The sequence below is a fragment of the Oncorhynchus mykiss genome, chromosome 13 (assembly GCF_057628025.1).
Source record: "Oncorhynchus mykiss isolate SJ-2025 chromosome 13, ASM5762802v1, whole genome shotgun sequence".
In the NCBI taxonomy this organism is placed as follows: domain Eukaryota; kingdom Metazoa; phylum Chordata; class Actinopteri; order Salmoniformes; family Salmonidae; genus Oncorhynchus; species Oncorhynchus mykiss.
Genome location: NC_143034.1, coordinates 52410149 through 52554327, shown reverse-complemented (window position 1 = coordinate 52554327; position 144179 = coordinate 52410149). Strand labels below are relative to the sequence as shown.

The 144179-nt window shown below is 42.3% G+C and overlaps 6 protein-coding genes and 1 non-coding gene across 58 annotated transcripts; 4 read left to right on the top strand and 3 right to left on the bottom strand.

Annotated features, from left to right (window-relative positions):
- Nucleotides 1-33938: 33938 nt before the first annotated feature.
- On the top strand, nt 33939-40716 carry LOC110487544 (retinal cone rhodopsin-sensitive cGMP 3',5'-cyclic phosphodiesterase subunit gamma-like). 2 transcript variants are annotated; one of them, XR_016485991.1, is made up of 5 exons: nt 33939-34270; nt 36313-36470; nt 38241-38281; nt 39378-39499; nt 39820-40716. XR_016485991.1 is itself a non-coding variant. In XM_021559457.3 (4 exons), exons 2-4 carry the CDS (start codon nt 36325-36327, stop codon nt 39894-39896), a joined length of 264 nt encoding a protein of 87 aa, XP_021415132.1. In that variant the 5' UTR covers nt 34096-34270; nt 36313-36324; the 3' UTR covers nt 39897-40716. The 2 variants fall into 2 exon arrangements, 1 of the variants encoding a protein (XP_021415132.1); XM_021559457.3 differs by lacking the exon at nt 39378-39499 and having other exon boundaries at nt 34096-34270.
- A 1768-nt stretch (nt 40717-42484) lies between these two features.
- LOC110486463 (G protein-coupled receptor family C group 5 member D) lies at nt 42485-48278 on the top strand. Its single transcript, XM_021558087.3, has 4 exons — nt 42485-43623; nt 45002-46290; nt 46577-46632; nt 47538-48278. Exons 2-4 carry the CDS (start codon nt 45072-45074, stop codon nt 47634-47636), a joined length of 1374 nt encoding a protein of 457 aa, XP_021413762.3. The 5' UTR covers nt 42485-43623; nt 45002-45071; the 3' UTR covers nt 47637-48278.
- Nucleotides 48279-49049: 771 nt separating this feature from the next.
- Nucleotides 49050-88654, bottom strand: LOC110486461 (RNA binding protein fox-1 homolog 2). 50 transcript variants are annotated; one of them, XR_016485980.1, is made up of 16 exons: nt 87701-88631; nt 82450-82500; nt 68910-69107; nt 68616-68786; nt 68140-68193; nt 67504-67596; nt 65344-65377; nt 62232-62279; nt 56068-56155; nt 55881-55937; nt 55602-55746; nt 54395-54440; nt 53965-54007; nt 52757-52851; nt 52325-52463; nt 51362-52201 (listed from the first exon to the last, which is right to left on the bottom strand). XR_016485980.1 is itself a non-coding variant. In XM_090196603.1 (13 exons), exons 1-13 carry the CDS (start codon nt 87944-87946, stop codon nt 52157-52159), a joined length of 1422 nt encoding a protein of 473 aa, XP_090052729.1. In that variant the 5' UTR covers nt 87947-88654; the 3' UTR covers nt 49050-52156. The 50 variants fall into 50 exon arrangements, 30 of the variants coding, with proteins under 30 accessions (XP_090052729.1, XP_090052728.1, XP_090052722.1 ...); XR_016485978.1 differs by lacking the exon at nt 53965-54007 and having other exon boundaries at nt 49050-52201; XR_016485983.1 differs by lacking the exon at nt 53965-54007 and having other exon boundaries at nt 49050-52201; nt 68616-68783; nt 87701-88583.
- A 10494-nt stretch (nt 88655-99148) lies between these two features.
- LOC110486460 (CD9 antigen) lies at nt 99149-111361 on the top strand. Its single transcript, XM_021558082.3, has 9 exons — nt 99149-99306; nt 100500-100619; nt 103019-103121; nt 103348-103445; nt 106156-106230; nt 106402-106503; nt 106689-106778; nt 108922-109005; nt 109223-111361. The coding sequence occupies exons 2-9, from the start codon at nt 100554-100556 to the stop codon at nt 109388-109390; spliced, it is 786 nt and encodes a 261-aa protein (XP_021413757.1). The 5' UTR covers nt 99149-99306; nt 100500-100553; the 3' UTR covers nt 109391-111361.
- Nucleotides 111362-119468: 8107 nt separating this feature from the next.
- Nucleotides 119469-119525, bottom strand: LOC118938568 (U7 small nuclear RNA). Its single transcript, XR_016486156.1, has one exon. It is a non-coding gene; the product is annotated as a U7 small nuclear RNA (small nuclear RNA).
- A 5745-nt stretch (nt 119526-125270) lies between these two features.
- Nucleotides 125271-131837, top strand: LOC110486458 (epithelial membrane protein 2). Of its 2 annotated transcripts, none has more exons than XM_036941144.2 (5): nt 125271-125483; nt 128398-128480; nt 129028-129130; nt 129941-130081; nt 130182-131837. In XM_036941144.2, exons 2-5 carry the CDS (start codon nt 128403-128405, stop codon nt 130343-130345), a joined length of 486 nt encoding a protein of 161 aa, XP_036797039.1. In that variant the 5' UTR covers nt 125271-125483; nt 128398-128402; the 3' UTR covers nt 130346-131837. The 2 variants fall into 2 exon arrangements, with proteins under 2 accessions (XP_036797039.1, XP_036797038.1); XM_036941143.2 differs by having other exon boundaries at nt 125281-125922.
- A 146-nt stretch (nt 131838-131983) lies between these two features.
- Nucleotides 131984-135227, bottom strand: LOC110485182 (germ cell-specific gene 1-like protein). Its single transcript, XM_090196595.1, has 5 exons — nt 134912-135227; nt 133707-133754; nt 133453-133614; nt 132969-133080; nt 131984-132625 (listed from the first exon to the last, which is right to left on the bottom strand). The coding sequence occupies exons 1-5, from the start codon at nt 135207-135209 to the stop codon at nt 132121-132123; spliced, it is 1125 nt and encodes a 374-aa protein (XP_090052721.1). The 5' UTR covers nt 135210-135227; the 3' UTR covers nt 131984-132120.
- Between the last annotated feature and the right edge of the window lie 8952 nt (nt 135228-144179).

Below are 144179 nucleotides of genomic sequence, written 5' to 3'. Positions count from 1 at the left end.
TTCATGTTTTTGACTGTAGTGCCAGTCCTTGTCCTTTCATGTTTTTGACTATAGTGCCAGTCCTTGTCCTTTCATGTTTTTGACTATAGTGCCAGTCCTTGTCCTTTCATGTTTTTGACTGTAGTGCCAGTCCTTGTCCTTTCATGTTTTTGACTATAGTGCCAGTCCTTGTCCTTTCATGTTTTTGACTGTAGTGCCAGTCCTTGTCCTTTCATGTTTTTGACTGTAGTGCCAGTCCTTGTCCTTTCATGTTTTTGACTATAGTGCCAGTCCTTGTTCTTTCATGTTTTTGACTATAGTGCCAGTCCTTGTCCTTTCATGTTTTTGACTATAGTGCCAGTCCTTGTCCTTTCATGTTTTTGACTATAGTGCCAGTCCTTGTCCTTTCATGTTTTTGACTATAGTGCCAGTCCTTGTCCTTTCATGTTTTTGACTATAGTGCCAGTCCTTGTCCTTTCATGTTTTTGACTATAGTGCCAGTCCTTGTCCTTTCATGTTTTTGACTATAGTGCCAGTCCTTGTCCTTTCATGTTTTTGACTGTAGTGCCAGTCCTTGTCCTTTCATGTTTTTGACTATAGTGCCTGTCCTTGTCCTTTCATGTTTTTGACTGTAGTGCCAGTCCTTGTCCTTTCATGTTTTTGACTATAGTGCCAGTCCTTGTCCTTTCATGTTTTTGACTGTAGTGCCAGTCCTTGTCCTTTCATGTTTTTGACTATAGTGCCAGTCCTTGTCCTTTCATGTTTTTGACTATAGTGCCAGTCCTTGTCCTTTCATGTTTTTGACTATAGTGCCAGTCCTTGTCCTTTCATGTTTTTGACTATAGTGCCAGTCCTTGTCCTTTCATGTTTTTGACTATAGTGCCAGTCCTTGTCCTTTCATGTTTTTGACTGTAGTGCCAGTCCTTGTCCTTTCATGTTTTTGACTGTAGTGCCATCCTTGTCCTTTCATGTTTTTGACTGTAGTGCCAGTCCTTGTCCTTTCATGTTTTTGACTATAGTGCCAGTCCTTGTCCTTTCATGTTTTTGACAATAGTGCCAGTCCTTGTCCTTTCATGTTTTTGACTATAGTGCCAGTCCTTGTCCTTTCATGTTTTTGACTGTAGTGCCAGTCCTTGTCCTTTCATGTTTTTGACTGTAGTGCCTTTCCTTGTCCTGTAATGTTTTTGACTGTAGTGCCAGTCCTTGTCCTTTCATGTTTTTGACTATAGTGCCAGTCCTTGTCCTTTCATGTTTTTGACTGTAGTGCCAGTCCTTGTCCTTTCATGTTTTTGACTATAGTGCCAGTCCTTGTCCTTTCATGTTTTTGACTATAGTGCCAGTCCTTGTCCTTTCATGTTTTTGACTATAGTGCCAGTCCTTGTCCTTTCATGTTTTTGACTATAGTGCCAGTCCTTGTCCTTTCATGTTTTTGACTATAGTGCCAGTCCTTGTCCTTTCATGTTTTTGACTATAGTGCCAGTCCTTGTCCTTTCATGTTTTTTACTATAGTGCCAGTCCTTGTCCTTTCATGTTTTTGACTATAGTGCCAGTCCTTGTCCTTTCATGTTTTTGACTATAGTGCCAGTCCTTGTCCTTTCATGTTTTTGATTGTAGTGCCAGTCCTTCTCCTTTCATGTTTTTGACTATAGTGCCAGTCCTTGTCCTTTCATGTTTTTGACTGTAGTGCCAGTCCTTGTCCTTTCATGTTTTTGACTGTAGTGCCAGTCCTTGTCCTTTCATGTTTTTGACTATAGTGCCAGTCCTTGTCCTTTCATGTTTTTGACTGTAGTGCCAGTCCTTGTCCTTTCATGTTTTTGACTGTAGTGCCAGTACTTGTCCTTTCATGTTTTTGACTGTAGTGCCAGTCCTTGTCCTTTCATGTTTTTGACTGTAGTGCCAGTCCTTGTCCTTTCATGTTTTTGACTGTAGTGCCAGTCCTTGTCCTTTCATGTTTTTGACTATAGTGCCAGTCCTTGTCCTTTCATGTTTTTGACTGTAGTGCCAGTCCTTGTCCTTTCATGTTTTTGACTGTAGTGCCAGTCCTTGTCCTTTCATGTTTTTGACTGTAGTGCCAGTCCTTGTCCTTTCATGTTTTTGACTGTAGTGCCAGTCCTTGTCCTTTCATGTTTTTGACTGTAGTCCCAGTCCTTGTCCTTTCATGTTTTTGACTGTAGTGCCAGTCCTTGTCCTTTCATGTTTTTGACTATAGTGCCAGTCCTTGTCCTTTCATGTTTTTGACTATAGTGCCAGTCCTTGTCCTTTCATGTTTTTGACTATAGTGCCAGTCCTTCTCCTTTCATGTTTTTGACTATAGTGCCAGTCCTTGTCCTTTCATGTTTTTGACTATAGTGCCAGTCCTTGTCCTTTCATGTTTTTGACTGTAGTGCCAGTCCTTGTCCTTTCATGTTTTTGACTATAGTGCCAGTCCTTGTCCTTTCATGTTTTTGACTGTAGTGCCAGTCCTTGTCCTTTCATGTTTTTGACTGTAGTGCCAGTCCTTGTCCTTTCATGTTTTTGACTGTAGTGCCAGTCCTTGTCCTTTCATGTTTTTGACTGTAGTGCCAGTCCTTGTCCTTTCATGTTTTTGACTATAGTGCCAGTCCTTGTCCTTTCATGTTTTTGACTGTAGTGCCAGTCCTAGTCCTTTCATGTTTTTGACTGTAGTGCCAGTCCTTGTCCTTTCATGTTTTTGACTGTAGTGCCAGTCCTTGTCCTTTCATGTTTTTGACTGTAGTGCCATTCCTTGTCCTTTCACGTTTTTGACTGTAGTGCCAGTCCTTGTCCTTTCATGTTTTTGACTGTAGTGCCAGTCCTTGTCCTTTCATGTTTTTGACTGTAGTGCCAGTCCTTGTCCTTTCATGTTTTTGACTGTAGTGCCAGTCCTTGTCCTTTCATGTTTTTGACTGTAGTGCCTGTCCTTGTCCTTTCATGCTTTTGACTGTAGTGCCAGTCCTTGTCCTTTCATGTTTTTGACTATAGTGCCAGTCCTTGTCCTTTCATGTTTTTGACTGTAGTGCCTGTCCTTGTCCTTTCATGCTTTTGACTGTAGTGCCAGTCCTTGTCCTTTCATGTTTTTGACTGTAGTGCCAGTCCTTGTCCTTTCATGTTTTTGACTGTAGTGCCAGTCCTTGTCCTTTCATGTTTTTGACTATAGTGCCAGTCCTTGTCCTTTCATGTTTTTGACTATAGTGCCAGTCCTTGTCCTTTCATGTTTTTGACTATAGTGCCAGTCCTTGTCCTTTCATGTTTTTGACTATAGTGCCAGTCCTTGTCCTTTCATGTTTTTGACTGTAGTGCCAGTCCTTGTCCTTTCATGTTTTTGACTGTAGTGCCAGTCCTTGTCCTTTCATGTTTTTGACTGTAGTGCCAGTCCTTGTCCTTTCATGTTTTTGACTATAGTGCCAGTCCTTGTCCTTTCATGTTTTTGACTGTAGTGCCAGTCCTTGTCCTTTCATGTTTTTGACTGTAGTGCCAGTCCTTGTCCTTTCATGTTTTTGACTGTAGTGCCAGTCCTTGTCCTTTCATGTTTTTGACTGTAGTGCCAGTCCTTGTCCTTTCATGTTTTTGACTACCAAAACAGTGTTCTTAACTGCATAGTGGGGTGATGCATTTATTATACTAATCATATCTAGGACTATTTGAGTATAGTTCTACAGTTGGTTGTATGTAATAACCTCTTTAGATTTCAGCTCAGATGAGAATATAAATCCCTTATGCAATCTCACTTATGTAACCTCACTTAAGTTGGAATGTTCTAGGAATAACTCAGTGAAACCAGACCTGCCCAAAGGGAAACAAACAGAAGGTGAAGAGCCAGACGGATACAGTGCCTTCAGAAAGTATTCACACCCCTTGACTTTTCCCACATGTGATTGTGTTACAGCCTGAATTTAAAATGTATCAAATGTAGATGTTTTGTCAGTGGCCTATACACCATACCCACAATGTCAAAGTGGATTTATGTTTTTGAAAATGTTTACAAATTAATAAAAAATGAAAAGCTGAAATGTCTTGAGTCAATAACTAAGACTAAATAAGTTCAGGAATAAAAATGTGCTTAACAAGTCATGTAATAAGTTGTAATGGACTCACTCTGTGTGCAATAATAGTGTTTAACATGATTTTTGAATGACTACCTCATCTCTTCATCTCACACATACAATTATCTGTAAGGTCCCTCAGTTGAGAGGTGAATTTCAAACAACGGTTCAACCACAATGACCAGGGATGTTTTTTCCAATGCCCCGCAAAGAAGGGCACACCTACCACATTGGTAGATTGGTGAATATCCCTTTGAGCATGGTGAAGTTATTAATTACACTTTGGATGGTGTACACCCAGTCACTACAAAGCTACGGGCATCCTTCCTAACTCAGTTGCCGGAGATGAAGGAAACCATTCAGGGATTTCACCATGAGGCCAATGGTAAAACAGTTGTGATAGGAGAAAACTGAGGATGGATCAACAACTTTGTAGTTACTCCACAATACTAATCTAATTGACAAAGTGAAAGAAGGAAGCCTGTACAGAACACAAATATTCCAAAACATGCATCCTGTTTGCAAGAAAACGTGGCATATTACTGAGTACAACTCTCCAAATGTTCAAGCATAGTGGTGGCTGCATCTGTCACGACTTCCGCCGAAGTTGGCTCCCCTGCCTGTTCTGGCGGTTCTCGGCGGTCGTCGTCACCGGCCTACTAGCCGCCACCGATCCCTTTTTTGTTGTCTGTTTGTTTTGTCTTATTAGTTGCACCTGTGTCTATTTGTGTGCTTGATGGGCTTCCTTATTTAAAGTAAGTTTACCCACCCTTGTTTCATGCCGGATTACTCATATGTTACGTGTGTATGTTTTTCGGTGTTCGTGCTCTGGACCTGGTACCCTGTGTGTTGGGTTGGTCCACATTTTCCTCGCCCTGTGTTGTTGGGCATTATTCTCAGTGCGATATTAAAAGTGCACGTCTTCCTGTGGAACTTTATGCTCTCTGCGCCTGATTCTTCCCTCACGCACCAAGTTACCCGTGACAGTATCATGTGTTGGGTATGCTTCTAATCGTTCAGGACTGGGGTGTTTTTCAGGATAAAAAATAAACAGAACGGAGCTAAGCACAGGCAAAATACAAGAAGAAAACGTGGTTCAGTCTGCTTTCCAACAATTCACCTTTCAGAAAGACAATAACCTAAAACAAGCCAAATCTACACTGGAGTTGCTTACCAAGAAGACAGTGAATGTTCCAGTTTTGACTTATATCTACTTGAAAATATATGGCAAGACCTGGAAATGGTTGTCTAGCAATGATGAACAACCAATTTGACAGTGCTCGATTTAAAAAAAATAATAATATTGGGCAAATGTTGCACAATCTAGGTGTGGAAATCTCTTATTATGGTTTTCACATATAGTCCTCTTTAAAATAACCTATATCAGTCCTCTTTAAAGTGAACTCGGGTAAAAAAAAAATGATGTTTAAAGAGCTAGATCTCAGTTCTCGTTGTATTCACACTGCCCTTGCCTTTGAATGAGGACTCAACTGCATGTTCACTGCCTGTTCACTCCGCTACCATCCAGAAGGCGAGGTCAGTACAGGTGCATCAAAGCTGGGACCGAGAGACTGAAAAACAACTTCTATCTCAAGGCCATCAGACTGCTAAACAGCAATCACTAACTCAGAGAGGCTGCTGCCTACATAGAGACTCACTAGTCCCTTTAAAACAATGCCACTTTAATAATGTTTACATATCTTACATTACTCATCTGATACGTATATACTGTATCTTAAACCATCTATTGCATCTTGCCTATGCCGCTCGGCCATCGCTCATCCATATATTTATATGTACATATTCTTATTTCATCCCTTTAGATTTGTGTGTATTAGGTAGTTGTTGGGGAATTGTTAGATTACTTGTTAGATATTACTGCACTGTCGGAACTAGAAGCACAAGCATTTCGCATTAACATCTGCTAACCATGTGTATGTGACCAATAAAGTTTGAATTGATTCGAACTATTTTTCCAGTTCACTTCACCTATTTTGTGGTCCAAATCCTCTTTGCATTCTCATTGCTATGTTTAGAAAGGAACCAAGATCTTTTTCCAACATTCCCTCAGTGCCCTGTGGGTTTTACAAACTGCAGGATAAGCCATTCCACATCAGAATGTGTTATTGCACAGCTAGATATACTCTACCATATACCTACTTACATTTTGGAAGCTAATAGATAGCATTTAGTTAAAAGGTGAGACATAATAAGTGTAATCAGAAGATACTATTAATATGCACATTTTATTGGTAACAGAATAAATAGCAGAATAATAAATGCAGATTAAATAATGCTATAATTGGAAAATGTACACCTAATGTAGGCTACTGCCCCTTTAAGAGCTAGAATAAATGTTAAACCTTATGTTGTGATTCTTACCAGGTATGGTTTTGTCTTCCTACACTATTCAAACCCCACAATCGATCAAACAGTTTGTGAAGCCCTCTTAGCCTACAGATTACATATTCAAAACAAATAATCTGAACTAAAAACTCCACATATATTTTGGAATGTCTGTGCATCCTTGACAGTCGCTAAGCAATTTCCAAAAACAGCATACGTATTTTCCGCGAACATGCCCAACATTATTTTCTTTCTTTTGTGGCAGCAATGTGAGTTGCTATGGCAGGGTAGGTTAGTGTGTGGTGCGGGATTAATTACAAGCGAACCTGTGGAGTTTTGTGTTCACATTGCCCTAAAAAGGGGAACCGGACCACGGAATTCAAGCGAACTGAACTCTCAGTTTCTCTTCGGTGCTTATTTGAGTGGTCTGAGTTCCTTTGGAGTGTTTTTACTGTACACAAAGTTAAGCAAACCGCACTAAATTCACTACAATTGACTGAAAGGGACCAAGGGTGAAACACCCTTAATAGAGACTTACCCAGAAAGACTCACAGCTATAATCACTGCCAAATGTGCTTGTACAAAGTATTGACTCAGGGGTGTGAATACTTATGTAAATTGATTATTTCTGTATTTTCATTTCAACAAATTTGAAATTCAAAACAAATTCTTAAAACATTTTCACTCTGTCATTGTGAGGTATTGTGTGTAGATCGGCGAGAGAGATAACATCTATTTAATCCATTTTGAATTCAGGCTGTAACACAACAAAATGTAGAATAAGTCAAGGGGTGTGAATACTTTCTGAAGGCACAGTCAAAATTTAAGGCAGGGGCGTAGGCACAGGTTGTCAAACAGACGTTTGGCGCTCTGGTTCATACAGGGTTAGTGATGTGGTCATATTAGGGTTACAACACTGGGCATGAGCGGTTGTGCTGAAGTTGAATATCTAATGGCAATATTAAAGATCCTATTTCCTTCTACAAACATCAACAGGAAGGAGAGAGGCTGAAAGAAAAGGGAGAGGGATCATAAGAGAGAGAGGAATGCAACCAGACAAACATGAGAGGGAGCATATGTGTGCATTGATGTTATTTTTGTCCTGCTTTCACTGGTATTTATATTGATTTAAGAGCTTTGGAACACGGCCCAATCATTACAATGCCAAGATAGTCTTGTTTGATTTAGATATTTTTTTCAAAACATCTAGGGGAGAGACAGAAAGACAGAGGCAGAAAGAGAGAGTAGGCGGGAAACAGAAAGAAATGGAGAGAGTGAGAGCATGGAAATATTGACAGCGGTGTCCATGCTTTTTCATCATCTCTCGCTCTTTTTTCCCTTTGTCTTTCTTTACTCTAAACTAGTGGTATATTTCCCCCTCTCTCTCTCTCCTCTTGTCTTTTCTCTGCTCTCTCTCCCTCTCTTACTCTCTCTTACACGCTCTTACTCTCTCTTACACGCTCTTACTCTCTCTTACTCTCTCTTACGCAATTGCTGTCCTGTTTTCACCTATCACCCTCTGTCTTTTTACAATTTAAATATTTACCTCAAGAGAAATGTTCTGGATGTCATTCCAAAAGAAAAGCCACAAAACAAACTGTGCCAGATGCACCCTGCACTGAAAACTACCCTATAAATGAAAAACAGGATGAGAGACAGTCATCCGAGCCGACGGGTCCAGTTGTGACTAACATAGTGCACCTGTGTGGACCAAGACCCAGTGACAGTCATAGTGAGAGGGAGAGAGAAATTGTTTTCTTGACAATGCCACACACTCAATGTGGAAGTTAGATTACCGTAACCCAACACATCAGGTCTCAAAACATTCACACTCAAGACAGTCTTCTCTCTATTTGAAGCTGTCTAACAGGTATAGGTCTACATTGGGGCTCTATCGGCTGGTTTTCTGGTCAGTGGGAGAACAGAACCCACAAAAACACTGGGCTAACATTCACTCCAAACCCAAACCCATAACCAAGCTTCTATAGTAAAGCCTATCTTGGCCAACACTTGTGTTTTTCCAGCTATTTTTCCAACATATTTTTGTAATAGTCGTCGCTATGATTCACTGTCTTAAGTTATTAGAAGACAGTAGACACATTTAGCTGCAGACACATTTAGAAAATGACTCAATGAAATGAGGAAATACAAACAGTAAACAACAGTGTGATATCATGCCGTAGCTCCACCAATACGTCGTCCAGTGTGGGATGTTACGAGACTGGACGTATGCAGACATTACTTAAGACCGTCTCCCTATGAGCCAACAATGGTCCCACTACTGTCCCAGTCCCTAGCTGGCCTGTGACAAGCCTGCGTGGGCCTTGTGCAGGGTGGAGTGAAAGTTTGCTAAGTTAACGCTTCAATTCATCAGAACTGTAAAGTATATGCTCTTCAGGTTTAACATTTCAGCTGGCTCTTGTAGAATATGCATTCATGACAGGTACTTGTTATGCCAGAGTTGTTATTTTGATGTTTGCTATTTCTCCTCTTGCTTGGCCAATAAAGTATGTTTATTCAGTCCCACATCTCAGCAACAAACACGTCTCCTCTAATTGTCAGTGGGAAGGAGGAACAGGCAGCTAGCTGAACATTGCCAAATCCAAACATCTCTCTCTCTCCACTGCTCAACAGGTTATTACTTAAACACCAATTATGCATTATTTCCTGAATTAATTCATTGTGTTTTGTCTGCCATTTCCTTTTAAATGAATTGCTCTCCATTCTCTTGTATACGCCCTTTGTGAATTATACAAAATCAAGGAGGAAAAACTATTTATTACAGCAATATCTCTGTGCAGCTTTGTCAACAGTTATGATAATACTTGTTTTCATAATACTTACCATAACACGGTGTTCCTGGATGTTTGGGCTCGCTAGACAACGGTTTGAATTTGTCAACGTGACAGCATGTCTGTGTATAGGATACATGTGCAAGCTGTTAAGGTTTATTCAAGGATGGGGTTAATTGTGTCAATAAGTGGGGTCAGTCAAGGAGAGAGGTGGACTTTGAAAAGTGTGTGTATGCATACAGTATGTGTGTGTGAGTATAGTTCTGTCTGCATTCCACAGTTTAATCTAATTCTATTCCTTGTCTGAGATCACTATCCAACTTTCTCTTTTTAAGTCATCTCAGTCTCTCTTGCCTCAGTTTCCCTACACTTCCTCAGTACCAATATCAACAAACTGTCCTGCACAATGCCAACACTCATTCTACCCTGTCAGCAGTTTGAGGTACGTACATACACACTCAGACATATCAAATACCTAAACAGACAGTACAGTCACAAGAATATTTAACCACATCCTGTACGTGGATTTAATCACACGTTTGGTACATTCACAAACACACACATTCACTGTAACAGAGATACACTGACACAAGACAGGATAACATATGGTGTCAAATGCGAACAGTACACACACAGAGACACATGCAGAGAAGTTTGGACACACCTACTCATTCAAGGATTTTTCTTTATTTGACTATTTTCTACATTGTAAAATAATAGTGAAGACATCAACACTTTGAAATAACACATATGGAATCATGTAGTAACCAAAAAGGTGTTAAACAAATCAAAATATATTTTAGATTAAGATTCTTCAAAGTAGCCACCCTTTGCCTTGATGGCAGCTTTGCACACTCTTGGCATTCTCTCAACCAGCCTCATGAGGTTGTCACCTGGAATGCATTTCAATTAACAGGTGTGTCTTGTTAAAAGATCATTTGTGAAATTTCTTTCCTTCTTATTGTGTTTGAGCCAATCAGTTGTGTTATGACAAGGTAGGGGTGGTATTCAGAAGGTAGCCCTATTTGGTAAAAGACCAAGTCCATATTATGGCAAGAACAGCTCAAATAAGCAAAGAGAAACAACAGTCCATCATTATTTAAGACATGAAAGTCAGTCAATCCGGAAAATGTCAAGAACTTTGAAAGTTTCTTCAAGTGCAGTCGCAAAAACCATCAAGCGCTATGATGAAACTGGCTCTCATGAGGACCGCCACAGGAAAGGAAGACCCAGAGTTACCTCTGCTGCAGAGGATAAATTCATTAGAGTTAACTGCACACCTCAGATTGCAGCCCAAATAAATGTTTTACAGAGTTCAAATAACAGACATACAGTATGTGAACATCAACTGTTCAGACGAGACTACATGAATCAGGCCTTCCTGGTAGAATTGCTGCAAAGGACACCAATAATAAGAAGAGACTTGCTTGGGCCAAGAAACACGAGCAATGGACATTAGACCGGTGTAAATCTGTCCTTTGGTCTGATGAGTCCAAATTTGAGACATTTGGTTCCAACCACTATGTCTTTGTGAGACGCAGAGTAGGTGAACGGATGATCTCTGCAAGTGTGTTTCCCACGTGAAGCATGGAGGAGGATGGTGTGGGTTGCTTTGCTGGTGACACTGTCTGTGATTTATTTAGAATTCAAGGCACACTTAACCAGCATGGCTACCACAGCATTCTGCAGCGATATGCCATCCCATCTGGTTTGCCCTTAAAACACACCTCCAGGCTGAGTAAGGGCTATTTGACCAAGAAGGAGAGTGATGGAGTGCTGCATCAGATGACCTGGCGTACACAATCACCCGACCTCAACCCAATTGAGATGGTTTGGGATGAGTTGGACAGCAGAGTGAAGGAAAAGCATCCAACAAGTACTCAGCATATGTGGGAACTCCTTCAAGACTGTTGGAAAAGCATTCCAGGTGAACTTGGTTGAGAGAATGCCAAAAGTGGGCAAAGCTGTCATCAAGGCAAAGGGTGGCTACTTTGAAGAATCTCAAATCTAAAATATATTTTGATTCGTTTGACACTTTTTTGGTTACTACATGATTCCATATGTGTTATTTCATAGTTTTGATGTCTTCACTATTATTCTACAATGGAAAAAAATTGTAAAAGCAAAGAAAAACCCTTGAATGAGTTGGCGTGTCCAAACCTTTGACTGGTATTGTATATCGTTAATCGCCCATAAGTTTGAAGTTTTTGAGTGTTTTTAAGCAATATTGCCCAGCCCTAATCTCACCACAAGCTAACATTTTAAAAGCAGTCACAGGTGTCTCTAACTCATCTGCTGACATAGGTCTAGTGTAGTCAACCAGTTTATACTCTTGATATCCATTATCCTATAAACCAATGTATTTGGCGCTAGTCAATTATAAGTCTGGAATCTTATGCCACTGTGCCTCTTTAGTGGAACCTTTAGTGGAATCTACTTTGAATAATCTTAAATATAAAATATATTTTAATTTGTTTAACACTCTTTTGGTTACTACATGATTCCTTCCATATGTGTTATCTCATAGTTTGGACGTTTTCACTATTATTCTACAATGTAGAAAATAATTTTAAAAAATAAAGAAAAACCCTTGAATGAGTAGGTGTGTCCAAACTTTTGACTGGTACTGTACATAAAATTGCACATTCACATAAAGAATCATGCCTTTCATAAAAGGGTGGTGAGTTCAATGACATGAAAGCAGTGGACAGGCAAACTCTGCCCTTTGCCATCTGTTTTAGAAGCATTTCCTCAAACCAAATCCCCATAGTGATTGTTATGCATAACCACAAAGACGTAAATGCAACAGTCCGCTCATCTATAAATAATTCTCAATCTTATTCACTCCCTCTCTCTTTCTTTCTCTTTTTTCATTCCTCAGCACAACAGTACTTTTCTCCTCTGTGGAGTTCCTTTCCTTTGGCTATAGGCTCCCCACTAATTATCCACAACCAACTCTGAGCTCAGTTTGTCTTCTCTTTTTTGGAATCTATACTTGAACTTTATAGCTGAATTTCTCTGTCTATGTAGGGCATAACATGTTTTATAATAATCCTAGTCCTGAACTTTATAGCTGAATTTCTCTGTCTATGTAGGGCATAACATGTTTTATAATAATCCTAGTCCTGAACTTTATAGCTGAATTTCTCTTATAATAATCCTAGTCCTGGTTCTACCCCTCATCAAGTCTGAGTTAAACACCTGTCCTTTTTACTGGGACACATTCACTCTTTCCTTTTCCTATGATTTCTTGCTTTTCATCTATATTTGATCAGTCACAGATTTAATTTAATTTCCCTCCCACCTTTGGTGCACTCTCTGCCCTCTGACACTCTCTCTCGCCCCCTTCCTCTCTCCCCCTCTCTGTCGCCTCTCCCTCTCCCCCCCCCTCTCTCTCTCTGACCCTCTCTCTCACCCCTTCTCTCTCTCCCCTCACTCCCTCTGTCTGTCTGTGGTTTGTTGAGGTCTGTGTAATAACATGTGTTGAGCCACAAACACAACACGCCAACACAGAATGTAACCAGCAAGTGACACACAGCCAGTCCACAGACAGACAGATACACAGAGCACAGAGTACAGCAGGGATGTACTCAACAAAACCCATCAACTCCCTCTCTTTAGCAGACTCTCTCTATAGTTTAGAGATGGTCATGACAATAACATTGTCCACACTCATGTTCATTTATAGACTAACACAGTCATTACTCAGTGTAGTGCTTCCGAGAACTGTTTAAGAATTATGAAATGTTGAATGTAAGGATTAACTATAAAAATATATCATGTTTTTTTAAGCATTTTACATGTAATCAGTTATTTAACCCATGGAGATTATTAACTATGTTCAGGCCACATTCACTTGTGAATTAGACAGCATAAACCTATGGGCTGCATGTGAATAATATAACACCGCAAAGCCCTGATCATCTTTTCCTAATCTCTCACTGTCAATGTACCAGTATAAAGCCGTTTACAGTCCCTGCTCAGTAGAGTTAGTCTGCCCTCTGCAGGTGGATAGTGAGAGGTGTCTGCATGTGGTCAGTGGAACCTTTTTGGCAGACAGTCCCCTGGCGTCCTTCTGTTGAGGTTTTGCTTTGAACAAGGATGCCACAGATGAGTAAAGTCGATGAAGGACATGAACATTTGGACATTGTATAGCAATGTTTAGAAAAATAGAATGACAGTAAAATTTGGGAGAAATATAAATGAGTTGTAAAATAAAACGTATTTAGATCAGAGACAGATCTCAGATTTTAGGCAGATACACACAGAACAGATTCGTACAGTATGCAGGCTATTTCAACACCATCCCTTTTGCTCTGAGCCTCTTTCATTTACGGTGGTTTTGGGGTGCTTGCCAATCCCATAATTCCTTGCTTGCGGCCTCATTTCCTGTCCGCATGCACCCTCCAGGCTCCAGCTCCAACTTCCCTACCCTCGCCAGGAAGATCACCAGCCAACAGGGCTTGGCACTTGGAGGCCCATGCCTACATAGCCCCATTGCCACGGCGACAGAAAGGTCCTGTGCCAAACATATGGTTACAGAGAGAGAAACAGAATAGAGATGAATGGTATAGCAACATAATAATGACAGCAACTAGGAATAATGGTCTGTATATCACTGTTCCACTATGAGTGTTTCCATACCAGTCTCTCTCTTCCACTATGAGTGTTTCCATACCAGTCTCTCTCTTTCACTATGAGTGTTTCCATACCAGTCTCTCTCTTTCACTATGAGTGTTTCCATACCAGTCTCTCTCTTTCACTATGAGTGTTTCCATACCAGTCTCTCTCTTTCACTATGAGTGTTTCCATACCAGTCTCTCTCTTCCACTATGAGTGTTTCCATACCAGTCTCTCTCTTTCACTATGAGTGTTTCCATACCAGTCTCTCTCTTTCACTGTGAGTGTTTCCATACCAGTCTCTCTCTTCCACTATGAGTGTTTCCATACCAGTCTCTCTCTTCCACTATGAGTGTTTCCATACCAGTCTCTCTCTTTCACTATGAGTGTTTCCATACCAGTCTCTCTCTTTCACTATGAGTGTTTCCATACCAGTCTCTCTCTTTCACTATGAGTGTTTCCATACCAGTCTCTCTCTTTCACTATGAGTGTTTCTATACCAGTCTCTCTCTTTCACTATGAGTGTTTCCATACCAGTCTCTCTCTTTCACTATGAGTGTTTCCATACCAGTCTCTCTCTTTCACTATGAGTGTTTCCATACCAGTCTCTCTCTTTCACTATGAGTGTTTCCATACCAGTCTCTCTCTTTCACTATGAGTGTTTCCATACCAGTCTCTCTCTTTCACTATGAGTGTTTCCATACCAGTCTCTCTCTTTCACTATGAGTGTTTCCATACCAGTCTCTCTCTTTCACTATGAGTGTTTCCATACCAGTCTCTCTCTTTCACTATGAGTGTTTCCATACCAGTCTCTCTCTTTCACTATGAGTGTTTCCATACCAGTCTCTCTCTTTCACTATGAGTGTTTCCATACCAGTCTCTCTCTTCCACTATGAGTGTTTCCATACCAGTCTCTCTCTTCCACTATGAGTGTTTCCATACCAGTCTCTCTCTTCCACTATGAGTGTTTCCATACCAGTCTCTCTCTTTCACTATGAGTGTTTCTATACCAGTCTCTCTCTTTCACTATGAGTGTTTCCATACCAGTCTCTCTCTTTCACTATTAGTGTTTCCATACCAGTCTCTCTCTTTCACTATGAGTGTTTCCATACCAGTCTCTCTCTTTCACTATGAGTGTTTCCATACCAGTCTCTCTCTTCCACATGAGTGTTTCCATACCAGTCTCTCTCTTTCACTATGAGTGTTTCCATACCAGTCTCTCTCTTTCACTATGAGTGTTTCCATACCAGTCTCTCTCTTTCACTATGAGTGTTTCCATACCAGTCTCTCTCTTTCACTATGAGTGTTTCCATACCAGTCTCTCTCTTTCACTATGAGTGTTTCCATACCAGTCTCTCTCTTCCACTATGAGTGTTTCCATACCAGTCTCTCTCTTTCACTATGAGTGTTTCCATACCAGTCTCTCTCTTCCACTATGAGTGTTTCCATACCAGTCTCTCTCTTTCACTATGAGTGTTTCCATACCAGTCTCTCTCTTCCACTATGAGTGTTCCCATACCAGTCTCTCTCTTCCACTATGAGTGTTTCCATACCAGTCTCTCTCTTTCACTATGAGTGTTTCCATACCAGTCTCTCTCTTTCACTGAGTGTTTCCATACCAGTCTCTCTCTTTCACTATGAGTGTTTCCATACCAGTCTCTCTCTTTCACTATGAGTGTTTCCATACCAGTCTCTCTCTTTCACTATGAGTGTTTCCATACCAGTCTCTCTCTTTCACTATGAGTGTTTCCATACCAGTCTCTCTCTTTCACTATGAGTGTTTCCATACCAGTCTCTCTCTTCCACTATGAGTGTTTCCATACCAGTCTCTCTCTTCCACTATGAGTGTTTCCATACCAGTCTCTCTCTTCCACTATGAGTGTTTCCATACCAGTCTCTCTCTTCCACTATGAGTGTTTCCATACCAGTCTCTCTCTTTCACTATGAGTGTTTCCATACCAGTCTCTCTCTTTCACTATGGGTGTTTCCATACCAGTCTCTCTCTTCCACTATGAGTGTTTCCATACCAGTCTCTCTCTTTCACTATGAGTGTTTCCATACCAGTCTCTCTCTTCCACTATGAGTGTTCCCATACCAGTCTCTCTCTTCCACTATGAGTGTTTCCATACCAGTCTCTCTCTTTCACTATGAGTGTTTCCATACCAGTCTCTCTCTTTCACTGTGAGTGTTTCCATACCAGTCTCTCTCTTTCACTATGAGTGTTTCCATACCAGTCTCTCTCTTTCACTATGAGTGTTTCCATACCAGTCTCTCTCTTTCACTATGAGTGTTTCCATACCAGTCTCTCTCTTTCACTATGAGTGTTTCCATACCAGTCTCTCTCTTTCACTATGAGTGTTTCCATACCAGTCTCTCTCTTTCACTATGAGTGTTTCCATACCAGTCTCTCTCTTCCACTATGAGTGTTTCCATACCAGTCTCTCTCTTTCACTATGAGTGTTTCCATACCAGTCTCTCTCTTTCACTATGAGTGTTTCCATACCAGTCTCTCTCTTTCACTATGAGTGTTCCCATACCAGTCTCTCTCTTCCACTATGAGTGTTTCCATACCAGTCTCTCTCTTTCACTATGAGTGTTTCCATACCAGTCTCTCTCTTTCACTATGAGTGTTTCCATACCAGTCTCTCTCTTTCACTATGAGTGTTTCCATACCAGTCTCTCTTTTTCACTATGAGTGTTTCCATACCAGTCTCTCTCTTCCACTATGAGTGTTTCCATGCCAGTCTCTCTCTTCCACTATGAGTGTTTCTCACTCTCCCTAATTGCCTATGTATCCTTTTCTCAGCTCTCAGTAAACAGCTGTAAGTGACAATCTGAGAGTGGCTTAAAGGTTATTCCCCGTTTTCCTTTCTTTTCACCATCTGATGCTTTGCCTCCCATCACTCCCTGTCACGTTTTAGTTTTTTTTTTCTGTCTCTATCCTCATTTCATCTCTCAGCAACATTTCTCTCTCTCTCTCTCTCTCTTTCTCTCTCACTCTCTCTCTCTCTCTCTCTCTCTCTTTCTCTCTCACTCTCTCTCTCTCTCTCTCTCTCTCTCTCTCTCTCTCTCTCTCTCTCTCTCTCTCTCTCTCTCTCTCTCACACACACACACACACACCCTCTATCTCGCTCCATCTATCTTTACATTTTCAACAGTGTGGGTGTGACACTGAGAGTGAGACTGAGACCACTGAACCACAAGGCTGGACTGAAGTGTGGGAGCAGGAGGAAATCTGGGGAAGTTCAATATAGACTCTACGCTCCATGAGCCAACAGTCTGAACATCCACTTAACCCGTGTTGGGGAAGTCCGTTACATGTAAGGGATTGCAAAACACGGTAACTGTAATCCGTAAAGTTACAAGCAAAAAAATTGTAATCGGATTACAGATACTTTTGAAAAACTAGATGATTACTTCAAGGATTACATTCAGGAAGGATGTTTACGACAAACAAATCTTTGACACTTCTCTGTTCTCTTAATGACATTCAAATCAGCATTGAAAAAAGTCTCAAATTTAAGTCTACTCACCAGGTAGACCCCCCTCTACCTGAGCGAGTCTGACCACAAGTCAAAAACCACTATGACGACACACCAAATGTGTTTGATGGCTCGTGAGAAAAGAGCAGGAATAGGCTTTTGTAGGCTACAGTCCAAGCTATGTCTTCCAATGGTGTGACTACTGTCGGCATCCAAAGATTATCCAACTTGAATAAACTCTTGGAGGTAAGGATGACAGCAGTGGTGTAGTCTACGGCGACACGGATATAATTTATTATTGATCAAAGCATGCCATTCCATGAGCACAGCATTCATTTTTCAACTCGAATCAATGAGCCCAATCAGTTCACCATGACAACAACATCATAAACAACAGAGTAGGGCTGGCTAATAAGTCCTTCATTTTGGTGCTCAGGTAAAACATTATGGCTAATCTATACTTCCATATTTCCAAGTTCTATTCTTGAAGATCAAGGGGTATAACATTTATTACAATAACTGGAATTCTGACAGACTTTGGTTTTTAATGTAAGGATATAATTTAATCGTATTATTATATCTAGTAGAAAGTGATGGGTTAGAAGAAGCCTACATAACCAACCCATAAAGTAAAATTGAACATCCATATATGGCCAGCTATGTAAACTTTACATTGATTTATCCTGCAATAGATGTCGATCAATTGGTAACATACATTTTTTGTCTTCTTCTGCCTCTTAAAGGGAAAGTAATTTTAAAAGTAACTGAATGTAATTCGATTACATTACTGAGTTTTGGGTAATCCAAAAGTTACAGATTACAATTTTGGACAGGTAACTAGTAACTGTAACAGATTACATTTAGAAAGTAACCTACCCAACCCTGCACTTAACACACAAATAGCATGAATGACAGGGGTATAAATATACCCAGTGTTGTCTGACATGCTTATAAAAAATGACATATGCAGTAAGTAAGTAGAATAGCATAATATTATCTGGATATATGATTAGTTCAGTGGTGTGTTCTATTCAGTAAGAGATACATGTGTAATAAGGGTATGCTAAGGGTATGCTTAGCTGTGACTGTGTCTATAATCTCTCGTGGGCAGACTTCGCAAACATTACGCAAGACTTACTGTGCCTACAAAGGTCTTTAGAAAACCTCTGCTGTAGGTTCGCGGAGTTTGTTTTCTCCTGATTTGTTTACTGTTGCACTAAAGGTATTGTCTGACACAGATTAAAAGTAAACATAGCGTTTTTTATTACATTGAAGCCTAAATGTGGGAAGTTGTTGGGTCGTTATAGCTTCTTTGTTTGGCTTGGAAAGAACCTGTGCTGTAGCAGACAACACTACCGGGAAAGAGTGAATGGCGAGCCAAGAAATACCCTGGATACAGGATTTCATAATGACACTTGACAAGTCCTGTCAACCATTTCCCCCTGTTTTTAAAGAGACAGACCCATCTAAAGGACTTTGAGCTGGAGAACGTAAGGTGTACTTTTGAGAAATATTTAGTTGGTGTACAGTATCAAGACATATGGCACATTGTTTGTGTAATTGTTTTGCAAAGAGTTGGGCTTGAATAGTCATCCAATGTGTGTGTCTGTGTTTGAGGGGGGAGCATGCATTAACGCTCTCACAATTCAACTGAACCCACTTGTGAAAGCTATTTTTTTCCTTGATCAAAATTAAATGACGTAATGATCTTTGGTACTGTAAAACTCCCACCAGGTAGACCCCCCTCTTCCAGTTTTCAGAATAAGTCATGTGGGCGTGGTTCCACAGGGAGACTGGCCCATGTTGACTCCAATGCTTTCCACAGTTGTGTCAAGTTGGCTGGATGTCCCTTGGGTGGTGGACCCTTCTTGATACACATGGGAAACTGTTGAGTGTGAAAAACTCAGCAGCGTTGCAGGTCTTGACACCAACCGGGGCGCTAAGGCACCTACTACTATACCCCATTCAAAGGCACTGACATTTTTTGTCTTGCCCATTCACCCTCTGAATGGCACACACAATCCATGTCTTAATTGCCTCAATGATTAAAAATCCCTCTTTAACCTGTCTCCTCCCTTTAATCTAAACTGATTGAAGTGTGTTTAACAAGTAACATCAATAAGGGATCCTAGTTTTCACTTGGTCAGTCTATGTCATTGAAAAATATGTTTTGTTTAGGCAGTGTTTATATTATATCGGGTTCAATTCAGTTCCAGTCATGATGTTTTGAACCCAACATCCGAGGATGTGTACAATGAAAATAACTCAATCTGTAACCAATTAGATTGAGTAGTAAAAGTCTACATATGGCAAGTATATACATTGACTATTTGCTGTAATGTTCAATGATCAGAAATGTTACCAAAATGAACTGTTATTTCTCATTAAAGTTATATTTTATTGGTGGGTTAGGTTGGTCTGTTGAAACTGAATGTGGCTCTGAAATCTCTCATTTCAATCCAAATGAATGCATTTTTGACCACATTTAAAGGATAGCCAAAGTCTTAGACGCCATGAGAAAACCTCGGCGATGTAAAAGCAGAATGTAAGGAGACGACGGGGAACCTCAAGTGTATAACATTAAATGAGACTGCAATGAGAACTCACATCAGATCAAATCAAAGGCATCATTTCCCCCTCAGTGTTCTGCTTCTTCATGTTGGGGTATGTTACTGTGAGCGCTGACTTTGAACTTTGGCCACACTGAATAACGTCTTTCATGATGTTTATTTTTCTGGTTCTCATCTCAAGTTACCCCCTTTTATACTTTCTCTCTCTCTCTCTCTCTGTCTCTCTCTGTCTCGCTCTCTCTCTCTCTCTCTGTTTCATTCTTTCTCTCTCTATTCTCTCTTTCTCCTCTCTCATAAATACCTACTATATGTGTTACAACCAATTAACCAATTTACAAGGCACATGCAGTGTTAGTGTTGTTCACCTTGAATGTTCTTTGCTCTGCAGAGAGCCATTAATTTAATTAACATGAATGCATACCTTCACCCATGCATGCACAAGTGAACACAGACAGACAGACAGACAGACAGACAGACAGACAGACAGACAGACAGACAGACAGACAGACAGACAGACAGACAGACAGACAGACAGACAGACAGACAGACAGACAGACAGACAGACAGACAGACAGACAGACAGACAGACAGACAGACAGACAGACAGAGACACCCTTTCCCTCATATCCTTCTCAAAGCTTGGATTCAGAGCCTATTTGTGTCTAGAAAGCATCATTAGCTCACCGTGTATACATGGCTCGGCTTAGCATCGTTGCCATACGGTGTGCATGCCATCCCTCTGTCACAGGTCCAGGCTCTCAGACATAGTGGTGTAGAGTACTTATGTAAAAATACTTCAATGTACTACTTAAGTTGTTTTGGGGGGTAACTGTACTTTACTTTATATTTTTGACAACTTTTACTTCACTACATTCCTAAAGAATTTTTTACTCCATACATTTTCCCTGACATGCAAAAGTTACTGTTAAATTGTTTAATGCTTAGCAGGACAGGACAATTGTCTAATTTATGCACTTAAAGAGAAAATCCCTGGTCATCCCTACTGCATCTGATCTGGTGGACTGACTAGACACAATTCCTTTGTTTGTAAATTATGTGTTGGAGTGTGCCCCTGGCTATCTGTAAATTAAAAACATATATAAGATAAAGAACTAATGTAAAGAATTTGAAATTATTTATACTTTTACTTTTGATACTTAAGTATATTTCAGACAAAATACTTTTAGACTTTTACTCAAGTAGTATTTTACCTGGTGACTCACTTTTACTTGAGTCATTTTCTATTAAGGTATCTTTACTTTTACTCAAGTATGACAATTGGGTACTTTTTCCACCACTGATCTGACGTCAGGGCCCTGATTTTGTCATATCCAATTAGTGTCTGCGCTGAGGGGAAACACTCAGTCCAATCTAATGAGTGTCCTGGCTTTAATACCCATAGAAAGCCTTAAAGCCCAGATTACAACTACTGCTCTCTATCTATTTGGCTCTCTATCTCATCTCTTCAACTTGACCTTTTTCAACTTCACCTGTCCATCACGCTTTCTCTTCAATTCTCTTCCTTTCTCTACCCTTCTCCATGTTTCTAGAATCGACGGCTTTCTGTGCTGCCTCATCCATGCACTGTGTGACTTCCCTTGAGATTAGGGTTGCACTGATTTCCTAAGTATTGTGCACCTCTTCAGTCATGGTTACCATGTTGATGCTAAGAAGTGGTTCTTGTTATTTTGGGAGTGTGGGAGATGGGTTGGGCGTTGAATGATAAGACAGTCCCCTTGTGAAGTGCCCTTTAAAACAAGCATGCTATCAGATCCCAAGCTGATCCAACCGGCATACTGCAGTGACTCACTCCTATCTATTTCTCATCTTCTCCCTCTGTATCTTTAATCTCCCGCTTCTTCCCTCTCTCATTTTTTAACAATTTGTGGTTGATTTCTAACTTCAAAGCCAAGGTCACGTTCAGGAAATCTCACAGTGTATGACATCCTGAATCTCAATGTAGATTTCCCTGTTTGTAATTCAAAATGTTGGTAGCAGCACAGCTATTTGCCAACCCTCACGTTGCTGCACACAAATGAACATGTCAAACACGTCCACTCTCACTGGAGAGTTAAAAACCCAACAGGATTCTGTGACTCCAAGTACCTAGTAGCTATAATTGGTCAGTGAAAAGTGGTATTTATACATCAAGTGAATCTCTTCTGCCAGGCCTTCAATGTGGTAAGAAGGAGAAAGTAGGATCTGAAGACAGCATGTGAATCACAATGGCAGCTGCAAGGCTATACAGTACCTTAAAATCACAGCCAGAAACCGTTTCCAATTTCAATCTAAATTGATGATATAAAAACATTGTATGTGAAACGATTCCTTTTTAAAGGTTGTGTTGAGGTATTTCTATTGTTTCAGGGTATCTTGTATCATTCACAGTAGGACTATTTATATTGTTCCAGTGTATCTTGTATCATTCACTGTAGGGCTATTTCTATTGTTCCAGGGTATCTTGTATCATTCACAGCAGGACTATTTATATTGTTCCAGTGTATCTTGTATCATTCACAGCAGGACTATTTCTATTGTTCCAGTGTATCTTGTATCATTCACAGTAGGGCTATTTCTATTGTTCCAGGGTATCTTGTATCATTCACAGTAGATCTATGTCTTTGTCATTCTGTAATTTGAGCAACAGGGGCTTTAGATCTAAACTGTCACATGCTCCCTGACAAATGAATGAATTCAATATTGCAGTTGTCATTCACACAGCCTAATATAGACATTAACACAACTGGCACCTAACAACTTAAGTGCAGAATTTTGTCAAATAAAGTTTTAGTCTTATTAAAATAATTTGAAGGACCATTCTGTAAATAATTTGTGACTATGTCATGAATGAATGAATTATTAATTATTGTGATTCTTCCATAGAGTCAACTTGTTACACTGGTGTCTGAACGGGTTCAATGACACAATTAAGAATTACATAACGACAAGACACATACATTTGGGAGGATTATTGACACTATAGTGATAACTTATATTGATACTACAGCTTCATAATCAACGTAAGCTAAATGATAACTCTAACATTGGCTTTCAAAGCTGCAATATGTCACTTTTTGGGCAACCGACCAAATTCACATAGAAATGTAAGTTATAGAGCTGTCATTCTCTTCGAAAGCAAGTCTAAGAAGCGGTAGATCTGTTCTATGTGCACTATTTCTTTGCTTCCCAGTCTTAAATTTTGTTTTCACTTCTTTTACTTTCGGGTTTGTACACCAGCTTCAAACAGCTGAAAAGACAATATTTTGGGTTATGGAAAATATATTTTATGGCGGTTTAGATGGTACAATGATTCTCTACACTATACTTGCTTGTTTTGTCACAAACTGAAATTAGGTGGGCTATTAGAACTTTAGCAACCAGGAAATGGCGGAGCGATTTCTGCAAAGTGCATCTTTAATCTTTCAATTATATGTCTTTTTTAAATACAGCCTAATGGGGTTAAAGCATTGGTGACTTGTATCTAGCATGTTTGTAGTGATTTTAAATTGGATACAATTATGTTGATTCGCCTACTACTGACAAAATATAGGCAACACAATATCTGATCCATGCCCACATACAAATCAGTCCAATATTGTGATAGGAATGAAAAAGATGTGAAGACGCTGTCTGCGCTACAAGTGATTATAAACAAAGTGTATAATTCTGGAGCTGTGGTGCACTGCAGTGCTTAAAATTCTAATGCAAACAAATTACAAATAATCCATGAGCCAGGGGGGTCGGTCAGGCTCCCTTGGGTCGACGATATCTCATTGTGATTTTCTTGAAATGTCCTTTGAGTTGGAAAATGTGTGATAGCAGTGCAGCAATGGAAGCTTTCTCTGTGTTATCACTCTTTCTTTCATCCCTCCACCCCATTCATTTCTCCCATAGGGATTTTAACCTATGACAATGTCAGTATACATATATATATATATATATATATTGCTCAGGTGTACCCTTTAATCATATATCATATATCATTGAGAAGTTTAGATCCACAGTTATCCATCAGACACCTTTTTTTGTGCCATTGACATTAGGATGTTGAAACCTTAGCTTAGATCTGCCTCACAAGATGGAATTATTTCAAATTACATATGATTTCAGGGTTTATGTGAGCAATAACTTGTTGTATACTGACATAGTTTGTCATAGGTTAAAATCCCTATTGGAAAAAATGTATGGGATGGAGGAATGAAAGAACGAGCTCTCATTGCTGCACATTTTCCAACTCTAGGGACATATACCTTCAAGGACTAAAACAGCAAATCCTGTTAATTTGGTTGTTGCCATGGTACCAAGAGATTTTGTCCAGAACTGGGGGTGAGGATTTTGGGATTCCACACTACAAAGCAAAAAGGAGCTTCATTCATTTAATAAAACATTTTAAAAATTGAGTTTTTGAATGACAAATTGCTAGTTATTTTCTTTTGTATATTTATTGGGATAAATGTACATGAAAATAGTCTAAAAGCTTCAAACATAAAGGGCCAGAAAGTATTCACACCCCTTTTCCCACATTTGTTGTGTTACAGCCTGAATTTTAAATGGATTAAATTGAGATGTTGTGTCACACACAATAACCCATAATTATGTTTTTGGAAATGTTTATAAATTAATACATAATAAAAAGCTGAAATGTTTTGAGTCAATAATTATTCAACTCCTTTGTTATGGCAAGCCTTAATAAGTTCAGGAGCACACATTTGCTTAACAAGTCACATAATACATTGCATGGACTCACACTATGTGTAATATGTGTTTAACATGATCTTTGATTGACAACCTCATCTCTGTTCCCCACACATACAATTATCTATAAGGTCCCTCAGTCGAGTAGTTTTCCAATGCCTCGCAAAGAAGGGCACCTATTGGGTGCGTAATGGACGGCAGAGAAGTCAGGCGCAGGAGAGCAGAACTTGGTAATAACCAGAGATTTATTAAGCAAAACCAACGGCATCCAGAACAACAAGAATAAATGGGCACAAAATAACCCGTTGTGCGCTCCCGGGGAACATGCACAAGCACTACAATAAACAATCCCACACAAAGACATGGGGGGAACAGAGGGTTAAATACACAACAAGTAAATGAGGGAATTGAAACCAGGTGTGAGGAAAAACAAGACAAAACCAATGGAAAATGAAAAGTGGATCGACGATTGCTAGAAGACCGGCGACGCTGACCGCCGAGCTCCGCCGAGCTCCACCGAACAAGGAGAGGACCCAACTTCGGCGGAAGTCGTGACAATTACACTTTGGATGGTGTATCAATACACCCAGTCACTACAAAGATACAGTTGTCGGTTCCTAACTCATTCACCGGAGAGGAAGTAAACCGCTCAGGGATTTCACAATGAGGCCAATGGTGACTTTAAAACAGTTACAGAGTTAGGGGAAAACTGAGGATGGATCAACAACATTGTAGTTACTCCACAATACTAAAATAATTGACAAAGTGAACAGAAGGAAGCCTGTACAAAATAGAAAATATCCCAAAACACGCATCCTGTTGGCAACAATGCACTTAAGCAATACTCCTAAAAATGTAGCAAAGCAATTCACTTTTTGTCCTGAATACAAAGTGTTATGTTTGTGAAAAATCAAATGCATCACATTACTGATTACCCCTCTCCATATTTTCATGAATTCCCCTTCCAGCAGGACAATAACCATAAACACAAGGCCAAATCTATATGGGGTTGCTTACTAAGAAGACAGGGAATGTCTGAGTTACAGTTTTGACTTAAATCTACTTAAAAATCTATGACAAGACCTGAAAATTGTGGTCTAACAATGATCAACAACCAATTTGAAAGAGCTTGAAGAATTTGAAAAGAATAATGGGCAAATGTTGCACAATCCAGGTGTGGAAAGCTCTTAGAGACTTACCCAGAAAGACTCACAGCTGTAATTGCATCCTAATTTGCTTCTACAATGTATTGACTCAGGGGTGTGAATACTTATGTAAATGATATATTTCTGTAATTCATTATTTGCTAACATTTCTAAAAACATGTTTTTTTACTTTGTCATTAGGTTGTGTAGATGGGTGAGAGAGAAAAAAATGATTGAATCCATTTTGAATTTAGGCTGTAGCATAACAAAATGTGGAATAAGTCAAGGTGTATGAATACTTTCTGAAGTATTCCCCCTTTTTTTATATGAGAAAAAATGTCAGAATTATTAAAGGCAATTCTCTCTTTCTCTCTCTAGGAAGTGTGCCAGTTAAGAAATGTGTCAATAAAGTGACAGGTCAGTGTTGGTATTCTATTTCAAGGTTGCTTGGCGATGGCGATTAAAGGGGGATACGAAGGATTATATGCAGTGTCACACATCTCACATGGTCTATCTGTCCAGACACCTTTAGTCTAGAACTGGGTGAGCTGAAACAAAGATCCTCCCTTCCAGACAGTCCCACATGTTGATATTGGTTGATACCTATTGAAAAGGATATACTGTATGATACAGGGTTTACTTAAAAGGCATAATCCATGAAGGTTCTCAGTCCCATTTGGCAATGTTATAAACTACACACATAATGAACCTGAGACTAAATAAAAACAAACCAGTGCCCCCAGTTCCTCTTCTTCATTTGTTTTGTGCAAAGAGGCACAGTGGCATAAGATTCCAGCCTTATAATTGACTAGTGCCATTTAAATTGGTGTATAGGATAATGGACATCAAGAGTATAAATTGGTTGACTACACTAGACCTATGTCAGCAGATGAGTTAGAGACACCTGTGACTGCTTTTAAATGTTAGCTTGTGGTGAGATTAGGGCTGGGCAATATCGCTTAAAAACTCATATTTTGTTTTTTTCAAACGAATGGGCGATTAACGATATACAATACTAGTCAAAGGTTTGGACACGCCAACTCATTCAAGGGTTTTTCTTTATTTTTACCATTTTCTACATTGTAGAATAATAGTGAAGATAACACATATGAAATCATGTAGTAACCAAAAAAGTGTCAAACAAATCAAAATATATTTCATATTAAGATTCTTCAAAGTAGCCACCCTTTGCCTTGATGACAGCTTTGCACACTCTTGGCATTCTCTCAACCAGATTCATGAGTTTGTCGCCTGTAATGCATTTCAGTTAACAGGTGTGACTTAAAAGTACATTTATGGAATTTCTTTCCTTCTTAATGTGTTTGAGTCAATCAGTTTTGTTATGACAAGGTAGGGGTGGTACAGAAGAAGATAGCCCTATTTAGTTAAAGACCAAGTCCATATTATGGCAAGAACAGCTCAAATAAGCAAAGTGAAACGACAGTCCATCATTACTTTAAGACATGAAGGTTAGTCAATCCAGAAAATGTCAAGAACTTTGAAAGTTTCTTCAAGTGCAGTCACAAAAACCATCAAGCGCTATGATGAAACTGGCTCTCATGAGGACCGCCACAGGAAAGGAAGACCCAGAGTTACCTCTGCTGCAGAGGATAAGTTCATTAGAGTTAACTGCACCTCAGATTGCAGACCAAAAAATGCTTCACAGAGTTCAAGTAACAGACATATTTCAACATTAACTGTTCAGATGAGACTGCGTGAATTAGGCCTTCATGGTCGAATTGCTGCAAAGAAACCACTACTAATGGACAGCAACAATAAGAAGAGACTGGCTTGGGCCAAGAAACACGAGCAATGGACATTAGACCGATGGAAATCTGTCCTTTAGTCTGATGAGTCCAAATTTGAGATATTTGGTTCCAACCGCTGTGTCTTTGTGAGAAACAGAGTAGGTGAATGGATAATCTCCGCATGTGTGGTTCCCACCGTGAAGCATGAAGGAGGAGGTGTGATGGTGCTTTGCTGGTGACACTGTCTGTGATTTATTTAGAATTCAAGGCACACTTAAACCAGCATGGCTACCACAATATTCTGCAGCGATACGCCATCCCATCTGGTTTGCGCTTAGTGGGGCTATCATTTGTTTTTTCGACAGGACAATGACCCAACACACCTCCAGGCTGTGTAAGGGCTATTTGATGAAGGAGGAGAGTGATGGAGTGCTGCATCAAATGACGTGGCCTCCACAATCACCCGACCTCAACCCAAATGAGATGGTTTGGGATTAGATGGACTGCAGAGTGAAGGAAAAGCAGGCAACAAGTGTTCACCATATGTGGAAACTCCTTCAAGACATTCCAGGTGAAGTTGGTTGAGAGAATGCCAAGAGGGTAGAAAATCTGTCATCAAGGCAAAGGGTGGCTACGTTAAAGAATCTAAAATATAAAACATATTTTGATTTGTTTAACACTTTTTTGGTTACTACATGATTCCATATGTGTTATTTCATAGTTTGAGGTCTTCACTATTATTCTAGAATGTAGAAAATAGTGAAAATAAAGAAAAGCCCAAGAATGAGAAGGTGTGTCCAAACGTTTGACTGGTACTGTATATCTACATTATAAAAAAGTGTTTTCTCTAATTAAGCTTTGTTGTACAATTAAAATGTAAAATACACTGCATTTAAAACAGTCAGCAATAAAGTTTAAATTCAGAGCTTGAGAAATTACACATAAGCTGAATATATGCCTTCCACAACCATAAGACCCACTAATAATTTAATCAAAATAGTTGTACCTGCTTTTTTGTGCAATAATCACTGATCTGGTTTTCAGGTCTGTCTATGAAAAGTGCCTTTTTGTTACAAATTTAACCAGAACCATGCATAATGCACATTCACTAATAATGCAGCAGGCATTATAGAAAATGTACACCGGTCTCATAAACAATCTCTCAAGCAAAAGCCCACACGCTAGTGTGTAGCCAGCTAATATTTTTATTTCAAGTTTAGCCAAATTGGATCTAGGTATAATCCCAAGCTTTGAATTCAGCTAACAAGGCAAAACAGTTTAATTGTTATGTATCTGTTATTTTACCAGGTAAATTGACTGAGAACACATTCTCATTTGCAGCAATGACCTGGGGAATAGTTACCGGGGAGAGGAGGGGGATTAATGAGCTAATTGTAAACTGAGAATTATTAGGTGACCATGATGGTTTGAGGGCCAGATTGGGAATTTAACCAGGACACCAGGGTTAACACCCCTATTCTTACTATAAGTGCCATGGGATCTTTAACGACCTCAGAGAGTCAAGACACCCGTTTAACATCCCATCCGAAAGACAGCACCCTACACAGGGCAGTGTCCCCAATCACTGCCCTGGGGCATTGGGATGTTTTGTTAGACCAGAGGAAAGAATGCCTCCTACTGGCCCTCCAACACCACTTCCAGCAGCATCTGGTCTCCCATCCAGGACCAACCCTGCTTAGCTTCAGAAGCAAGCCAGTAGTGGTATGCAGGGTGGTATGCTGCTGGCAATAAATTGTTAATTGTTATGAACACAACCTTCTGTCCGTCTCCAACTGTTTGAACAGCATGCTTACCTGTCCAGTTTATTCAGATGTTGAAATCAAGTGGCCTACCTTATTTCTCAGAATGGGAACGAGTTGCCAATTCCTAATAAAATTGTTTTATGATTATTGTAAATTTATAAAACACAGACTAGACAACTTGTATAACAATCTTTATTTGACTAAAATGCTGCTAGCGATACATGGTACCGTAATGCGCGCGCAACAAACTGAGTATTACTTTCCCAGAAAAAATGTCCACTGGTTACATCCGTGCTCTGCTCGAGATTTGAGGAGTTTAAACATAGTTAAACATATGGTTCGAAAGGTTAACTTCTCCTTTATTACAGTAAAATAATGTATCCATGTGTTTCAACCTCAAATGCAAATAGCGAGTTGAAACTATTTGTCAGAGATATATATATATTCACTTTATATATTATCTACCTCACTTTATTTGGCAATGTTAACACATGTTTCCCATGCCAATAAAGCCCTTGAATTGAATTGAATTGTAAGAAGTGATCTCTTATCTTCGTTGTTGTGAGTGAGAGAAAGAGGCGAAGCGATAGGTTTATATGCGCTCATTTTTAATTAACCGAGCTTGTCGCCTGCCTTCCCTCCTTTGGGACAATGACTCCCATTGTTAGGGTGGAGACATTAGCATCTCGTCATTATATACAGATCTCTGGTATAAATGGGAAGGTGCTCAACACAGAAGGAGCGAACGGGATGAGACCAAAAAGACAACACGAGAACAATCGGACACAAACGCTAATAAAAATATATCACCCAGCCGTAGGTCAGGTCCTCCCAGTCTGGACCATAAACAGGTTGGAAAATTCCAGAAAATTATGTCATGGCTTTAGAATCTTCTGATAGGCTAATAGACATAATTTGGGTCAATTGGAGGTGTACCTGTGGATGTATTTCAAGGCCTACCTTCAAACTCAGTGCCTCTTTGCTTGACATCATGGGAAAATCAAAAGAAATCAGCCAAGACATCAGAAAACAAATTGTAGACCTCCACAAGTCTGGTTCATCCTTGGTAGCAATTCCCAAACGCCTGAAGGTACCACGTTCATCTGTACAAACAATAGCACACAAGTATAAACACCATGGGACCACGCAGCCGTCATACCGCTCAGGAAGGAGACGCGTTCTGTCTCCTAGAGATGAATGCACTTCGGTGCGAAAAGTGCAAATCAATCCCAGAACAACAGCAAAGGACCTTGTGAAGATGCTGGAGGAAACAGGTACAAAAGTATCTATATCTACAGTAAAATGAGTCCTATATCGACATAACCTGAAAGGCCGCTCAGCAAGGAAGAAGCCACTGCTCTAAAACCGCCATAAATAAGACAGACTACGGTTTACAACTGCACATGGGGACAAATATTGTACTTTTTGGAGAAATGTCCTCTGGTCTGATGAAACAAAAATAGAACTGTTTGGCCATAATGACCATCATTATGTTTGGAGGAAAAAGGGGAGGCTTGCAAGCCGAATAACACCATCCCAACCGTGAAGCACGAGGGTGGCAGCGTCATGTTGTGGGGGTGCTTTGCTGCAGGAGGGACTGGTGCAGTTCACAAAATAGATGGAATCATGAGGCAGGAAAATTATGTGGATATATTGAAGCAACATCTCAAGACATCAGTCAGGAAGTTAAAGCTTGGTCGCAAATGGGTCTTCCAAATGGACAATGACCCCAAACATAATTCCAAAGTTGTGGCAAAATGGACAACAAAGTCAAGGTATTGGAGTGGCCATCGCAAAGCCCTGACCTCACTCCTATAGAAAATATGTGGGCAGAACTGAAAAAGCGGGTGTGAGCAAGGAGGCCTACAGACCTGACTCAGTTACACCAGCTCTGTCAGGAGGAATGGGCCAAAATTCACCCAACTTAATGTGGGAAGCTTGTGGAAGGCTATCTGAATCATTTGACCCAAGTTAAACAATTTAAAGGCAATGCTACCAAATACTAATTGAGTGTATGTAAACTTCTGACCCACTGGAAATGTGATGAAAGAAATAAAAGCTGAAATAAATCATTCTCTCTATTATTATTCTGACCTTTCACATTCTTAAAATAAAGTGGTGATCCTAACTGAACAAAGACAGGGAATTCTTACTAGGGTTAAATGTCAGGAATTGTGAAAAACTGAGTTTAAATGTATTTGACTGAGGTGTATGTACATTTCCGACTGTACACACCAAGACAGTTCATGTAGAATGCATGCTGTGTATTTGTCTGTCTATGTACTGCCTATAGTAAAGTCAAACCCCATCCAGGTAAATCAGTGCTAATTTCTTAACCCCTGTGTAATCCAATTATCCAAGTATTACTGTTAGCGCACATAAAGAAAAGGCTGGGCCTGTGGTCTTAAAAGATGTACATATTGACCTACTAATACTAACACCATGCTTTGACTTTCTGTTGCATTTAAAGTTAAATGTCAGTGTTGTTTATGGAAAAATGGTTGACAACAGTTAATTGTCTTTTAACTGTCTGTCAGACAGGTCATCACTAAGAGATCCCTAATCACATCAACTGTACTTAAATAACCTCTTGAACTATAGCTTCCTGACGTCTATTCTAGACGTTTCTTCAACAACAAAGTGAAAGACCAAGTGGCGTCTTCACAATGTATCAACAGAAAATGCAATATTCTGTTTATCCAAAGTTCTGTATGTAGTTACAGGATATTAGCTGTTTTTGTCACAGGTCAATAATTGAACATAGAATCCAGATCACTCTAAAGGGGTCAAGAAATGACCCAGTCCTAGCCTCATCAACCCAGGTACTGTCTGAGAGGCTGATCCATATCCATGCTTCTGAGTCTTTCAGATAAGGGTTTCTATAACTGGCCTGCCCTCAAAACCAGACCAGACCAGGGGTCTGGGTCAACATATCCAAGACTCAACTTGAGGAGCAATATGTATGGCTACCTGTTTCTCATTAAAATCATTCATATCAAAAAAAAGATTGAAATTATATGAAATATCTCTTATGAGACACAGGACCGCTAAGGGCAACTTTGCTAAGACCAAGCAGTGCAGACCTCCATTATCAGGCACGTGATGAAGTACTGTATATGAAATAACGTCAGCTTCCTTTAAAGGCCCTTGGTCTGCACTGCTTGGTCTGTCCTGTACCAAAGGGTCCTACATCTCTAATCCAGAATGTCCCCATTAACTCTAGGTCCATATTTGGCCACTTCACCATGCCCGACCTCAAGGTCAATGTCCTTGCACGTCAGAGCTCTGTGGTTAGACTGTTGCCTCCTGTGATGATGTGATTTTTGCTAGCACGGTTAATTTACATTGACATTTTTAGTCATTTAGCAGACGCTCTTATCCAGAGTGACTTACAGTTAGCACATTCATCTTAAGATAGCTAGTTGAGAAACACATATCACAGTCGTAGTAAGTACATTTCCCCATTAAATGGGCACCTTCCCATCTAATTATTCCCCATGGACATTTTTACCATATTCAACAAGGAAAAGTCAAATACAACACTACACCCTCCCCCCATACAGAGGTTTTGATTCATGCTGCACTTCATTACTAATACAAATAGCACTGAAGAAATTAATGGGGTAAAAAGAGTTTGATGTTGTGTAATGATCTTAAGTAACGCTACACTTAAACTGTACTGTCTAGAGTATAAACTATAGTGATTTGGGAATTATCTACTGTTACAGTTTGTTGTATTTGCTCTAAAACACATTTCAGAACTATGTGTTTACAGTTAGCTCTGAAACATTCATAAAAATCACTTATTGTTTGAATGTCCTTGATACAGTAAGATGCTGCGTGGTGATTGGATATATAGCTAAAAGTATTAGACTCACAGTATGTAGTCACATACTAGAAAAGGATGATCGTACGCAATGCAGATTCTCAGTACTTCCTCAATTGTCTGACGTATACCGAATACTGCAAGACGGACATGACGACTAACTTGGTTTTCAGTTAACTTGGAAAAAATTGTCTAGCCAATTATGAGTAATGGGATTGATCCATTATTAATTTTATCCACCAAAAAAATCCATTCTGAAAAATGTTGCTATTTTTTGCTATTGGCTTCAATGTTGGTTTAATCAGAAATGTTTTGATGTTATTTCTGATGGTAAAATACAGGTAGACCAGCTGTAACAGGACTGTTAAAGAATGCCACCTGCAAAAATACACTAAATACAGACACACTGATTATCACCAAGTAAAATAACTTTAGTAAATTGACCCCTAACCTACATGACAAGTCAGGAAATGTTCTTTATTTTTCAGGTGTGTTTGTGTGTGTGTCATTTTTTTATTTTACTAGAGCTATCGGTGTATCTTAGGTAAAATATCCCACTCAGGCAACAAAATAGTTGTGAGGAGAAGATAGTGGTCTAACCGTACCACCTGATCACAAGGATCAAGGAACATCATGAGTGACAACACAGTCTTTAAAGACCAATCACAGTGACAACGCAGTCTTTAAAGACCAATCACAGTGACAACACAGTCTTTAAAGACCAATCACAGTGACAACACAGTCTTTAAAGACCAATCACAGTGACAACACAGTCTTTAAAGACCAATCACAGTGACAACACAGTCTTTAAAGACCAATCACAGTGACAACACAGTCTTTAAAGACCAATCACAGTGACAACACAGTCTTTAAAGACCAATCACAGTGACAACCCAGACTCTTTAAAGACTCATCACATGGACCAGGAACGCAACCACATGCAGACACTGTCGACTCCTTTGACAAGCTTGACACAGGCGTGCCAAGGCTTAATGGGATAAGTTAGTTAAAAACGACCGTATTGACCTTCCTCACTGACGTCCCCACCTCCTCTGATGTCCAGGAATGAAGGTGGAGTGGGGTGCTGAAGGAGCTGGCTGACCTTTTTGGAGACCATGTGACTGGAAACCAGGAGACTCCACGATTAACAATCAGGGGTATTTAAACGAAGGCCGGTTCCTTGTGTTCACTTTGCTCTTGGACTGACATGCAGCAGTAGCTCTCATTTCGAGACAGAAGCTCCTTGGAACATTTGTGAAATTAGGTGAGGCAGAGACTTTTTATGTATTTATTTATTTAACCCTTATTTTCCAGGTAAGTTGACTGAGAACACATTCTCATTTACCACAATGACCTGGGGAATAGTTACGCGGGGGGGGGCGGGGCGGGGGGGGGCTCCTTATTGCTACTTTTCTTTATTATTCCTTAGAAATAATACATTATTACTACTTAATTACGTATCGCTAATATAGATGAATACATTAGTGCTACAGTATAAGTACACATAACTTGTAAAGGAAGTATAAAGGAGAAGTTCTAAGAGTATCAACTTCTAAGATTGTGATTGATTGACTCATGCAAATCTAACACCTGTAGCCATGATGCAGAATGTACATGCATTTGTAATTGCAGCTCAACTGCTCATTGAGAATTCTAGCGTGATAGCAATGAGTGTGCATTCAGATTGGGAAGTGAAACAATGGATTATGGACACAGTGCATGGAGGAATCCAGTATTCCATACTAGAATACCATTAAGAAGGCATGGCCAATGCATTGCTTCCCACTCAGTGGTATGCTAGTGTTGATATTGAAACAGTGAGATTTTATTTATAATAGCGCAGTGGGAACTAGGTGGGAAAACATTTGTGCCAATCAATTGATAAATGATGTGACTGTAGAAACAGTTGACCTGCAGAAACAGTTGAACTGTAGAAACAGACAGGTTAATTCTGCTCCTTAGAGGGCATTTTGAAAACGTCCAGTGGAAGGCAGATATCTGAGAGAGTACAGACACCACATTCCTAGAGAGAGAGAGGCTAGACTTACCTGTTAGAAGCAAAGACTGAAATCACAACAACAGATGCTTTTGCACAGCTTTACAGATCTCTATCCACTCTGGATGGGTATTAGGCAGCAGCATAGGGAGAGCCAGATCTGGGATCTCATGCAGGTGCAGCATCTGTTGAGTTACACACCGTGTCCTGGTAAAGTGAGCTCCATCCACGTCATTATGTTAACAGGATTAAGGAGCTCCCAGGTTCGGGGAAGGGGGTACTCAGGAGACAGATTAGGAGGATACTGCTTAAACGGATGAAGAAGAACAGGAACAGGGACAGAGTGTGGCCTCACCTGTTGTCCAGTATAGTGTCTTAGCCACTAAAGAGATTGGCAGGCCAGCCACTGCCGGTCTCAATACCATCATTAATTAACGTCCGTCCAAACTTCCTTACTAAGTCATAAGGATCAACCTTTTTTTCACTGACGACATCAAAGGCCAATGGGATCTAAAATCAGATGCACAGTAGTGAATATATCATTTACAATAGTGTTACACTGCTATATGCATGTATAAAAATTCAGCGGGGGCAAGTCAATTCAATATTTTAGTCAGGTCAAAATAATTGATCATATAAAATCAGGCATCCAAAAAGAAGAAGATGTCCATGCTAAGAAAGGAGAGTGGCCAGTGTCAAGACAATGTACCAACCCAAATGGGAAAGACGTTTTGAAAAATATATTATGGGGACTGAGAAATGAAGGAGGTGATTTTCCCCCTCCCTTCGTGTTCTAAGCAATTGCATGTGACACAGAGGACATTCCTGGGATTTAAGAAGGGCAATTCATCAAATTGGGTTTTATATGGAATCAGAGATAATCTGGCTGTTTAGCTAAATCCCCCCGATCTTTTCTGATTACCAGTAAAGTGGCTGGAGGGAGCCTGGCAGAGAGCAAGAGATTAGCAGAAAGACAGCAGTAGAGAAGAAGGGAGGGGGGCAGACCTGAAGTGAAGTAAAACTAGCTAAGATAGACGTAGAAAATGGGAGTGAGGATAATACAAGATAGAGGGAAACTATAGACTTTCTGGCCAACACTATAACAGCTCACCATTTCTCTTTCTAATGGGATTCATTGGCTTGGGAAACATGTTTACATTACCAAAGCAAGTGAAATAAACAAAAATTAAATAAACAATCAGAAATGAAGAGTAATCATTACACTCACAAAAATCTTAAAACAATACAGACATTTCAAATGTTATTTTATGTACAGTCTTGTAACAATCTCTTGTCTCTCTCTGTGTCAGACCTCAGCAGAAATGAACACAGCTCCCCCTGCAGGAAGTGCCCTGGCAACGCCCGCTGGGACAGCTGGCCCCACCACCCCCAAGAAGGGACCCCCCAAGTTCAAGCAGAGGCAAACCCGTACATTCAAGAGCAAGGCCCCCAAGCCTGGCCAGAAAGGGTGAGAATCTTTCTCTGTCATCACACATTCACACAGATACACACAAAAACCACACACAACCGTTCCACATACAGTGCCTTGCGAAAGTATTCGGCCCCCTTGAACTTTGCGACCTTTTGCCACATTTCAGGCTTCAAACATAAAGATATAAAACTGTATTTTTTTGTGAAGAATCAACAACAAGTGGGACACAATCATGAAGTGGAACGACATTTATTGGATATTTCAAACTTTTTTAACAAATCAAAAACTGAAAAATTGGGCGTGTAAAATTATTCAGCCCCCTTAAGTTAATACTTTGTAGCGCCACCTTTTGCTGCGATTACAGCTGTAAGTCGCTTGGGGTATGTCTCTATCAGTTTTGCACATCGAGAGACTGAAATAATTTTCCCATTCCTCGTTGCAAAACAGCTCGAGCTCAGTGAGGTTGGATGGAGAGCATTTGTGAACAGCAGTTTTCAGTTCTTTCCACAGATTCTTGATTGGATTCAGGTCTGGACTTTGACATGGCCATTCTAACACCTGGATATGTTTATTTTTGAACCATTCCATTGTAGATTTTGCTTTATGTTTTGGATCATTGTCTTGTTGGAAGACAAATCTCCGTCCCAGTCTCAGGTCTTTTGCAGACTCCATCAGGTTTTCTTCCAGAATGGTCCTGTATTTGGCTCCATCCATCTTCCCATCAATTTTAACCATCTTCCCTGTCCCTGCTGAAGAAAAGCAGGCCCAAACCATGATGCTGCCACCACCATGTTTGACAGTGGGGATGGTGTGTTCAGGGTGATGAGCTGTGTTGCTTTTACGCCAAACATAACGTTTTGCATTGTTGCCAAAAAGTTCAATTTTGGTTTCATCTGACCAGAGCACCTTCTTCCACATGTTTGGTGTGTCTCCCAGGTGGCTTGTGGCAAACTTTAAACGACACTTTTTATGGATATCTTTAAGAAATGGCTTTCTTCTTGCCACTCTTCCATAAAGGCCAGATTTGTGCAATATACGACTGATTGTTGTCCTATGGACAGAGTCTCCCACCTCAGCTGTAGATCTCTGCAGTTCATCCAGAGTGATCATGGGCCTCTTGGCTGCATCTCTGATCAGTCTTCTCCTTGTATGAGCTGAAAGTTTAGAGGGACGGCCAGGTCTTGGTAGATTTGCAGTGGTCTGATACTCCTTCCATTTCAATATTATCGCTTGCACAGTGCTCCTTGGGATGTTTAAAGCTTGGGAAATCTTTTTGTATCCAAATCCGGCTTTAAACTTCTTCACAACAGTATCTGGGACCTGCCTGGTGTGTTCCTTGTTCTTCATGATGCTCTCTGCGCTTTTAACGGACCTCTGAGACTATCACAGTGCAGGTGCATTTATACGGAGACTTGATTACACACAGGTGGATTGTATTTATCATCATTAGTCATTTAGGTCAACATTGGATCATTCAGAGATCCTCACTGAACTTCTGGAGAGAGTTTGCTGCACTGAAAGTAATTTTTCAGTTTTTGATTTGTTAAAAAAGTTTGAAATATCCAATAAATGTCGTTCCACTTCATGATTGTGTATTGCTGATTCTTCACAAAAAAATACAGTTTTATATCTTTATGTTTGAAGCCTGAAATGTGGCAAAGGGTCACAAAGTTCAAGGGGGCCGAATACTTTCGCAAGGCACTGTATTCACACTAACACTTAGTTTTCTCACATTCTCAAACATGTATACAGACAGACAAATTCTATCATCTGTAAGATACAAACATGTTTCCTTGTCAATTGCAGATTTGGTGATGACATCCCAGGCATGGAGGGTCTTGGCACAGGTAACTTTGATATTCCATCTGCAATCATCAGTAGTCATGTTTGTTCATCTATATATTTGTATTTCTACTTTCAGTATACAGCACCTTCAGAAAGTCTTCATACCCCTTGAATTATCCCACATTTAGTTGTTACAGCCTGAATTCAAAATGGATTAAATAAATAAAAATGATCACACATCTACACGCAATACCCCACAAACACAAAGACAAAACATATTTCGAGACATTTTTGCAAATGTAATGAAAAAAAGTATACGTACATAAGTTCACTCCCTTGAGTCAATACATGTTCAAATCACTTGGTAAGTCTCAGAGTTTTGCACAATATTTTCCCATTATTATTTAAACATTTTAGCTCTGCTCATTGCTAGACAACCATTTTCAAGCAGATTTAAGTCAAAACTATAACTCGGACACTTAAGAACATTCACTGTCTTCTTGGTAAGCAACTCCAGTGTAGATTTGGCCTTGTGTTTTAAGTTATTGTCCTGCTGAAATGTAAATTCATCTCCCAGTGTCTGGTGGAAGGTTTTCCTTTAGGATTTTTCCTGTGCTTAGCTCCATTACGTTTTCTTTTTACCCTGTAAACTCCCCAGTCCTTAAAGATTACAAGCATACCCATAACAGGATGCAGCCACCACTGTACTTGAAAATATGGAGAGTGGTACTCAGTAATGTGTTGTATTGGACATAACACTTTGTAATCAGGACAAAAAGTGAACAGCTTTGCCACATTTTTCGCAGTTTTACTTCAGTGCCTTGTTGCAGACGATGCATGTTTTGTAATATTTTTATTCTGTACAGAGGTCCTTCTTTTCACTCTGTGAATTAGGTTAGTATTGTGGAGTAACTACAATGTTGTTGATCCATCCTCAGTTTTTTACTATCACAGCCATTAAACTCTATAACCATTGTAAAGTCACAATTGGGCTCATGGTGAAATCCCTGAGCGGTTTCCTTCCTCTCCGGCAACTGAGTTAGGAAGGACGCCTGTATATTTGTAAAGACTGGGTGTATTGATACACCATCCAAAGTTAAATTAATAACTTCACCATGCTCAAAGGGATACTCAATGTCTGCTTTTATTATTTTATAGGTGCCCTTTGTGATGAGGAATCGGAAAACCTCCCTGGTCTTTGAAGTTGAATCTGAGTTTGAAATTCACTGTTCGACTGAGGGACCATACAGATAATTTTTTGTGTGGGGTACAGAAATGAGGTAGTCATTTAAAAATTATGTTAAACACTATTATTGCACACAGAGTGAGTCCATCCAAGAAAATGTGTTGACTCAAGACATTTCAGATTTGAAATTGTAATTAATTTGTAAAAAATGTGCAAAACATAATTCCACTTTGACATTATGGGGTATTGTGTGTTTTAATCCATGTTCAATTCAGGCTGTAACACAACAAAATGTGAAATTACTTCTGAAGGCACTGTATATCGACAACCAAGACAACCAACAAGTGTTTCTTTCCCTTTTTCATCAACTGGACAATCAATAGTAATTATTTCTCCCTCTCTCATTCTCTCTAGACATAGCAGTGGTCTGCCCATGGGAGGCTTACGGCGACATGGAGCTCAGTGATCTGGCCAAATATGGAATCATCTAAGACTACTGCCTCCTGCCTTCCCTTAACCTCTACGCTCTTGACCCTTTCCTTCTGTGTTAGTCTGGCGCGCCACCATAAGGCGACTGGCCATCCCCCTAAAGTCATCTCGTCACTCCTCGCTGTTCTTAAGTCTGTTGTGGTCAGGCGCTGCGGCCTGAAAGACCACATACGATAGGCAGACGGAACACTGAACTGTTTATTTTTATTATTATCATATAATAGTATTATACTGTATTTTATACAGGACATAAGAGATACTTGATGTGATAAGACAAGACCACCCCCACCCCTTTCGACATTAGCCGACCTCGGCTCCCCCTTCCCTCTATCCTTTTGTAACCACTCAGATCCCGTTAGTCCCCCAATTCCTCTGTGAACCATCAACCACAGAATTGGACGCAAGCAAAAGACTAGCTATGACTAGCTTGTACTTGCTTAAAGTCTACCACAGAACTGTAAATATGTCTCTGTTTCCAATGCAACCTCTATCTTCGTTACCCTCCCTTTTTTACCCCAATCTCTTTTTTGCATTGTGTTTTTTACTTGCTGTTGATAAGGCGTGCTACTGTGAACACACAGGAAACGAAAGGGATGAGACCAGGGAGGAGGGTGTGTGATGCTTTGTCATAGATCATTATGGTGAAGGCATTCCCTGTTATCCCTGTGGTGCTACCACACCGCCCCCTTCTTAGTGTACGGTATGCCACCAAACATAATATAAATATATTGATGTGTTACAAACACAAACACATTCATATGACGGAATGTGTATGTGTGATTGAATGTCCTGATAGATACATTAAAGTTTTTATTTTCAATACACAGGTTGTCCTTTGCTCTTCTGTCATCTCTGAGAAAATATGAGAAAATACAACCCCTTCCATGATGGGTATCTGAGTATGTTATACTTTTAATTAATAACTGACATTCTTTTAATGAACATTCATAAGCATATAATTCAACCATATTTTTTTCTACGTTGCTCCACCATAGCAGACTGTAGTTTGAAACTTTAACAAATGTAGAGTACCAATCAATTGTTTGGACACCGACTCGTTCAAGGGTTTTCCTTTATTTTTTACTATGTTTTACATTGTAGAAAAATAGTGAAGACATCAATACGATGAAATAACACATATGGAATCATGTAGTAACTACAAAAGTGTTAAACAAATCAAAATCTATTTTATATTTGAGATTCTCAAAGTAACCTCCCTTTGCCTTGATGACAGCTTTGCACACTCTTGGCATTCTCTCAACCAACTTCATGTTGTTGTCACCTGGAATGCATTTCAATTAACTGGTGTGCCTAATTTGTGGAATTGCTTTCCTTCTTAATGCGTTTGAGCCAATCAGTTGTGTTGTGACAAGGTAGGGGTGGTATACAGAAGATAGCCCTATTTGGTAAAAGACCAAGTCCATATTATGGCAAGAACAGCTCAAATAAGCAAAGAGAAACGACAGTCCATCATTACTTTAAGGCATGAAGGTCAGTCAATATGGAAAATGTCAAGAACTTTGAAAGTTTCTTCAAGTGCAGTTGCAAAAAACATCAAGCGCTATGATGAAACTGGCTCTCATGAGGACCGCCACAGGAAAGGAAGACCCAGAGTTTCCTCTGCTGCAGAGGATAAATTCAGTACAGTTAACTGCATCTCAGATTGCAGCCCAAATAAATGCTTCACAGAGTTCAAGTAACAGACACATCTCAACATCAACTGTTCAGAGGAGACTGCGTGAATCAGGCCTTCATGGTCAAATTGCTGCAAAGAAACCACTACTAAAGGACACCAATAAGAAGAAGAGACGTGCTTGGGCCAAGAAACACGAGTAATGGATATTAGACCGGTGGAAATCTGTCCTTTGGTCTGATGAGTCCAAATTTGAGATTTTTGGTTCTAACCGCCGTGTCTTTGTTTTGAGATGGCTTTGAGATGGCTTTGGATGAGTTGGACCACAGAGTGAAGGAAAAGCAGCCAACAAGTGCTCAGTATATGTGGGAACTCCTTCAAGACTGTTGGAAAAGCATTCCTCATGAAGCTGGTTAAGAGAATGCCAAGAGTGTGCAAAGCTGTCATCAAGGCAAAAAGTGGTTACTTTGAAGAATCTAAAATAGATTTGGATTTATTTAACACTTTTTTGTTACTACATGATTCCATGTGTTAGTTCATAGTTTTGATGTCTTCACTATTATTCTACAATGTAGAAAATAGTAAAAATAAAGAAAAACCCTTGAATGAGTAGGTGTGTCCAAACTTTGACTGGTACTGTATATATTTCTCACAAACGGTTACTAATTTCCATGACATACCAACCACAATTATTGAGTAAGAATACTACAGTATGCCACTCTTGGAATATCCCAGACAATGTCCTGGGTGTTACAATCCCTTAGCACACGAAAGGAGGGGGAAATCAACTCCTTTATTTCACAGTCCCCCAAATATCATTCTCAAAACGTCTTTCCCATTTGTGTTGCTACGTTGTATTGGTTGATGCCCTGTGTTCATAGGTCAGTCTGTGTCTGTGCTTTGATATGTATTTAGTAACTCTTGATAGTCTGCTGATACGGTATATTCTTCTCCTAGGTCCCTGAAGCTTATGGAAATCCTATACTGTGAACAGACAAACTATCCCGGCCTTTGTGTCTGTCTCTATGAAAGCTTCAGTGTTGATCCACTCTGCTCCATTTACACACACCTTACAGAACGTCCTTGCCTGTACAGACTTGATCCCAGGAGCTCAGCACGGGCTTGTTCATACAGAGACCCATTGGAAGGCATTCTCCCTCCCTGAGGGGTATCAGTGTTGTGGGGTTATGTCTAAGTGGTTACTGTTAGTCTCAGGGACAGTTAGATGAGTCAGTTGTGTTTTTCAGCCTCCTCCTTCCTCCTCCTCGGTTGTCACTAGTTACTACAGCCACAAAGTAATAAACCAAGTCCATTTCTACAAAAATGAGATTTTAAACCTAACCTTAATCCTAACCACACTTGTGTCTAAACCTAACCTTAAAATAAAACCAAAAAGCTCATTTTTGTTTGAATGAATAGCCCATTTTGAGTTTGTGGTTGTAGTAACTAGTGGAAACCCTCCCCCTCACCTGTAACCTCTCTCTTTTTAACATAGCAACCAGCAGTGTGATTATTTATGATGACATGGCATTCAGATCCTTGCCTATGCATATCATTTCCAATCATGTGGTCAACTCTCATAGATAGATGTTCAACCTTAGCATTTCTTTAATACTGTGTGTGTGTCTGTGCGTGCGTGCGTGCTTGCGTGCGTGTGTGTGTGTGTGTGTGTCAGTGCCTGTTCCATAGCCTCCAGGGATTCGAGCCCCACCTATACTTTGCTGTTTTGTGAGATAGACTAAGAAAAAGAGAGTGCGAGGAGGGGAAGTCAGGGGTGGGTCAGTCCAAACGTCTCTCCTATCGCTTCACCAGTAGATGTAAATGTGGGTGAGGTAAAAAAAAAAAACACCATCTTTCGTTTCCAAAATAATTTACTCCCTCTCTCATTCCTCTCTTCCTGCTTTCCCTCCCTCCCTCTTGCACTGCTTGTGAAAGATATGGGAACATCCTTGAGTTAGGAGGCACGTTCATACATAGATGACTGTCTACTGATGCATCAGCTGAGAGTTTATTGCAAATCTCAAGTGGAACTACAAGTAGGATCAGAAATAACCACCGACCACAGAGGTGGATGCACTGAAGCCTCAGGATAAAGGGTAAATAATTAATGTTACTATTCTCTGTTAGTTTGAAAGTTGTAGCTTGAAAGGAGGTATACCCTACCAATTTGTTTGCCACCTGTTTTGCCACAGGAAGAGTTTGTTGTTTTAAAGTAAAAATGTTGCTCACAAGATTAAAAGTAAGCAGTTGAGGCAGCGATGCCTTCATGTCTCCTGTTGTTGGATGACAATGAATCATTATTGTTTAGACTGTTGTTACTGTCAACCAATTCAACAACCCAATCAATGGAAAAACATTCAAAACAATTGTTTTATTCAATATTTGTTTATGTTAGGTAACAAATTACCAGCCACATAAACATGTTCCTTAAATAATCAGTAAAGATAGACTTGATAGAGATGTTTTAGTGACTTTTAGAGGTTTTATCTCCTGCCCTCTGTGCAAAACGGAGTTATCCTTAAGGGTTAAATAAAGTGGCCAGGGCCATATTTATCCAGCGATAAGCATATTAAATGTCATATTTGAATCTCTGACACTGAAACAAGGGCTCTGTTATGAACTAGAGGAAGTGACAATCAACTATCAGGAGGGTATATCTCTGGCTTCTTTCTCTCACTCCCTCTCACTTCAATCTCAGTGTGTCAACCTCCCTTGCATTTGTATTTCACTGTCACGCTCACTCCCTATTGCCGTCTTTCCGGGTTTCACACGACTTTATGAGTTAATGTAGTCTATATTTTTCCTCTGTGGGAGAGCAGGGATGGGCAACGGGACGTCACAATTTATTTATGATTTATTACGAATTCAGTTGGGGTTTCAACTTACTGCTGCGAGTTAAAATAGTGGAATATACAAGGTGCAATTTCGAAAGGTGGTTGTGCATCAGCAGTTATTCTCTTGTCATGTAAAGCACTGATAGTCTGTCAATTAGCCCATGTCAGCTAACATTTTTTAGATCCCTAAGTTAGTTTTGCGGCCAGCTATCTAAACATTTCTCTCCACCCTATGGCAAAATGTGTAGAATTGCAGGAAATTATCTGTAAAACAATGTGGGTACGCAGACCCGCGAGCAACTGCGACCCCTCATGATGAGTTCAGATTTTCTGTGGCCCCGACTCCCTCCAAGTTGTCCATCCCTGATGTAGAGTATCTAGAACCAGTTCCTAATTAAATCGCTCCTAATTCCTCTATTCTTACCTTGTACACAAAGTTATTTCCCTGTCCTGGCATGTCTGTGGTCTGGCTGCTCCCTTCCCTCTGGCTGCTCGCTCGCTCGCTCTCTCTCTCTCTCTCTCTCTGATCTTTATTCAAAAGCACCTTAATTGATTTGATTGTCCTAAATACCGCTATGCTCTATAAATAAAGATATTCAGAGTTAAAAATACATGCTCTCATGTCTGCTACTTTTTCCAGGTAGCAAGGGCCCATCTGAGCAGGGAGTATACCATCAAAACAGAAAACCAGAGAGGAAGGACACAACAACATGCAGACAAAACAAAACAAAAGGATGGTCTTTCCATTCCAGATACACAAATCTATTTTTCTCATCCTACTATTCAATGTCCCACTTCCCAGCACATGTCAGACCACACTGAATGCCAGCACCCTCAACCAAACCATCCATCCCAGTGCTGCCACTAGCTCTAATGCTATCCCCAATACCACCACTAACAATCCCACTGTAAAATCCACTATCAACCGAGGCACCACTTCCTTCCTCCAACGCAACTCTTCCTCAAACTCCACTTCCCAGGATGCAATCCTGGGGTGTGGGGCGGATCTGGACCCTGTGTACTCCTACCTGTGTGACCGTCAGGCGGCGTGGGGTATCGTAGTGGAGAGCCTGGCCTCACTGGGTTTTGTGGTCAGTTCAGGGCTGCTGGTGGGGCTGCTGTTCTGGACCCTGTGGATGTGTGTGTCGTCCCGCCAGCGCAGGGGCATCGGGGGGAGCGTAGCTTCCATGGCTCTGTTCCTGCTCAGCACGGCGGGGGTCTTCGCCCTGACCTTTGCCTTCGTCATCCGCCTCACCACCCAGACATGCCCCACACGCCTCTTCCTGTTCGGGGTGCTGTTCTCCCTGGCTTTCTCCTGCCTGCTGGCTCGCTGCCTGGCCCTGCTGGGCTTCTCTGTAGCCCGGGGCTGGGGGGAGGCTGGGGTGGCTCTGGCCCTCTCCACCCTCCAGGTGGTCATCGCTACAGAGTGGCTGATCATCGTGCTGCTGCGGGACGGCCAGCCCTGCCAGTACTCCCAGGGGGAGTTTGTCATGTTGCTCATCTACGTGCTGGTTCTGCTGGCCGCCGGCCTGGTCCTCTCCCTGTGCTGCCTCTGCCGCTCCTGTCTCACCTACAGCTATAGCGGGGGCAGCCACCGACAGAGCCAGGTCCAGGCCACGCTGCTCTGCCTCACCCTGCTGCTGTCTGCTGCTATCTGGGTGGTGTGGATCGCCCTGCTGACCCGGGGTAACATGGAGATGGGCCGGCGGCCGCAGTGGGATGACCCGGTGCTGAGTATAGCCCTGGTGGCCAACGGCTGGGTCCTGCTGCTGGGCCACGGACTAGCCCAAGTGGTTCTCCTCTGCAGGTGGGAGGCCAGCTCCAAGGAGGGCCCCCTAGACTTTGGTGGATGGACCAGTCCCAACGGCAACCTGCCAGGGCTGGGGAGCCCGAAAGAAGGGAGGGAGAACAGAAGCTTTGAGAACGACGGTGAGGAACGGAGAAGTGAGAAACAGTAGCACTGGAAAGGAGTAAAACAGGGAAATGTACTGTACTGCATGTCTACGTTTAGTTAATCAGCAACATAACATTAGAAACACAGAAAATGGACTGGTGGTACAGTACTAATAAGTTAGCATGGAAGCTACATCATATATGGGCTAGATCCAATGAATAAAATATTACATATGAGGTTAATTAAGCAATCTGTCACTTTAATACTCACTGTATGGAATCTGCAGATAATTGAGTCATTGTATTGTGTTCTCTTCCCCAGGCAGAAAACAAGACCCCGTTTTCCAATCACCATATGAGTCTGGATTCTCAATGACAGTGAGTAGGCGTCAAAATGGCTCTGGGCTTACTGGGTGATTATAGGAACGAGAATCAGCATGTTGTAACAAAGAATAACTAACAAAAACATATACTTAATCCAGTATAAGATAATGTATAGAATTGTATTTTACAAGAGACACAATTCACAAATTCTACAGCACACGTGTAGAGTCATGTTTTAAGTGTAAAACTAACAGACTCAATAATCCATGCCTTCTGGGAATGCTATTAAGTCCAGAAGTTGTGGGCGGAGCTAGAAAGTTGGCTGTCAGAAGTATTACAATGTAAATGTATTTCTGCATATTTCAAGACATGGCACATGGGGGTGTAGTGAGATACCCGGTGGTTTGGATGATTCTCTAACAAAAACTGAACATACGCACATCCAGGTACTGTACATGGATGCCTGATGAAAACTTACGGGTTGTAATGTTGTTATAAATAAATATCACCTGGGAGCGTGAGCAGCAGTGTGCGGCATTTCCTTTCTGTTTTCCATGGACAATTCTCTTCTCATCACTCATCTTGAAAAAACGTATACTAAAAATGTGGAAATCAATCAATTTGCCATCGTTAACACAATGGAAAAATCAAATGATTTATTATTTCAATATTGAAAGAGCGTGGGCTACGGAGAGAAACAAAATGTTGCAGTTTCAGGCCATGTGGAGGAAAGTAGTGGGGGTGTGTGCTAGTGGATCTGGGCAGGTGTGATGTGGTTGATGTTTGTATGATGTTGTCATTTGAATGTTTATGTCTTGTGTTGTTCATAAAAGATAAATAACATCTTACAAAAGAATATGACCCGTGCCATTACAAGCCATGTATATGTAATGCTGAACAACTAATTGACATTATTTACTTCACTAATGTTTTAAAGTTTCACTATGTTTGTGTTTCAGGAAATAGATCCTGACAAAGACTACTCCATCCCTCGTCCTCAGACCACCAACATCAGCGAGCCCTATGATGTATACTATGGACACAGCCTGTCTGATTAAGATCGCTTTGCTTTTCATGTACACACACCCACAGACAAAGACAACCTAACAGCTTAACATATATAAAAAAACGTTACAACCGCAATAGCATCTGCTATATATGTGTATGTGACTAATACAATTTCATTTATACATGCACTCTCACATGGCCCAGAAATGTTTTGGAAGTTCAGCTACAAATGTACATGTCTTGTATAGAACCTGCATTGCAACATGATTTCCATAATTACGTGACTAAGGCTCAATTGATTAATTACATGTTTCTTTACTCAGGCTGGATCCAGATAGAATGAGCTTACTGAATCTGAGCTGAATGTGACAAGTGTTTTTGCAACATGCTACTTGAAAACACCAGAGACAGTGTCTAATAGTCTCAGGCAGGAGGAGGCGTGAATCTGTCTGTATCAGGGTGCCAATCTGCAGGGATGGGCAGGGGCAGCGCCAGGCATGTGTGAAGGAGAGACAGGACCTGGCAGCGATAAAATAGACCCTTGTCATCATGTCTTAACATCTTACGTAAAGGTGCATGCCATTTTTTTATTTTTTACATCCCACTTTATAAACACGTTTATGCATATAAATACATGCTATGCATATTGTGCCGTTTGAAAAAGTGTTATTAAAATGGAATGTTAAAAGGTATTTTTGTTAGTCGTATCTAACAGCAGAGGGCTGATTCATTCCCACAAAAAGAAGCATAAGCTAGACTGAGTGGTACTACGGTTTTCACCACTAGGTGACACTGTACAAGATGTGAATTATTGTTGGTGGGATTCAATTTACCTCAATGTTCATACCATTATTGAGCCACCAAATGTAAACAAATGCATTCCATCATGTCATTTCCCCATGCAAATAGCAGTGTACTGATATTAATGATAGATCTGTAGCGCTCTAGGAATGACATGAGAGCAATATAACGTTCTACTCTGCCTGCCAATGGCCATCATGGTCATCTCATAATGGGCGAGTCAGTCGGGTTAATACCTCAATAATTCAGTGGATCCATGTGCTTTATTGTTTCACTGATCAAACAGCCCTCAATGTAATCCTTTCACTTAGTCCTACTTCAATCATCTGGAAGTGCATGTCATCAAATTGGCAATTAGCCTCTTGTGCATTAGAGCAATTAACAGGGATATGAGATTTCCTCCAAGCTCAACCCAGACATTCACATTCATTAACTTTAGACACAATGGTTAGTTAGACACAATGATTAGACACAATGATTGGTTAGGGAAAATTGGCTACTTTAGAGTTCAAGTTGGCATAGTTTCGTCCAGCTCTACTACTAGTGAACAATAGGTATGAACTGTGTGACAGAGCCATACCCTATGATTACATAAAAATAATCAATGGCAACTAAATCTAGTAAACATTTTACCCATATAAGGAGTTGAGAAAAGAAGAGTATAAAAACCAAACCGTTTATTATGTACATTCAATAACAATGACAGGAAATAGAAGGCAAACATGAAGATGGAAAAAAATGAAAAGAAATACACAAGTCACTTGAAGAAAATAAAAACAATATCACTTGGATCAATGAGCTTAGCAATGCACATGTGAAAACAAAAAAAGTCGCATGCAATTCCAACTCATATGAAATCCCGGTCCAACAACTCCCACTAGGTTGACTTCAGCACAGTGCAGGGGTAAGTCAGACACACAGTTGGGTCTAAGGTGATCGCCGTGAGAGGGCACGTGGGAGTCTCCACTGCTGGGTAACAAGTGGAAGGTTATGGAGGGATGGTCAGTTGCTGTGCCATAGAGCAGTCTTGTGCTACAATGCAAGGCATTGGAAACAACAGTTCAGTCTGTGCTGGACTGCTGTGTGCATGGTGGGACAACATCATTGGTTACTTAACATACTTCAAAGGAAAAACTGCAGGGGTTCAACATTCCAAATTAAAATTGAACTAAGGGATACTGGTAATTCAAATGATACCATGACCACAGAAGAACATAGATAAACCCAGGCATAAACTTAACAAAACAAGCAGTATTTTACATATCATTACCCCCCCCCCCAACTAGAAACAAACTCAAATGGACTATGTTGAAACCCCTCTCAATCCTGCCTTCATATTTCACATAACCTCCTTTCCATAGAAATTGTTTTGATTCATGCAACAAATGAAATGACTTTTGACCCTGTCCTTCTCACAAAAACATGCATACTGATACTTTTAATACTTTTTAAGAGAAGTTCAAAATTCTTATTCTCACGATATCATGGCATAAATACTCAACAGAATAACTAATGTGGCTGTATGCATCCCTCCAGGCCTGATAACACAGCTAGTAACATGGTAATCATCATGTCAAAAGGTGGTTTATGGCTCAGCTCTTTACCTGGGTCCTCCACCCTACAACTGTTCCTGAACTGCACACTCACTCCCAACTGGAAAAAGGAGGCATGTGGGGGCTCTTTAAAAGGGTGTGGAATAGAACACTTTGTTTCACCATCACACTCACTCTAGTCTGACATTTATTCTCTATCAAAATGCCAAATTCCCCTCTCAAGTCTACTGTGGACTCCTAAATGTTATATTTAACCCAACATTTTCCACTGATTTATCTGCCTGGGACCACTTCATCCAAACCCCCTTGGCACATTCAGCAGCCCCGTTTTAAAAGACCAACTGTGACAGTTCCCAAATGTATTTTGGGGGATTTTAAGTCTATTAATCTGTTGCTATAAAATTCTCTAAATAAATTCATGTTTGCCCCTATCTTCCCTCTCCACTTCTCAGATGACATTTCCCAGGACACGGTGCTTTTAAAACACCACCATCAGCAAACTGAAAGGGAGCACTTTGAACCCACCATAAAATAGAAAAAGAGCTAAAATAACAGCAAGAACAATCAGAAAAAGTATAATAAATGTGTACACTTGACCAACAAATGTGCTTTTAGAGAATCTTTGGAACCAAAAGAAACAATAGCAATAACATATTCAGAGTATATGGAGATACATAATAGGTCAAAGACTATTTATATATTTTTGTTGGTCACTTCCTGTACCTTAAAGTAGCATTGAGGCAGTGACTTTAATACATATTGGACTAGAACATTCCCAAAGACATAGGAGGGAGGAAGATTGCATTGGGTGAACATTACGTTGTTTCACTTCTCGCGTGTCTGTATTTGTGTCAACTTGACAAAAAAATATATATTAAAAATGGTGAAACCAAAAGTAACATCAACTTGCAGTGTTTGTAACTCTCATGTTTCCTACCATCTGGTTTGTTCTCTCAAACCCCTAAGAATTCCATTCTTATCTGTAAATAGCTGGGTCCAGCTTGCATGACTGGTTTCTACAGCATGTTAGCTATGCCCAGACACTTTCAATGTTTTTACCCCGTTCAGTCTCCATTCTGATGCTACACCTGGAATGTCATATAGTCTAGTAAGGAGAACATGTATACGGAGTTGTGTTGAGCAGGCATGAGTTGTACAATATTCTCAAAAGTAAAAAATGAAGACAATGTAGGTATATGATAGTAAGGATACATGATACAGATCAAAAGATGTGTCATTATAGTTTCAACTACAGTAAGAATCATAATCATAATACTTAGACCAGCAATAGCAGTATTAATCAACTGGAAAATGGGAAAAATGATGATGAGAGTGGATGTAATTTCATTGCATCCACATTATATAATAACTTTAAGCAATGCTTTTTCATAGATAATTATAGAAAAGAAAAACTGAGGTAATGCAGAACAAAAACAAGTCATTTTGTTTATTTTTCCTTGTCATTTTCACACCATTTATCGTTTTTTTGTCCTTTACAGTTGGGTTGGTGGTGTAATGTAATGTAATGTAATGGTAGACTGTTTGGATTTCTCTAATCATTTCCCGAGCAACAGCTGTTACCTAGATTTAACTGCGTCGTCGCTCAGCTTTTATAGTTCAGATTATTGACTTTTTGCTACTTTTGCGTTTCTTCGTGCCATTCACCTTTTTGTTGAACAGGTTCTTTAAAAACCACAACTTGGATGTGTTCATTGTTTAACTGATGGGAGTCCACCACTGGGCAGGTTGTCAATGTAGTGTTTCATATAAAGGACCTAAGATTTCACGCTAGTGATGGCCTACTTTTAGGTCGTACTAACACATGGAGCTGTGTACATATGTGTGCATTTTACATTTGAGTATTATTACCACAGACTATCAGGAGCAAAGGTTTGTAGTGATGTAGTGTAAAAAGTTACTGGTGGGCAGCAATTTCTCCATTCATGTCCAATAGTGTTTTTTATGGAACCATTCTTGTTCTTCCCACAGTTGTCTTCAGTTATTGTTGCCAGTCTTGAAATTCATAGGCAGTTTTCATTCATCCATTACTATGTCACTGAGTGTGACCGTTGAAGCAAGCCGAGTTACAGTTGAGTTTGAGTGGATGACCTTTTTCCAAAACACATGGGTTAATACTACCACCCGTAGAAAATGGAGGGGAGCTCTTTCCAAATGAAGAGGTTCAGAAATGTGGAATTCCGTGGTGCGAGTGCTGTTTAGTACGGCGCAAACCTACTGTATCCAGCCCGATATAAACTAGCCTGGAGGAGAGCGAAAGGGAGAGAGATAAAGAGAAATTAGAAATAAGGAAAAGAGGATGTATCTGTTTTTAAACAACAGACAGCAGTGAAAAAGATGTGCGAGGAGTAAATAACTACATTTACATAAAGTGAAGATAACTCAGTTTCCAGCCTGTTGTTGTAGTGTTGCGGCTGGGGGGCTCTTACCATGGCACCGACTCCATAGGCAGCTGCAGCGGGACCTAGAGCGTGGTAGGGATCTGTAGTGTACACTCGCCCATAACTGTCCCAGAGGAATACCAACACATGTATTTCAGCTGCATATAGTTACAGTGAGAATATAACACACACCTTGCACTGACTCATAGATAGGCTGAGATACTACAAATCACATAAAAGATCTGTAAGATCACGTGATACTGATCTGTAAGATCATAAATACCCACCAGAAAAACAACTAAAATCATTTCTACTGTGAGTCATAGCCTAGCATGTTATTGTGTAAAAGTCTGGCCACATTACTGCATTTCGAGGCTGCTGCTTTTTGAGTCCTCAGACGATCCTCCTTATTCTTACCTGTCACTGTAAGCAGCAGCTGCTGCCGCGGCAGCAGTTGCCCCGGTTACAGCAGTAGGCTGAGCAAAGCGATAGGCAGCGGCAGGATAGCCTCCCTGGGAGACAGAGGGACAAATGGAGGTTATTACCATGGTACAGCTGAGGTAGACAGGATCATTACCGAGGCAGAGTTGTGTAAGTGCAGAGTGAGTTAAAGAATCACACAGTACAACAACCAAGTTTAGAACATTTGTGGTTAAAGATTGAAGTATTAACAAATGTAAAAACAAATCAGAATAATTACACTGGAGGTTGTTGACAATCGTCAATAATGCAGCATATCAACGATTCAGAATTATAGAGAAAGATAAGTAACATTTACACGAACCATCCATATTATCGTTGTGATCTCTCATATGCATATAAGACAAAGAGAGAGGGGGAAAATAGAGATGCCACACTCAAACACACTCACAGTGTCACCTCCTGGCATTGAGACAGCATGCTTGCCCCGATTCAATGCAAATCTATTTGAACACACCACTGCATTTGGACCTAATCATACAGAACACAACCCAGAGCATTCCCCTGGAAACCTGCAGTACAACTAGTGACAGGACAGAGGGAGGGGGGCTGTAAGAGAAGGTAAGGGGGAGAGAGAAAAGGTAGGCCTATGCCTGTAGAGCATGCAGACGTGGATCAGCATGCTTCAGAGAAGAGTCGAGACCGGGAAGGGGTTGGGGACAGGCTTTAGTAATAAGAAACCGTGTTCTCCTCGTCTTTATTTTCAGCCCCACAGGGCACTGCTGCTACACAGATAGAGTATCTTCCAGCTCATCTCTGTACCTGTTCCAGCTATGGATGTTACTCAGCATAATGGATGTGGTAACTTCCAATCATAAGAAATGGTGCTGGGAACATTGGTGTTTGTATGAAATAAGAGGCTCTCTGCCAGTGACTTCAAGACAAATACAACTGCCACCTTTCGTGTTATCACTGCCAGCAGTCTACCTTTCAGAGACCAGGTTCTCTTTGAACAAACTGGCAAAAAACACTCACTGTTTAGTAGCTTAGTAACAAACCCCTTCCCCACAATCCACCTGTGCAGATGTCAGTGAGTTAGTAGGAAAATGAAAAGCAAGTTACCGTTTCAAAACAAAACAACATCAAAAGATCATAATCACCAGAGGGATAATAAAAATACACACTGTGTTTGGTAATGACCCTACCTGAGGCAATCTGCTACTAATGACAGAGTCCTGAAACACTATTCTATAGAGAGAACAGAAACAGCCATTGTCAACCTGGACACACGCACACACACTGACAGACACGCGCCCTGACACAAGCGCACACAGAGCGGCCCGGCTACCCATGTTGGAACCCCGTGTTACAACACCAGACTACAACACCCTCTGTTACAGTCTGTCTTCTGGGAAAACTCAGACCCACAGGTGTGATCCCAGGCAGCGGTGGAATGGTAAAGTACAGAGTGTAACTATTAGCATAATTCAACATAGGAGCTGTATGCATGAAACAGTCGTTTTTTTTTCAGTCACATTTGGGCAGCTCTGTGCAGCGCAATTAATTATGCACATGCAGAAACGCACAGAGAGAAAGGAGAGAGTCGTGAGGGAGTGTGAGTGGGAATTTACTTACGTATAAGTCTGCAGCTCCATAAAACCCACCATCCTGATACACCACGCTACGAGAGAAAGGCAGACAGAGGAGATGGCAGACAGAGGAGATGGCAGACAGAGGAGATGGCAGACAGAGGAGATGGCAGACAGAGGAGATGGCAGACAGAGGAGATGGCAGACAGAGGAGATGGCAGACAGAGGAGATGGCAGACAGAGGAGATGGCAGACAGAGGAGATGTCAGGTGAAGAGAGGGGTGGAGGGAGGAAATAGGGAGGGACAAAGGAGGGGGGAATAGGAGCAGAGGAGATGGCAGGTGAAGAGAGGGGTTGAGGGAGGAAATAGGGAGGGACAAAGGAGAGAGGAACAGGAGCAGAGGAGATGGCAGGTGAAGAGAGGGGTTGAGGGAGGAAATAGGGAGGGACAAAGGAGAGAGGAACAGGAGCAGAGGAGATGGCAGACAGTGGAGATGAAAGGGTCGGTGTGTACAGTGAGATGGTCCAAGACCAGAGTGGCAGGAATGAAAGCCAGTGTGGAGGAAAGTCAACAGGGAGATGATTGAGTGGAAAAGTGAACGCACAAGGAGAGAGATAGAACAGTTATTTCACACACATGCAGCATGCAGAGGAAATACACTACCATTTATTTCTTCCATTACTGCTGAACCAAGTGGTATTATCAACATGACTGTATTATAGGGTACCATCCTCTATCAGCATCCCCCAGGGAGAGGGAACGGAGGCCCATTTACATTGACAAGGTCCTGGACAGACAGAGGACAAATCAGCCAGTCGTTTGTTTGAAGTCAGGCAGTAGTGGATTAAATATGGAAGAGCCATTTCCTGCAGCACTAGTTAAAATAAAAAAAAATCCAGAATATTGCAGTTGCATCTCCAGAATATTGCAGTCCACAGCAGTTGCATCCCCATTAACCAATTGGCACAGCCCAGCAACATGCAACACAGTACAGTTTCTCTGTGAGTCAATCTAGTGGAATTATTGGAACACAGAAAAATAGGAAGAAAATGTGTCTGGTCTTTGTGTGCAGTGTGACGCAGAGGATCAAATTATTGTTCTGCTCAGAGAGCGTTTGTGTCTATACTACAAACTAATGACATTACACGTATTGGTATTTATAGTAAAGTCCTGAATTTACTGAAGGAACGTATATAAACGTCATGTTAAGTGTGTCCGTTCAGAGGATGGATTCTGTAGTTGAATCCCTTACCCAGGGTAGGCAGGGAGGGCAGGCTGCGGCACCGCCGCACGCACAGCGCCGTACACTGGCCTTCCCCGGCCCCTAAGGTGGGCACCACGGAACGCAGCTGCCGTGGAGGCTGCCGCTGCCGCAGACGGGTAGGGGAACCCCGGAACTGAGGGAGAGGGAAGGAGAGAGAGAGGATATGAAAATCCAATGCCTGGGGGCACTATGAATTAGGGATGTTTAAATGAAGTCAGATTTGGGTGAAATGAAGGGCATGAAATCTAAGAGGAAGACGAGGTTTACCTGCATAGAGCTCTGGTCCGTACATGGCCTGCACCATTGGGCTTAGCTTCCATCCTGCTGAGAAGCAGAGAGGAGGCAGAAATAGGAGGGTTTCATATAGATAGGGGATACACAGGGAGATGGGCAGCTGACTAACAGTTAGTTAGGGATCATAATGAGGCTAATGGAGTAGTTTGCATCTGGTTACCATATGGCAGGGTGCTAAGGGCCTCTCCGTTGGGGTAGGGGCTGACCATCTTCTTATTGGTCATCACCCTGGCCGTGGCATTGTTAACCTGGGGAGTGGGAGGAGGGACAGTGAGCACAACGTTTGGCCCGTTCTATTCAATTGAGGAAACACACACAAACACTCTGACACAAAAGACAATCACACAAGTGGACCAATATTAGACATTTACACATGATAGCAATTGCTTAAAATAAAGCATATCTAACTCTGACTTTGTGAATAATACAATGGTAATAACACTCCTGCGGTCTAAGGTCAACAGACCATTTGCCAAGAAGATGGTGATTGTGTGTACACATACAGGGAGGCCACAGTTACAGTCTGCTCCCCATTCACCATCGCTGGATCGTCCACATCAATACGGTGGTGGGTTTGATGCATCACATCGTTAACTCCTCCCTGCCAGGCTGCCTCCTCCCCAGCCAGTTATACGACAGCTGACAACATCGCTTATGATGAAGTAGTCTCTGCTCTCCCTGGCGGTGTTTGTGTGCGCGTGTGTACATGAGTGGGTGGAGGATTGTTAGGGGGGAATCTTAGTCATGCAATTAAAGTGTTCTGCCCAAGAGGAGTGTAATCGATGACTCATTGTGGAGACAACTAGCTACACTGAGGGCCAGTGGTTGAGCCCAGCGGTGAGAGGAAGAGAGATTTATAGGTAAGAGAAGAAAGGAAGAGATAAGGTGGAGGAGAAGAGCTGGGATACATGGCACTGCAGGAGAATAATAATATGTGTTTGCAGTATGCAGGTGTGTGAACAAAGACGGGTATTTCTGTCTAGTGCTGCGCCCGGCTGTTGAATCAAGATGGCTGCTAGCTAGGCTAATCCCCCCACTGAACTTCAAAGGGCCATATTAGGCTCCCTTAATCGTTATCCATCTCCTTTGATGGGGTTTATGAGAATGACTGTTGTGTCGTGCAATTTCACAGTTTGAGTGTGCCGTCGCGCCATGTCAAACTTTGTTGTGAGCTACTAATGACCTATTGGCCAATTGGAGAGCTTTGAGACTTCTATGTGACGAAGTTCCACTTAGAAGGCCATTATGGATTCAGCCACCTTCAACACCCCACTAGTCATATTCTATCACTGCAGCCCTCATTCAAATGGAAATGAGAATTACCTCATTTTCCTTCATTGCAAATGAGATGGTCAGCCTTGAATGATTCAATTAGCTGACATAATTGTCCCTGTGAGTGAAGACACTAAAATAAAACGAATAAATCAGCCTAATGAATCAGATTAATGCTGATAATCTTTTTACATCACAGCATTCATATCAGGGTCATTTATAAACCTCTATTTTGTGTGTGATAACTGGGCAATGATGCATTTCCTTATGTATAGTTAGTGGTGTGTCAATACCAGGGGAGGTAATGCAATTTGATCAATCTCACAGAGAGGTAAACATGCAAATCAAACAGAGACCAGTGAGAAACACATCTGCATGGGTTAATAATAAACATTCAACCCCATCCCAACTTAGGACACAAGCCCACAGCAGTACCAATAGAACTGGACCGCCCCCAAATTAAACCAAACTTGTTGGGGTTAACCTAAAAAGAAATCAACATCAATACATAAAAAGGGGGAGAGAAAGAGGGGTGCAAAAAACATTTGTTGGACAAAATTAATAATTTTATAAGACAAAAATTATACGCAGCCAAATATGGGCGCATCACATGACCAAGAGTGAGAATAAAGAACCAAAAAATGTAATTCAGCCAATCAGCAAGCGTCGGATGCAGCATAGAGACCAATCAAAACAATCGCAGCACTCCCATATCAAACGCATACAGAGACAGATGGGACAGGTAAGGAGTTCAGGAGAGGGATGCAGGTGAGAAAGAGAGAGATAGATACAGAGCCAGTCCACATACAGTAACAGGGAAACACAAAGATGGTGTAAGAAAGAGAGAGACATCGTCTACATAAGCAACAACAAAAATCAACAATTATTTTTCAAAAACAAAAATAACAAATACCAAGGTGCGTCATTCAAAAAAAGCAATTAGATTCTGTGACCATTCTCCCAAAAATCTCACTAAGTTATATGTGGAGGAATAGAGAGACAGAGTACCAAAGGATGGAGGGAAGAGAGAGAAGAGCAATCCTCATACCCCAAAAAAGAGAGAAATCAAATAATACAAGACACTGCCAGGCATTATTACTGTGTGTCACGAACTAAGACCAGTACACAAACTAATACACACACCATTCAATAAAGGAAAACCAAACCAAAGAGGAGTTAAAAGGACAGCAAAAGACAGACCAAAGGATCAACCAGTTCATCCCAATGTGTTTATATATCGTTATCTTTTCAGGAATTAGGCTACTCTATAAAGGAATTCATACATTCTGTTCTGTGTGCTTTAACTCCTGCTTGTTAATCCCATTACTACACTCACTACAGAGAGGTGAGTTATTGCCGTTATAAACTTTATTGATTGACTATTCTCTTAAAGTGCATTCTATAAGATGCCCTGCTACTGATCACAATTTGAACTTCAAAAATCCTCAAGCTTCAAGAGCAACACGATTAACGTTGCTTTTCATTGTGAAGAGAAAATATGGACAGATGGATGAGCTATCTTTTCTAAACAATTGCAATTTCACCTACTCCTGTAACAGATATACTGACAATGACTGCTGAATGGACATAGATCTTGTACCTTTTGTTAATGCAGGGGCATAGCCAGAAATTGGTGGGTGGGCCTGCAGAAATTTGGATTGGCCAACAGGACCAATCTGATTGGGTGGGTCTGGCAGGGCCTGGCTCCCCAGTGGGTGGGCCCGTGTCCACCCCACAAATGCCTGTGCCCCTGTGTTAATCTATCGGTTTCCATGAGTGATTCTCCCTGAAGTTTCAAAATGTGAAATACATAAGCATATACACTTTAGTGCAGAATGCGTTCACATTTAGAACACAGAAAAACACATAGAATTAGGAATTAGAATACTAGAATTGACATTAATAATTTTATGATAGGATAAAGGTGAGCCATTTTGGTCAGGGAGTTGGTCAATTATGGTTTGCCAATGCTGTGATAAGATGATGTAAAACAGGGCTGGGAAACTAGTGGCCGCAGCCCCCCTTTTTGAAGGCCCTCGGATATACTGCTTTTTTTTTTATTGGGGGGGGGGGGGGACTCAGTCGGGGTCACAACTTACTATTGCGAAGCAGAATACACAAGATGCAATTTCAAAATGTTGTTGTACATCAACTGTTCTAATCTTCTGTCAGTCAAATTAGCCCATGTCAGCTAACATTTTCTATATTGGTAAATTATTCTAGCAGCCAGTTATCCAAACTTATAGTAATCAAGATCGAATTAGAGCTTGGGGGCATTGATTTTGCTAGTCAGTCTCACAGGTATTATATTAAAAACTGTAAAAATCGCTCTCTACCTTATGGCAAAATGTGTAGAATTGCACATAATTAACTCTAACACTAAAAAGGATTGCATGAAATTTGTTCTAAAATTGGAAAATCTTCTCCCCACCTCATTGCACTTAAAAAAAAAACTGCAGTAAACTAGCTCAAAAAGAGCAACATTTTATCTCCACCCCATGGTGCCCATCCCTGACATAAAATAATGAATTTATCTGCCCTGTATGTTTGTTAGCTAGCAATCCAGCCAGTTTTAGAGGAATGTTTCCATAGATTTTTGTATTTTTATTAACTGCCAATATGCCAACATCCCATTCGATCAATGCAGTCAATCCACAGCCATACACTGGCTGAAATCAGTTGATAGGACTTAGACAAGTTGGAAATACAACAAGTACTGATATTATATCATAAAATAGCACTCAACTGCCCATGAAAACAAACATTTTTAACATGTATGGTTTACATACATATATTTTAAATGATATTTATACAGAAAATTGGTATAAACCTTTAAACTGTATTCATAATTATATCACAATATTTTAGGTTAACAATAATTTGATTACACAATTTCTGATATATCACATGCATTACTTTAATTTTCCAGCATATGTAAATTCTGGATTACGCCTCAGCCATTAATTCCAATTAGACTGGTTTGGATTTCTCCCTGACCAATATGGCAGCCATTTTAACCCCATTCTAGAACTTTGAGGGCTTATGAAATTGCCCCTCTAGTAATTGAATAGGATCTCTATGGAAAAACACACCATGTTATAGGAAGCAATACTGTGTTCTAAGCATGTCCATAGAATTACCATTCTATGTGCAAGTGCAAGTTCAACTTGATTGGGTTGATTCATTATTGTACCATCTAATCAGCATAACTGATGTCCCATGTTACCGTGTTTGAAAATGGTAACTGTAATTTCTGTACTACTTTCTGTGTGCCTGAAAGCAGACGAGCCACATTTTGTGCATTAGGATTTATAACTGCAATATGTAACTATTTGGGCGACCCGTCCAAATTCATGTTCGCAGGCAATATTAACTAGGGAAATTGTGTCACTTCTCTTGCGTTCAGTGCGGGGCATATACACTGACTCTGTAATTGCAAACAAAGGTTTCTGTACCAAGTATTAAGTTCTGCTTTTCTGATGTATCAAATACTTATGTCATGCAATAAAATGCTAATTAATTACTTAAAAATCATACAATGTGATTTTCTGGAGTTTTGTTTTAGATTCCGCCTCTCACAGTTGAAGTGTACCTATGATAAAAATGACAGACCTCTACATGCTTTGTAAGTAGGAAAGCCTGCAAAATCGGCAGTGTATCAAATACTTGTTCAACCCCCCTGTATATGAAATACAAATGGAATAGAGAGAAATAGTCAACGCGTCATAATTTCTATAATAACCACCAGCTTTCATATGTTCTCATGTTCTGGGCAAGGAACTTAAACGTTAGCTTTTTTACATGGCACATATTGCACTTTTACTTTCTTCTCCAACACTTTGTTTTTGCGTTATTTAAACCAAATTGAACATGTTTCATTATTTATTTGAGACTAAATAGATTTTATGTATTATATTAAGTTAAAATAAGTGTTCATTAAATTCAGTAATTGTCACTATTACATCTATCTATCTATATATATATATATATATATATATATATATATATATATATATATATATATATATATATATATATATATATATATATATATATATATATATATATATATAATAAAAAAAAGGTATACAAAATTACAAAATATTAATAAAAATCAGACGATTAATCTGTATCTGCTTTTTTTGGTATCAGTATCAGCGTTGATAATAATCGGTTGACCTCTACTTCAAACAGCTGAAAATACAATATTTTTACGTTATTGAAAATATATTTCACAGCGGTTTAAATGGTACAATGACTCTCTACACTACAGGTCTGTCAAATAAACAGAAAATTAGGCTAACTATTAGAATTTTAGCAACCAGGAAATGGCAAAGCGATTTCTGCATTTGCACCTTTACACAGGCCCTTCCATGAATCTGAAACCCGCCCAACACTAGAGACAAAGAAAAGTTATAATGACAGATTTATTTTCCCCTTAACACTGACTGAAGCAGCTGAAAGGATGATAACAATTGAACAGGAGCTTCCCAGAGAGCCATGGATTATCATCATTACTGGGGATAACAATTCATTAGGAAAAATATACATACAATGAAATATTAATCAAATGGGTTCTGGTAAGCCATGTCATTGCAAAGAGGAGGATGATTAAACTTGGACATTCCGGGGAGGTGTTAATGAGAGGAGGGGAGGGGGGTGGATCCATTATTATTACTAGTTAGACCAGGCTATCAATGGGCTGTGTGTGTGTGTGTGCCTCGTCACTGCTACCTTCCCTATCAATGCAGGTCCCATCATAACAGGGACTTATACTCTGGATAGCTGGGAGATCAGAACAATGCGAGGCTACCATACTTCAAATGTATTTGTAATATACAATACAAAGATGCTGTGGACATAACTAAAGCATGCAACTACTGTACGTCTTGCTCCCAGCATCTACTGCCACTGAGCTAATTGAAAGATTGAAACTTCCAAATTAACGGTTCCTTTAGAAATATTCAAAACAATGTGTGATTTTTCGTCTACTGCCTTTTTCAAGGAAGGGGTGGGGGTCAGATCAGCGAATGTCATTTATACACAACTTACCGTTGCCGAAGAAACAGCGTGAGGACACGCGAGTGGTTACCGTGGAGACTGACAACACACAGAAGTCATCAGGGAAACAGAAAAAATATAATAACAAATAAATAAACCAACAAACATCCCAATAAATTAAAATTAAAATCCCCCCAATGTGAAATAAAATGGGGATAATAGTTGAAAGCAGTGATACAGTTTTTGAGAGAGAAAAATCATCCAAAATTAGTTTCTGCTCAATGCATGAGCATCTTTCTATTTCTAGAGAGACACACGGACTGGAGGGGTGCTTCTTTCAACGTATGTAAATTATAGTGGTCATAAGATTAAGGGACACAAAAACCAGGTCGACCACATTTGTATTAAGAGATTGGCTTAATTGCGTCTAAAAATATGTCTCCCACAGTCAAGAGTGGCAGTAAAAATACTTAAGTGAAATGTAGCATAAAATGATTCTTAGTAAAAGGCGACGTGGGCAGGATTCATATTTTGATCTGCATGGGGGGGTAATTGTATAAAGAAATTACTTTGGAACATTTAGTTCCGCCATGAATCACAACAAAATAACATTAGAATTAAAAAAAATAAAGATAAAAAGAGAAGGATGGGGTAAGGGACTAAAGACGAAAATATAACATGTGAAAGGACATACAATGAGAGGTATTACACACATACAAGACAAGAGGGTGAGGACTGGGGAGTGTCACACAGGGACAGAGGACTGGGGAGTGTCACACAGGGAAAGATAACAGTGGAGAAACAAAGGAAGACAAACTTGACTGGCTTGGAGAGAATGGGAGTGTGAAGGACAGAGAGAGGGAGAGAAGGAGAGAGAGAGAGAGAGAGAGAGAGAGAGAGAGAAGCAGAGAGAGAGGGAGAGAGAGGGAGAAGGAGAGAGAGAAGGAGAGAGAGGGAGAAGGAGAGCGAGAAGGAGAGAGAGAGGGAGAAGGAGAGAGAGAGATGGAGCAGCCTGTGGTCTGGGAGAAAGAGGGAGGAGTGGAAAGGGAACAGTTCATACTCCCTGTCCCCTTTTCTTTTGCCCTCCTCTCACATAAACACACACAACCACACCAATCCATTCACAAGTTCACCTCTTTTTCTCTGTCAATCATGCAAAGTATCTGAAACAAGCAACAACCATGACTAAATCCAAAGCTAAGCCCAGTTTATCACAAACAGCCCATTTAGAGCAGTAATACAGTTCTGGGGAGCAGAGTGATCACAGCCTTCTTTTGATTTGAGCCAATTCACATCTAAAGCTCAAGTGAAAGAGCTGGTGTTGAAAAAGGATCCAAATCAATGCCTTTTCAATGAGGTTGACGCCGAGGTGGAATGTCAGGATTAAACATCCAGTCTGATTGGCTTTCTTGAAGAACATGACCCTTTTCTTTAAAAGACAGACAGAACTGTTTCAAATGGAGGCTGTGAGTGGTTTGCCACCTGCAGTAGTGTAGCGTACATCTATCACTGAATGAGAACGGATCAGCCATGCAGGATCAGGTGAACAGTCACAGTAAGTTAGTCCTTATCACACCCAGCTCTCTTTAGTCAGAGACTCAGGCTCATGCAGTGGTGACATGGTCGGTCTCTGAGTGAGGAGCTCTCCTCTCTGCGACCCTGTGTCTGATGAGATGCATGCAGACTCAAGAGCACCAGGAGACGAGACGTTGCTCGTTCTCATTACCACCACTACTGGGGTGATAGACTGCACCTTCATATTCTACTGCATCTAATGTCTGTCTAAAACTCTGCGCCACGGAGCACTCACTTCCCATCACACCAACACATCAACAAGAGCAGCATGCGGTGAGAGACACACACCTACACGTTCAATACGCTGTTACTACTACAGTACCTCAGGGTGGGAACTGTGGTGTGACAGCACGGTGACAAGACTTAAAGGGCTTTGTCAAATGTCGGGGTATCCCACAGTCAAATGTCGGGGTATCCCAGTCAAATGTCGGGGTATCCCACAGTCAAATGTCTTAAATGTCACTTTCAAAACATCAGTGTGATGAGTTGCTTTGATGGCATATAATTGTTACTGCCTGGAAATTGATTAAGCGTCTATGGCAGGGCTCTCCAACCCTGTTCCTGGAGAGCTACCGTCCTGTAGGTTATCTAGCACACTCAATTCTAATAATTAGCTGGTTGAAAAGCCGAATCAGGTACGTTGCAAATGGGGTTGGAGCGAAAACCTACAGGAGGGTAGCTCTCCGGGAACAGGGTTGGAGTGAAAACCTACAGGAGGGTAGCTCTCCGGGAACAGGGTTGGAGTGAAAACCTACAAGAGGGTACCTCTCCGGGAACAGGGTTGGAGTGAAAACCTACAGGAGGGTAGCTCTCCGGGAACAGGGTTGGAGTGAAAACCTACAGGAGGGTACCTCTCCGGGAACAGGGTTGGAGTGAAAACCTACAGGAGGGTACCTCTCCGGGAACAGGGTTGGAGTGAAAACCTACAGGAGGGTACCTCTCCGGGAACAGGGTTGGAGTGAAAACCTACAGGAGGGTAGCTCTCCGGGAACAGGGTTGGAGTGAAAACCTACAGGAGGGTAGCTCTCCGGGAACAGGGTTGGAGTGAAAACCTACAGGAGGGTAGCTCTCCGGGAACAGGGTTGGAGTGAAAACCTACAGGAGGGTACCTCTCCAGGAACAGGGTTGGAGTGAAAACCTACAGGAGGGTAGCTCTCCGGGAACAGGGTTGGAGTGAAAACCTACAGGAGGGTAGCTCTCCGGGAACAGGGTTGGAGTGAAAACCTACAGGAGGGTAGCTCTCCGGGAACAGGGTTGGAGTGAAAACCTACAGGAGGGTAGCCTTCCAGGAACAGGGTTGGAGAGTCCTGGTCTATGGGGTGTGATGTCAATGTCTTTAGTTAGAGTGCTTTTTGTGGAATACCCTTTGATATGAGGAGGACACACACAGACTGATAGAGGAGATGCATGGTGTGTGTGCAGACTTAGACACACACAGACTGATAGAGGAGATGCATGGTGTGTGTGCAGACTTAGACACACACAGACTGATGGAGGAGATGCATGGTGTGTGTGCAGACTTAGACACACACCGTCGTGTGGAGTGGACACACAAACAGCAGGAAGACAAGTGAATCGGACCACTTACATGGGTACATTGGACGCGCACGGGAAACTGACTTCTTCAAAGCGCAGAGTTTTATTCCAGACAAAAAGAAGTACACTTCGATGTAATAGAATAGGCCACCGCAGAGATCAATACTACACTCTGTGTAGAACCAACAGCCATGCACACTTAGGGTTCCAAACAGACTAGCTAGGAGAACATTCGCTACAGATTCCCATGCACTGACAGACTAGTCAACAACATGAAATAAATGATTGATTCCAATCAACAATTGCCTTTTTCTGTTTTATGGATAAACAGACCTTCATAAAAGTAGTAAGGCATTTTCAACTTTGAGAAGATGTCATGCTAAACAACCAAAAGTCCACATCACTATCACCAAAAATCATCTAGGGTTAACAAAATAGCCGATATAAAAGACATGCAAGAAATCCCAGACTGTCCGCACTAGCACTGCAGTGACAGCCATGTTACAACACCATAGTATTATCATGCACACATACTTCCAATAAATCCCATGCAAAAGGACAGCAAACAGAATATACACACTCCTGATTTCAAAAACAATCTGCTAAAATACTACCATGGTATATCTTTCAGAGTTTCCTAAGCAAAACAATGGGTTAGGAAACTGAAAGACATTATACGGTAGTATTTTAAGCAAAACAATGTGTAATCTAAGCCTAGCCTAGTACGGGACCATTAACACATCTAAACATTCCTCATGTCAGAATGCCTCTAAGCTTAGCCAGTTTTAAATTAGCGTCTTCACATTTGTTAGAATAACAGCCAGTTAAAAAACAAACGGAAATGATATTACCAAGGACAAAGCTAGGGTTGCAAACAACTTCTAGGAGAGAGAAGAATCGTCACATAGCAGTGCCTCAAAGGCATGCTGGGCTTTTCCTCCGGTGCTGAATGAGTGTATAAATACAGAACACCCTTTATTTGCCCTTAGTCTGTACGGCTGTTCTATCCCATGCACTAGTCAAACACAGACAAACCTGATGACAGACACTCCTGTTGACCCCATGCAGATTACAAAGGCCTGGCCACAGCTTCAGAGAGATCAACTACTGTCACACATGCAGCAATGATAAAAGGTGAAGGGGAGAAAGAGAGACACACTTCCTTACAATTAAAGTGATAAAGTTCATGCATGAAATAAGAAGATACTCCAAAGGCTACATAGACAAGAGGTTACAGAACCACCAGGGCCAAACAAATAGGTTGATGATTTATAGAAGTTTAACTGATGTGGGTTTTCATTGGGCTCCATCAGTATCCATTCAACTTGCTGATTGACTGAAGGTGAAATGTAGGATTTATAGACCATTGGATGCAGGTGGCATTCAGAACCAGATGTTTGAGAGCTGACAGATGAAACCCAAGCGGGTCCAGCCATCACCATCATGCAGGACACAACTACCACAGTTAACCACAGCAAGGAGGCAGGAGCCCATGCAGAATCGTGATTGGCTAAGAACCTGGCTTAAAATAGATCTGCTCCAGAGATGGGCAGGATATCACTGGCACGCAAACGGACAATATGTCAAAAAAAAACATGCATCTTCTCAGCTTCTCCCCAACCCTGAAACAGTCACATACGAGCCAAAGCTTCATTTTATAAAATGATAGTGAAAGGAGGGAGCTAAATATGAAATAAATGGCGTAGTTATTTTACAGGTGGAGAGGAGAGCACTGTGCTGCATGCTGGAGGCCAGGTGACATAAGCTTGTCACTAGCACTTTGCAGCACGGGGGGAAAAAAGGAACATTCTAGACTAGGAACTAAGATATGATCAACCTGGCTACAATCGGCCATGCATCATCGTCTCATCACGCTCTCCTAATGTCCCGCGGTTCCAGCAACAGAGAAAGATGATTTAGATTGTATTTTGAAATCAAAGCAGTGGAAGCTATAATAAGAAATGGTGCAAGACAGAACCGAGACCTAAACGATTTAGAGAGCGAAAACTTCCCAGCATGCCTTGAGGTGTCAACTCTCCCCCCGCCCCAAATTAACCAGGAAACAAGAAACACCCCAAAAAAAGGCAGCAAACCATCTGGGGGGTACCAGCAGAGACCACATTAGAGCATGTCAGTGGAAAAGGATGGCAGCTAGCGGAATCAGTGTACAGGCAGAGGAACGATGGTAGGAGGAGGAGATGGGTTAAATTACCTCTATCTTGCGACCTTCCACTAGCGTGCCGTGAAGCCTTTCCCGGGCTTTCTCCGCGTCGGCGCTGGTCTCAAACGTGACAAAGCCAAAGCCCTGGGGTAAACAGACAGAGGGCCACAAAGACAGCACCACAAAGACAGCGTAAGGAGAGGGGTGGAAGAAACAGAACAGTTGTTCTGTAGAAAATCAAAACACTTTGATTTAGCTAGTTTTACTCATTTCATTACACATTTACTGAACAGGAACACAGTTATAATCACTGGTTAATAATGTTGTTTGTTCTAGAACTGATATACGGTGGTTACTGATTAGTGAAGGGTTGGGCAAACGGAATGTCGAAATTCAACAGAGGGCCGCACAGATTGTCTTGGGACCGGTTTGCTTTTCAAAATCTATTTGCAGTTATTAGAAAATATATAGGTCCAGTATAATTTTGACTTACTTTCAATCTAGTTTCAGACGTTCAATAGTGGCCTGGAGTTCTTTAAAACCATAATACTACCCTGTTGTTTATACTATCAGTGCAGGTCAGTAGGACACAGAGTGTGTGGAAAATGTAGCATTGAGACACAGTGAACTTTTTCATCATAGTGTCCACAGCGGTGGGACTGAGGACATGTTTACCATCTCACTCACCTTTGAGCCCCTCTCATTGAAAATGATCTCAACATCAATAATCTTCCCAAATTGCTGAAAATAAACAAAACACAAGAAATTAGGATACAAACAAAAACTTAACGTGCATTATGTACTCAGTGTAATTAAATTACAATCAGGGGTGAACTACACCTGCAGCTCACTAGGAGGCAGTATTGTACCAAAATAAATTCAATCAAATTGCACCTACCTTCTATTGTCTATTTTTCTATCCCTTTGTTACTACATGCCTTCCTTTCCTCACTCGTTCACTAACTACTGACTACCTCTCTGTGGCTCTCATGGCCCTATGATAGAGAAAATCAAAGGACATGAGTGTTCCTCCCTTGGTGACTGTGTGGCCCTTTGTTCTTCTCAACATCCACTCTGACACCAACCATCAATTAAACAACAGGAGGGTTAAACTGATTTACTCCTCATCTCAAAGTGCAGCAAGAAAGTTCCCAGATTCTTACCCCAAACATCTGCCTGAGGTCAGGGTCTCGGAAGCGGAAGGGGATGTTGGAGACGTGAAGTCGTTTTGGGGTTCCTTTGGCCTCTGCGGAGTCAGCCCCGGATACTCCTGCTAATTCTACTGCCACGCACTGCCCCACTCCATCTACCTGACCTGGGGACACTTCTGTCTGCTGGGGAAGAGAGAGAGTGGAGGGGAAGGGAGAGGCTGATAAATGGAATAAACGTAGGAGTTATGAGCATTTTTGGGACAAATGCAGTGAGCGCCTAACAACAAAACCAACCACAACACTCACCGGGGTGGGTAAGATGTTGGAAGTGGTGGCTGAGCCATTTGTTCCAGCCCCTGAATCCGAAGGCCCCTGTCCACTAGCACCAAACAAAGCGCCGACAAACTCTGTCCCCAGGCCATTCTGCGGAGGGGGTGGTGGAGGGAACACTGAGAAGGGCGGGGGCACCAGCCCCTCCTGGCCCCCCGTTGAATCTTGAGAACCCTGACAGAGGAGAAGACGGGGTTAATACTAGTAGGCATTACTGTTCTGTACAGTGCAGATGGAGGGCAGGGAGAGAGACTAGAACGAGGGTTAAAAACACAGCTTCAATTTCACCCTCACTCCTACTCTCTCTCTCTCTCTCCATATCTCTGACAGCAGAGCGTTTCAGTCAGCCTACCATGAAATATTCACTGCAACCACATCTATTATTGACAGTCACAAAATCTGATACACACATTGCTACACAAGCCTGCTCACTATCCATGTACACACATATCCAGATAATATTTACAACAATGAGTACCTGTTATACCCCGTGAACAGATACCGTTATCCTTTTTAGTTACACTTGATATGAATTCATATCAGAACCAGTTGAGTTGGGAGACGGCTCCAGGCCATTGCCACAGCACTGTTACTATACGGTCTTCATGATAAGCCCGGTAATGGATTGTAGTGCCGGCCGGTCACGATTTAAAAAAAGGTGTCAGTTATATGGTGACACTGTGATATAGCACTCCTCAGTCACACACTCAAGGACATCCTGTAATAACTTCAAAAACACCCCAACTGTGTTCAGAAAGAGCAGAGCCTGTAGGGGGAGGGAGGAATGGGGTGGGGGGGGGGCGCCATTTTGTTTCAGGCCATGAAACTGCTTCGTGGCCTTCCAGGCGTGATGACAGCATCCAATACCATTAAAACAGGCCAGTCAGTCAGCCGGCCAGCCAGGCCTGGGCGAGGCGACACCCAGGCTCCAGACAGCCTTTTTAATTACCAGGGAAACTAAGTTGCAGGGCAGTAAAGCAAATGAGGATTCACTAATCCCAGAGACTGCAGACTTCTCATCTTGAAACGACAGTGGAAAGAACCGTCCCGGCTACTGTTAAATCCCCTCCACTTGATAAGGAGGACTGAGCTCTCGGTTCTGTGCCTCCAAGATAACGAGTGCAACAAAAGTAGGTTTAATTCAGAACAGGATGGAAAAGTGTTCTACTGCTATATTCCACCAGCCTCTCCTGATGTATTCTGGTCCATATGAATCGCTTATGAGGCTGACTGCAAACTGCATTCATTGCAATGTCATTAACTTAATAATACCAATAGCACATAAGTCCTGCATAAAACGGGGAGGACGATTAAATGAAGGAGGATTCCAAATAGGTTAAATGGACTCCCTCCTGTAAAGACGTGTCATCCATAAACATGTAGAAGCCTGGAACCAGGCAGTAAAGGGTGCTCCCCATCATCTGAGTCACAGTGACCAAATCCAAATCTGTGTTGGAGGCTCAGAGGATGGGGGTGGGGTGGAAGCGAAGTGGGTGTTTCTAACAGTACAGTATCTCGATCATGTGAGTACTGGAATGGATATTTAGGCTACTCACTGGTATCCACTGAAGGATGGACACAGCTAAATAGTAGAGAGAAGGTACTGGCTGAGGGCTGGTAGCACTCAACCCATTGGCCAACTGGACATTCCTGCCACACTCACTGAGAGGTAACAGTAACACTGCCCTAAATGGCAGTATCTCACACACAGAGCAGGAGAGGAGGGAGAGAGAGAGAGAGAGAGAGAGGAGGGAGAGAGAAGAGAGAGAGAGGAGGGAGAGAGAGAGAGAGGAGGGAGAGAGAGAGAGAGAGAGGAGGGAGAGAGATAGAGGGAGAGAGAAGAGGGAGAGAGAGAGAAGAGGGAGAGAGAAGAGGGAGAGAGAAGAGGGAGGGAGAGAGAAGAGGGAGAGAGAAGAGGGAGAGAGAGAGAGAGGGAGAGAAGAGGGAGAGAGAGGGAGGGAGAGAGAAGAGAGAGAGAGAGAGAAAGAGAGAGAGGAGGGAGAGAGAAGAGAGAGAGAGAGGAGGGAGAGAGAAGAGAGAGAGAGGAGGGAGAGAGAAGAGAGAGAGAAGAGAGAGAGAGAGGGGGAGAGAGAGAGAGAGGAGAGAGAGAGGGAGAGAGAGAGAGGAGGGAGAGAGAGAGAGAGGAGGGAGAGAGAGGCTATTATAAAAGGGAGTCAGCTGTATTGCAAAAAGGAAAGAATGAAATCATGTGGAAAAACGTATTAAAAACGGAAACTGAAAATGATCAAATTGTTTACAAATTTCAAGAGAGGGGGGGTACAGTCAAATTGTATAATATTTCATAAATATGTATAATTGTATACGATATCATAAATATCATAACTCACTAGTAAGCTACTAGGTGATGTTCAAAGGCAACGCAGGAATGAATATAAAATAGTCTAAGCATAACAAATCTCATTTGACCACAAGGTAACTTCAGATTTACTGTTCTGCATGAACGTATAACACAGTATTAAATGCACCATCTGAATTACGATAGGCTAAACTCTGCATCCCTCTTTCTCTACACACTCGACAGCGGTAGTACAGAAGTGTTACCTGAGACACCATAGGTTTTTCCATACACCAGGAGGACCGGGGGGGAGAGAGAGGGCTTGCAATGTGGGTCAAAATATTCAGCGAACGTTGCGAGAGTGCATGTGTTAAAATGTGTGCAGTGACTGCAGCGTAATGAAATAATTTGAATTCAGTTGCACAGTACAGTAGACAGTCAGTGAAGAGTGTTAGTAGACTGCAGTAATCTCTTTAACCTGCTAGTTACTCTAATCCCAATCCGTGTATCATGAATGAATAACTGAATGACCACTATTAATCTAATCTACTGTGACGCATTGCTTTGCATTAAATATGCCGCCTCTTCCCCCCTCTCTCTCCAATGCAGTAGTACGCTCCTCTTCCTTTTTCTGCAACTGAAGAAATAGATATGCTTTCCCTCTCCTTTTTCCTCTCCTTCTTTCTCCCTCCTCGCTTGATGAAATCCAGACGAGGGTTTCTACCTCCGCCCCGCCTCCCCCAAGTCAGTCAAAGCCACCGCCGCTATGAAACGTGACCCACGGATCCCAAGAGCCAGTCAAGCATAACGCTGTAGCCGCCTCCCATCTCCATGTAAGGGCGCCGCAGTACTGAAACCCTGTCACTCCTTCAGGGAGTCAACCAATGAAAATCACAACACATAATATACAGCCTATTCCAACATGGTACATTAACAGCTAATTGGCTTAAACCCGACAGGCACCACAAGCTAAATAACACATGGCAATTCATTTAAGGGTAACAGAGCATTAGACTCTTAACAAAAGAGTTGGTCAGTTTCTAAAGGTCCGATGGTAGTACAGGCTATTGTATTCACTGACTCAGTCAATATGACATACACACCAAAGAGATCAGAGGTTGTTGTTGGCCATGAAGGATGGGACCATGCAAGGGCAGTGTGAGGTTCAGCCGTACCACACTGATTCTGAAAGCCCGGCTGGACCCGTCTCACAGGACCTCTTTAAAAAGACTTCCCATTATATACTCCTACAGACGGCCCAACGTGAGCCACGTCCACTACGGCACCAACACCACGGTGGCCATACACGGTCCCAAAACTCTGAAAGATGTCTGGTATGGTGGAGTAGCAAACCTCCTCCCTGACACTTAACCTTTGCCAAGTTCACTGACATGACCCTCCTAATCCTTCGGTCTCTCTATGAAACGCTGCTCTATGCAGATAATTGCAGAGGGAAACAACCCAGCACCCTAAGACCTAGCCTGCTGTAGGGGGACGAATCAGTGTATTTGGGAGGATTAACATCCATGCCCGATCGCTGTTAAAGTTTCCTCACAATATTTAGTTGAGTCAGCCACCAACACTAGTGAGGATTTCTTCTCTTTCGGCCCAGAGAAGAAGACAAGAGAATAAACGTTGCTGCGCCATGTGTCCATTGAACTGAACCAGCTCCGTCAGCCGATAGTGGGGGAAGGGGCTTAAGGAGCCTCTGAGACTCAACACTGCACTGCAGCAGAACTGGCCATGGTTTCTGTCAGTCACAATAGTGCATGTGTGCAAATTAACATACTTGCTGTGCGGTCTATTCAAAGCTCAATGCTTTTCTGCACGTCCCTTGAGCCAGCTGGATTGTCAGTACTGCAGGTTTAGATGGGCAGAGTGAGGGGCAGCAGTAAGCCTGTAGTGGAGACAGATGTCTCAGAGTGCATTAGTGCTGTAATATTGTCTGCCAGTTCTGCAGCAGTTTGGTTGGTGCAAATGTGAAGCAGCAGGTAAGTCTCATACCCCTGGGGGCGAACACTTGGGTGGGGCTCCGCAAAATACTTTCAATCCCTGCCTTCCCTCTCTAAACCAAGCAGGGTGCTGCAGTAATGGAGGTGAGGCAGTAAAATACACCACAATCCCTGCCTTCCCTCTCTAAACCAAGCAGGGTGCTGCAGTAATGGAGGTGAGGCAGTAAAATACACCACCATCACGCCATTTCTCAGAACCCGGCATTCATACGATTGTTTGCGGTGTTTGCACTTTGCTTGGTTGCTTAGGAAGTTAAATTGATGGGGGAGCAAACAGCATTTATAACCCAAACGCACTCACACGCATACACTTTAAATCTGGTTTATAATGAAGAAATATCAACTAAAAGAAGGCATTTTCTTAACCTCACTTCTCTCTGATCACATGGGACAGTGGATGATTGGTGACACCTTTAAAATCCATTCACACTGGACCCCCCCCCCCCCCCCCCCATTTGGCTGCCCATGCCGTTTGAGAAGAAAAACATGTTTAGGTAACAGCTGCTGATGCCCGAGGGAAGAGAAACGGCAGAGAAATGGGAGAGAGGGGAGGGTCGAGCTCCAAGTCACACAGCCCTAGAAATGCATGTGCTGGAGTTAAAAGCACTTGGGGAGATTCCTGCTGCTAACTGTCCAATCAGCACCCAGAGCACAGAACCTCACAGCACCCCATCCAGTATTGTGGCGGGAGGAAAGTGGAGGCTGGGTCGTACCAACAGAGAAGGATTGAGGGGAAGGAGTCACAACTGTTTCTTGGCACCTGTCTATTTCACTCAGGGGGGGGGGGGGGGGGGGGGGTTACACAGCAAAGACAGCTGGGTAGACAACAAAGAATTGATGTAGCACCCCCTTCTCATTCCAACAGCCCCCCACCGCTCCCCCTGGACTAACATGATGTTCTGTACAGTCGGTATGGCCGCAACGTGCGACATACACACAGCTCAACACTGCTAATTTACAGAGACATTTGCAGAAGCCTGGACCTCCTTGAGGGCCCTGAAGCACAGCCAGGACCACAGAACATGTTGGGGCAGCAGGCTCATTAGAACATGTACACAGTTAACCCCTCTTGCTGCCAGTAACACATCTACATATTTAAATGATAAAAAACAAGTTACGTTACACAAGTCGTTACACAATACTAGTCACAAAACACTGAGCGTTCCTCAATGTGTAGGCTATGTGCATGTGTTTGTGGTAGAAGAGAAACAACAGTATAACTCCACGCAGTAATCTGAGGCCTTGCCTTATGCAACGTATCAAAACTAGCTAGGTAAACATCAGTCGAATCAACTGCATATTATTTCAAAACATGTAGAAAAGAGCAAAGTATTTTGTTCTTTAGTTGTTCCAGGTCTAAACCTGCTATACTGGATAGGAGCGTACAGAAAACTAGCTATGACATGAACTCACCGGCAACACCGCAGGATAGTACAGCCCCATCATTGTCTGCACAGGAAGGAAGAGTCTCTCTCTCTCTCTATTCCACTCTGAATGTGGTCTGTTACCATCCGCCGGGAAGCACCTTCTGTCCACGTCTCTCACAGATTCAAATTCTCCCTCGCTCTCCGCCAGTGTTCCCCCTTGCCTTAGCACCACGCAAGCCTTGTGTCCTTGTCACTCTCCCCCTCTTCTCTGTTTGCCCCTTGTCAGTTCTCTCCTCTGACAGCGCAAGTCTCTTCTTCCTCCGACGTGTGTCACTTCTCACTCACACTACCGCTCCTGCTCTGCTCGGTCATGGCTTCTGCATGTTCCATCCCCCTTCAAACTTTCCCTCTCTGTGAGCCTGGCTGGGTCCCTCCTATCCATCAGTCTCTCCATCCCCTCCCCTCTCAGGCTAGGTACTGACAGGTTAGGAAGGAAGGAGCTGCTGTTTGGCAGCCCTGAGAAGAAGACGCTCCGTTTCACACTGTAACGCTACCCACTGCATTGCAGGTTTTTTTAATCATTTATTTATTGGATGGCAGCTTGTCAACCCCATGTTAGGCTGGCAGGCAGGCAGGCAGTCAGGCAGGCAGCTCCCCCTCACCTCCCCATGTTCATTACCCAGAGAGGAAACAGCTTCAAACTGCTACGGCCCAATTCTACACCTTCACAACATGTATATTTATTAATCTGCATTGCGCTTTTTCATTTCCTAATCTACAGTACTGTTGGGGTTCGACGGGAGAGAGGAGTGCAGTTCCCCTGCACTTCTTGTTTTTTTCTCCCATTTTCTGCCCTGCCTGCAAAACGTCTATGCCAGTATGCAGACATCTGCTGAGGTTGGCTACTACAGAGGGGAGAGAGAGATGGAGAGAGGGAGGGAGAGAGGGACCAAAAGAGGTGATGGGAGGTGGTGGGAAAGGGGTAAGCGAGAGGCTGAGAGAGGCAGTGGATGCGAGCGAGAGATAACGGGATAGAGATAAAAGGATAAAGGGATGGGGGAAAGAGCGAGGGATGACGGGATTAGGGTGTAAGTGAGGAGGATGAGAGGATGAATGGGGGATGATCTAAGGATTAACTACACAGACTGAACACACTGATAAACACACAGATGCACAGCCATATGTATTGTGCACCCTGGCAGGAATACAAACACACACATGCTTTCAAACAAAGGGCTATTTCCATCACACACATACATTCAAACAATGCCCCTCCCCCAAAAAACACAGATCATCATGAGGCCATGCATATAGGGATGCACTGATATGGGCATTCTGGGCTGATGCAATAGTCCTAATCAATATTTTCTTGTCCATGGTGGATTATATATTGATATGGCAATATTAATTTGAAGGCCAATAAATGTATCCCTACATACCAACGAACAATACATAGCTCTACTAATTAGGTAGATTGAATTTATTAGACTATTAAAGTAGTAGGCTGGTCCAGCCGGAGTTAGAATACCTCATGATAAGCTGTAGACCACACTATTTACCAAGACAGATTTCATCTATTTTTTCTTAGCTGTTTATTTACTACCACAAACCGATGCTGGCACTAAGACTGCACTCAACAAACTGTATAAGGCCATAAGCAAATAATCATGCAGAGGCAGCACTCCTAGCGGTCGGTGATTTGAATGCAGGAACACTGAAATCAGTCTTCCCGCAATTTGTGCCAGCATTTAACCTGTGAAACTAGAGGCGAACAAAAACTCTAGACCACCTTTACTCCACACACAGAGACGCATAGCAAAGCTCTCCCTCCCCCTCCATTTGGCAAATCTGACCATAACTCTATTCCCCTGATTCCCGCTTACAAGCAAAAACTCAAATAGGAAGTAGCAGTGACACCCTCAATACGGAAGCAGTCCAATGAAGCGGATGCTAGGGTACAGGACTGTTTTACAAGTCAGACTGGAATATGTTCCGGGACTCATCCGATGGCATTGAGGACTATACCACATCAGTCATTGGCTTCATTAATAAATGCATTGATGACGTCGTCCCCAAGTGACCGTACGTACATATCCCAACCAGAAACAATGGATTATAGGCAACATCCGCACTGAGCTAAAGGCTACAGCTGATGCGTTCAAGGAGCGGGATACTAACCCAGACACATTAGAAATCCCACTACGCCCTCCGACAAACCATCAAACAGGCAAAAGCGTCAATACAGGACTAAGATCAAATCCTACTACACTGGCTCTGATGTGGCAGGGCTTGCAAACTATCACGGATTACAAAGGGAAACCCAGCCGCGAGCTGCCCAATGAAGTGCGCCTACCAGGTGAGCTAAATGCCTTCTATGCACTGAACCATACGTGAGAGCGCCAGCTCATCCGGACAACTGTGCGATCACGCTCTCAGTAGCCGATGTGAGTAAGCCCTTTAAACAGGTTAACATTCACAAGGCTGCGAGGCTAGACGGATTACCAGGACGCATACATGCGCTGACAAGCTGGCAAGTGTCTTCACTGACATTTTCAACCTATCCCTGACCTGGTCTGTAATACCAACTTGTTTCAAGCAGACCTCCATAGTCCCTGTGTCCAAGAACGCCAAGGTAACCCGTCTAAATGGCTCGTAGCACTCACATCTGTAGCCATGAAATGGTTTAAAAGGCAGGTCATGGCTCACATCAACACCATGATCCCAAACACCCTGAACCCACTCCAATTCACATACAAAAAGACAAATCTACGTGAGAATGCTGTTTATTGACTATAACTCAGCGTTCAACACCGTAGTACCCTCCAAGCTCATCACTAAGCTAAGGAACCTGGATATCCTGACGGACCACCCCCAGTTGGTGAGAGTAGGCAACACATCCACCACGCTGACCTTTAACACGAGGGCCCCTCAGGGGTGCATGCCTAGTTCCCTCCTGTATTCCCTATTCACCCACAACTGCGTGGCTGCGCACAACACCAATACAATCAATATAAGTTTCAGGACGACACGATGGTGGTAGGCCTGATCACAGACGACGATGAAACAGCCTATAATGAGTGTGATGCCAGGACAACAACCTCTCCCTTAACGTCGGCAAGACAAAGAAGCTGATCGTGGACTACAGGATACGGAGGGCCAAGCACACCCCCATTCACATCGACTGGGCTGTAGTGGAGCGGGTCGAAAGCTTTCAGTTCCTTGATGTCCACATCACTAAGTATCTATCATGGTCCAAAAACACCAACATAGTCGTGAAGAGAGCACACCAACGCCTCTTCACTCTCATGAGGCTGAAAAGATTTTGAATGGGCCCTCAAATCCTCAAAAAGTTAAACAGCTGCACCACTGAGAGCATCTTAACTGCCTACATCACTGCCTGGTATGATAACAGCTCGGCCTCCGACCGCAAGGCGGGTAGTGCGTATGGCCCAGGGTAGTGCGTATGGCCCAGTGCATCACCGAGTCCAAGCTCTCTGCCATTCAGGACCTCTATGCCAGGCAGTGTCAGAGGAAGGCCCTAAAAAAAAGTCAAAGATTCCAGCCACCCAAGTCATAGACTGTTCTCTCTGCTACAGCACAGCAAGCAGTACCGATGCATCAAGTCTGGAACCAACAGCACCCTGAACAGCTTCCACCCCCAAGCCATAAGGCTGCTAAATAGCTAGATAAATAGTTAACCAAATAGATACCTGGACTATCTGCATTGACCCTTTTTGCACAAACTTTTTTGACTCATCACATACACTGCTGCTACTGTTTACTGTCACCTTATTCCTAGTTATATTTACATATCTACCTCAATTACCTCATACCCCCTGCACATCGACTAGGTACTGGCACCCGTTGAACCAAGTTATCGTTACTCATTATGTATCTATTATTACATGTTTTACTTTTCTTTTATTTCTAAAAAGTCTTTCTCTGTATTGTTATTAAACTGGGTAGCGTGAGTTTTCTAAGGTGCTGGATTTAGACTCCAGTCTCTATGGAGGTGTGGGTTCGAATCCCACCTGTGCCAACGTTGATGTTACCTTGGGGCGGCAAGTAGCCTAGTAAAAATCTGTCATTCTGCCCCTGAACAAGGCAGTTAACCCATTGTAAATAAGAATTTGTTCTTAACTGACTAGCCTAGTTAAATAAAGTTTCAAATAAAAATGTTAAAACAAATTAAGGGCCCCCTCAGTAAGCATTTCACTGTGAGTCCACACCTGTTGTTTACGAAACAAAAATACATACATACAGATTAAAGGATAAAACACAAAGCCAGGAGGCTTATTTCCATTGTGGTCCTCAGGTATGGATGTGATTTTGCTGCAGTAAATGCACAACACAATACTGCACAACTGACCCAACAGTCAGAAGTTATCTCTTCTATATAATCAGAGCCAGATACAGCACTGTGTGGTCACTGTATACTAAAGTCTTCAAAAGCCAAGTTAATAAACAGATCACTGACCATTTCAAATCCCACCGTACCTTCTCCGCTGTGCAATCCGGTTTCCGAGCTGGTCACAGGTGCACCTCAGCCACGCTCAAGGTACCAAATGATATCATAACCGCCATCGATAAAAGACAGTACTGTGCAGCCGTCTTCATCGACCTGGCCAAGGCTTTCGACTCTGTCAATCACTGTATTCTTATCGGCAGACTCAATAGCCTTGGTTTCTCAAATGCCTGGTTCACCAACTACTTCTCAGATAGAGTTCAGTGTGTCAAATCGGAGGGCCTGTTGTCTGGACCTCTGGCAGTCTCTATGAGGGTACCACAAGGTTCAATTCTCAGGCCAACTCTTTTCTCTGTATATTTCAACGATGTCGCTCTTGCTGCGGATGATTCCCTGATCCACCTCTACGAAGACGACACCATTCTGTATACATTTGGCCCTTCTTTGGACACTGTGTTAAACTTCCAAATGAGCTTCAATGCCATACAACACTCCTTCCGTTGCCTACAACTGCTCTTAAACGCTAGTAAAACCAAATGCATGCTTTTCAACCCTTCGCTGCCCGCACCCGCCCGACTAGCATCACTACTCTGGACGGTTCTGACTTAGAATGTGGACAACTACAAATACCTAGGTGTCTGGCTAGACTGTAAACTCTCCTTCCAGACTCATTAAATGAAACCAAAATGAAATCTAGAATCGGCTTCCTATTTCGCAACAAAGCCTCTAATCATACCCTTGTAAAACTGACCATCCTACCGATCCTTGACTTCGGCGATATCATTTACAAAGTAGCCTCCAACACTCTACTCAGCAAACTGGATGCAGTCCATCACATTGCCATCCATTTTGTCACCAAAGCCCCATATACCACCCACCACTGCGACCTGTTTGCTCTCGTTGGCTGGCCCTCGCTACATATTAGTCGCCAGACCCACTGGCTCCAGATCATCTATAGGTCTTTGCTAGGTAAAGCTCCACTTTATCTCAGCTCACTGGTCACGATAACATCCACCCGTAGCACACGCTCCAGCAGGTATAGCTCACTGGTCTTCCCCAAAGCCAACACCTTGTTTGGCAGCCTTTGCTTCCAGTTCTCTGCTGCCAATGACTGGAACGAACTGCAAAAATCGCTGAAGCTGGAGACTTATATTTCCCTCACTAACTTTATACATCAGCTAACCGATCGCTGCAGCTGTAAATAGCCCATCAAATCTACCTACCTGATCCCCATATTTGTTATTTACTTTGCTGCTCTTTTGCACAGCAGTTTTTCTACTTGCACATCATCATCTGCACATCTATCACTAGTGTTAATTGTAATTACTTGCTACTATGACCTATTTATTGCCTTACCTCCTCATGCCATTTGCACACACTGTATATATACTTTTTTTTCTATTGTGTTATTGACTGTACACTTGTTTATTCCATGTGTAACTCTGTGTTGTTGTATGTGTCGAACTGCTTTGCTTTATCTTGGCCAGGTCGCAGTTGTAAATAAGAACGTGTTCTCAACTAGCCTACCTGGTTAAATAAAGGTGAAATAAAAAATAAATAAATATATACTGACTGACTGGGACCATCATAATCATCATGACTTCTGTAGCCTAAACATGATGAGGAGAGGCACTAGACTCATACTACAGGACCCTACCAACCTCCAGACAAACCCACATACGTAGGGTTTTGGCTAAGCCACCATGCAGGGGCGGCAGGTAGTCTAGTGGTTAGAGCGTTGGACTTGAAACTGACATGTTGCAAGATCGAATCCCCGAGCTGACAAGGTAAAAATCTGCCATTCTGCCCCTGAACAAGGCAGTTAACCCACTGTTCCGAGGCAGTCATTGAAAATAAGTACTTGTTCTTAACTGACTTGCCTAGTTAAATAAAGGTAAAATATATTTTTTTAAATTATAAACATTGACACAGCCAAAGCTACAGGTAGATCAACCAGCGCAAAACAGCTCTTAGGAACTCCAGCTAGAGTGTAGGCTAGACTAACTCCTCCACCCCTTTGCATGACAACCGGCTCAACACCTATGTGTACCCGATTACATCACTAAGAACTAGCTAGCATTAAATCGTTTGTTGTATGTTTGACTAGTCTTGAATCAAATAAGTAAGTTATGATCCAAACAAACACATGGGAACCTAACTATTTTAACAACCTTACCAAATGCATGTTACTTCAGACGTTTCTAGCCCAATTGCCTCAGCAGGAATTTCTGGCATCCCCATTTTTTTTGCAGGGATTTCTCTCCAAATCTAACATTGGTAAAATTATTTTTACATCAACAAATAATCTTTAATTCATTACATTTTCATCTCTTATCAAAATTAAAAGAAAAACAATTACATTTACTCAATAAAGTTGTATTTTTTAAATTATCTTTCCTAAAAATATTTGTATATTGTCCTATACAATAATATGCACTCTTAATTTTTATTTTAAAAAAAATATTTTGGCAACCCCACCGCAGTTCCCCCGTGACCCACTTTGAATACCACTCATCTAGCCTATATATTACCTCACCACAGAAAGGTTAACTTCAATATGGTGGCTCACTTGCTTCAGTCTCTGTCCTCCGATGCTCTCACTTTCCCTCTCTCCTGCCTCTTCTGCTTTCCATCCACCCCTCCTCCTCCCCCTCTCTCCAGCACAAGCAGCGAGCGAGCTGCATTCCCAAGAAAGGAGATGGCAGGGGTAGAGGAACGCACGTTGGAGGAAAAAACACAATGAAGATAAAGCTGTGGAGACCCATTATGTTGAGAGGAGAGGGAGGGCAGGCAGGCAGACCAACACCCCCCTCCTGTGGCTCTGCCAGAGACCTGCACTCACATCTCAGCCATGACAACAGACAGAAGACACAGCACTGTGCTGCTGCTCCCAGACAGATAAGAGACTCTCAGAAACAGCCCTGTCTGGTGCACATAAGGAACTCATTACTGGAAGTGATATTTAAAACTCCGTCCAAACCCGGACGACGCTGGGCCAATTGTGCGCCGCCCTATGGGACTCCCAATCACGGCCGGATGTGACGCAGCCTGGATTCGAACCAGGGACTGTAGTGACGCCTCTTGCACTGAGATGCAGTGCCTTAGACCGCTGCACCACTCGATATGGAGGGAGACCACAAGAAATTAGAGCGAGAAGGGGAAAGAGAGCAGGGGAATGTGGATTGTGGAAAAGTGTGCACAGCAGCCAAGCAGATCAAATTGATTCAGAGTGGAAAATGTCGTCAGTTTCTGTAGGCGATGTTCGTGTTGGGCCTTCTGAAGTACTATAATAGTACTATAACGTGTTTCATGAAACTCCATACATCCATCAATTATACCTAAATTAAAGGAGCCTTCAGTAAGATGGTACTCTTACCTGGCTGTGGGGTGGGTATCCAAGGAAACCTGGGGTTAAAGGGTCGTTGTTCTAAAAAAAAAAGAAGAAAGAAAGAAAGAGAGAGAGGTAAGGGTTTGGAAAATGTGATGCGATTCAACATGAGTCTAACATTTTGCAGTGAAGTCACTTTTCAGCTTCAATCTTCACCCCTAACAAAGTAATATGCTCCAGAGGAGAAATAGCCTAGCTGTTACTTGTGATGGGGGAACAATGTATACAGTAAAATATCAGGATGTCATTTTTGCATTATTGCAAAATTATGTTTGTATTTTTCCTTCTTAGCTTGTTCTCCATCTTGTTTTCAGCACTTTCATTAAAACTCGTTTTCTCATGGCTCGCTCTAGTCCCTCTGCAGCAAACGTAGGGTGAGCAATATGTTTGGAATCGCAACACATATAGAATCGTGAGAATCGCAATTCATATCGGCACCTAAGTATCGTGAGGGCCCTGGCAGTTCCCAGCCCTATCTGTTACGGTATACCCTACAGCCCAATACATTTATGAAAATACGTATGGTGCAGGAAAGAAGCAGGGAACTTAAGGTGGCACATTTCATAAAGGATTATACAAGTTAACATGATGACTCTTTTGGTTTAGACCCGGAGCGCTGCCTCAACCATGTAGAGCAGCTGGTGAATCATTCTGCAGCCAGGCCAGGTCCTTATTCAGCAGACAAAACAAGTTGCACTCCGCAACAACAACAAAGAGCACCCTTCCCCCAGTCATGCCCCAGAATCTAGTGTTGTGGTTAATTGATCTGTAATTACTTCTAATTAGATTATTTCTGTCGACCCCTCCCTCTCCCTCTGGCAGAAGAGCCATTGTTCATTGCAATGTAATGGAAGGGAAAAGAACGGGGGAGAGGGGGCAGGATATAACAATAGGGGAAAAGTTCAACCAAACGATGATATTGACAACAGTAAGGAGAGACGATTACAGCGATCCCGTCTGACATGCTAGCAGTACACTGTGCAGGGAAAATAGGCAGAGTAACAATCATTCTCAGGGAAAGGAGGGTGGAACATCCTACACGTGTTAAAAAGGGTGAATATGTTTCCATTGTGCTTGTGCTAAAAGACGAGAGTCAGAAACTCATTATAAATTCATACATTATCTCCATTAGCTTCCATTCAGTGAGAGGCCAGTGCTGGTGTAATGTAGTAAAAAGGTGGTCGTGGCCTCTTCATTGTAAACAGACAGAGGTAACCTCCTGCTTCTGCCCCAACCTGCTTCCTGGGGGAATTGGTCCCTCCCTACTATAATTTTTTCAACCAATCATGGGAAAGGTCTGACTCAGGATGCCATGGCGACAGCACGGGAGAGATGCCCTCTCAGAAAGCTAGCTGTGCTGGCTGTGCTTACTACACTAACCCTGGATGGGGCTCCACAGCCACGCCACAATGAGACATGGTGGTGGTAGAGGGAGGGAGTGGCAGAGCAAAAACAGGGAGGGGACAGAGGAAGGAAAGGGGAATGAGGTCAATCAAACAAGTAGAGAAGGACAACATTTGACAGGGCACAGAGAGCGTTTAAGTCGTGAGCAGCAGAAGTGAGTGACAGACTGATGCTGTCTGGACAGTACAGACTATAGCATACATGACTCATGCCAGAGGAGTGAGATGTATGCTACTCAGTCCAGCAGTGTCCGGTCTACCTCTCCTACATAAAACAGCCCTCTCTTTGTCTCCCCCTCTCCACTTCCTGTTTCATCTGGAACCAATTCCCCCCTCGTGCCTAGTCCCCTGGGGGAACACACTCTTCAGTGCGCCGCATTAAAGTGGGAGAGCCGCGGAACGGACAGTGCTGTATTCAGCAACACACGAGGTAAAAACACTGGTAGTCTTCAAAGACTGGACAGTGGAGGACTGATGATGATGCGACACACTGAACATTTGAAAGGATGCAGGTCTCCAATGCCTCTGGCAATGTCAGAGTTACACACTCGTGTTTACAAGGCACCATCAGTGGAAAAACAATGTAGCGCATCACTTGGAAACCAGAACTACCCCACATGATACATAAGGTTGCAGTAAAAAAATGATTTGTTCCAGTAGAAAGGCAGGATGAAGAGGGAGGACTTTAGGTTAGAACAGGGGGAGGGAGAGGAGAAGAATTTGGTAACATCTGGAATCAATCTGTCTGGAGGAAAGGGGGAGGGAGACGAATGGGGGATGGAGGGAAAAGAAAGAACAAGAGAGTGAGATGGAAATTAGGAGAGAAAGACAGGGGTGGAAGAATGTGGGGATTAAGAAAGACAAAGACAAGAAGTGAAAAATACAGCAAAAAGAAGAGACCAAGAAATGGAGACAATGACTCATACCCCAAGAATGTCATGTGACTTATATTTCCTTAAAGGGTGGGGGAGGGGGGTCTGAACTTGATACTCATTGTTAAAACACACACACACTTTCTTTTGCGGGGCATATGGCGCTTTGGTCTGCATATCAGGGCTGCTTTGTCTGTAAAGTTTTTCAAGTTTTTATTACGCTCAACGAAACTCAGTCCCTCTTCCATGCAGATACAGACAGTAATTTAACAGAGTACCAACTACTTTGGTATTAATTACACTCATTTACAGTAGAGGGGTAGTTATGAGGTGTGGCTGCTCTGAGGGCCAGGGCTCCAGACTCTACGGATCAGAAATGTACACACACCTCATACAGTGACTTTCTCTCTGTATGCTCAAGTAAAGGGCGTCGCTCTGCTGGGTTTTTCTCTCCCCCACTTTCTATTTGAGGAAAAGTCAAGAAGTTGAGAGTTGGAGCAAATGGGCAGAAAAAGAGAGCAGTGGAGGGAGGAGGGCAAAATGGCATGAGGTCAACAGATGGTGAGGGAGGAGGGGGATGGGGAAGAAGAGATGGAGGGGTGGACAGAGGGTGGTACGCTGAGGAGCAGAGGGGACAAAAATAAGGAGAAAGAAGACAGGATGAATCAACGTTACCGACAGGGAGACATTCGCAGGCGGAGATGAAAGTACATATGACAGTTTGGGGGCAGCGGGGTAGAAGGGGAGGTGACAACAACCAGTGTCCAGGGTTAACATGCGAGTGTAAGTGGCAGGCCCTGCATCTGATTAAATGAGTGGCGGACTGTAAAAAAGGGGGGGAGGGGGGGGGGGAGTTTGAGCACTGTTGTGTTGAGCAACATCTTGAAGAGAATTTTGTGCTTATCTCAAGGGGTGAAAGGTCAAGGGTGACACCGTTGCATTGCGCTCAAAGTTCAGTGACAACCATTAGTGAGTGTCCACTAGTGTGCTGCACATTATAACTCCTACTTTTTTCTTTGGGGTTTTAATGACAGCCAATGTTCCCGCTATTACTAGTCAACATTCCCTGGTAGCCTGATAGTTTCAAAGAATACTGCACCTTTGGAGCTTATCTGTGCAAAACTGTATAATCTTAATGGTTTGTTTATATCGTAGTTTCCCCTTCAACACTCGCCCACCCTCTCCCCCCTTTACTCTCCTCTCCTTGAAGCGATCAGTCTGGTTAATGCCCTCTCCTAAATGAGCTTTGATCTCGTTAGCGCGACACAAAGCCTCTTTACTGCCAACGATAGGATAAATCTGCTCTCGGGGAGCCGGAGGGAGGCATATAGAGCACACTGTACACTATCAGGCTGGACTAGGCTAGGGCACATCAATACTGCATAGTGGGAAACAGAGAGAGAGATTGGACGGTAGAGACAGTGAGCAGGGGTGGGGAGGTTTGTCTCACAGGCAGTGCACACTCAAATTCTATGGACCAGGAGTTAATTAGCAATCTGGAAATATGCCTTAGGGGGAGGATGACGGAAACCAAAGAAGAGGATGGAGAAGAGAGGACACTCCTCTCCCATTTAATATGTCAGCCATGATTTAGGCTGTTACCCATCCTGTCCTCTGGGTAGCAATGAACATCAAATAGCTACCCATCGACACACCAAAAATATTTTGTGAACTCATCTTCTCAGCACTGAACATGATGTCACCTACTTAATTACATTAAGCACCACCATTGTAATTTCCTAATGTTTACCCTTAGTTATCGTCAAACCTAAGCTGCATAGAGGATTTTTCTACAACTTTCTCCTTCTCTCGTGTTAAAATGTTCTCTCATACTGTAAATCCTGCCTTCTATCCTCCTGTTTCCTCCCTCTCTCCTGTGGGCGTATTTCCAGCCTGATCCACAATGGCAGGAGATCAATATAAGTGATTGGCAGCGAGATCCTGTTGCACCTCTCATTGTCACACCAGCTACACGTAACCTTTTGTCATCACCATTCATCCATTATATGGTGTGAGGAACATGGCCTGCCCATTTGTCATTGCAATAGGTATGCAGCAGTACCAATTGAAACATTTTCCCAATCCCCAGGATTCAATTACCCACAGCTGACCCGGAACCATGTTTGACTGCTGCCTCAAACAAAAACACTATGTCAGCTATTTTCAATGATGCTTACAGATACTGTATGTGCATGTAATATCACTGTTTAGCCGAAGAGCAGAGTACTGTTGCTATGCTGTATCAGCAGTCAAGTCATGGAGAGGCCCATAGCTAGAGGCAAGGTATCCTATCCTAAAGCCCCTTTCCTTCCTACTCCCTTATTCACGAATAGGGGTCTGTTCTTTGTCTCTCCCATAGTGACCCCTCCCCCAACCCCCTGTCTCTCTCCTCTTTTTAGCACCTAGCTCCAATCACAGACCAGGGGGACTGGCACAAATTACTGTTCCCAATGCGAGTACCCTCCTGTGTCGGAGGCTTTGATGTGATGTCCAACGACAAAGACCTACCATAATGGTAAAGGCGGGAATAGCAGTGTGTACATATCTGCAGTGCACGTAAATTCATGAAAGGCATTTATGTATCGTCGGATATATGCTGTAGCGTAACTGTCACTGCCGAGAAGCTGTGGGCTATCATATTACCTTTGCCTCGGCCATAATCATGGTGTTAGTCTAGCTGCCACGAGCACAGAACAATGTGCAAGACACGTTTTGTACCTAGATTGTAATTCTACTGCACGCTCGTTACTGCAGTTGATGCGACGAGGCATGCTATTGATAGGCGGGCCTGCCTGTCAGCAGAATCATGACCCACTGATGTTCTTGAAACAATAGACGTAGCGTGCTATTGAAATGAAATCGTTTAATGCAGGGGTTACAATGTTGCACACATTCAATGAAAACAACACATTGACCGGAAACAAACAGCAATGTGGCTTCATTTGTTGATGTTCTACTCCTTACCTGTCCAATGTCACCAACACCCACCGTCCCGTCTATCCTTGGCCGTTTGCACTCTGCTCCTGCTAATTCGGTCAAAGCTGCAGCTGTTTGCTCAGGATCCCCTCGTTTCATTCCCCGGAGGATTGCTGCTGGACCCCCGGTCGTGTTCGCGTGGGGTCCAGTCGCTGTATCAATGTCCTTTTCCCGGTCCATCATTCCCCGAGAAACGGGTAACATTATGGATGCGACGTCGGTCGACATTAACATTGGACGGCAGATAGTCTACACTTACAAGTCTAGCTATTTTTTTTAAAACCTTTTACTTCTTCCCTATCCTGGGATAAGTAATGCTATTCCCTGAATGTGCAAATAGCTGATTGTAGCTGGTCTTCTTGGCCAAATGTATTGTACCGCTAGCAAGATTGTTATTGTCTAATCAATACATAACACCATGACCATGTGTGGCTCGTGCACATTTCACACGATTACTAGCGTTAGAAAAATAGTCACAATAGAACACGTAAACCAAGTAAATACAAAACACTAATTCCTTGCTAATTAGCTAGCTACACATTCCGCTAGCTAGCTAACGATACTTCTATCTTCGCCGAATATCGAAAATGTTAGGAAATGATTTGAATCACTAATCTTCTCCTTGCGAAGCCAATGCGTCCTCCGCTCCCAACCAAATATATCTTTAAGCCTTTCTTTGCTTTCACCTTCTCTTTCTCCTAGCCTTTTTTATCACCCTTCTTTTTCTCGCAGTATGTTCAGTGAATTCTAGTGGCGTGTACAGACTGGCGAGGAACACGATTTCCTCTCTATCGTGTACGTCCCGATTGGTGTGGTGTGGAACGGGCCGCAGAGAGTGCACTGATCTGGTGTCAGTTTTTTCTCCATGTGCTAAGATTACGATAGGGGTAAACAATTTAGACGGGTCCTAGATCTGCCCTCTCTATATTCCCCTCCTTTTCCTCTGTCGTATTCCCTCCTGCACCCCCCTTCTCTTTTTTTTCACCATAACATACACAGTGGCATTTCATTTAGCGTAGCCTCCCTCAAATGTATTTTTACGGCTTTTGTCATTACCGAAAGATTACATTGAAATAATTTAATTTCGTAAACATTTATCGTGTAAATTGGTATGTTTATGTTTAGGGGATTGTTTGTGTGAAAATATGAGACGGCTTGCCACGATTTATGGCGAGGTATTTGTCTTCTTTTTTTTTTTACGACTGCGCACACCCCACCACCCCTCTGCATGAAGCGTCCATGCTTGAGCGAGTGTTCAAATCAAGGAATAGAGTATAAAGAGTTTCCCCACGACGCTTTAATTTACTTTCACTAGTCAGATGGCGGTGATACAGCTAATGAAGCGGAGGGGAGGGGTTCTAAAATAAAGAGGGAATATATTGGGATAGGCCTAAAATAACACACAACCAGCAATTTAACAATGTAGAATACGTATGTGTGAGAAAAGACGCAGGGTAGTATAGGCCTGGCTGCACACATGTTAAATATGATCTATTATAAACCACTCAAACCTAGGCAATTTCAAAGGCGAATTATTTTACAGGACTGATATGAAAGCATGTTTTTTTATGATAGTGCGACGCCTGGTGGATATCAAACAACTTAATCAATGGACATGCAAGTGACACGTTTCAAGTTTTTAATGTCACATGCACAAATCCAGGGAAATGCATTTCTTGCAAAGCTCTAAACCCAACAAAACTGTAATGAATAACAATGTAATAACAAATAACATAAGATAGAACAAAAACACACAAGAAATAAGAAAAACATGAGAAAGTAAGTAAGAATAATATATACAGGGTCAGTCAGCTTCAGTACCATATTTACAATGTGCAGGGATACTGGAGTAATAGAGGTAGATCTTTGGGCTACCGAGTGGCGCAGCAGTCTGAGGCACGGCATCTCCATGCTAGAGGTGTCACTACAGATCCTAGTTCAATTCCAGGCTGTATCACAACCTGCCGTGATTGGGAGTCCCATAAGGCGGCACACAATTGGCCCAGTGTTCCCAGGGTTAGAGTTTGGCCTGGGTAGGCTGTCATTGTAAATAGGAATTTGTTCTTAACTGACTTGCCTGGTTAAATAAATCAAATCAGTGGAAGCTGAAGGGAGGACAGCTCATAATAATGTCTGGAATGGTGCAAATGGAATGGCATCAAACACATAAAAAACATGTGTTTGATTCCATTCCACTTATTGTGCTCCAGCCATTACCACAAGCCCATCCTCCCCAATTAAGGTGACACCAACCTCCTTTGGTAGATATGTATAGGGGTAAGGTGACTAGGCATCAGGATACAGTGCCTTGCGAAAGTATTCAGCCCCCTTGAACTTTGCGACCTTTTGCCACATTTCAGGCTTCAAACATAAAGATATAAAACTGTATTTTTTTGTGAAGAATCAACAACAAGTGGAACACAATCATGAAGTGGAACGACATTTATTGGATATTTCAAACTTTTTTAACAAATCAAAAACTGAAAAATTGAGCGTGCAAAATTATTCAGCCCCCTTAAGTTAATACTTTGTAGCGCCACCTTTTGCTGCGATTACAGCTGTAAGTCGCTTGGGGTATGTCTCTATCAGTTTTGCACATCAAGAGACTGACATTTTTTCCCATTCCTCCTTGCAAAACAGCTCGAGCTCAGTGAGGTTGGATGGAGAGCATTTGTGAACAGCAGTTTTCAGTTCTTTCCACAGATTCTCGATTGGATTCAGGTCTGGACTTTGACTTGGCCATTCTAACACCTGGATATGTTTATTTTTGAACCATTCCATTGTAGATTTTGCTTTATGTTTTGGATCATTGTCTTGTTGGAAGACAAATCTCCGTCCCAGTCTCAGGTCTTTTGCAGACTCCATCAGGTTTTCTTCCAGAATGGTCCTGTATTTGGCTCCATCCATATTCCCATCAATTTTAACCATCTTCCCTGTCCCTGCTGAAGAAAAGCAGGCCCAAACCATGATGCTGCCACCACCATGGTTGACAGTGGGGATGGTGTGTTCAGGCTGATGAGCTGTGTTGCTTTTACGCCAAACATAACGTTTTGCATTGTTGCCAAAAAGTTCAATTTTGGTTTCATCTGACCAGAGCACCTTCTTCCACATATTTGGTGTGTCTCCCAGATGGCTTGTGGCAAACTTTAAACAACACTTTTTTATGGATATCTTTAAGAAATGGCTTTCTTCTTGCCACTCTTCCATAAAGGCCAGATTTGTGCAATATACGACTGATTGTTGTCCTATGGACAGAGTCTCCCACCTCAGCTGTAGATCTCTGTAGTTCATCCAGAGTGATCATGGGCCTCTTGGCTGCATCTCTGATCAGTCTTCTCCTTGTATGAGCTGAAAGTTTAGAGGGACGGCAGGTCTTGGTAGATTTGCAGTGGTCTGATACTCCTTCCATTTCAATATTATCGCTTGCACAGTGCTCCTTGGGATGTTTAAAGCTTGGGAAATATTTTTGTATCCAAATCCGGCTTCTTTAAACTTCTTCACAACAGTATCTCGGACCTGCCTGGTGTGTTCCTTGTTCTTCATGATGCTCTCTGCGCTTTTAACGGACCTCTGAGACTATCACAGTGCAGGTGCATTTATACGGAGACTTGATTACACACAGGTGGATTGTATTTATCATCATTAGTCATTTAGGTCAACATTGGATCATTCAGAGATCCTCACTGAACTTCTGGAGAGAGTTTGCTGAACTGAAAGTAAAGGGGCTGAATAATTTTGCACGCCCAATTTTTCAGTTTTTGATTTGTTAAAAAAGTTTGAAATATCCAATAAATGTCGTTCCACTTCATGATTGTGTCCCACTTGTTGTTGATTCTTCACAAAAAAATACAGTTTTATATCTTTATGTTTGAAGCCTGAATGTGTGGCAAAAGGTTGCAAAGTTCAAGGGGGCCGAATACTTTCGCAAGGCACTGTATATGATAAAAAGAGAAGCAGCAGTAGACTGTAGAGTCAGTATAAATGTATGTGCATATTATGTGTGTGAGCAAATGATGGCGTGAGTGTTGGAGTGTCTGTGTGCGTGACTGTATAGGGACCTGTGAGTGTGCATAGAGACAGTGCAAAAATACAATTCAGGGGTCAACTCTGATAATCCATGTAGCCGTTTTGTTAGCTCTTTAGCAGTCTTATGGCTTGGGGATAGAAGCTGTTCAGGAGCCTCTTGGTGTCAGACTTGATGCACCAGCACCGCTTGCCATGTGGAAGCAGAGAGAACAGTCTGTGGCTTGGGTGGCTGGAGTCTTTAACAATTTTCTGGGCCTTTCCTGATATAGAGGTTCTGGTTGGAAGGGAGCTCAGCTCCAGTGATGTACCGGGCTGTCCGCACCACCCTCTGTAGCACCATGCAATCGAGCGTGGTGCTATTACCATACCAAGCAGTGATGCAGCCAGTCAAGATGCTCTCAATAGTACAGCTGTAGAACTTTTTGAGGATTTGAGGGCCCATGCCAAGCCTTTTCAACCTCTGGAGGGGGAAGAGGCGCTGTCATGCGTTCTTCACGACTGCACGTATGTTTGTGGGCCATTTTAAGTCCTTAGCGATTTGGACAGCAAGGAACTTGAAGCTCTCTACCTGCTCCACTATAGCCAAGCTATTGTGGATGGAAAACACCAGTCTCAACATCAGCAGTGAAGAGGCAACTCCGGGATGCTGGCCTTCTAGGCAGAGTTGCAAAGAAAAAGCCATATCTCAGACTGGCCAATAAAAAGAAAAGATTAAGATGGGCAAAAGAACACAAACACTGGACAGAGGAACTCTGCCTAGAAGGCCAGCATCGTGGAGTTGCGTCTTCACTGTTGACGTTGAGACTGGTGTTTTGCAGGTACTATTTAATGAAGCTGCCAGTTGAGGACTTGTGAGGCATCTGTTTCTCAAAATAGACACTCTAATGTACTTGTCCTCTTGCTCAGTTGTGCACCCGGGCCTCCAACCACTCTTTCTATTCTGGTTAGAGCAAATAGAAAGAGTAGTGGGAGGCCCGGGTGCACAACTGAGCAAGAGGACAAGTACATTAGAGTGTTCTGTGAAGGGAGTAGTACACATCGTTGTACGAGATCTTCAGTTTCTTGTCAATTTCTCGCATGGAATAGACTTCATTTCTCAGAACAAGAATAGACTGACGAGTTTCAGAAGAAAGTTCTTTGTTTCTGGCCATTTTGAACCTGTAATCGAACCCACAAATGCGGATGCTCCAGATACTCAACTTGTCTGAAGGCCAGTTTTATTGCTTCTTTAATCAGGACAACAGTTTTCAGCTGTGCTAACATAATTTCAAAAGAGTTTTCTAATGAGCAATTAGCCTTTTAAAATTATAAACTTCGATTAGCTAACACAACGTGCCATTGGAACACAGGAGTGATGATTGCTGATAATGAGCCTCTGTACGCCTATAGAGATATTCTATTAAAAAAATCAGCCGTTTCCAGCTACAAAAGTCATTTACAACATTAACAATGTCTACACTGTATTTCTGATAAATTTTATGTTATTTTAATGGACAAAAAAATGTGCTTTTCTTTTAAAAACGAGGACATTTCTATGTGACCCCAAACTTTTGAATAGTAGTGTACATTATCCCCCAATTTTAGGGGACCAAATGTATTAGGACAAATTCACTTATGTGTATAAAAGTAGTAAAAATGTAAGTATTTGGTCCCATATTCCTAGCACGCAATGACTACATTAAGCTTGTGACTGTAAAAACTTGTTGGATGCATTTGCTGTTTGTTTTGGTTGTGTTTCAGATTATTTTGTGCCCAATAGAAATGTATGGTATATAATGTGTCATTTTGGAGTCACTTTTATTGTAAATAAGAATAGAATATGTTTCTAAACACTTCTACATTAATGTGGACGTTACCATGATTACAGATAATCCTGAATGAATCGTGAATGATGAGTGAGAAAGTTACAGACTCTCACCATTACATTAACAAAGGAGGTTAGTGTTTTTTGTTTTTTTATGATATTTATACCTCTGTAACTTTTTCACTCATCATTACTCAGGATTTATTCAAGATTCTCCACAATCATGGTAGCAGCCACATTAATGTATAAGTGTTAATTGCAATGGAAAGGAGAGGAAGCATGTGATATATCAGGCCAATACTTTCAGCAGCAGTTTCAGTAATCCATAAAGTGCATACAATTGCTACTTGCAACTATTTTCACTCACATGTACGTTTTATTTTTTAAATGTAACCTTTATTTAACTAGGCAAGTCAGTTAAGAACAAATTCTTATTTACAATGATGGCCTACCAGGGAACAGTGGGTTAACTGCCTTGTTCAGGGGTAGAACAACAGCCCTTGTCAGCTCGGGGATTTGATCCAGCAACCTTTCGCTCTAACCACTAGGCTCCCGCCGCCCCAAAATGATTTATTTAACTACGTTACATTATTTAACTATGTTACATGTAGTTAAATAGTAATACATCAAGTATATTCCTCATTTCTTCTTTCTGCAAGTGCTGGATTTTCACCCACAGTGGCCAATCCACCAAGTTATATTATTTTAGTGGCGATTTAAGGAACATCAAAATCGCTGTATCAATTGCTGTGTCTGTGGCAACACTCACATTTTTATTGAAAGCAAGAACATCACAGCATAAAAAACGTCAAAGATGAATTGAACATACAAGGTGAACAAGCAACAAACAATTAAATGATATTTCTACTTCGCCTTTGAGATTGCTCCTCCACAATCCCTTCAGCATCACTACTTCAGAAAACATTATTGCAGCCGCTTTGAGATGGGTGTCCATCAGTGCTATCACAGCCCTCTCTTCAGTAGCCACTGAACCTGCTATGAACTTCCAGGGGTCATTCCATTGTCTGCTTTGGCCCAAGGAGGGCAGGCCAGCCATAATTCTTTCCTGTAATATCATGGAATTTCTTGGGGCCATGGACTTTATTGATCACGGAACAGAGCCAAACCAGTTGGATCTGGTTCCTGGGGAAGAGATTGTCCACATAACAGGTAACACACCAAAGGTGAAAAAAAGCCTTTTGCATCCCAATAATACACTGACCAAATGCAATATACAGTGGGGCAAAAAAGTATTTAGTCAGCCACCAATTGTGCAAGTTCTCCCACTTAAAAAGATGAGAGAGGCCTGTAATTTTCATCATAGGTACACTTCAACTGTGACAGACGAAATGAGAAAAAAAATCCAGAATATCACATTGTAGGATTTTTAATGATTTTATTTGCAAATTATGGTGGAAAATAAGTATTTGGTCACCTACAAACAAGCAAGATTTCTGGCTCTCACAGACCTGTAACTTCTTCTTTAAGAGGCTCCTCTGTCCTCCACTCGTTACCTGTATTAATGGCACCAGTTTGAACTTGTTATCAGTATAAAAGACACCTGTCCACAACCTCAAACAGTCACACTCCAAACTCCACTATGGCCAAGACCAAAGAGCTGTCAAAGGACACCAGAAACAAAATTGTAGACCTGCACCAGGCTGGGAAGACTGAATCTGCAATAGGTAAGCAGCTTGGTTTGAAGAAATCAACTGTGGGAGCAATTATTAGGAAATGGAAGACATACAAGACCACTGATAATCTCCCTCGATCTGGGGCTCCACGCAAGATCTCACCCCGTGGGGTCAAAATGATCACAAGAACGGTGAGCAAAAATCCCAGAACCACACGGGGGGGACCTAGTGAATGACCTGCAGAGAGCTGGGACCAAAGTAACAAAGCCTACCATCAGTAACACACTACGCCGCCAGGGACTCAAATCCTGCAGTGCCAGACGTGTCCCCCTGCTTAAGCCAGTACATGTCCAGGCCCGTCTGAAGTTTGCTAGAGAGCATTTGGATGATCCAGAAGAAGATTGGGAGAATGTCATATGGTGTGCCTTGTTAAAAATTAAATAGTGGAATTTCTTTCCTTCTTAATGTGTTTTAGCCAATCAGTTGTGTTGTGACAAGGTAGGGTGGTATACAGAAGATAGCACTATTTGGTAAAAGCCCAAGTCCATATTATGACAAGAACAGCTCAAATAAACAAAGAGAAATGACAGTCCATCAAACTTTAAAACATAAAGGTCAGTCAATATGGAAAATGTCAAGAACTTTGAAAGTTTCTTCAAGTGCAGTCGCAAAAACTATCAAGCGCTATGATGAAACTGGCTCTTATGAGAACAGCCACAAGAAAGGAAGACCAGAGTTCTCTGTTGCAGAGATGAGTTCATTAGAGTTATTAGCCTCAGAAATTGCAGCCCAAATAAATGCTTCACAGAGTTCAAGTAACAGACACTCAACATCAACTGTTCAAAGGCTTCGTGAATCAGGCCTTCATGGTCGAATTGCTGCAAAGTAACCACTACTAAAGGACACCAATAAGAAGAAGCTTGCTTGGGCCAAGAAACACGAGCAATGTATGTTAGACCGGTGGAAATCTTTCCTTTGGTCTGATGAGTCCAAATTTGAGATGTTTGGTTCCAACTGCCGTGTCTTTGTGAGACAGAGTAGGTGAACGGATGATCACCGCATGTGTGGTTCCCACCATGAAGCATGGAGAAGGAGCTGTGATGGTGTGGGGGTGCTTTGCTGGTGACACTGTCTGTGATTTATTTAGAATTAAAGGCACACTTAACCAGCATGGCTACCACAGCATTATGCCGCAATACACCATCCCATCTGGTTTGTGCTTAGTGGGACTATCATTTGTTTTTCAACAGGACAATGACCCAACACACTTCCAGGCTGTGTAAGGGCTATTTGACCAAGAAGGAGAGTGATGGAGTGCTGCATCAGATGACCTGGCCTCCACAATTACCCAACCTCAACCCAACTGAGATGGTTTGGGATGAATTGGACCGCAGAGTGAAGGAAAAGCAGCCAACAAGTGCTCAGCATATGTGTGAACTCCTTCAAGGCAGTTGGAAAAGCATTCCAGATGAAGCTGGTTGAGAGAATGCCAAAAGTGTTCAAAGGGTGGCTACTTTGAAGAATCTCAACTATAAAATATATTTTGATTTGTTTAACACTTTTTTGGTTACTACATGATTCCATATGTGTTATTTCATAGTTTTGATGTCTTCACTATTATTCTACAATGTATATAAATAATGGTGTGTACATACAGTATGGACAGTATATGAATAGAAAAGGTGTGTACAGCAGTAGTTATATAGGATGAGCCAATACAATATATACTGTACATATATAGTGGGTTAGTACAGTATGTAAACATTATTCCTCTGTCACACCCTGACCTTAGAGAGCCTGTTTATTTCTCTATTTGGTTAGGTCAGGGTGTGATTTGGGTGGGCATTCTAGTTTTCTATTTCTTTGTTGGCCGGGTATGGTTCCCAATCAGAGGCAGCTGTCTATCGTTGTCTCTGATAGGGAATCATACGTAGGCAGTCTGTTTTCCACCTGAGTTTGTGGGATCTTGTTTTTGCACAGTTGCTGTATTGCCCTGCAGAACTTTATGGTCGCTGATATTTTTTAATTTTTTTAGTGTTCAGCTAAAATAAAGTAAGATGTACACGTTCCATGCTGCGCTTTGGTCTTATTCCGACGACGGAAGTAACATCCTCAAAGTTGACCGTCCCTGATCTACATCAGTCTGTCCTGACTGGTGAAATTCTTCTGTCTTATTTGGTGTCCTGTGTGAACGTAAGTATGCTCCCTCTAATATCTCTCTCTGAGCCCTAGGACCATGCCTCAGGACTACCTGGCCCGATGACTCCTGGCTGTCCCCAGTCCACCTGGTTGTGCTGCTGATCCAGTTTCAACTGTTTTGCCTGTGGCTATGGAACTCTGATCTGTTCACCTGACGTGCTACCTTGTCATGCTGCTGCTCCAGTTTCAACTGTTCTGCGGCTATGGAACCCTAACCCGTTCACTGGACATGCTACCTTGTCCCGGACCTGCTGTTTTCAACCCTCTCTCTCTCACCCTCCCTCTCGCTCTACTGCACTTGCTGTCTCAACCTCTGAATGCTCGGCTATGAAAAGCCAACTGACATTTACTCCTAAGTTGCTGGCCTGTTACACCCTCTACAACCACTGTGATTAATATTTGACCCTGCTGGTCATCTATGAATGTTTGTAAATCTGGAAGAACTACCTGACCTTAATGGCCATGTACTCTTTTAATATCCATCTGGCACAGCCAGAAGACTGGCTGCCACTCAGAGCCTGGGTCCTCTTTAGGTTTCTTCCTAGATTCCTACCTTTCTAGGGAGTTTTTCTTAGCCCCAGTGCTTCTGCATTGCTTGCTGTTTGGGGTTTAGGCTGGGTTTCTGTATTAGTGATGGGTCGTTGGCGAACGAGTCGGCTCAAAGAGCCGTCTCTTATAGGTGAACATTGTGAGCCAGCTCGCATATCAGAAGAGCCGACTCTATTTATATAAAAAAAAAGATGAATAATCAAAATATTTAAATGAATAGAATTAACTAATTCAAAGAACAAAAAAATAAATCTAATATAGGCCTAAATGCTCAAGCGCACACATTCGTTCTGAAAGATCTGCAGATCCTCTGAGCTGGTGGAAGAACAAGGCCTCTGTCTACCCACGGCTTACTAAAGTCATGACAGGGAGACTTCACAGTGGCCACATCCGTTCCCTCTAAGAGGGTCTTCTCGAAATAATTACTGAGAGAAGAAACCACTTCAGCCCCTCGAAAGTCAGGCAGCTTGCATTTCTGAATGCAAATCTCTCATAAAAGCAAAATATGGTCAGCATTGATGTGTGCTGCTGGTTATAACATGGCAATAAAGAGAGAGAAAAGAGGGACTAGTTTTGCACATGATTTTTCTTTGATATGGTGCAATATTATTTTATTCAGATTGTATTCGTTTTGAATTGTTAGATTTATATGCACTTTGTTTATATACAATAAAAAGTTATACTTTAAATGCAAATGTTTAATATCATTTTCATAACAAACCAATGCATTTTTAAATGCATTGTGGTTAAGGTAGAGTATGATTTCATTTAATAATTTAATTTGAATTGTTTTAACATCAATCAGTCCAAGTATCGCAAACTGTACAAAACATATATTTTTAAATAGCCGTTCGGAGCCAAAAAAAACGGCTCTTTTTGGTGAGCTGAGCCGGAATGCCCATCACTATTCTGTATGAGCACTTTGCGACATCTACTGACGTAAAAATGGCTTTATAAATACATTTGATTTGATCATTTGATCATGAAAGGCCTATTTGATATACTGTATGTGGCTATAACTGTACAGTACACTTACCTGCTTACTGATTTTCACTCATTATTACCTGCACAACACACCTGCTTGTCGCATAACGAAAGTGTTTTCCCAGAACTGGCCAAAGATAAGTTTCATTTCACCATCATTGCCACTCCTAAATCCGGTTTCCCGTTTTCTGGGTGGTACTGCCCCCCCCACCCCCCCACCCTTCACTCAACACCCTAATCCAATCAAATGATTCATTCGGATTGAGGGGCTGGACTTAAACCAGACGAAAACCCACAATACATTGTTTTCTTCACACACGTCTGAAATTTGAGAACGGGTTGGTGTTGCAGCTACATTCTGCAGTGTGAAGAGATTGATCTGCACGTAAATAATTCAGGTAGGTTTATTTGTTAAGGCATGCGTTACATTTCCCTCACTGTAGTTCGAGGTAGAAGATGAAACACGAGCTGTTACAAAATGTTCCTAATGAAGTATTTTACCTTGTAATGATTCAACCCTGTCTATGATACTGTATAGTTAACTAAATACTTCCACCAACCCTCGTATGGGGTCAATTTCACGCCCTATGTATTGAATCCAAAATAAAATAAACCGGGGACATGAAAAATAAACCTGAGAATGTAAACATTATATTTGAGGACAGCTGAAATAATGGATGTTGAAATAAAAAAACAAACAATTGAAAGCAAATTGTATAGAATTGTAAACAAAAATAAGACATCAAAAGCAAAACCCTAAAACTTAAGCAAATAATTTAAAAGCGAGAGTAAAACTTTATGACAAACGATTAACAAAAATATTTATAAACGAATGCAAAAATTATTTTAGGTTAAACTTTCCCAGCAACCAATCCTATTGAATACATTTTTTTCTACGCTCTTGCCTACATGTACTAGCTTTTGGTTACGCCACTCGGATCTTTACTTTCGATTTTTTTTCTTTCACTGCCATGCTTTTCGATTGCGAGTTTTTGCATTATTATTTTTCCGTGAAGGGCGGGGTTTAGGGGAAGGCGTAGACAATGAGGCTCCATTTGTTCGCTAGTTTTGGAGTGACGGTTCGTCTTAAACCCAATCAATGAACATGATAGACAGGCTTTTTTTCTATTGCCTACTTGGGTAGACGGTCTGACGTCACTTCGTTTTAGTTAACGTACTTCAATTGCCACGGGTCAAATAATGTACGGACATTGGAAGCATGTCTAACTACTTAGGTAAACATATGAATTACCTGTTGCACAACGTTCGGCGCAGGTGTTGGTAACTGGTTCGCCATACACCTGCGTCGGAAAAAATGTTTGCCTAAGTAGTTAGATGGTTTGTCATTAAATGTATTAGATAGACATGGTTCTAATATCCCTACATTGACCCGTGACTGACAATTGACCCATCATCGAAAATGTTTACATTCAACTTTATTTTTCATGTTCACGATTTATTTTATTTTGAATTCAATACATATGGCGTGAAATTGAGCCCATACCCTCGACAGTCTATTACCTATCACCGCACTTTTTTTCACACATTGTAAACATCTAAATGTTTACAATATCTTCCATTCTTTTCCCAGGACACCAGACTATTTCTGACTTCCTGAGTGTAGCGTGTTAGCAAACGTTTGATCATGGCACTGGACGGATGTGGCCAGCTGTGCAAGTGTATCCTCATCCTTTTCAACATCCTTTTTGCCGTAAGTATCCGTAATCTAACTAAACTGTAGGCCTAGTGGTAACAAATTGGTATCTGGTGTGTATGAGATGTAAAATGTGAATAGCTCAAAGGGCATTGTATATTTATCTTTGATCAACCTAGGCAGCATTTGTCATTTACTGATATGGAAATCAGCTTTACTTAAAGTCAAATAGCTAAATCTTATATTTAAATTTTGTCCAGACCCTTGCAACCATCTCTGTATGGGTAAGAGATTCACTGCTGTTATTACAAGGCTGCATGTATTGTCTGTCTGATTAAACCCCTTTCCCATCAAAGTATCAGCTCATTTCTATTGCTCACAGTTGTCCACTTCAAATAAAATTGGTTTGTCACATGTGCTGAATATAACTGGTGTAGACTTTACCGTGGAATGCTTGCCCTTCCCAGCGATGCAGAGTTTTAAAAGAACAATACAAATAAAATAGTAACAAGAAATAAAATACAGGAGAATGGAGCTGCAGACAGGGAGTACCAAATGAATGTGCAGCTATATACGGGGAGTACCAGATCAATGTGCAGAGGTATTTGAGGTAGATATGTACATGAAGGCAGGGTAAAGTGACTAGGCATCAGGATAGATAATGATCAAGGTAAAATAAAGTAACAGCAGCAAATTGTGTGTAATGAAACGGTGTTTCGGTTTGCGTGTGTGTTCGTGCGTATGTAGTGTACGCACACATCAGTTCTCCTTCATTAATGGAAATAAGCAAGACATTTTGTTTCAACATGTTGGCATTCATCCACACAACCGTTTAGGTGACCCTTCTGATCGGGCCTTTATATCCAATAAATGCAATAAGAATACAAAATAAGTAACAAAACATTTACCTTGCAGCTGAAAAGCAGGCCTAAATCATTGAACAGGTAAATAGTATGTGAAATATGAGCCGACAGATGCAAAACCACAGACTTACTGCATCATTGAGGTGTGGTTAGTCTACTAACTGATAATCCAACCAGGGGAATTCCCATATAAATGAATCAAAGTAAGAAACAAAACCAAAAACAAACTTAAATAGCAGAGTGGAATCACACAAGTGTGCTGTTTAATTTGTTGAACTAGTTTAATCCTGCCCACTGGCTGAGGAAGCTATTCTGTTCAGTATTTATTCTGTGCTTTGAAAGGAATGCCTCTTGAAACATGTTCTTAATGTCTTGTTTATCTAGCTTTCCCAAACTAGACTATATTTGTAGTCCTTTTTTTCTAAACAGTGCTACACCTCACATTACATGATGACATTACTGTCATCATGTTACCAAACATCATTGTCGGATGAAAACCTTCTCCAAAACATCCATATTTTTCCATTAACAAACATACAATTATGAAACTTCAGAAGCTATTTTGAATACATTTCTTGGTCCTAGAGTCATGAAATGTTCACAGTACATTGAGGGGAGTTACTGCTTTCAATATACAGTACACGTCGAAAGTTTGGACACATGTACTCATTCAAGGGTTTTTAATTGGTACTATTTTCTAAAATCAGCAAAAAAAGAAACGTCCTCACTGTCAACTCTTTTATTTTCACAACTGCGACTCGTCAGAGAATAACACTTTTTGCCAGTCCTGTCTGATCCAGCAACGGTGGGTTTGTGCCCATAGGCAATGTTGTTGCAGGTGATGTCTGGTGAGGACCTGCCATACAACAGGCCTGCAAGCCCTCAGTCCAGCCTCTGTCTATTGCAGATACTCTGAGCACTGATGGAGGGATTGTGCGTTCCTGGTGTAACTAGGGCAGTTGTTGCCATCCTGTACCTGTCCCGCAGGTGTGATGTTCGGCGGTACCGATCCTGTGCAGGTGTTGTTACACGTGGTGTGCCACTGCGAGGACGAGTCTTAGGCGTCTCACAGTACGGGCATTGCAATTTATTGTCCTGGCCACATCTGCAGTCCTCATGCCTCCTTGCAGCATGCCAAAGGCGCATTCACGCAGATGAGCAGGGACCCTGGGCATCTTTCTTTTGGTGTTTTTCAGAGTCAGTAGAAAGGCCTCTTTAGTGTCTTAAGTTTTCATAACTGTGACCTTAATTGTCTACCGCCTGTAAGCTGTTAGTGTCTTAATGACCGTTCCACAGGTACATGTTCATTGAACAAGCATGGGAAACAGTGTTTAAACGATTTACAAATAAGATCTGAAGTTACTTGGATTTTTACGAATTATCTTTGAAAGACAGGGCCCTGAAAAAGGGATTTTTTTTGTTTTTTTTTTGCTGGGTTTATATAGTTAACGGGCTTCGTTGCCAAAATCCAGAAGTATCCCTTTAATACAAGAACATATTTTACACTATTTGTAGCATATTGTGTGAGACTGATCTTGAGGTGTGGTTGCACAACCGGTTTCATGCACAGTTTGTGGTTTCTTCCTCTGACAGCTGGTGGGTTTTGCAATGTTGGGGTTGGGCTTGTGGCTGAGGTTCAGCTCTGAGACCAGAGGATTTTTCAACATAGACCTCAACACACAACAGTTTGTCATCGGTGAGCTCACAAAACACTGCTCTCTACAAACTTCATCCCCAAATGTTTTGGAAAGCTTTTTGCAGCTGTAAGTCATGGATAGACAGACTATACAACTTTGTTTATTAATGACTTATAAACCACTTAAATCATTTATAAAGTATACCTTAAGTGTTACTGAAAAATAATTAGTGCTGAACAGCTAACATTGACAAATGGGCATCTCTTTCTCCCTCTCATACTGTAGGTGTGTCAGTGTTGATTGCGTTAGGAGCAGTGATATTGCTCGTGGCTGTTTTCGGAGACTATGGAGCATGCAATGAGAATAGGACTGCATTGGGAGTGGTAAGCTACAACAAATAAAAACATACATTTTCCATTAGTTACACTACCCTGAAGTGGGGGTACAAAGTGTTTGACAGCCCTGATTTAGAGTCTTGAGTGGGCAGAGGTAAGTAACCTTAGATAATAACATGCATTAGTTTCACTTCCTAATAAGAGTTCCTCACTTGAAAGTATCTCAACTTGTTCAGCCCAATATTTCACCCAAAGCCCATACCCACAAAGCACCAGTGGAAATCTAATCTGGGACATGGATTGTTGAGTGAACCTGCTGCTTTTTCCCGCCACAGAATTCTCAGGTTCTCCTTGCCGCACCTCTGACCTCTCAAGGGCCTAGCAAGCACTTTGCAACCGTAGAGGAGCACTGGGAATCTCGCCTCTGTCTGAGAAGGCCAGAGACTTTTAAGCTCCCATTTAACAAGAGCTTGAGATAGGAAATACTTGCTTCCTGTATGAAGCTTTGCTGCAGGACATGCCCTCGGCATACATTTTTGTGTATGACCAACTCAGTGGGTGACCTGTTTCCTGGTTCACCACCATTCCATGGGTATTGTGACAGGTTTCCAGTTCTTAGGGATAGTGAGTTCAAGGAAGAGGTCAAAGGGTCTAACGAAGTTCCTAGATTTGGAAAACACTTTCACAGCATGAAATAACCCCTACGAAACACACTACAGTCCTAGATGTCAGAGAGAAACAGATGATGCAATTGTGATTGCTTCATATCTCAGATTGACAAAGCAATGCGCTTACTAATTTACAGTTATGATGAGCTGAAACTGGTTTCTGGCTGCAGGTTCAGAAATCAGACTAATTGAGGAATGTTAGCTCTTCTATGCTTGAGTAGCTTGTGAAGATAGCCAGTGATTTACTTTAGAGGCACATAGTGACCTTCAGTTTCTCAGAAAGGTCATGGTCTTTTCTCATTGTTGCAACTTCAAATTCAACTTGATTTATTGTGCATACAGTGCCTTGCGAAAGTATTCGGCCCCCTTGAACTTTGCAACCTTTTGCCACATTTCAGGCTTCAAACATAAAGATATAAAACTGTATTTTTTTGTGAAGAATCAACAACAAGTGGGACACAATCATGAAGTGGAACGACATTTATTGGATATTTCAAACTTTTTTAACAAATCAAAAACTGAAAAATTGGGCGTGCAAAATTATTCAGCCCCTTTACTTTCAGTGCAGCAAACTCTCTCCAGAAGTTCGGTGAGGATCTCTGAATGATCCAATGTTGACCTAAATGACTAATGATGATAAATACAATCCACCTGTGTGTAATCAAGTCTCCGTATAAATGCACCTGCACTGTGATAGTCTCAGAGGTCCGTCAAAAGCGCAGAGAGCATCATGAAGAACAAGGAACACACCAGGCAGGTCCGAGATACTGTTGTGAAGAAGTTTAAAGCCTGATTTGGATACAAAAAGATTTCCCAAGCTTTAAACATCCCAAGGAACACTGTGCAAGCGATAATATTGAAATGGAAGGAGTATCAGACCACTGCAAATCTACCAAGACCTGGCCGTCCCTCTAAACGTTCAGCTCATACAAGGAGAAGACTGATCAGAGATGAAGCCAAGAGGCCCATGATCACTCTGGATGAACTGCAGAGATCTACAGCTGAGGTGGGAGACTCTGTCCATAGGACAACAATCAGTCGTATATTGCACAAATCTGCCCTTTATGGAAGAGTGGCAAGAAGAAAGCCATTTCTTAAAGATATCCATAAAAAGTGTCGTTTAAAGTTTGCCACAAGCCACCTGGGAGACACACCAAACATGTGGAAGAAGGTGCTCTGGTCAGATTAAACCAAAATTGAACTTTTTGGCAACAATGCAAAACGTTATGTTTGGCGTAAAAGCAACACAGCTGAACACACCATCCCCACTGTCAAACATGGTGGTGGCAGCATCATGGTTTGGGCCTGCTTTTCTTCAGCAGGGACAGGGAAGATGGTTAAAATTGATGGGAAGATGGATGGAGCCAAATACAGGACCATTCTGGAAGAAAACCTGATGGAGTCTGCAAAAGACCTGAGACTGGGACGGAGATTTGTCTTCCAACAAGACAATGATCCAAAACATAAAGCAAAATCTACAATGGAATGGTTCAAAAATAAACATATCCAGGTGTTAGAATGGCCAAGTCAAAGTCCAGACCTGAATCCAATCGAGAATCTGTGGAAAGAACTGAAAACTGCTGTTCACAAATGCTCTCCATCCAACCTCACTGAGCTCGAGCTGTTTTGCAAGGAGGAATGGGATAAAATTTCAGTCTCTCGATGTGCAAAACTGATAGAGACATACCCCAAGCGACTTACAGCTGTAATCGCAGCAAAAGGTGGCGCTACAAAGTATTAACTTAAGGGGGCTGAATAATTTTGCACGCCCAATTTTTCAGTTTTTGATTTGTTAAAATTTTTTGAAATATCCAATAAATGTCGTTCCACTTCATGATTGTGTCCCACTTGTTGTTGATTCTTCACAAAAAAATACAGTTTTATATCTTTATGTTTGAAGCCTGAAATGTGGCAAAAGGTCGCAAAGTTCAAGGGGGCCGAATACTTTCGCAAGGCACTGTACATTTAACTTCAACACGAATAAGAAATAAGTCCATTTAAAGGACAGTTTATACATATCCAGTGATACTGTGGTTATATGTGTGATAATTCATACTGTATGTGTTCTGCTGTTTACCTGCCCCTCCCAGTTTTCCTGCCTGCTGGCTATCCTGGCTGGATTAGAGATTGGAGCCGGTGTCTTCGCCTACATGAGAAGCGATGAGGTGAGAGAGGGAAGGGAAAAAGGGAGCGAGAGAATTATGAATGATAAACAACTTCAAGCCAAGGCTTCCCTTTCACGCAGATCACCAAACCCTGTGCTATTTCATGAAATGGTAGTAGTCAACAGTGTAACTCTAGCTCATGTGTTGTTGTCTTCTCTTTTTGCTGTGCAGGTGGGAGAGCAGCTGGCAAAATTCTATTTAACTGTGTACGCTCAGTATGTGGACAAAGGAGACCCTGGCTTGGCTGTTACCCTGTCCATGTTCCACAATGTGGTAAAGATCAAACCTATTCCCAAACTATTGATGGCATCACAGCTTTAGTTAGGCACATTTCACTCCATCAGAGCTAATTCAATCCACAGCTCTTTAACAATTGTACAACTATTGTAACAATTATGTACACATTCTGAATGGCACTTGCCTTCTCTCTCTCTCTCTCTCTCTCTCGCTCTCTCTAGTTGCACTGCTGTGGACTCATTGGTGCCTTGGACCCCTTGGTCAAAAAAACATGTCCCGATACCGGCTTTTTGGAGACCTTCACTCTCCCTGTGAGTGTGTTCATTATAGGCCAAATCCTATTAACTTAAAAAAAACATGTGCAGCTTGAACTTCAATGTATTTCATACATTGTTGTCCATTCAATGGATATTTGCGAGTAAATATAAGTTACAGGTGCAGAAGCTGCCCTGTGCTCATTTTCTCAAAGGCGCAGCATTTTTCACTTGTCTGTTCACAGCGCTCCTCTACAGGGTGCTGTTGGAGAAATGCATTGCTGCGGCGCTCCACCAACATTCCATCAAATCTAGCATAAATCATGTAGTAAATACAGGATATGGTAAAAAGAGTATGTGGCCTTTTTCTGTAGCCTACAGGCTGGAGATAATCTATGACAATGTAATGAGATGGACACTTTTACAACATGCAGATTTCTCCGATCAAAGAAAACCTAATTGGCACCCAATCAAACGTGCTTACATGGTAACAACATATCCATAAAACAGGACAGGTCAAAGAAAAATTGACAATCAGGCTAGTCACATCTGCTGTCCAGGAGTTTCAGCTTCTGGGTTAAATTGTCATGATCAGGGCCTCCCGGGTGGCGCAGTGGTTAAGGGCGCTGTACTGCAGCGCCAGCTGTGCCACCAGAGACTCTGGGTTCGCGCCCAGGCTCTGTTGCAACCGGCCGCGACCGGGAGGTCCGTGGGGCGACGCACAATTGGCCCAGCGTCGTCCGGGTTAGGGACCTGTTTGGCTGGTAGGGATTTCCTTGACTCATCGCGCACCAGCGACTCCTGTGGCGGGCCGGGCGCAGTGCACGCTAACCAAGGTTGCCAGGTGCACGGTGTTTCCTCCGACACATTGGTGCGGCTGGCTTCCGGGTTGGATGCACGCTGTGTTAAGAAGCAGTGCGGCTTGGTTGGGTTGTGCATCGGAGGACGCATGACTTTCAACCTTCGTCTCTCCCGAGCCCGTATGGGAGTTGTAGCGATGAGACAAGATATTAGCTACTAAACAATTGGACACCACGAAATTGGGGAGAAAAAGAGGTAAAAAAATGTGTCATGATCAGTGGCTTCAAGTTTGTATCTTGTATCATAGCGAAAAAAAAAAAATTCTGCATTTCCTGCTGTGTAAACACATTGCAAATAAGCTCAGGATAACTCCTGATAATGTTGGATAGCTGATATTCAGAGTTTTTAATCGCCAAATTGATTAGTCACAGCCAAGTGCAGTCCGTGCAGTCCGGACAGGCCTTAATTTCTACGTCCAAAGACATTGGTTTTTGGTCCAATCATAGATTATTGATTAAGGTTGTCATAGATTATTTTTGGTTCAGTCTGAACCAAATCAGATTTCGTCTGGTGTGGACCGGCCTTGATTTGGTCCAAACATAGACGTCTATAAACGACATCTTTTCAACTTCCATTCAGAACTGAAAATAAAACTGATATGAAAGTCCGGAAATTATGTATTTTTCAACGTGCCATAAAATACAGAACCAAAATTGAACATTACTTCAACATCTGGGAAAATATGTATTTTAGGCAGATTTTCAACGTCATTTTGCTTACTGGGACCATTTTGTTTCACTCGACATTACCGGCCCTTTACAGGTGCACATGATTCAGTCGTTTCTTTTTTTTTACCCCTTTTTTTCTCCGCAATTTCGTGGTATCCAATTGGTAGTCTTGTCTCATCGCTGCAACTCCCGTACGGACTCGGGAGAGGCGAAGGTCGAGAGCCATGTGTCCTCCGAAACACAACCTAACCTAATCGCTCTGCTTCTTGACACAACGCACATCCAACCCGGAAGCCAGCCGCACCAATGTGTCGGAGGAAACACCATACACCTGCCGACCTGGTCAGCGTGCACTGCGCCCGGCCCGCCACAGGAGTCACTAGTGCGCGATGAGACAAGGGAACCCAGAATCTCTGGTGGCACAGCTAGCACTGCGATGCAGTGCCTTAGACCACTGCGCCACTCGGGAGGCCCGATTCAGTCATTTCTCATATTGACTGTATAACTGACTATAATAAAAACATGTAAAATAATCAGTTGACTGACAAATTAAATGTGTTACTTTATTTATTCTACTATGGAGGCATCGAGGAGCCTGGCCTAGATTTCCATATCTCTGCTCTGCCCAAGGCCCTAACCTGTCCCCCTCTGGTGTCTCTGTCCCCATGCAGGCCTGCCCCACAGTGATCGTCAACCTCTTTGAGTCCAATGCGCCTCTGGTGATGGGCCTCTTCCTTGGGACTGCTGCTTTGCTGGTAGGCAATACTACACACAGTTCAGTGGACACATTTGTTAACCAGGGTAGATGTTGCTGCAGGGTTAGAAATGCACTGAATTTGATGAAACTGATTGTCAGAGGAGTTGAAGCAAACCAACCCCTCTGCTTCTCCTTTGTTATAAACCCATACCTGTGTCTGTTTCTCCCATCCTATACCATCCCTCCCCTCCCTTTCCCTCTCTCCATCCTTTCAGATCTTGGCCCTGGTGTGCAGCTCCCTCCTCAGCAAAGAGATCCAGCGCTCCCAGTCCTCTCCTCCCCCCTACATCCTCCTCTCCTCTACTGTCCTCTCCCCCCCTAACCAGGACCCTGTGGTCTTTTCCCCGCTCCCCGTCATCATACCTGTGGCTGATGCACTGTAACTCCTTACCCCTCCATCTTTATTTACACCAATGATCTATGCTTCTTTCCTTGCACACAGATTCTTTCTTTCCACTGCTCAGTAAGGTCAATGTCTAGTCTCACTGCAAGCTATCCAACTTGTCCCATTTAAATGTCTGGAATTAGTGTTTCTCATCTTCAATTCACACTCCTTTGGTACATTTGCTTGTCTCAGAAGCCATATTTTAGGTGGGGATTTGCACTAATGAATCTCACCCTGTTGCAGCATGTGGTCTAATCCTGAAGGTGATGGGGGGGTGATTGCTCCACCCTGCTCTCTTTATCTGATCCCATTCTGCTTAACCCTTTCCTCCCTGCATCCCCACCTCCTCCTGTTGCTCCTAGATCACGGCCCTGGTGTGCTGCAGCATCCTCATGAAACAGATCAAGAGGAGTCACCTCTCTGCCCTCTGTACCACAGCCAGGCTGTGTATTGAGGGGACAGGACCACCACCATATTCAAACACAGTTTTCTCCACTGGGAGACCAAACCAGATAGTTGTCATTCAGTGATCATCACCCCATCCTTTCACATAATACTTCTGGAGAGGCGCCCAATAAAAACGGATGTCCTAATTAGCTTTCATTCATTTGTGTAGCTGGTCAGGGCTCTAGATCATCTTGACATGCCATTAGCAGTGCTCAGAAGAATGAGACCACACCATCCATTTAGATGACATGTGAACAGGGCAGACAAGACACTGTTGCTCTGTAGCAGCTGTTTGTTCTGCCCCTCTTCCCACTTTAGTCCTTAATCTTCTTTCTTTTTTTAAAAACAACCTTTTTAATCACTTATCATATGTTAGTGAATAGCTGCTCTTGCTGACATGAATGCTGCTTACATGAAAGGGGCCATTTGATTAGATATTCAATGCTCCGTATGACTGAGGGCACTACTGTAATCAGAGAAGTGAAGCTGCTCATGCTTTTTTTTTTTAAATCACTGTCCAACATGTTGACCTTTCCCTGTAATCACATCAGTTTAGAATCATGTCTGTGTTGCAATACATATCAATGTACTGCTGACAGAATTGTGATCCTAGAAAATGTATTTCTTAAAGTAAATTTTTACAAGGATTTAACTGCGAACTGGATTGTTCTGTAGTTGGTAGTCTCCATGCCAAATTGAGTACATTTATTAACAATGTAGTTAATTAACATCTTAATCATTCTTTACGATACTAATCCCCCAACTTCAGCTCCACTTGTACGCTCTGAGGTGATATGAAACACCTTTGATTTCTTCATTCCATGTTTGGATGTTGACGTCGGATGATACCATATACAAAGTTGAGTCCGGGATCCTTAAAAATGTCTCTGGAACGTTCAAATTTGCTTGACTTATTCTATTACGTTGATGCCCATTTCTAGCACGTGAACTGATTTTTATAAGCAAACTAATGTATGCAACTAGGATATATGTCCTTGTAGTTTTGAGTCACTCAAACCTTATTGCTATTGGGAATCATCTCCCTGAATGCCCTGTCAAGCAGCAGTTGTAATGGAGGCTGAGTGTGATAGAATAAACACTTCATATGGAGTGCCTTGGTACACTAGCCAAAGTGTTGCCCAGTAAACGCAGGAGTGGGCCCAACGGTGTACCTAACCAGGTCAATTGTCTTGTAGTGAGTCTTTTTTTTATAGATTTTCAATTTCCAACACTTGTTTTGCACTGGAGAACCGCTTATGTTCTGTTGCAAGCTAATACTGACTGTGTAACGTTTATTTTTTATTTTATTTAACTAGGCAAGTCGGTTAACAAATTCTTATTTACATAGACAGCCTACCCCAGCCAAACCCTAACGACGCTGGGCCAATTGTGCGCCGCCCTATGGGACTCCCAATCCCGGCCGGTTGTGATGGAATCGAACCAGGGTCTGTAGTGACACTTCTTGTACTGAGATTCTGCACCAAATGTGGAGCTTTTTGTTCAAATAAAGTGTTTCATCCCCTCTTGTCTGATGTCATTGTGCTTACTGCCTGACTGAATAAGTGCTGGAGGAGAACAAATCATTGACCAATTGTGAGTAAACATGTATTTGTTCAGTTGTCCAGGTTTGATCCTACAAATGAGTAATAGTTCATGTAACTTAGACATGAGTGTCAAGTTGAATACTGTAAGAAACAAGTACATTTGAGCACTTCAGTATTAATACAGTACATTATAATAACTTCAAGAAATGGATGGTTTATACTCTCACCTTGTGCTCAAAATTGTCCAACCCATTATAGGAGTGTTAATTCAACCACTGAAGCAACCCTCAATACAGTCCCCATCTGCTGGGGAGCACATGAAGTAGAGCTGTTGTGGACGAGGACAGGAGAACACATTCAAATGCACTGAATCAAACTCAGTCATATGACCCCATTGGCTGAAACTGACCTGGTCCTCCAGGTGGGAGTGACTTCCTGCGGGTAAAGACTGGAAGTTGGTGATTGTGAGCCTCTGGGTGTGGCGGGGTGGGGGAGGAGCCTGGGAGTCACCAAGGCCGGGACAGCTGAAAAACAAGACAAAACAATGTGGAGGTTTTCTTCAGACAAAACAATTGCCTGTTCACTATATGGACAGTTATTTAGTGGAGCTGAGCAGCAGGTGCTGTGGAAAAACCTATAGAATATGGATATTTCATGCATCTTTGCAGTGCTTTCTATGTGCTGTTGCATGTAAACAAACAGGAACTAGAGTGGAACAATCTACCCATCATAGATGGCCTGTGGTGTGTCTGGGTAAGCCAGACAGTAGTGCACCAGGCCAGGGTCCATGTCTGGGGGGCTCAGCAGACTCACCTCCAGGTGCAGAGGTCGCCCCTGAAGTAGACTGAGTGGTCGATGTTTCTCTGAGTAGAAGCTGCTGTAGTGCTCATCTACAGGCAGAAGTAAACATGTGGAGGGTTAGTTGGCAGATACAGTATGATAAAACCCTCTCCTCAGAGTCCTACATAGCTCTGCTGCTACTCCTGAATGTTTCATTACTTATACAGTCCTACCTGTAGCGATTCGTATTTGGACAGCCAATGAGCCCTGAGTGGGGACAGGGGTGGTGTTCCTCACCTGGTACCTCACCCTCCCTGGAGAACCAGGAGAAGACCTGCACTCCATCAATCTACACAGAAGACAAGCTCGCTCATGTTACACTATCCCATCTGTACTAAATGATTGCAAGTTCATCATCATGGTTTGAAAGCATTAGCATTCAAATGGTAACTTCTGGGAAAAATAATGAAATACATTTGCTGGGGATTTGAACCACTTGTTCAGGTAGTAAAATGGCTTTACCGGACAGGTGAGTCTTCAGACGTGGTGCTGTGTTTATGTTGTGTGGAAAGTAGAGCGTTGAACTCCAACAAGTGGACCATGGCCTGACCATGACCTGACCATGACCAAACCATGGCCTGACCATGACCAAATCATGGCCTGACCATGACCAAACCATGATCTGACCATGACCAAACCATGGCCTGACCATGACCAAACCATGGCCTGACCATGACCAAACCATGGCCTGACCATGACCAAACCACCAGAGAGCCAGGGCCCGCAAAGACAAATTGACGCCCCGATGTACACTGAGGGTTGACACACACACTAATGAGTAAACTAATGAGTAGCAAAGCAGTTTGAAAACGGACATTCCCGAAATACCAAGCATGTGCACATGGCCTTGGACACGCTGGAAGACCACTTCCTCTCCTCCTATCTTAGATCTTCCTCTGGGACGTGCTTTGATGTCAGCGAAACACCAAACAGCCAACTGTTATGGCTTCTCCATAGCAACACCAAGACCAGTAGCTTGAGATCGAGAGACTAACCATTCACAAGGTAAGAGCAGCAACCTAAGGAGCAGTCACAGTCATGGTCGGACAAGCCACAGGGTGTGTGTGTGTATCGGCTTTTAAACCAGGGTCTGTATGGAGGAAAAGGAAACGATACTGGTGTGACAAACCAGATTTATGAACTACATAAGAAAGTGGATATTTGATACTGAAGTGAAACCAATTACACGGTGGTCTCCAGAATCACCTAGTAGAGGTGAGGTGCCCTCTTGTGGCTCTTTATAGTGCCTGCACTGATATGAGAACCACAGCCTTTCAATAGTGGTTCAGTTCACACATACAGTAGAAATATTCAAGATGAAGACTCACCTTTCATCACTGTGTCTAGCAGATCTCCAGGGGCCCTGGGTTGGGACGATGAGGGGAAGGAATGGTTGAAAGTTGTGGATGAATGATGTGATGGTGTGAGGGGTTATGAATGGGGTTGGTGGTAGGATGGGGTGCATGGGTTGGACTCGCCACAGGAGTGCGGGCAAATCTTCCTCTTCTATAATGGTCAGAATCTAGGGAAGCTTGAGCCCCTGATGTCTTTTCGGCATGTGTACTGGGATCATAGCTTTGGTCCTGGTCGTAGATGGACATTCCAGGATGGTAGTAGTAGTAGTAAGGGTCAAAGGGAAAAGGTGGGATTTCAGGAGTTGTAGATTCTGGGGTTGGAGTGGAGGTTTGAGGAATGTTAGTGGCAGGAGAAGGCCGAGGTTGGGTAGTAATCTGGATAGGCATTTTGGCCTGGGCGTAGTCATATGGGAGGGCTAGTTGGTGAGAAGTCTCCATAGTGTGAGGAGCAGAGGTCTGAGATGGAGGAGTCGGAGCTCCTTTCAATGGGGCAGAAGATGCATGATCAATAGGTTGGGGTAATCTGTATGGATCATAAGGCATTGAGTAGTAATAGTATGGGTGATCGTAGTAGTGTGGATAAACTGGATGGCCAGATGCTGGAGTAGAGATTGAAGAGGATGCAGGCGGAGCAGTGGGGAGGACAGTAACAGGGTTTTGTTCTTGTTGAGGGTTGCTGATGGGTGATTTGAGATGGAGGTAGTACAACAGGGGGAAGTTCGGAAAGAGAAGAGGTTTGGTTGCAGCACGGGCAACAGAGGTTGAACTGGTAGACAGACTCTGGGCTGTGTGTGAATTGGAGGGCTGTTGTTGTGGAGGCCATTTCAGGTGACCATGAGGGTGTGACTTTCCACTTTGATCAGGAGACGACGCAGGGGGAGATGGGACAACTGGAGGTTGTTCGTCCATGGGTCTAGAGGGATTGTTGGTCTGGAGACCAAGTCTATGTTTCTGGATCAGTGGAGGCTTGTAAGGAAAATTAAGAGTGTATTGGTAGAATGGGATCTCTGTTAAGGTGGGAGATGAGTAAGGGGAAGTGATAGGTTTCAAAGGTTGAAGATGAATAAAAGGGTCATTCATAGGGTGATGGGATCTCTTGACTTCACCACTGGGTGTTTGTGGGGTGTAGTAGTGAGGATAGGGTGGAGGGTGAGTCACATGAGGAACAGGAGTTCTACGGTGTGTTTGTGAACTGCTAACAGGGAGAGTAGAGTGAGAGGCAGGGCTATCAGGCTGAGGAAGTTGGGTGGGTTATAGGGAGGCACTTTGGGGTGGTCAGGTAGTAGTGTGGAAACACCGGGTTAGGGGTGTGAGGGGCAGGTGGTTCAACCTGAGGACCATTGGTGGAAGTACCCATCTTGGCACCAGGACTGGGCCCTTGAGGTGGCTCAAGCATAGGGATTTTGGGGTGATGCTAGTATGGGTGGAGAGTATACTCAGGGGTTCGGAGAGTGGGGGCTTAAGAGTGAACTGGATGACCAGCTGTAGTGGAAGAATACTGAGTAAAATGGGGGTTATTGTAGTTGGGGTGGCTTGGGATAGGAGTGTGGCCTGGCTTCAACTCAGTGAGGCCTGTAGTTGGTAGTTGAGTGGGGGGACTAGAGGAGAGGGGTGACTGGTATGACTCACTGAGGGGCATCGTGTGGAGGTAGTAATACTAATAGAATGGGTAGGCCTGAAGACGCTGAGCCAGGGGAGGATGGACAGAGGGGCCTGTAGTTGGGAGCTGAGTGGGGGGAGTAGAGGAGAGGGGTGACTGGTATGACTCACTGAGTGGCATCTTGTGGAGGTAGTAATACTAATAGAATGGGTAGGCCTGAAGACGCTGAGCCAGGGGAGGATGGACAGAAGGGCCTGTAGTCAAGGGAGAAGTAACATGGATACCAGGGCTAGGAGGCTGATCAGGGGGCAATGTGGGCAGGGGATTAAATGGGAAGGATGGGTGAAGCACTGGGTAAGACAGGGTTATGGAAGAAGGGTTAGACAGCAGGGTTGAGGAAACTGAGTTTGTTGGGCCCATAGTTACATAATGGGGAAATCTACTGCAGGTCGGAGGGGTTGTATTACTTGGTCAGGCAGAGAAGAAGGACAGGCCAGTGTGATGGCTTTCCCTCCTACTTGAAGAGAGTGTGTATTTTTCCTCCTGGAAGAAAATGTACATTATTTCAGTTAGGTGGGGAAATTATAATTTCACTGAGCGTACAAATATTAGGAACACATTTCCTAATATTGAGTTGCACCCAGTTTTTCTCTCAGAACAGACTCAATTCTTCGGGGCATGGACTATAAGGTGTTGAAAGCATTCCACAGGGATGCTGTCCCATGTTTACTCCAATGCTTCCCACAGTTGTGTCAAGTTGGCTGGATGTCCTTTTGGTGGTGGAACCATCCTTGATACACTCAGGAAACTTTTGAGTATGAAAACCCCAGCAGCGTTGCAGTTCTTTTTTTTATTTCACCTTTATTTAACCAGGTAGGCCAGTTGAGAACAAGTTCTCATTTACAACTGCGACCTGGCCAAGATAAAGCAAAGCAGTGCGACACAAACAACAGAGTTACACATGGAATAAATAAAAGTACAGTCAACAATAGAGAAAAGTCTATATACGGTGTGTGGCAATAAATTGGCCATAGTAGCGAAGTAATTACAATTTAGCAAATTAACACTGGAGTGATCGATGTGCAGATGATGTGCATCTTGACAAACCGGTGCGCTTGGCACCTACTACCGTACCCCGTTCAAAGGCACTGCAATCTTTTGTCTTGCCCATTCAACCCTCTGAACGGCACACATACACAATCCATGTCTCAAGGCCTAAAAGGGAGCTTTCACCTGGTCAGTCTCATGGAAAGAGCAGGTGTTCCTAATGTTTTGTTCACTCAGTGTAAAACACAACCTTATTAAGCAAAGAAATTGATTTAGCAAATCTCATGTAAAAGCAAAAAGGACAGTCAAGTAGCCCCGAGTCATCATTTCCAACCCAAGTCATAGCGCAATAGGAGTGCCACGGCTCACCTTTGATGTGACCACACAGGCAGTGAAGGGTGCAGACATGAGCAGCTCTCCATGTTGCCTGTCCATACTGTAGCCACACTGCAGGGCCAGCGAAAGCAGTGGCGTCCATTATCCTCTACCTGCAGGGGGAAACCAACACAGCACACATACAGACCTGACAGTATCCCTATAGACTCATGATAGCAGTAGAAATATAGTTACAGAAACATTGGATTCAGTCCAAATTATGCCTCTAAATCTGTCTGTTCAGCAGCCATAGTGTGCATGCGGAGTACAATTGTGATAAATTATACTATATAACTCCACACTTACCCTGGACTCGGAGCTCCTCTTTGGCTCCATGAACTTGCAGTCTGACAGTCATTCCCTGAGACGAGCAGCAGAGGGAGGAGGGGGCCAGGGCCTGAGACACTGGGCAGGACATCTTCACAGGGGTCCCTCTCCAGATCAGGGGCAACACATAACTACCATCCTGTCAGCAGCACCGCAGGCCACAGGAAAGGAGTGAATAACAGTGTGTGAAGAACAATAGAAAAAGCTTTTATGTTGACAGAATGACAGTCACAGAACAGTTTTGACCTGCCAGCCTGACAAGTTTGGAGAATGGATTGTGATTATGGACATCAAGTCACTTTTAAGGGGAGAGGGGTGAGTGCTACTTTACCTCTTCTTGCTTGATGTGACAGGCATTATAAGGTACCACAAACATCAGGTCTCGCCATTTCGACTCGACAGAGTAGCCACATGCAGAGGGTAGTTGGGCCAAGGTGACAGCAGAGGCATTCGCTAAAGGCAAGAGGACAAATGAATAGAATAGCCTAGTTATGCATCATTCACACCCACACACCTTGTGGTCAGACTTAGGCTACTTTAGTCCATTATTGGGATAACTTTACTCCTTATAGTCCAAGGACCTTACATGTTTTGTTAAAGGTGAATTGGCTCTGGAAGACAAAATTGTCAAATACTCCATCGAAAACGTGAATCAATTCTCAATTGCAGTATGTTTCTAGAAACATAAATCCCTCTACTTTCATATCACATCAAAATCATTTCACAAATGAAATTACTGTACACTGTTTTCAACACAGTTGCAGCCAATATTATTTTTTTAGTGACGACTCAAGTTTGTGGCGTCCGTTTTCCATTTACAAAGGTGTTCAGAGACGCAGATAGCTAATTAGCACAGTAGTCCACTGTCTTCCGTATTATTCTGTACGTAAATCCGTGACACTCCATGTAATATGATATGCTACATTTTGTATGGTATGTGTTCATTTGTATAAAAACAATGGCTAACTTCAGCTAGTCTAGGGATTAAGGTTAAAGTTAAGTAACCATCTGTCTTGTGTAACCATACCAAACCAATTTGAGTGTCCCAGATTTACACTTACTATGTTACGTCTAGGCTGGGGAACCCTAACGTTATAAAAAGGTGTGTATCGATTTAAGTTTTTGTTTTTATAAATTATGTCTTGCTGATATGAAAGATAAGGAAGGTCCTTATGCTTATAAAACCCTACCCCAAGCGATGTGAGTTACTGTTCAGACCGAGCGTCAGGGCTCTTTAAAAAAAACTCCGCTGTACAGAAGACACCTTCATCCAGTGACTAATGTGTAACGGAACTGAGAGTCACGATCAACGGGATAGGTCACTGTCCGATTTACCTCTTGTCTACCAGCAGATGTTGGGCTCTTCTCTCTCTGACAGTGAGGGTCATAGTCTCCACATTCTACCTCTGGCTCCGTTCTCAACCAGCTCTCTGCTTTCGCTATCTCACCTCGAACTCGGATCTTTCCTGCACGCACTCCTAAAACAGACATAACATTAGCCTATTATGCATACTTTGAGAAAATAAATAAGTATCTAGTCAAACTAAACGGGATAGGCTGAATGGTAGAATAGCCTACACGACAAACAGAGCCCACTTATAGTTTAGAGTTACCTGGAGTTACTGAATCTGAGTGGTTCTCATCGTTTCCTGTGAAGGAAAACTTTCCACGATGTAAATTCTGAATTTTTCCCTGATTGCAATCGCTATTACTGTATGATTTAAATGGCAAATCTCCCGAATGCTTCTCCTCGTGTTGTTTGGCATGGTACTTATCATTGAATAGCACCATTCTAGGTTGAAAACGCATCCGTTTTCTACCCGAAACTCGTGAGAATGTAAAGTAGGAGGATACCGTAAACGTTTTGTTTAAAATACATTGCCAATATGATTGTTTCTCAACGTGCATCAACACACTGGGACGAGGCAAAAGGGAAAGGTATATACCACATGTATTCACGTATTCAAGTAGTCTTAATTGGCAATTATTCTCAACAATGGCATGCCGATTCCAATTATGCTTGTCAGTTCTACAGGGATATATAATTTCAGGCTTGCTATATAATTTACCATAATACAAGTCAAATTGACACTTAATCACAATTACATTAGAGATGACACGCTCTCTTCACTCCACAAGGGGGTGGCATTGTCATGCAAGTCAAAGCACACATTGAATTATCCAATCCCCCGAGGAGCCTCTGGTCATTACACCCTTACCCTGATATGGCCAAGTAACCTTACACAGTTCCTAGAACTTTGCTTTGTTATTATGGTAGGAAAATAAACCATAATCTGCTGTAGCACAAGAACATCAGCAATTGCTGAGAGGTGAACCAGACCCTAATCAAGTTTCACTTTTGAATGTATGGGTTAGGGAACCTGCTTTTGTACCAGCCCACATGATGTAATACTATAGTATACTATGGTATAAATACTGTAGTATTACTATATTTATACAATATAGTATTCACCGTAGTGTTTTAGCAGAGTAGTGTATTATTTACTATACTGTATTGTTTTTGTATCTTTGACATAAAAGTGGGGTCTTTCTCCTTGAGGAAACCTGCTGGACAAATACTAAAAGAGCAAATGATCCATAACCTGCATGTAGGTAGGACTGGAGCCTGAACAGATAATTCAGCTCTTCTGTAACCTGTAGGGAACACAACATATGATCTATACTTGGCATGTAGGTTTCTCACTGATGACTGACACAAATTGGGATATGGGGGAGGGGAATGGTTGGGGTATATGCAAATTAAAAACTAGTGTTTTTGCAGACACTGTAGTGCTTTGGGGGAGGATAATACTGTAGTATTTACTATAATATATCTATATATAGTAAGCACTACACAATCGAAGGATACTACAGTGTGAGGTGTAGTATACAAGACAATTATATAGTAAGTACTACATATGATCAAGGGATACTACAGTGTGGAGTATATTATTCAACAGTATACTACAACAATCTATAGTAAGCACTACACGATTGAGGAATACTACAGTGTGGAAAATAGTGTTCTATAGAATTGTATAGTAAGTACTATAGTAAACTGTAGTCTTTTTTTGTGTGGGAACTGCCCTGAAATCTTTTGTATTGAATGTAAACAGTTGTTGGAACAACCAAAACAACCAGTTGCTACATTTCTTATCGGTTTTCTGTTACTACATTGGGCTTCATGTCCCTTAAAGCTATGCCATCTAGAAAATTTGTGCATCGTAGGGATTTTACTTAGCGTTTCCTTTGTAATATCATCACTATAACCATTGCTATTATTGTCATAGTGACACTGTGCCACCACATGACAACATCAATGTTGATCATTATCAACCAAACTGTAAAGTGGCGTGAATTGTACAGACAGCAGTAGGCCTAAGAGTGACTGGAAAACAAATTCCACTGTACTTTCCTCTTTTATCAGGCATCTGCATACAAACTACTGTAATATTCAAGAAGGACAAGTGAGTAACAGAGGGATTTCATTGAAACTGAGCATAATGTACACTAACTGAACCACGCTATTCAATAGGCTACATGAAGAGAGTGTACAGGGGAGGAGAGGGGGTTGATGGGCGAGGCAGAGTGATGACTCATATTGTGAGTTGCCTAGCAACCAACGGTCAGGAGTTGTTTTCTTTTCAACCTTTCAAAGCAAAAAATATGTATGTCTGGATTTCATTGAGAGAAAAGAGGGAGCGGGGGTGGTAAACGAGGGCCGAGCAGGAAAAGGAGGGACAAAACAGTCAGAGAAGGAGGAGGAGAAGGGTAGATCATGTGCAAACTAAGTGAAATGTAGCAATGTGAGATCTAAAAAAAGAAGTGACAGAGAGGGAGTGGATCAAGAATAAAACCCTGACCAGACACCATGGAAACGGGCGGCTCCACAAAATATCAGGATTTCTTTTGTATTGAATGTAAACAGTTGTTGGAACAACCAAAACAACTAGTTGCTACATTTCTTATCTGTTTTCTGTTACTACATTGGGCTTCATGTCCCTTAAAGCTATCCCTGGCAGTTTACTTTTTCTTCTTAAAAAAACAACAACAACAGACTGCTTTAAGACCTGTTGGAATTCCCCTTGCAGGGACCCACGTGAAAAAAAACTATAGTATTCTATGGTATAAATACTACAATATTCACTGTAGTGTGTTTGCAGACTTTACTGTAGTATTCACTGTAGTGTACCTTTATTTAACAAGGTAAGCCAGTTAAGAACAAATTCTTATTTACAATGACGGCCTACCGGGGAACAGTGGGTTAACTGCCTTGTTCAGGAGCAGAACGACAGATTTTTACCTGGTCAGCTCGAGGAATCGATCCAGTTAACTATAGTATAAATACTGTAGTTAAAGAAAATGGTAGTATAAACTATGGTTATTTATGTAGTGCTTTTGCAGATTGTAGTATACAGTAGTATTTACTGTAGTGTTTTTGCAGATTGTAGTATACAGTAGTATTTACTGTAGTGTTTTTGCAGATTGTAGTATACAGTAGTATTTACTGTAGTGTTTTTGCAGATTGTAGTATACAGTAGTATTTACTGTAGTGTTTTTGCAGATTGTAGTATACAGTAGTATTTACTGTAGTGTTTTTGCAGATTGTAGTATACAGTAGTATTTACTGTAGTGTTTTTGCAGATTGTAGTATGTATTGTAGTGTTTTTGCGGACTGTAGTATACTGTAGTATTTACTGTAGTGTTTTTGCAGATTGTAGTATACAGTAGTATTTACTGTAGTGTTTTTGCAGATTGTAGTATACAGTAGTATTTACTGTAGTGTTTTTGCAGATTGTAGTATACAGTAGTATTTACTGTAGTGTTTTTGCAGATTGTAGTATGTATTGTAGTGTTTTTGCGGACTGTAGTATACTGTAGTATTTACTGTAGTGTTTTTGCAGACACTACTGTAGTATTTAGCTTACTATAGTGTTTTTGTTTTATTATCTTAGACGTGGAGGCTTTTTCCTTCAGGAAACCTACTGGAGAAATACTAAAAGATCACATTTTCCATAACCTTTAGATAGTAGGACTGGGGTCTGAACGGATAGCTCAGAACTTCTACTCTTTTATATAACCTGTAGGTAACACAATACTGTATGTGGTCTATACTTGGCATGTAGGTTTCTCACTTATTTTTTTGCGGGCATTACTGTAATGTATACTACAGTGTTTTTGGGAGGGGGTAATATTGAGTATTTACTATAGTATTCTACAGTATACTTCAACATTATATAGTAAGTACTACACATTATCGAGGGATACTACAGTTATAGTATAGTATTCTACAGTATAATACAGTTTACTATCATTCTATAGAAGGTACTGTAGTATTCTATAGGAAACTGTAGTATTTTCTTTAAACGTGGGGAGCATTGAGAAACCCCAGACGAATCTAAAGGAACCACAGACTGCCATAGTTTTGCCGTTACAGGCCTCAACTGATCACTGTCCCCATCATCCCCAGGGAAATCAGAGTGTTATGCAAAAGTAGATATAATCTCTTGAAACCAAAATGATAATGACAGAGCAAATCAAATGTCATTCTCATTCTGGTCACGTAAAGGGTAACACAAATCACAGGATGTCCATGTACTCTGCATAATGATATCATTTAGTTCCGAGGCTTACATAAAATCACATTGATGTCGATGTCCTAGGACCTAGTCCAACTCTACCTGTTTCTGGCTGACCTATGATGGCACCTGGCTGACCTGAATGTTGCTCCACCTTAATTAGGCTCATATGTCTCTTACTTTGGCTGGCTTTCCAGTGGCTTGCCAGGTATTACCACATAATCACAGACCCCTACTACTTTACACTTTCCTCTTGAATTTTTCAGCAAGAATATTGTCCCTGGGATCTCTAATGGAGGGAGTGACCAGATTTAGCAGCCCTCAGTACACTAATATGGGTGGTAGCTGCACCTGGGCAGTTTCAAGGGGCTTGATCTTGCTTGTGAATTACTTGTGCATTACAAAGAATAATGTATGTGGACGGAGCATGCCACAACATGGAGATCATGGGAGTTGTATCCTTCAACTGGCAGCAATGTTCCCTCTAAGCTGTGAGCACGTGTGCAGAAGAAATATCAGCGTGTAGAGAAGCACGAGATTAAACTTCCCTCAACTTTCTAGAGTTTCCCCCCTTAGTTAACACTATAACACTATACATTGGCTGCTACTGTAGGCTGAACGACAGAACACCTATTACCATGTTAAAATGTTATGTGATGCCTTTTCTCCATTGTTTTTGATGGTATGCTACTCTGGTAGGCCTACATTATGATCAAATAGCCACAGTAGCCTACTTGACCACTGTTAGTTCTAACTTAAAGCGGGTACATCCTCGGTGTTCACAGTAAACGCACGCCAGAAGTTGCACAGAATTTTCACAACTTTCAAGTTTGCGTTCAACAGACCTGAAATTTGCTCAGTGATGAAAAAACATGAGAGGGAACATTGACTGGCAGGCATAGAATTAGACGGTCCATTTGCTCCTTTGATCCAGGTGCTATTCCCTGTAGGATAGGGAGCTCCTTTCACCTTCCACTGTGTGTGTGTGTGTGTGTGTGGCATTAATCTGAGGGCCAGAAGGGTGTGATCGTGTGTGTGTGTGTGTTACAACGGCACCATGACATCAGTGTGTACCTTACCTGTATAGGAAACCAGTCAAGCGACAAGTGGGAGTGAAGGGATGAGTGAGATCCCAATAGCCTCATCCCAATTAGTCAACACTGGATAGGGAGAGAGTTTCAACACACTGTTTTTGATACAGGCTATTATCTGTTCTGACTCATTAAACAGTTTTCTTTCAAAATTACCCAGCATATCCCCTACATACTCTTGCTGTCTTTCTAAATGTAAACCTAGCAATCAGACCTCCAGGACAGTCATGTTGCCGTAGACAGACTCAGACAGGCAGAGACCGGGGAGAATGACACAGCTAACCACAGCAGATCATTTGACCATTGTAAAGTGACGTGCTTATGGTCACGCTTACTCCCTTTGGCATGTGGACACTGGACCTGTTTCACACGGCCGTGTGGAAATACTCTGTCAGTGAGCGGGCCTGGGAGCTCCTCAGCGTTGAGTCACAAGCGGCGTGGTCTTTCTCAACGCTCACAGAAGTAACCCACGCATTCTAACTTCTCATCCCTACACAAGGCAAGGCGAGCCACAGCCACGCTGTAGACCCACCTTGGATCTGCCTTGAATATTAAGGAGCGAACACGTTCTTAATACTGTACATACAACACTTCAATTCAAACAATATCACAACTGTTCCCGTCTGCCTTTAGGGCACGTGTCAAACTGATTCCACAGAGGGTCGAGTGGCTGCAGGTTTTCACTCCACCCTTGTACTTGATTGATTAATTAAGGTCACTGATTAGTAAGGAACTCCCCTCACCTGGTTGTCTAGGTCTTAATTGAAAAGATAAAAACAAACCGGCAGACACTCAGCCCTCCATGGAATGAGTTTGACACCCCTGCTTTAAGGGCTCTGGTTTTTCCAGTTTTGATTAAGGAAGGGAAACGAAGGGCTGATTGTTGATGAAACGATCCCATTGGTCCTCTCAAAAGCTACACAGGCAAGTTAGTTGTTCATTTCACTGGGGCCCCGCCCAGCTCGGGACCAGCTTCCATAGGCAGGCAGAGGCAGCAGGGATATATAGTAGGCCACACTGTACCCAAGCTAGCTTACCTCACCTGTCAGGTAGGTGGGGCCGATACACCCTGGGAAGAGGCAGGCTAGACAACATTTCTAAATTCCCTCTCTGCCTTTTTCTATATTTGAGGCCCAGTATTTGAGTTGCCTGTCCCCCTAGGGGCTAGGGTGTATCCTATTGGATTTGTGACAGTCACAGCCTTAATGTTGGGTGTGGGGAGTCCCCAGTACATCTTTAGAGGTTACTCCGCATTCCTTGACTTTGACCCAAGTGAGGAATCGTGTTTGTGGAACCGTATCCACCAATAACCCAGTATGTGACGTGCCCAGTAGATAATACTTTGAGGTCTGAGAGTCACTTGGCCAAACATGTCTGAAACCCCATCATTACCCTGTGACATCACCTGAGGCTGCTGAAGCACTCTGTATGTAGCACATTACCTCAGCAGAGGTCAATAGAAGTAGGTTTCTTTCACCCTACGTATATTGTCAGACTATTGTCCTAGATACTGCACTATATCTATCAATCAAGTGTGAATATGAGTTGTACTTGTGGGAAACCGGTTTCTCTCACTCGTTCTCATGCGAACACACAATCTCTCTCTTTCTCTCTCTCAGGCTATGACTTGCACTTGTTACCTCCTCCTCTCCCTCCCTCCCTTCCAACCAACTACATTCCTTCATTCTGACTATCCTCCCGGAGAGAGAGCTTTGGAGGGGAAATGGAGAGAGGGGGTGGGGATCAGGCAGAAACACTACACCCACCACGTCAGTGTGTGGAGATACGACAGCAACAATGTGGTCGCTCTGGTTACTACTGAGTCTCCATGGCAGCAGGGATTTGAATTCATGACAATATTTTGGGAGTTCCCCAAACATCAGTGGGTGAGTCAGTGTGCTTCCTCTGAGTACTCATGGATATAATGGCCTAAATAGACAGAGTGACAAAGACATAGCTATAACATGAAAAACAAATACTCCACCACAACATTGTTGAAATAGTGGCTTTTTGGGTAATTGCATGCATGTGAGACAGAGAGAGGGGGGAGAGAGACAGCGAGAGAGAGAGAGAGAGAGAGAGAGGGGAGAGAGAGACAGAGAGAGAGAGAGAGACAGAGAGAGGGGAGAGAGAGACAGAGAGAGAGGGAGAAAAAAGGAGGGAGAGATTTGGGTGGGGTGTGGACTCGAGGAAAAGAGGGAGGGAAGTGGGTGGAGGTGTGGTTGTGAGTGTTTGTGTGTTCCTTGGCGGCGAGGGCTGAGTCTGACATTTGGAACGTAGAGAGCAGAAGGAATTGGGCTTCAACAGAAAAGCTACCATCAAAAAGTAAGTTGAACATTTGTGTTCTCCTTCAGAACTCTCAACTCTTTGACATTCCCTTTGTGTGTTTTTTAAATGATAATAGCCTACACAATAGCCTATATGCCTGCCTTCTATTTTATTACTCTCATGACTAATACAATTGCACGCAGTCAGTAGAGGAGCGAATTAATTAGAATTGTAGCTAGCACGTCTTTTGTAATGCAAGTGATACTGGTAGTTTATTCCTTTGCCAGGTAAGTTCAGTGTGGGCGTGTTCAGGTAATTGATCAGGGAGTTGGTTCTGAAACAAACATTACAAGGTGGAAATTCAAATGCACTGCAATTCTGAAACTTTAAGTATACATTTAATTAAAGTTCCTAATGCACACGCTTTAGCACATGAAACCTATCCTGTAATTTCTGGTAGGTAGCTGAGTGCATGATGGAACTATGCTCCATCCTAGAAGGCAGGGAGTTTGTCATGAATTCAGTGTTTACTCTCTGTGACTCTGGCAAACTGCTGCGGTTGGATAGGGTGTACTTTGTATTTCCTTCACATAACAGAACAGCAGCTGTCAGCTCAGACAGTCAGAGGTTTAATTGTCTAAGACTAGCTCGAGTTCCCTCTTCATTTGTCCCTTCAGCACTTAGATGAGAAGCTCTCATATGAGAAATTACACAGACCATCTTTTGCGTTCTCAAATATTTACACACAGTTGAGCTAACTAAGAAGTACTTGATCCCAATTACAGTCATTTTGATGTGTACGTGGGCGGGAACTTGGGGTGGGTCAGTGTTGATGTAGATCACATGTCTGGACCCAACCCAGACCAGCCCTTTATCCCAGAGAGGTTCCCTGCATTCCAGATGCGCTCTCGCCTCACTCTGTCCACACCCACCAGATCCCAAGCCGCTCTATTGCCAGTAGTAGGGGTGGGAAGGAACTCTAAAGTGTATCTGTGAGTTGTTCTCACAATATGATTGTATTTAGGAAAAACAAGCATCAAGCAATCGCGCCTTCTCTCTACTGAGAATGGCCATTCAAACAGTCATTCAGCTTATTTTGTTTTGATTGTTTATGGTCTTTACTGAATGAATAAATCAAATAATGGCCATTGTAATTGGTGAATTGAGATTGTTTATCAATATTTTGAGTTGAGCTGCCTAGCTAATCTGAACTGGATAAGGCAGGGGTTCTCAAAGTGGGGTCATTCAAACCCACTAGCAATGGATTGCAGTGGGTTCGCAACCACATCTCAAAATATATATATTTAGAACATAAATTGTATTATATGAATATTACTAACAACAACAGATGTAAAAAAATAAAACAATGTCCAAGGGATCTGTGGAGTACGTTTAGGGGTTGTAATACAACACAATGCAATATTATTCATCTACAATATGTTCTTACGTTTAGGGGTTGTAATACAACACAATGTAATATTATTAATCTATAATATGTTCTTAACTCCAGGCGACATGGGCCTGGGAAGCTCACAGGGATATTGGTATCCACAATAGTTTTACATAAATGCAGTGTAATTTCATCTTTAAAACTGCAAAGTTCTCGCTCTGCCACATGACAAAATCTGTAGAATTGCAGGAAATTAGCTTGGAAACGGCAACATTTTCTCTCAGATGGCAAGAGACGAGCCTTTAAAATGTTCCTTCCTAGGGCCCAAAACTTGGCCACACACTGCCGTAGTCATGCCAATACTCCTTGTATGCTATTATTATTATTAACTTGAGTTGTGTTCTGATTATGGGGGGGGGGTTACATGATGAATTTACTATCCCAAAAGGGGTCCCCGGCCCCGTAAAGTTTGAGAACCCCTGGGTTAAGGTGTGTGTTTATTTGGGGGAGGTGGGGCAGGCAGGGAAGTAGGTATTTTGTGCAGTTATTCTAAGGAGTGGCGGTTTGTTGCAAGCTACAAACAAGTTACAACTCGTCTCCTGCCGACACTTCCCCCTTTATCCCTCTGATTTTCTCGCTCTCTGTTTCCCAGGCCTATCACTACTTCACTTGACCAATCACTATGTCCGATCTCAAATCTCTTCCTCTGAATCCTTTAGATTCATTTTTTATCACGCCTCCCTCCATTTCTGTTAGTGTGTGTGGCTATAACCCATCTAGAGTTATAAAGCCGCGCCCTGGGGGGGTGCAGACTCAGGCCTTCCATCATTAATGACTGCCTGTTTCAAAGTGCTGAAGCCAAGCCTCACAGTGCAGCCTTTGTCAACATCCATATCTAATAGTATTTAATGATAAAAATACATGAGATTTAAAGCTTTCAATAAACCAAAGGACACTGTACAGCAACAGTACAAAACAATAGAGTATCTGATTCCTGTCACTCATGTTAAGCCCTGTGACAGTGTCTGGTGTCCCTCAGTCTCCCTTTATTTGATATGGTATAGAACAGGGAAGTGTTTGACCAACTTTGAACCAAAAATATATATATTTTCTCCCTCTCCCTTGTTCTGTCTTTCTCTCAGTCATCATGTTGGTTCTTCTAGCCGGAATCTTCCTCCTTCACCTCACCGGCATCATCCTCCTCCTAGTGGCAACTATCGACAATGTAAGTAATCCCCCACTGCTCCTCCACTTAGTTCTCTTCATGTTGACATAGCCCTGTGGAGCTACACACGAGGGCACGTCTCTTCCACTATGTCTGTGGAGTGTTGAATCAAAAGATGAAAGCATGCTATGTTAGCCCTCATCGGCTCAGGCCTTTGGTGCTGTTCTGTCAGTGTTCCACTTTGGTATTCTGGACTACATTTCTGAGCTCACTCTCACCCCTGAAAGAAGATGGGTGACAAACAGGTTGGCCAGTGTTTCATCACTCTGAGTGTGTGTGTGTGTGTACCTGTGCGTTATCGTCAACATTGAGGCTGCATAAACATGCTCTTGTTTGTGTGTGGGATTCCAGTGAGTGTTTAAAGGCCTGTTGTAGTGAGAGGCACATACCTGGCTGCTGTGGTATGCTGCTATGTTCTACCGATGTACCGATGTACCGTCAACCCATTGACTGTTATCCCTGTTTCTGGACTTCCAAATGCATGTGACGACACAACACATGAACCTGTGGATGTTCATTGACTATCTCTCCTCTCTGTCCTGTCCAGGCCTGGTGGATGACAAAAATCGTGTCCACTGATGTGTGGGCCAGGTGGATACTGACCAATGGAACCTGGAGCTCCAACGATCTCCCCGGCCAGTACCCTCAAGGTAAGCCTGGGCCATACTGAACCGCTGGGCTAAAATGTAAGGAAACATTCTCTGTGGAAAAAAAAAACAGCACTGCAGGAAATTAGCATAGCTCCTGGATATACAGTATATGTAAATATCATCCTACATGTGAATTAAATGTTTTCTTCATGTCTCAATTCACCCCAAGATATACATTTTTGCAGCACAGAAACAGGAACAGGTGTAGTTTATCCAGGATGTGGGTTTACTGCGCTGGAGGTTTGGTTGAATTCAGGGTAGAGCTCCATAACAACTGCCATCTAACTTGTCTCTGTGTGTCTGTCACTGAAGTATGATTGATCAGTAAGCACTCTATTGCCCAACGAGGGAGAACAATGCCATTTTCTCATAGAGGAAACTGAACAGAGGGCGTGGCAGGATCAGAGACAGGGTTGGGGCTGGTGGGGAGGTTCAGATTTGCTTGAGTACGTACACTGAAAGTGCATTACAAATACAGTGAGTCTGTGTGTAGACCTTTAGTGAATGTGTGGTCAAAAGTATGTATGTAGCAATGTTGTATCTCTCATAAAGTGTTTTATTTGATTGCTGAGAAACCCTTTTACAACCTATGAAATGAACTCGTCTTAAATCCTCTCATAAATATTCCTTAGCACACAATTTTCCACATTAAAATACTTTCATTGTGTCTCTAAAAAACAGATCTGCCCCTTTCACCTCTGCATTCCAGAGCGTGACACAACACTGTTTCGTTAATATGGTGTTGATTTCTGGGTGTGTCTGTTCTGTAAATAGTCCTTACTCAGTGTCTGTCTCTGTCTCCCTCTACAGAATACCTCCAGGCAGTGCAGGCTAGCTCCATTCTGGCCTGCATATTCTCTTCCCTTGGCCTGTTTGTGTTTGTGGGACAGCTCTTCACTCTGTCAAAGGGACAGAGATTCACCTTCTCTGGCATCTTCCAGCTCCTAGCCTGTACGTATTGCCCTAAACACTTTCAATCTTCAACCTGTTAAACAACTAGTTCTGTCTTTGCTTGATGTTTGTCCCTCCCTCCCTCTCTCCCTCCCTCCAGGCCTGTGCATCATGATCGCTGCCTCCATCTACACAGACATCTTTCACAAGAATGAATCGGATGGTTGGTATGGCCACTCCTTCATTCTGGCCTGGATCTCCTTTGCGTTCACCTTCATCTCCAGTATAATCTACTTTGTCCTGCGAAAGAAGACCGCAAACTAGAAGCAGAAGACTAGCCCAAACCCAAGGGACAGGCTCAATATCTTACGATCTGATTGTTTTTTGTACAATTAGGTATGGATATGAGTGTGGGATACAAAAGAGGAGAGTTATCCACAGATTTTCTGGCTTGAATTTTGATTCATGTATCTCTTTTGGTTCCCTGAAGTGTGTCTAAACATATTGTAATAACTTACCTGTCCTGCCCACAGTTATAACTTACCTGTCCTGCCCACAGTTATAACTTACCTGTCCTGCCCACAGTTATAACTTACCTGTCCTGCCCACAGTTATAACTTACCTGTCCTGCCCACAGTTATAACTTACCTGTCCTACCCACAGTTATAACCTACCTGTCCTGCCAACATAGTAATAACCTACCTGTCCTGCCCACATAGTAATAACTTACCTGTCCTGCCAACATAGTAATAACCTACCTGTCCTGCCCACATAGTAATAACCTACCTGTCCTGCCCACATAGTTATAACCTACCTGTCCTGCCAACATAGTAATAACCTACCTGTCCTGCCCACATAGTAATAACCTACCTGTCCTGCCCACATAGTAATAACCTACCTGTCCTGCCCACATAGTAATAACCTACCTGTCCTGCCCACATAGTAATAACCTACCTGTCCTGCCCACATAGTAATAACCTACCTGTCCTGGCCACATAGTTATAACCTACCTGTCCTGCCCACATAGTAATAACCTACCTGTCCTGCCCACATAGTAATAACCTACCTGTCCTGCCCACATATTACCAAGTCCATGTTTAGTTTTCATGGGCTCTTAATATAAAGTGGGACAACATTTTCAAAGTTGATGAAACTTTTACAGCCCTCATATATTCGTTGGAGAAGGTAGAGGGGAGTCAGAGAGTAGACGGAACAGTATCTCATTATTTCAGAATCATAGTCCTGAACTATTCTTGCTTACATTTGATTTATTTCTCAATTAGGCTCATAATAAAACAAGGCCAAAACTCTCAAAACCAGAAGAATGAATTGACTAGTGCCGCAAACAGAATCCAATTTGAGAAACTGTCAACGATCATTACCCCGTTTGACTTACAGCCCTACTGTAGTGTGCTGAATAAGACAAAAATATGATGTATTTGCCAATGTCCATACATTGAATGGAACATTAGTACTAACCTCACTGCTAACTGGACCCCTCCCCTTTTTAGTTATGTAATTATTTTTGCCAATTATTTTATGCTTTGTACCATTAGTCTTATTGTGTAGGTTAACTTCCGTTTGTCTGAATCAACCTATCCCCCAGACACACCCATGGACTGACAGACAGACAGACGGATAGATCTTGAGTGCCTTGAAATCTGACAGAGCATATTTGCTCGCTGCACATTGAGATATATGTGTAAATATGAACATGTTTGGTTCCACATTGTGCTTTGTATGTCTAATGCAATTTTATTTTTGTTACTATTATCAGTTTGATAATAATTTGTATTAAAACCTGATTTAAATCTAATTTCTCCTGTCAATGCTAAACAATTTTATATTAATCATAATTGGTGAAGGAGGACAGATTGCAGGAAGATGAATGATACCTAGTCACTGGTAGAGGGACACCACAGTGAAACTGACAGAAGGCATACTAGTCTGTGAATGAAATCATTTTGCACATTTTCACAAAGTTTTATTGACAGCATGCATACAAGTTTGGACAGAGAGCTTCAGACTACTTCACACTGATTTGCTCTGTCAAAATCCAAATGCATGTTGGCTCATAGGTAAGTATCACACACATACAGTCAAAGTGGGCTGTACTCCTCATCGGAGTACTCCCTCCCCTCTTCCTCCATCTCTCTGCCCCTGTCCTCTGAGTAGTACTGGGGTGTGTAACTGTGGACGGACAGGGGTAGAGTGATGGAGGGAGAGGGGAGGGAGTGGCGGTGATAGGGGGACAGGGGAGCAGGGTGGGATGGGGGAGGTGGGAAGTATTCAGGGTGGGGGAGTGTGTAGCAGTGGGGGAGGGAGAGGGAGTGGGTGAGTGGACGGGGTGATGAGGTTGGGGGTGGCGAAGGGGAGTCATAGTAGGGTGACAGGGGTGAGAGTTCTGGGGATGGTGGGGACATACAGGGGTGAGGGGGCGGAGGGCAGTAGTAGGGGGCCGGGGCTAGCAGGGGCTCTATGTCAGGGAATCGAGGGGGGTACAGGCGGGCTTTGCGCCTACGCTCCATTACAGTCTTCTTGGTGTAGTTGTTGAGGGTGGAGACTCCTGACAACATGCAGCAGGTAAAGGCCAGCCATGCCACACTAAGACAGAAACATAGAGTAGAGAGACAGGAGCAGCAAGGAGGATCGTGTTAATCTGAACCCATGTGTGGAAGCCTACAAACATATTTCATACCCTTATCTTACTAAAACACAATTGCTACAAGGCATATGCGATATTGCAATAATCTATTTGAGATGGACAGAGGTCTTTAACAGGAGCCCTGGCCTCATGAGAGTCGTTGAGATATCTCTCTTATTTAAAGGGGAACATGTAAACACTTAAGCCCACTTGCTCCTGGAGACCAAAGAATCAGGAGAGCACACTGTAGATCAGAGAATAAGTAGTGGTACAGTAGTAAACAGTGTGTGTGTGCAGACTCACTAAAAGCCCCAGGAGTAGCCATAGCTGTGTGGTTTGAAGTCCTCTGGACCCATAGAGGCAGTAGTCTGAAACACCTGCATGAACATCATGTGAGCCACCATTCCCAGTAACCCTAAGATAATTAAACAGACATTGAAAGTTTTTATGTGGATTCCATCAGAGGGAGCTTTATTAAAGATAGTTTAACTTGCAATGACTGTGATGTGTGGTTGTCTTACCTACCTTAGTTGGGACGCACTGGTTGTAAGTTGCTCTGCATAAGAGCTTCTGCTATAACAGGTTTTCCCAAACTCGGTTCTGGGGCCATCCCCCGGGTACACGTTTTGGTTTTTGCCCTAGCACTACACTGATGACTCAAATCATTAAAGCTCGATGACTAGTTGGTTACTTGAATCAGCTGTAGTGACGACGACTCAGAACCGAGTTTGGGAAACCCTACGCTAATTGATCGACAAAAAGATAGAATCTAAATTCAAATGTGTACCTCCTAAAATAGTGAAGACTGCAGAGTAGGCATTGAGGAGCTGTCCCCAGATCTGTGAGGGCCAAAAGGCATCCAGACACAACTGAAGAGACAGCAGCACACAGCTGATACACAGCAGCCCAACATACATGAGCTCCATTGACACCGACAACCACAACATTCCTGCAGGGGGAGAGAGGACGATTACAGTACAACTGTGTCATGACTGTGTAATGTGTACCAACATACAATCTTGACACTGCAGAATCCTTTACCTTTTTCACCCCCTGGAGTTAAAGAAAGAAAACTGCGACACTTTTCCTCTAAAAAAGAAAATACATTATTATTTCATGAATAAAATCATGATCATCTATCAGACAAGGTACATTTATGTGTGGGACAGATTACACACATAGTATCAGGAATAGTGGTCCTTGAGAAAACCTTTCTACCCAATGGGCACACATCATTTCAACTTGGATAATTGTTCCAATGTGTTATCACTGTGCTTTCAACCATCTAAAAGCACAACCAAATGTCTGATCTTTGGTTCATTTGTACTACAGTTTGTGTTATCACTGTGTTTCATCTAACAGCAGAACCAAATGATCTGGATTGCAGTTAAATAACATTAAAAATTTAGATTTAACAGAGAAAATGAAATGTAACCATACTTTATAAGTCATATATCATCACTAATACTATTTAGGCCTGTATAGCATCTGCAATTCAACCAAAAGATAGAGAACACATACAGTAGACTCTACTGAGTAGAGGCTTAGGGTTTCAAGCTTTGGTTGATTTGAAATGGAATCTTCAAGTTAATCATTAACATGTTGGATTCACGTCTCCATCTAAACCAAACATCTAAATTGAAGAACAGGACTAAATAAGTGCATTTAAAGTTTGATTAAATTAGATTTAGTCCTATTCTTTCATTTAGATTTTTGGTTTAGATGGAGACTTGAATCCAACATATAAATGATTAATTTGGAGACAAATTGCCTCTATCAAGTCTTCTCCAGCCCCAGCTTTAGGGTGTTGAGTTCAGTCAAGGCGGGGGGTTGAATAATATAAACCTTTCTCTCTACCTGGTCATAATCCATAATTAAGTCATGCTGTTCGAATCTAAATCCCCCTGAACAGAGCACCGATAGTAATCCTCTTTATAGAGTGCAAGAGCTCACACACACACACACACACACACACACACACACACACACACACACACACACACACACACACACACACACACACACACACACACACACACACACACACACACACACACACACACACCACCGTACCTAGACTCTCATTGCGTTTAATCTCACCAGCGATATTCATTTTGATCCTCGCTTCCCATTGTTACATTACTGTGTGACTGCAACTCCCCCACTTTGAACCCACTATATTCAACTCTTGGACACAATCCTAGAGGTATTAAAGTTACAACCATTTTCACCCCCCAAAGTCTCACCCCAGGCGTCAGTGTAGATGTTCTCCTCACAGCTCATCCACATGCCTGCATGGAAGGCAGGGAAGACGAAGCGGTCGTCCCCCGTCTCCCAGGAGAACTGGATGGAGGTGGAGTTGTGCGAGACCCCGGGCACAGGTATGCATTTGGTCAGTTTGTTGGCCGAGCAGAGGGGCTTGGGGACCTTCTGACTGCCCTCACACCAGTAGGACGACAAGAGGGCCATGGCCCCCAGGACCAGAGACACTAGCGTCTGGAAGAAGGTGAGCTTGGGGGACCGCACCCAGGACAGAAACGACATGATGAAGGGAGAGAGCGTGAACCTGGGGTGGGAGGAGGTGTTGGAGAGGGGGAGAAGTTGTATTTTAACAGCTGGTCAAACACTCCCTCAGTCTATACTATATAATGACAAAGGTAGACGGGCCCACTTCAGACACAGACTCTGTCAGAGCACTTAACATGACAGGAATCAGACATGGACGTTGACAAAGGCTGCACTGTGAGGCTCTCTTTTAAACAGTATTAAGATAGTTGAGAGAGAGCATATGGAAAAGGAAAAGAAAGTATTCAGAGGAATTTCCAACCCAACTGAAAGAAAACAATCTAATCCCCCAAAGTCTTTCCTTGCTTGGACACCCCTCACCCCACTTTATTTTGACCTCCACACATAATTGGAAGAGGAAGTGTAAACTCTAACATAGCCTATTAGCTACAAAGGTAACTCCAAACACATTTTCAATAAGAGCAGCTGTTTAGCTGGTTAAACAAAAGTTAGACATGTGTTGGGAAACACTTATGTCTAAGTTAAGAAAGCTTACCAGCAGCCAGAGGCACTTTCCGTACTGGTAGCTTATTCGTAGGTGCTTTTTCAAAGCTTGTGAGAGACTTCAGTAAGTGTAATACCAAATACCGTATAAACTCTGTTTACAGTACATCCGGAAACTATTCAGACACCTTGACTTTTCCCACATTTTGTTACATTACAGCCTTATTCTAAAATGCGGGTAGCCTAGTGGTTAGAGCAGGTAGCCTAGTGGGGTAGCCTAGTGGTTAGAGCAGGTAGCCTAGTGGTTAGAGCAGGTAGCCTAGTGGTTAGAGCAGGTACCCTAGTGGGTAGCCTAGTGGTTAGAGCAGGTAGCCTAGTGGTTAGAGCAGGTAGCCTAGTGGTTAGATCAGGTAGCCTAGTGGTTAGAGCAGGTAGCCTAGTGGTTAGAGCGTTGGGCCAGTAACCGAAAGGTTGCTGGACAAAAAAACATTATTTTTAAATAAAAATTATACAAATCTATTTCACCTTTCATTTACAACTGCGACCTGGCCAAGATAAAGAAAAACAGTGCGACACAAACAACACAGATTTACACGTGGAATAAACAAAAGTACAGTCAGTTACACACTAGAAAAAATCTATGTATAGTGTGTGCAAATGAGGTAAGATTACGAAATAAATAGGCCGTAGTGGCAAAATAATTACAATTTAGCAATTAAACACTGGAGTGATAGATGTGCAGAAGATGAATGTGAAAGTATAGATAATGGGGTGCAAAGGAGCAAAAAATGTAATAAAATAAATAACAATATGGGGATGAGGTAGATTAATCCTCAAGCTGACAAAGTAAAAATCTGTCGTTCTGCCCCTGAACAAGGCAGTTCACCCACTGTTCTCCGGTAGGCCGTTATTGTAAATAAGAATTTGTTTTCAACTGACTTTCCTAGTTAAATAAAGGCAACAAAAAAAAAATTCAATACCCCAAAATGACAAAGCGAAAACAGGTTCGCAAATGTATAAAACATAAAAAACAGAAATACCTTATTTGCATAAGTATTCAGACCCTTTGCTATGAGACTCGAAATTGAGCTCAGGTGCATCCTGTTCCAATTGATCATCCTTGAGATGTTTCTACAACTTGATTGGAGTCCACTTATGGTAAATTCAATTGATTGGACATGATTTGGAAAGGCACACACCTGTCTACAGTATATAAGGTCCCACAGTTGACAGTGCAAGTAGAGAAAAAACCAAGCCATGAGGTCGAAGGAATTGTTCGTAGAACTCCATGACAGGATTGTGTTGAGGCACAGATCTGGGGAAGGGTACCAAAAAATGTCTGCAGCATTGAAGGTCCCCAAGAACAAAGTGGCCTCCAACATTCTTAAATGGAAGAAAGTTTTTGAACCACCAAGACTCTTACTAGAGCTGGCCGCCCGGCCAAACTGAGCAATCGGGGGAGAAGGGCCTTGGTCAGGGAGGTGACCAAGAACCCGATGGTCACTCAGAGAGCTCCAGAGTTCCTCTGTGGAGATGGGAGAACCTTCCAGAGGGACAACCATCTCTGCAGCCCTCCACCAATCAGGCCTTTATGGTAGTGGCCAGACGGAAGCCACTCCTCAGTAAAAGGCACATGACAGCGTCCCTGGAGTTTGCCAAAAGGCACCTAAAGGACTCTCAGACCCTGAGAAGCAACATTCTCTGGTCTGATGAAACCAAGATTGAACTCTTTGTCCTGAATGCCAAGAGTCACGTCTGGAGGAAACCTGGCACCATCCCTTCGGTAAAGTATGGTGGTGGCATGTCCTTGAGTGGCCCAACCAGAGCCCAGACTTGAACCCGATAGAATATCTCTGGAGAGACTTGAATATAGCTGTGCAGAGACACACCCCATCCAACCTGACAGCTTGAGAGGATCTGCAGAGAAGAATGGGAGAAACTCCCCAAATACAGGTGTGCCAAGCTTGTAGCGTCAGACCCAAGAAGATTCGAGGCTGTAGTCGCTGCCAAATGTGCTTGAACAAAGTACTGACTAAAGGGTCTGAATACTTACAAAAATGTATATTTGGGGTTTTACCCCTGTGCAAGAGGGCAGGTGTAGTTTGAGACGGATTACATTCCTAATTATATAACTGAATGGTAGGAAGACCAGCAGGACTAGAAAATGTCAGCAATTACAGGAGAAAATAGCTTTTCTGTTAATCCTATAGAACAAATAATGGCTCAAATGTTCAGAAGCATTGACGTCAGACAGTAAGGATCATTTGAAAGAGAAAAAGGACCCACCTTCTTCAACCCGTCTTATTTCCTCTTGATCTTCAGTTCTTCATGTAGTGAGTGTAGATTGTGGTAGTATTTAATGGACTCCTATTCCTCTACCCGTCTCCTCTCTCTCTTCTCTTCCTCGCCATCAGATAGCATGTCAGTGATTCAGGGTGTTGACCCTCACACTAACCTCTGTGGAGTGTGTGGCTGTCACTCTTCATGATACCGCTTGGTCAGTAAGTCAGGGTGCTCAACCAAGCCTTAAGCTCCCCTCCTCTTTAATCTATTGATACAACTCTAAATCCACAGTGGACAACTCCATTCAATCTGTTCTCATTTTCCTCCATTTTATCCCACTCTTTTACCCCTCCTGTCTTCCCGCTTTCTCTCGAACTAGCCACACTCTCCTAATACCACCAGTTTGAATATAGTGTACCAGATATAGTGTACTAGCACCACAGCAACTTTCAAAGTAAAATGTATGACTTCACATCACTTGAACATTAATTACACCGGATGATGTATTTCATCTCACAAATAAGAAACTCCTGGACAAATTCTATTCCCACACAGACATGCTTCTGGTAGTTAGTCTCACAGACTTTCCATAGAACTTTACCAGAATGGTAAATCTCCCATCTGTTTTTCCTCAGAACATCCTGAATAAATAGCATCTTAACTATTTTATTTCTTGTAAGGTCTTAATTCAATCCGTAGCGCTGAAGATCTGCGCTGTAGCGCAATTGAAATGTAAAGGCCCAGCGTAGTCAAAATTCTGTTTTGCCTGTATCTTATATCATATTGTACAACAGCTGTAAAAGCCTGAAAAAATTTGACCAGTGTTATTTCCTTATAGTCTGGTTTAAAAAAACTGGAAAAAAAATATGTAAACACAACAGGCAACAATTTCAAATATTTTACATACAGTGCCTTGCGAAAGTATTCGGCCCCCTTGAACTTTGCGACCTTTTGCCACATTTCAGGCTTCAAACATAAAGATATAAAAATGTATTTTTTTGTGAAGAATCAACAACAAGTGGGACACAATCATGAAGTGGAACAACATTTATTGGATATTTCAAACTTTTTTAACAAATATTATTCAGCCCCTTTACTTTCAGTGCAGCAAACTCTCTCCAGAAGTTCAGTGAGGATCTCTGAATGATCCAATGTTGACCTAAATGACTAATGATGATAAATACAATCCACCTGTGTGTAATCAAGTCTCCGTATAAATGCACCTGCACTGTGATAGTCTCAGAGGTCCGTTAAAAGCGCAGAGAGCATCATGAAGAACAAGGAACACACCAGGCAGGTCCGATATACTGTTGTGAAGAAGTTTAAAGCCGGATTTGGATACAAAAAGATTTCCCAAGCTTTAAACATCCCAAGGAGCACTGTGCAAGCGATAATATTGAAATGGAAGGAGTATCAGACCACTGCAAATCTACCAAGACCTGGCCGTCCCTCTAAACTTTCAGCTCATACAAGGAGAAGACTGATCAGAGATGCAGCCAAGAGGCCCATGATCACTCTGGATGAACTGCAGAGATCTACAGCTGAGGTGGGAGACTCTGTCCATAGGACAACAATCAGTCGTATATTGCACAAATCTGGCCTTTATGGAAGAGTGGCAAGAAGAAAGCCATTTCTTAAAGATATCCATAAAAAGTGTCATTTAAAGTTTGCCACAAGCCACCTGGGAGACACACCAAACATGTGGAAGAAGGTGCTCTGGTCAGATGAAACCAAAATTGAACTTTTTGGCAACAATGCAAAACGTTATGTTTGGCGTAAAAGCAACACAGCTGAACACACCATCCCCACTGTCAAACATGGTGGTGGCAGCATCATGGTTTGGGCCTGCTTTTCTTCAGCAGGGACAGGGAAGATGGTTAAAATTGATGGGAAGATGGATGGAGCCAAATACAGGACCATTCTGGAAGAAAACCTGATGGAGTCTGCAAAAGACCTGAGACTGGGACGGAGATTTGTCTTCTAACAAGACAATGATCCAAAACATAAAGCAAAATCTACAATGGAATGGTTCAAAAATAAACATATCCAGGTGTTAGAATGGCCAAGTCAAAGTCCAGACCTGAATCCAATCGAGAATGTGTGGAAAGAACTGAAAACTGCTGTTCACAAATGCTCTCCATCCAACCTCACTGAGCTCGAGCTGTTTTGCAAGGAGGAATGGGAAAAAATGTCAGTCTCTCGATGTGCAAAACTGATAGAGACATACCCCAAGCGACTTACAGCTGTAATCGCAGCAAAAGGTGGCGCTACAAAGTATTAACTTAAGGGGGCTGAATAATTTTGCACGCCCAATTTTTCAGTTTTTGATTTGTTAAAAAAGTTTGAAATATCCAATAAATGTTGTTCCACTTCATGATTGTGTCCCACTTGTTGTTGATTCTTCACAAAAAAATACAGTTTTATATCTTTATGTTTGAAGCCTGAAATGTGGCAAAAGGTCGCAAAGTTCAAGGGGGCCGAATACTTTCGCAAGGCACTGTAGTTACAGTTCATATAAAGAAATCAGTCAATTTAAATAAATTCTAATCTATGGCTTTCACATGACTGGGGCAAGGATCAGAAAAACAGTCAGTAACTGGTTTGACCACCATTTGCCTCATGCAACGCAACACATTTCCTTCAAATAGAGTTGATCAGGCTGTTGATTGTGACCTGTGTACTGTTGTCTCACTCCTCTTCAATGGCTGGTGGAAGTTGCTGGTTATTGGCGGGAACTGGAACACGCTGTCGTACACGTCGATCCAGAGCATCCCAAACTTGCTCAATGGGTGACATGTCTGGTGAGTATGTAGGTCATCGAAGAACTGGGACATTTTCAGCTTCCGGGAATTGAGTACAGATCCTTGTGACATGAGGCTGTGTATTATAATGCTGAAACATGAGGTGACAGCGGGGGATGAATGGCACGACAATGGGCCTCAGGATCTCGTCACGGTATCTCTGTGCATTCAAATTGCCATCGATAAAATGGAATTGTGTTCATTGTCCATAGCTTATGCCTGCCCATACCATAACCCCACCGCCACCATGGATCACTCTGTTCACAATGTTGACATCAGCAAACCGCTCGCCCACACAACGCCATACACACTGTCTGCCCGGTAGAGTTTAAACCGGGATTAATTTGTGAAGAGCACACTTCTCCAGCGTGCCAATGGCCAACGAAGTCATTTACGATGCAGAACTGCACCCTGGTGAGGACGACGAGCATGCAGATGAGCTTCCCTGAGACGGTTTCTGACAATTTGTGCATAAATTATTTTCATCAGATGTCTGGGTGGCTGGTCTCAGACGATCCCACAGGTGAAGCCAGATGTGGAGGTCCTGGGCTGGCGTGGTTACACGTGGTCTGTAGTTGTGAGGCTGGTTGGACGTACTGCCAAATTCTCTAAAACGACATTGTCTTATGGTAGAGAAATTAAGGCAAAATTATATGGCAACAGCTCTGGTGGACATTCTTGCAGTCAGCATTCCAATTGCACGCTCCCTGAAGACATCTCTGGCAATGTTACAACTGTTACAGACCTATATCCATCCTGCCCTGCCTATCTAAGGTCTTCGAAAGCCAAGTCAACAAACAGGTCACTGACCATCTCGAATCCCACCGTACCTTCTCCGCTGTGCAATCTGGTTTCCGAGCCGGTCACGGGTGCACCTCAGCCACGCTCAAGGTACTAAATGATATCATAACCACCATCGATAAAAGACAGTACTGTGCAGCAGTCTTCATCGACCTGGCCAAGGCTTTCGACTCTGTCAAACATATTCTTATTGGCAGACTCAGTAGCCTCGGTTTTTCTAATGACTGCCTTGCCTGGTTCACCAACTACTTTGCAGACAGAGTTCAGTGTGTCAAATCGGAGGGCATGTTGTCCGGTCCTCTGGCAGTCTCTATGGGGGTGCCACAGGGTTCAATTCTCGGGCTGACTCTTTTCTCTGTATATATCAATGATGTTGCTCTTGCTGCGGGCGATTCCCTGATCCACCTCTACGCAGACGACACCATTCTGTATACTTCCGGCCCTTCCTTGGACACTGTGCTATCTAACCTCCAAACGAGCTTCAACGCCATACAACACTCCTTCCATGGCCTCCAACTGCTCTTAAACGCTAGTAAAACCAAATGCATGCTTTTCAACCGTTCGCTGCCTGCACCCGCACGCCCAACTAGCATCACCACACTGGATGGTTCTGACCTAGAATATGTGGACATCTATAAGTACCTAGGTGTCTGGCTAGACTGTAAACTCTCCTTCCAGACTCATATCAAACATCTCCAATCTAAAAATCAAATCTAGAGTCAGCTTTCTATTCCGCAACAAAGCCTCCTTCACTCACGCCGCCAAACTTACCCTAGTAAAACTGACTATCCTACCGATCCTCGACTTCGGCTATGTCATCTGCAAAATAGCTTTCAATACTCTACTCAGCAAACTGGATGCAGTTTATCACAGTGCCATCCGTTTTGTTACTAAAGCACCTTATACCACCCACCACTGCGACCTGTATGCTCTAGCCGGCTGGCCCTCGCTACATATTCGTCGCCAGACCCACTGGCTCCAGGTCATCGACAAGTCCATGCTAGGCAAAGCTCCGCCTTATCTCAGTTCACTGGTCACGATGGCAACACCCACCCGTAGCATGCGCTCCAGCAGGTGTATCTCACTGATCATCCCTAAAGCCAATACCTCATTTGGCCGCCTTTCGTTCCAGTTCTCTGCTGCCTGTGACTGGAACGAATTGCAAAAATCGCTGAAGTTGGAGACTTTTATATCCCTCACCAACTTCAAACATCTGCTATCTGAGCAGCTAACCGATCGCTGCAGCTGTACATAGTCTATCGGTAAATAGCCCACCCAATTTACCTACCTCATCCCCATACTGTTTATATTTATTTACTTTTCTGCTCTTTTGCACACCAATATCTCTACTTGCACATGACCATCTGATCATTTATCACTCCAGTGTTAATCTGCAAAAATTGTTATTATTCGCCTACCTCCTCATGCCTTTTGCACACAATGTATATAGACTCTCTTTTTTTTCTACTGTGTTATTGACTTGTTAATTGTTTACTCCATGTGTAACTCTGTGTTGTCTGTTCACACTGCTATGCTTTATCTTGGCCAGGTCGCAGTTGTAAATGAGAACTTGTTGTCAACTAGCCTACCTGGTTAAATAAAGGTGAAAAAAAAATGGAAAAAAAAGTGTTGTATGATAAAACTGCACATTTTAGCGTGGCCTTTTGTCCCCAACACAAGGTGCACCTGTGTAATGATCATGCTGTTAAATATCCTGGCAAAGGAGAAATGCTAACAGGGATGTATTTAAAAAAAAAAAATTATATATATATATATATATATATATATATATATATATATATATATATATATATATATATATATATATATATATATCTATCTATCTTTATTTAACTAGGCAATTCAGTTAAGAACAAATTCTTATTTACAATGACGTCCTACCCCAGCCAAACCCTAACCAAGACAATGCTGGGACAATTGTGCGCCGCCCTATGGGACTCCCAATCACGGCCGTTTGTGATACAGCCTGAAATCGAACCAGGGTCTGTAGTGACGCCTCTAGCACTGAGATGCAGTGCCTTAAGACTGCTGCACCACTCGGGAGCCCCGTAAACATGTTATGCCAAACATTTTAGAGAAATAAGCTTTTTGTGTTTATGTACATTTTCTGGCTGCATTGAGCCTTTATAAAAGGCCATTTCCGTTTGAGCTGACATATGCAGTGTTCACCGTGAATGCAGTCTCCGTGAACACAGAAACATTGCCTTTACATTTCAATCATGCTGTAGTGCGGATCTTCAGCGCAACGGATTGAATCGAGCCCTTGGGGTTTTCAGGAAAGTGGGGAGCTGGCTCCAACCACAAGGAGCTTTTCATCGACATTAAGGAAAAAACTGATTTACACAACACACATCCATGATGAAACATACAGTACAGTACTCAAAACACCATGATGATGTCAAAACACAGACTAGCATCCCTACTGACCTTCAAGGAGACATGCAGAGGGACGGACACTCATAACTCAAAAAGGTGTTACTGCCAAGACAATATGGCGACCATGCTTCAACCAAAATGTAGCTGTAGGGCACAGTTCTCAGCACATTTCTGACATTTGGTTTGTGAATGACATTTGTGACTGAACGCATCACTTACACTT

What these genes read in the sequence shown, in the direction of transcription:
- LOC110487544 (XM_021559457.3), top strand. Translation starts at nt 36,325, where the DNA reads ATGAACACAGCTCCCCCTGCAGGAAGTGCCCTGGCAACGCCCGCTGGG. An exon ending in CCCAAGCCTGGCCAGAAAGG is followed by an intron (nt 36,471 to 38,240) that starts GTGAGAATCTTT and finishes TGTCAATTGCAG; the next exon opens with ATTTGGTGATGACATCCCAG. An exon ending in CATGGAGGGTCTTGGCACAG is followed by an intron (nt 38,282 to 39,819) that starts GTAACTTTGATA and finishes CATTCTCTCTAG; the next exon opens with ACATAGCAGTGGTCTGCCCA.
- LOC110486463 (XM_021558087.3), top strand. Translation starts at nt 45,072, where the DNA reads ATGCAGACAAAACAAAACAAAAGGATGGTCTTTCCATTCCAGATACAC. An exon ending in CAGAAGCTTTGAGAACGACG is followed by an intron (nt 46,291 to 46,576) that starts GTGAGGAACGGA and finishes TCTCTTCCCCAG; the next exon opens with GCAGAAAACAAGACCCCGTT. An exon ending in AGTCTGGATTCTCAATGACA is followed by an intron (nt 46,633 to 47,537) that starts GTGAGTAGGCGT and finishes TTTGTGTTTCAG; the next exon opens with GAAATAGATCCTGACAAAGA.
- LOC110486461 (XM_090196596.1), bottom strand. Translation starts at nt 87,946, where the DNA reads ATGTTAATGTCGACCGACGTCGCATCCATAATGTTACCCGTTTCTCGG. An exon ending in GATACCCACCCCACAGCCAG is followed by an intron (nt 69,108 to 82,449) that starts GTAAGAGTACCA and finishes CTCCTCTGTCAG; the next exon opens with GGTTCTCAAGATTCAACGGG. An exon ending in CCAACATCTTACCCACCCCG is followed by an intron (nt 68,787 to 68,909) that starts GTGAGTGTTGTG and finishes TCTCTTCCCCAG; the next exon opens with CAGACAGAAGTGTCCCCAGG.
- LOC110486460 (XM_021558082.3), top strand. Translation starts at nt 100,554, where the DNA reads ATGGCACTGGACGGATGTGGCCAGCTGTGCAAGTGTATCCTCATCCTT. An exon ending in TGTCCATGTTCCACAATGTG is followed by an intron (nt 106,504 to 106,688) that starts GTAAAGATCAAA and finishes CGCTCTCTCTAG; the next exon opens with TTGCACTGCTGTGGACTCAT. An exon ending in TGGAGACCTTCACTCTCCCT is followed by an intron (nt 106,779 to 108,921) that starts GTGAGTGTGTTC and finishes GTCCCCATGCAG; the next exon opens with GCCTGCCCCACAGTGATCGT.
- LOC110486458 (XM_036941144.2), top strand. Translation starts at nt 128,403, where the DNA reads ATGTTGGTTCTTCTAGCCGGAATCTTCCTCCTTCACCTCACCGGCATC. An exon ending in TAGTGGCAACTATCGACAAT is followed by an intron (nt 128,481 to 129,027) that starts GTAAGTAATCCC and finishes TGTCCTGTCCAG; the next exon opens with GCCTGGTGGATGACAAAAAT. An exon ending in CCCCGGCCAGTACCCTCAAG is followed by an intron (nt 129,131 to 129,940) that starts GTAAGCCTGGGC and finishes CTCCCTCTACAG; the next exon opens with AATACCTCCAGGCAGTGCAG.
- LOC110485182 (XM_090196595.1), bottom strand. Translation starts at nt 135,209, where the DNA reads ATGTCGTTTCTGTCCTGGGTGCGGTCCCCCAAGCTCACCTTCTTCCAG. An exon ending in CATCTACACTGACGCCTGGG is followed by an intron (nt 133,755 to 134,911) that starts GTGAGACTTTGG and finishes TTTCTTTTTTAG; the next exon opens with AGGAAAAGTGTCGCAGTTTT. An exon ending in GGCTACTCCTGGGGCTTTTA is followed by an intron (nt 132,626 to 132,968) that starts GTGAGTCTGCAC and finishes TTTCTGTCTTAG; the next exon opens with TGTGGCATGGCTGGCCTTTA.